The 141093-nt window shown below is 36.1% G+C and overlaps 15 protein-coding genes and 1 pseudogene across 24 annotated transcripts; 3 read left to right on the top strand and 13 right to left on the bottom strand.

The window, feature by feature from the left end:
• Positions 1–6966: 6966 nt before the first annotated feature.
• Positions 6967–9708, bottom strand: LOC113750546 (alpha carbonic anhydrase 7-like). Its single transcript, XM_027294508.1, has 7 exons — positions 9605–9708; positions 9269–9486; positions 8717–8823; positions 8498–8600; positions 7705–7872; positions 7530–7583; positions 6967–7356 (listed from the first exon to the last, which is right to left on the bottom strand). Exons 1-7 carry the CDS (start codon positions 9690–9692, stop codon positions 7267–7269), a joined length of 828 nt encoding a protein of 275 aa, XP_027150309.1. The 5' UTR covers positions 9693–9708; the 3' UTR covers positions 6967–7266.
• A 7658-nt stretch (positions 9709–17366) lies between these two features.
• On the bottom strand, positions 17367–23636 carry LOC113764124 (BEL1-like homeodomain protein 1). 5 transcript variants are annotated; one of them, XM_027308226.1, is made up of 5 exons: positions 23457–23636; positions 20655–22592; positions 19081–19487; positions 18937–18997; positions 17367–18164 (listed from the first exon to the last, which is right to left on the bottom strand). In XM_027308226.1, the coding sequence occupies exons 2-5, from the start codon at positions 22248–22250 to the stop codon at positions 17658–17660; spliced, it is 2571 nt and encodes an 856-aa protein (XP_027164027.1). In that variant the 5' UTR covers positions 22251–22592; positions 23457–23636; the 3' UTR covers positions 17367–17657. The 5 variants fall into 5 exon arrangements, with proteins under 5 accessions (XP_027164027.1, XP_027164110.1, XP_027164102.1 ...); XM_027308309.1 differs by having other exon boundaries at positions 20655–22475; XM_027308301.1 differs by having other exon boundaries at positions 20655–22411.
• A 15087-nt stretch (positions 23637–38723) lies between these two features.
• LOC113750632 (kiwellin-like) lies at positions 38724–39436 on the bottom strand. The gene has a single exon (XM_027294591.1). The coding sequence runs from the start codon at positions 39369–39371 to the stop codon at positions 38724–38726; it is 648 nt and encodes a 215-aa protein (XP_027150392.1). The 5' UTR covers positions 39372–39436.
• A 3662-nt stretch (positions 39437–43098) lies between these two features.
• Positions 43099–43977, bottom strand: LOC113750935 (annotated as a pseudogene).
• Positions 43978–49278: 5301 nt separating this feature from the next.
• Positions 49279–50254, bottom strand: LOC113778660 (kiwellin-like). Its single transcript, XM_027324137.1, has one exon. The coding sequence runs from the start codon at positions 50177–50179 to the stop codon at positions 49532–49534; it is 648 nt and encodes a 215-aa protein (XP_027179938.1). The 5' UTR covers positions 50180–50254; the 3' UTR covers positions 49279–49531.
• A 5839-nt stretch (positions 50255–56093) lies between these two features.
• On the bottom strand, positions 56094–57893 carry LOC113781501 (lysM domain receptor-like kinase 3). The gene has a single exon (XM_027327452.1). It carries the CDS (start codon positions 57672–57674, stop codon positions 56310–56312), a length of 1365 nt encoding a protein of 454 aa, XP_027183253.1. The 5' UTR covers positions 57675–57893; the 3' UTR covers positions 56094–56309.
• A 5326-nt stretch (positions 57894–63219) lies between these two features.
• On the bottom strand, positions 63220–64250 carry LOC113773226 (receptor-like protein 36). The gene is made up of 2 exons (XM_027317830.1): positions 64195–64250; positions 63220–64132 (listed from the first exon to the last, which is right to left on the bottom strand). The coding sequence occupies exons 1-2, from the start codon at positions 64248–64250 to the stop codon at positions 63220–63222; spliced, it is 969 nt and encodes a 322-aa protein (XP_027173631.1).
• Positions 64251–67908: 3658 nt separating this feature from the next.
• LOC113776088 (receptor-like protein 9DC3) lies at positions 67909–69872 on the bottom strand. The gene has a single exon (XM_027321167.1). The coding sequence runs from the start codon at positions 69442–69444 to the stop codon at positions 68092–68094; it is 1353 nt and encodes a 450-aa protein (XP_027176968.1). The 5' UTR covers positions 69445–69872; the 3' UTR covers positions 67909–68091.
• Positions 69873–75575: 5703 nt separating this feature from the next.
• On the bottom strand, positions 75576–77563 carry LOC113778392 (receptor-like protein 33). Its single transcript, XM_027323795.1, has one exon. The coding sequence runs from the start codon at positions 77168–77170 to the stop codon at positions 75830–75832; it is 1341 nt and encodes a 446-aa protein (XP_027179596.1). The 5' UTR covers positions 77171–77563; the 3' UTR covers positions 75576–75829.
• Positions 77564–78034: 471 nt separating this feature from the next.
• Positions 78035–83095, bottom strand: LOC113783289. 2 transcript variants are annotated; one of them, XM_027329384.1, is made up of 10 exons: positions 83023–83095; positions 82791–82859; positions 82180–82305; positions 81162–81626; positions 80146–80576; positions 79534–79633; positions 79360–79425; positions 79185–79274; positions 78938–79066; positions 78035–78643 (listed from the first exon to the last, which is right to left on the bottom strand). In XM_027329384.1, the coding sequence occupies exons 1-10, from the start codon at positions 83062–83064 to the stop codon at positions 78335–78337; spliced, it is 1827 nt and encodes a 608-aa protein (XP_027185185.1). In that variant the 5' UTR covers positions 83065–83095; the 3' UTR covers positions 78035–78334. The 2 variants fall into 2 exon arrangements, with proteins under 2 accessions (XP_027185185.1, XP_027185193.1); XM_027329392.1 differs by having other exon boundaries at positions 82809–82859.
• Positions 83096–87545: 4450 nt separating this feature from the next.
• Positions 87546–99487, bottom strand: LOC113773218 (ABC transporter G family member 28-like). Its single transcript, XM_027317820.1, has 14 exons — positions 99246–99487; positions 98023–98099; positions 97109–97402; positions 95711–95774; positions 95472–95618; positions 95261–95295; positions 94502–94575; positions 92921–93789; positions 91923–92219; positions 91143–91625; positions 90630–90778; positions 90025–90314; positions 89770–89900; positions 87546–88928 (listed from the first exon to the last, which is right to left on the bottom strand). The coding sequence occupies exons 1-14, from the start codon at positions 99485–99487 to the stop codon at positions 88772–88774; spliced, it is 3309 nt and encodes a 1102-aa protein (XP_027173621.1). The 3' UTR covers positions 87546–88771.
• Positions 99488–105387: 5900 nt separating this feature from the next.
• LOC113771813 (OTU domain-containing protein DDB_G0284757-like) lies at positions 105388–111139 on the top strand. 3 transcript variants are annotated; one of them, XM_027316518.1, is made up of 13 exons: positions 105388–105963; positions 106942–106999; positions 107336–107426; positions 107520–107686; positions 107923–107996; positions 108316–108370; positions 108970–109044; positions 109155–109228; positions 109313–109361; positions 109772–109856; positions 110315–110371; positions 110652–110746; positions 110847–111139. In XM_027316518.1, exons 2-12 carry the CDS (start codon positions 106973–106975, stop codon positions 110735–110737), a joined length of 840 nt encoding a protein of 279 aa, XP_027172319.1. In that variant the 5' UTR covers positions 105388–105963; positions 106942–106972; the 3' UTR covers positions 110738–110746; positions 110847–111139. The 3 variants fall into 3 exon arrangements, with proteins under 3 accessions (XP_027172319.1, XP_027172197.1, XP_027172258.1); XM_027316396.1 differs by having other exon boundaries at positions 106942–107426; XM_027316457.1 differs by lacking the exons at positions 109155–109228; positions 109313–109361 and having other exon boundaries at positions 106942–107426.
• A 1354-nt stretch (positions 111140–112493) lies between these two features.
• On the top strand, positions 112494–115032 carry LOC113777966 (L10-interacting MYB domain-containing protein-like). Its single transcript, XM_027323203.1, has 3 exons — positions 112494–112585; positions 113917–114257; positions 114344–115032. The coding sequence occupies exons 2-3, from the start codon at positions 113919–113921 to the stop codon at positions 114929–114931; spliced, it is 927 nt and encodes a 308-aa protein (XP_027179004.1). The 5' UTR covers positions 112494–112585; positions 113917–113918; the 3' UTR covers positions 114932–115032.
• A 3234-nt stretch (positions 115033–118266) lies between these two features.
• Positions 118267–122757, bottom strand: LOC113778043 (phosphatidylinositol N-acetylglucosaminyltransferase subunit A). Of its 3 annotated transcripts, none has more exons than XM_027323332.1 (9): positions 122570–122757; positions 122167–122306; positions 121047–121619; positions 120257–120411; positions 119703–119793; positions 119481–119597; positions 119027–119130; positions 118621–118711; positions 118267–118526 (listed from the first exon to the last, which is right to left on the bottom strand). In XM_027323332.1, exons 2-9 carry the CDS (start codon positions 122284–122286, stop codon positions 118413–118415), a joined length of 1365 nt encoding a protein of 454 aa, XP_027179133.1. In that variant the 5' UTR covers positions 122287–122306; positions 122570–122757; the 3' UTR covers positions 118267–118412. The 3 variants fall into 3 exon arrangements, with proteins under 3 accessions (XP_027179133.1, XP_027179211.1, XP_027179292.1); XM_027323410.1 differs by having other exon boundaries at positions 122589–122757; XM_027323491.1 differs by lacking the exon at positions 122167–122306.
• A 1153-nt stretch (positions 122758–123910) lies between these two features.
• Positions 123911–128450, top strand: LOC113763617 (ruBisCO large subunit-binding protein subunit alpha). Its single transcript, XM_027307491.1, has 8 exons — positions 123911–124146; positions 124252–124438; positions 125293–125414; positions 125564–125771; positions 125879–126024; positions 126156–126462; positions 126744–127195; positions 127821–128450. Exons 1-8 carry the CDS (start codon positions 124090–124092, stop codon positions 128109–128111), a joined length of 1770 nt encoding a protein of 589 aa, XP_027163292.1. The 5' UTR covers positions 123911–124089; the 3' UTR covers positions 128112–128450.
• On the bottom strand, positions 128156–129418 carry LOC113763626 ((R)-specific enoyl-CoA hydratase). The gene is made up of 3 exons (XM_027307502.1): positions 129039–129418; positions 128842–128957; positions 128156–128743 (listed from the first exon to the last, which is right to left on the bottom strand). Exons 1-3 carry the CDS (start codon positions 129327–129329, stop codon positions 128632–128634), a joined length of 519 nt encoding a protein of 172 aa, XP_027163303.1. The 5' UTR covers positions 129330–129418; the 3' UTR covers positions 128156–128631.
• Between the last annotated feature and the right edge of the window lie 11675 nt (positions 129419–141093).

Genomic DNA, 141093 nt, shown 5'->3' with positions numbered 1-141093 from the left:
ACTGTAGAAGTTGTAGAAAAATTTTTGTGAGATGAAAAATTTTTTTTTCTTTTCCTTTTCTTTCTTTCTTTTTCTTTTTTCTTTTTTCTTTTTTTTCTTTCTTTCTTTTTTCTTTTCCTTTCTCCCTTCCCACTTCTTCTCCCTTCCCCTTCCCCCTCCCTTGTTCCCTCTTCGAAAACTGCTAATGAAGCAGCAACATCAACAACTTTTTTCTTTTCTTTTTTTTTTGCTTTTTTTCTCTCCTCTCTCCCGCACCCTTCCCCTTCCTTTTCCCTTCCCGCACCTTTCCCTCTCCCGACTCCTCCCCCACCACCTCTTCTCTCCGCATCTCCCTATCTCTCTCTGCGCAGATGGACAGCACAGAGAAATTTTTTTTTTTTGCAATTTTCCTTCTCCCTCCTCTCCTCCCCTTCCCCCGCCACTCTCACCCTCCCCCGGTGCAGCGCGAAGCCAACTGAAGGAAGGCGGCAGCCTGAACCGTTTTCCCGCACTAGTACTACCCAGTCTGGCATTTGAGTTTCTATTTGGGAGCAGAAAAAGGCGCCAGGAAAGATATCTTTCTTGTTAGATCAGTAAAAGACGTTAATGCTAAAACTATTCCCCATCTTGCAAAGGGAAATCTTACTCTTGGATTGTCATTTCTTTGATTTCCTGGATGGAGGTTTTTATTGTGCAACGATCTGTAACAAGGAGGATGGAGGGGAGAAGAGGTGAATAGGGAGAAAGGAAAAAACGAAGACGCAGGAGGAGGTGCTCGGCCGGAACGGCGACGAGGTTGGGGTGGGGGAGGAAGAAGAAGAAAAAGGGAAGGGAATTTTTTTTTTGTGTTTTGGGTATTTTGAATTGTGTAGGTAAAAAACTTTGTGAAGGTTTTTGGGGTTCCTGTAGCAAAAGTTGTTAAAAAACTAGTATTATACAAACTTGGTAAAAAATCAAGGTTCCAAACAGGCCCTTTGTTTAAGATGCTTAAATATATACTACTATTTCTTTCTTACAAAAAAGTGTTTAAGTTTCTCACAAGTTATTGTAATAAATTAAAAGTACTTATTTAGTAAAATTAATTTTAGACATGCATATACACAATAATAACAACTTACTCATAACATGCTCTGATTTGTGGAATCTTGAAAGTGTCGATTAAGGAAGTGTGGTATGTATGGTCCAATATTTGATTGGTTCTTATTTAAATGCTATAGCTTTTGCGGCCTATATTACTTTCTTGGTTTATCTAAAAGTAGCCCTATTCTAGTCTCTGCAGCAATTACACACTTTCGTTTATTTTGTAGTATTGTGGTGATTTAAAGGGTTCAATGATTAAATCTGCTAATTACTTAGCAAGGAAAATCAAGAAGCAGATAAAAGGTGAGGAAGAAGCATCTTCGCGAGTTAAAGACAAGAATCTCTGGAAATTAAATGTTTCTCCAAAGATCAAAATTTTTGTGTGGAGGACAGTGACAGGTGTTGAGTTTGTGCAATAATAATAATGTTAATCCTATTTGTCAACAAAAGCATTTCCGAGTCAATTCTAGTACTGGAGTAGGGACTCTAAATGTGCAATGGGTTACTAAATTCACCCTTAGGGGTGGCAATCGGGTCGAATTCGGGTTGGCGCGTCGGGTTGAGACTCATGTATAAAAGAAAATATGCTGACTCGAGCCTGACCCGTCAACCCAAAACGGGTCAGGATACCTGACACAAACCCGAAAATTTCGGATTGACGGGTCGATTTGAAATGATTCGAAACTTAATTTTAATTTATTAATTTACCACTATAATTTCTAATAAAATCAATTTCTCACAAAACTAATTACATAATCAAGTAATAAAAATTTAAATAAATAATCCCAAACCAAATCTAAAATAAATTAAACACCGTAAAAGTGTTTTATCCCAAATCAAATATAAATTAAATTAAATCAATATAAAAGTAAAATATAATATAATATATTATTTGTCCAAATATAATAATTTCAACTTCACACAAGTTAAATAAATTCATTTAGAATTAAGTAATGAATGCCTTTGAAAAAAAGTAATAACTTAGTTTAGTTAGATCAAATAATTTTTATATTTATTAAATTATTTTTAATTCATAAACGGGTCATATCGGGTCACCCACGGGTTGACCCGAAATCGACATGTTTATTTTCGGGTTCATCGGGTTCGACCCAATTGTGACCGAACCACTGAAACCTTAATCCAAACCCATTAATTTCGTATTAGCTTCGCGTCGTGTTTTCAAATCGTGTCGAAAATTGCCAACCCTATTCACCCTGACTCCAAAGAATTTGCTAGATTCGATATACCAAAATTTATTCACGAAAACTTGTTAATTTGTATATAGGACAAATAGGGTCCTATCCTCAGGGACTGAGGAAAATTTGTTCCTTTTCAAGTCAAGGATAAACGGGGGTTTTGAGAATTAAAAACTAATGAATTATTAACTAAACTAATCGACTACGAAAAAATAATTAAGAGAGAGAGATAATGAGAAAAACTCTAATCAAGGATACACTTCAGAAATGGTTCATGCAACTGATCATTGTTGCAATTATAATTCCAACATTTATTAATAAGTAGGTTTTTAACTGCCGATACGATCTGACAGTCTGTCTGTCCTTATTGTTTCGATAGTCAAGGTACGACCATTGACTATTTTCCTAATTTAGGAATAATCCTACGTACGATCATAGGATTTTATTCTCTAATTGCATTAAAAACTAGAAAAACCCTACTCTAATCAATAAGCACGCTACGAGAGTTTCTTTGAAATAGATTGTACGTTTCTCTAATACAAATCCAATTACATCAGTTGCTATCGGGATTGGAATAGTCAAACAATTACGGATTCAACTACTCTAATTAGCAAATAAATTACGTGAATAATTAAATATTACGCACTTATTCAATCACACACAATAATCATAGCAACGCAAAATAGAAAACATACAAATATCAATGATTGAATGAAGCAATTAAAATAATTTAGATCTTATAGTTATCGTTGAACCAAATCTTCAGTTGTCCCTTGACTAGAAATATGAAATTAGTTCTCCATTAACGGAGAACAAGTCATGTAAAAATCTGTTCGAAACTTTCCCATTGTCTTCCTCTCCATCGGTCCAGAAAAATAAGAATTACTATGCTTTGTTCCTAAGCAAGAGCTATATCCGAATTCTTTCTGCCGAATTGCTTAATTGATTGGTTTCCTAATACCAATCAAATTCCTAAAGAGTTTCCTATTACAATTCAATTTCCTAAAAGCTCTCCCAATTGCTCGAGATTGACGTAGAATGCAAAGAAATAGGAAACTTCAGCAGCTGTCAAGTTTTGAAATTTGACTTGGATTGGGAAACTGTCCAATATCAATCCCGACTTTTCGATTTTGAATCCCGAACGTAGGTTTGCCCACATGCAAATCATCAAAAAAATCTTCATTTAACCACTTTTCGCTCCAACACCCTATAATTGATATGAAACACCAAATATAAGTAAAATCTATCAATTAATACAATATTTGACTAAAATCAAGAAAAAAATAATAATAATTTAAGCAACAAATTATGACTTATCAGACAGAATCTTCAAGCGAGGCTTGGAAAGATGATAACAGTCTGTAAATGTTGTGGTTGTGCAGTGAAATCCGAACAACACATGTTCCTTGAATGTGAATTTGCCCAAGTGTGGAAGGGGCTGGAACCTCAGATGGCTTCAAACATTTCATCCATGTCCATGAAATCATCTGGGGCAAATCGATGTGGGAATGGCTGAAAGGATATCCCCTAGAGCCATCAACCTTGAACAGGTCGAATGTTTAGCTTTCCTCAAATTTCTGCTATTTTCAAGAGATTTTGGTATTTCCCATTTTGTGAGAATCCGAAAATTTTCTGAATTTTTAGGTCTTATTTTATTTCTTTGCACCCGTTTTCTATATTTTTGTTATTATGTTAACTTTAGCGATATTATTATAAGGAAATATAGTTTTTAAATTATTTTTCTAGTATAAGTTAGTTCATGAGATATTAGAAGTGTATATTGGACGTGGGACCAACTAATGGCGTTAAGTGCGCTAAATTCGACCAATTAGGTTACATTTTGTATACCGGGATTAATTTATTAGGTGTTAAGAGATAATTAGAGATTACTTAGATGGTTTAATTTTGGAGAGACAAAAGGATAAGTTTGAACCATTAAGAGTGTCATGTGTCGCGACCCGATTTGACGGTTGACTTGCCTAACTTTCTTACCTTTACTAAAAGAATAATTTTGACCCAAATCATCTTCATTTCCTATCCTTCTTGGCCGAACCTCACCTTGAGAGAAAAGAAAAGAAAGTTTCAACTATATCTTCCATTTCTTGCACAAATTTTGAAATCCAACCGATTAAACCTTGAATTAGTCCACTAAAGTGACTTGCTAAGGGAGTTTCAAGGTCTTGGTGGAGTTGTTTTGGAAAGAAAAATCCTAAGTTATCATCTTTCTTGAGGTGTCAAAGTACTTTGCTTACAAACTTCCTCTTTATTTCAATTAATTGATAAGTAGTGGCTTATAGTTGTTATAGATGCTACTTTGTGGAAGATTTCATGGATTAAAGTGGAATTAACTAAATTTCTGATTTTTTGAAAATTTTTCTATTTTCATATGATGATTATGATTGGCCTTGGATTGATGACTCTAAATTGTGTTAAATGGATCCCTTGTACGTTAATTGCGGTTATTTGCGAAAAATTTCAGCTTTAGGGTTCCAATTTGTCCTGTTCTGACCGGCTTTATTAGTGCATGTTAGAGGCCGAATCAGGCTTAGGTTAAAACATGAAAGTTGTAACAAATGATGTTAACTAACTGCCTGCAAAATTTCAGCTCAATTGGAGCACTGTAGCATGTGAAATGATAGAAATACCCTTGACTGTCCATGAACCCTGTTTCGCGAACAGATTTCTATTTTCGTGGCGTTTTCCATTTTTGACCATGAAAATGCATGATTTGGCTTTGGAGGTCTTCATAAGAAATTTAGATTTATGTTTTGGTTTCGAAATGCCATAAGATTCATTTCAATCCGATAAGTGTAGTTTCAGTTGTGCTTATTGTGCCGAAAGGTGTATTCTATAGTCGATAATGTGTATGTGGTTGATTTGAGATGAATTGATGTTGCTTGCAGGATGGAAAAGTAAGGAAATGTAGGGGACATGCTGTCCAAATTTTAGGAATGTTGGACTCCTTCGAGTTTGGTTTGATTTGGGATATATATAAGACAGACTTTTGGGGTTGTTTGAGCCCTAGGGTTTCATATTACCTTTTTGTTCTCGAAATCATGTTTTGCACACTTGCATGAGTAATTAGTTGGCGAGATTTACGACTTGTAGTTGAGTCTCATTTGTGCATTCTATTTATTGGAATTGTGGCTATGGGAACCATAATTATTTACCTTGGCTATTTTAGGGTTTCTTGGTGATTAGAGCCATACCTTGGTTGAAACTCTACTTTAACTGGTGAGTGTACCACTCCCCTGAATTGTTGTTTAATTGGTTCATCTATACTTAAAATGTGTGACATCAATAACTATGAACTCTGTTATTCTGAATGAGACGAGAGTGTACTTTATCACACTCGTTCTCTTGCCTGTACTGAATGAACTGGAATCTATTACTTGTACTTGTTATGAACTTGAACTTGTTACTTGCGCTTGTTATGAGATCGTTTGGAAGTGTGTCCAACGATCTTCCTATTAACTTGAACTCAATCTCATGGGGAGTTAATTAAGTCGAGCCAGCAAGAGTTTGGTCGAGGTAATTGACAATCCATGGATGCCTGTTCCTGGAAAATCTTTGGGTATTGAGACTCTTGATTCCGGTATACTCGAGTATTATCATTACTGTTCCTGTACGGCGTTCGAGCCCGGTAAGGGGTATGTTTGGTGAACGAAATTTTGGCGTAAGAGGGGTTTACGGACATTAGTGTGTTATTAAACGTTGACGGAGAGTCAACGAGACTGGATCAAGTATTGCAACGGAGATTTGGCTCCTGAGGGCCACCTGTATCCTTTAAATTGTGGTGTTCGTTCATTTTTCTTACTTGATATGTATATGTGCCCTAAAAGTGTTTTATCATGATTTCTACTGTTATACTTTTGGTACCTCATTGAACTTCTAACTCACCCCGTTCCGCTATCCTTATTTTCCTTACAGGGAACCACCTTTTGGAACTGTGATTTTGAAGCATGAGTTGAGCTAGTTTAGATATTTTGTATAGCTCCTCAATGGTTGAAAACCCTAATTGTACTTGGATTCAAATGTTCCCTTTTGATTTGTAAAAATACGAATGTGGTTTATAAAAGTGTGTACTCGTGTTCATGTGTTATCTTTGGTTTGTATATGTCCATTTCAAGGATTATATGAAGTTACTTATATTCGATTGGGTCCCGGTCGGATTGTGACGTGGCAGGCACTATTCACTTTCCGTTTCGATTTTTATTTTTCTGTTTCGTGATTTTTGTTTTGTTTAAGCGCGCTACTGTATTCCGGCACGTTTTGAGTTGTGTATAACCGTATTAGTAGTCCTGGCGAGAGTTGAGCAGGCTGTCCGCCGAACCCTTTGGTTCGCCTTAAAGTGAGGTGGAGCCGTTACCCATTTCATTCTGGAAGATGATGCCTTAAATGTTGTGCAGAAAATCAACAACAAGAATATGCGAAGCTGTTTTGAATATGTTAACGAGTTTCCCATGTTGGAAGAAATTGCAATGTTCCTGCTCATATCATGTCAAGGTTGTCTTCATCCCCAGGGAAATCTTGTATATATGCTGTTGAAGCTTATTTAAAGGAATGATGGTAATTTCTTTTTCAAAAAAAAAAAGATCCATTACAGCCAATACAGAGTTCATATGTAGCGTTGGGTAATTTACCTCACAAGTAAATCTAGCTGATACTAATTTCCACAGACACAAATCATTTGGTAAGAATGTGAACAAAGTAGCCATAATAATGTCACTTCATTTGACTCTCAAACTCTACTATATCTCCATACACTTGTAAAGCTTTATACTATATGGTTTCTTTCTTGAAAAAAAAAATTATAAATACTAGTAATAAGTATATCTTTTATGAACTTGTATTCTAACTGATAAACTAGCTCAACTTTAATGTCAAGATTTACGTAGGTAGGTAATGAGCATTTCCATGCCCATATTCACATTACACGCATAAGCACATCCAAAGAGGATAAAAGAAAGGATTAATGCACTATAATTCATCCGTTAATTTGTCTCAGATTTCAATCTTCTTCTTCCTTAGCATGCGGCCTGTACATTCTGATCGGGCGATTATGTAATGGTTGGAGTGGTCTTGCATTGGCTTCCGACTCCTGCCAAAAAAAAAAAGGGATTGCTACATGTTAGGACAGTGCGTAAACCTCATAATCATTTGACTGTGCTTCTAATTATGCAGGATTTGACATAAATAGTCGAATTAATGGTCAAATTAAACTAGATTTTTTTTTTTTTTGTGATTGAAGTAGAGTTTTATTTGGCAACTCACATCGTGTACTGCTTCTCGAATCATTTTCACTTGATCTCTAGTAACAGTTCTAACCTGAGGAATTTTGATGCAGTTAGACATCAGAATTCAGATGGGTATATGTATATATATATATATTTATTTATTTATTTATAGAAAATCTGAAGAATTTCCAATTAGAATTAGTTCGACTAACCTTCTTAACAATTGTCCAGACGACATTTTGAGTGCAAGGAGGAGTCGTTAGCGAGCCAATGTACCTATAATACTTCCTGCTTCCTAACTTTATCTGCTTTGGATCAATAACACCCACAACTTTCTCCAAATCTCTTGTATCAGCTAGAGCCTTTAATTTATTCTCCATCTAGGGTTACACATATCCAACATTAACCAAAAAAAAAAAACCAAAGAAAATAGTGCCATAAAAACAAAAATAAAGGGTGTTAATTTTATGAAGTAAATTATCTTGAAGTCTTTAATTTCCTCTAGGATAAAAAAGAAAAAGAGTAAAAAACAAAAAAAACCCATGTGGTAAATCTAATATACAGAAAAGTCCCCCGTGATTTCAAAATATAGAACACGACACCCCGTACTTTGAACTAAATTGTAAAGGTGACAAAATCCATTAAACGTAACGGAAATGGACGAAATGACCAAAATGCCCTGATATAATTAAGCAAAAGACAGCTAAAAAAAAATCATTTGTTTTATTCTCTAGATAGAGAGAATTGAGGGTTAAGGAGTAGAACATGTATATTTATTAAAAATTAAGTATAAATTTTTTTTTTAGGTTCCAATAAGTCATTTCCGTTAAGTTTAACGGATTCCGTCACATTTACAATTTAACTCAAAGTACGGGGTGTCGTGTTGTATATTTTGAAATCACGGCGAACTTTTTTGTGTATTAGATTTACCACAAAGGACTTTTTGTATTTTACCCAAAGAAAAATAAAGACATAGTATCTTGAGAAGGGGGAGCTAATATATACCATAGATAAAAAGGAATCGGATCGTCCGATCTCATATATGATTCCAATTACAGCGATCTTTCCATTGAGGGCTTCATGAACCAAATGCGCCTCTAGATCGTACCTGTGGTTGACTTTAAATTATTCAATGCTCTTGATTAATTACATGTAATCCTACAGTCTAAACAGCTAAGCTAGCAACATTTTGTTAAAAGGAAATAATTAAGCTAATTAAAGTACCTTTTGCCATTAATAGAATGTTCACTAGGTGAGTGCCAGTGACACTGTCTGAGATGATATAAGGTCCCGTTTATATGAATATGCCCAGCATCATCAACCCATCTCAACTGCACATTTACAAAGCAAAACCATCAACCAAAGGAACAAGAAAGTTGTTACCTCACTATGTCAGGGAGGTCCACGTACCTTGATATTTCTCAGTTATTCTTGGTACCCAAACCCTGTTTGAAAGGTGAGTTTTTTGAGAGTTTGTCTAAAACTTTACTGTAATTTACTGTAGAAGTTTTTAAAAAAAATTTTTAAATGTGTAGATTTTTGAATATTTTGAAGTGTATAGTTTAAAAATTTTGAAAAAATTTTTGAGATTACTGTAGCTAAAATTTTTAAAAAACTTGTAGCAGACAAACTTGGCAAAAAACTTGGATTCCAAACAATTTTCAAGGAAATTTAATTGAATGAATGATTGGGCATAAGTTCATAACTGTGCAAAAATAACGAAGACCCGATTTGTTTGAAGTCATATGTAGGATTTCGATGGTAAGAGAGAGTCACCATCATATCGTGGCCTCTATTCACGAGAGTGGCATTAGAAGGTTTGTAAGCCCTATGAAGTCTTCCCAAGCTTGACACAACTTGAACTCTTGCATCCAGCAGATCAATCGGAGACTGCATGCTACCATGGTTACACATGCTCCACTCTGGCCGAATCTCCCCCCAGTGAGCTGGTCCCCTGTGGCTTCTTTCATCGTAACTAAATTCCTTTTCATCCTCTGCAACCAGCATGAATGAAAAATTATTTGTTCCATACTCAATACTATAATACTGATCTCTTTGGTTTAAGGGAAAAAAACTGGAAACTTTTTATCTGGTATAAGTTCGAAAACTTACCTACTTCTTCAGCTCGTGCCAGATTACATGCAAAGGTCGTAAAAACGAAGAAGCAGCAAAACAAGGCTTTTCTTGTAAGATACTCCATACTAATTTGCCCGGTATGATTTTGGACATGAAGTTGTCGTAGAAGGACTTGATAATTAGGTGCTGATTATATAGCAGCTACATGAAATGTGAACCTGACATGTACTATTTTGAATTTTATTTGACCCAGGTGGGTATCCGAGGAAACTTCGTTTGAGACTTTGAGGTAGCAGGTGGGTGTGAATTGGCAATTTTCTAGTGAACAGAATTAAGAAAGATAGCTAATTGGCTTTTTCTTGTTGTATTTAGATACTACTATATAAGTAGAATCCAGAAGAAAAGAGTTTAACCTCTCTAAATTCCTTTTTCCTGGTTTCTTTCGTGGAACAGTACGTAGAAGTGGAGACTGAAGACACAATTAGATCAACGCCCGAGGCGACGAATTTTCTAGTTGACGTTTCCAAAAGAAAAGGCTTCATCATAACGTGTCAAACTTCGCCTATATGGTTAATTTGGAACATCTTCTGAGTCTTTAGATGACAAGTAGCTGGTTTATTCAATGTTGCCGGTAAGCTACTCAGCAGCATAGCTTACATTCTTTGATTTGGATGTACAAACGTTAAGTTCAAATGTGTGCAGCCAAACTACAAAATGAAAGGGATACAAGGGAAAAGTAAATTAAGGACAAAATAGCTAGTCTTCCCTCACTCTTCAAATGGAACTAGAAGGCTTTGCTTTAACTCCATTTCTGTATGAAGCCTATTTTCCCTCTTTCGGCGTTTATTAATTTATTGGACTTTCCCTTTACAAATTCAGGGTCCAAAGGGGCTTATGTACTCTTCAGAAACAAGGATAAGCACGTATATAGACTAATCAGCATTGGCATTTCATTTTCTTCATGTTTTTTTTTATAAAAAAATTGCAAGGATACTAAGTGCGATATTGTGTCATATATATGTCACAAACAGACATATAGCTTTGTGGTGAGGTGAGCCTGAGCTCAGGGAACTATATATTGCCCTATAGCAAGTAGCCAGGTTGCACGTAAGAGGAAATACAAGTTTTTTCCTCTGGTTTTTGTTACTCTGCGATGTGTCTCTCTCCTACAAATTGAATATTTCTCAGGAAAGGAATGAAAAATTGTATGGTACACGTTCCTTAATTTTATTTTATTTTTTTGGTAATTAAAGATGCATTGAGAAGAAATAGGTCTACATGGTCATGAACAAAGTAATTAGCTTAATATATAGTCATCCGAGTGACCTTAAATCATCCAAAGGTAGGGGAAGTACAAAATCTGGATAACTATCAAAAACTGGATGTAATCATTACTGCCTTCTTCCCCTTTTAGCTAGCATGCCTGCACACCTGTTCGCTTCATGAAAATTATAATACTTAGTGGAATGTAGTCGACAGCTCCTTGCATTTAGATAAGGTGGGGAAAAGCTCATGAGAATTTGGAGGAGTTTTGCTCGAGAAATGAAACCAGAAGTTTTAAGGGTCCAGTTCCACTTCAAGTGAGGAGATGTTGAGTTCTTTTGCCGGCTGTAAACCATCTCTGAGTGCCCAAAGATGTAAAGCTGGTACATGTTCTTTAATACTGTTCCAAAGATGGAAAGGTGGAGCCAATAGTTGTTGTGGACCTATAGGTGTTGCGGACCTTGTGGTGTTGCGGACCTATAGGTGTTCCCTTGGTCCAGAATGAGAAATTACTAATTAGTGCATCCATTCAAACTTCAACATGGTCAGAACTTCTTCTTTACAGTTCAAACCTACAAATCATGGGGAATTCCTCTTAAGCCCAGCTACCTGCTCACTAATTAATTGGAATCATTTCCTTTTGTACTGCAACTGTAGTATACTGACTTCTGAGTGCTCTCTACGCATCTGCATGCTGCCAATGCCTATTTCTTACTGTCATTATTGATACATTTATTTTTTTTTTTAACAAAGAATATTTAGTGTGCAAAATTCCACTCACCCATTCAAAGCATTTTTCGATTTTTTTTTTTAATTCAAGCATCTTCCCATTTATATTCCCCGATCAAATATTTTGTTCATGTTAATTATCCTACTATCTTATCTTGATTTCTAGTGGCAATACATTGAGGACCCATGTGGGTGCACATCATTGATAGAATTCTTGAAACAAACGAAAGGGAAGCCATGTGTTAGATGGCTCAACGGGCCAGCTTCTGCCTTTTGGGGCTTTAGCTTCTGCCTTTTGGGGCTTTATGTTTCACTATCTATTGCTAAATTTTCAACCTAAACTTTACAACATGTCATAAACGAAGAATTCACATTAATTAGTAACCCAACATTGTAAGTATCCTACCCCGGTTGTTCCCTTGCCTGTTATGCTTCACAAATGAGGTACTCGAAGAATATGAACCGAATGACTAATATGAATAACAAATAAAAGTCAAGCTTAGAGAATGAGACTGTCCATGCAACTGATGCAATACATTATAACACATGTGAAAAATGAAATTTGGTATTCCGAGTTTGAACTATTGATCTATACCATAACATCAGATCAGCACTATACAATTATCACTGATCCACGCTAGTATGGACAACCGAGAAAGCTAGTTCCCTCAAAAACTAAGTGGAAAAGAATTAGAAAGCAAGAAGGATTGCAGCCCTTGTTTCTTCTCACGACAAATTCTTGAAATTTCCAGAATCTAGGAGTTGTGGCAAGTTTTCACAGCATTGGAATAAATAATTGTTTGGAAACTGATTTGATTTTCTCTGATTTGAAGGGTGTCCAAAAAGTCAAAACCATTCAAGGAGGCATTATGAGAATCACCGTGACTTGTGTTCTTGGAGCACATTAGATTAGAAAATTATTTTAGCAGATATGCTATCTGACTATTTATTTGATCAGCTGTTACCTATACGGTTCTACATCTAAAACAATGATTAAGAAGGGCTTGCAAGGCCATTGGAAGGCTGACAGGTTTCACAGTAAAAAAAATCTCAGAAATTTTTTTTTTCTTGAAGAAAAATGAGAATGAGAATGAAGTAGTGTAAGAAAAAGGAAAAGAATGAATACGTGGAGTCAGATATCACGAGGCACCTCTCAAATATCTTAAGAACCGCGATTTGTAAACTTAATCTTGCAACTTCATTTTGACATGAAAGGTAACACGAAGAAAAACCTCATTTTCTTCACCTGATGCAATCGCGAGTGGCCTAGTTGTTAACCAAAAGATAAATGAAAGAGCAACATTGTCAAATGCAATCATGGAGTCGAACAGAATTAACGAGCGACCCAAATTAAGAACCCCAAATCTCCTAAATGAAGTTTTACCTCTTGCCTCTAACCATGCCTCGACATGAAAAGACAACTGAACAGGCACTCCACTCTACGTAGTGTTCATCATCAACCACTTTTAAGGTGGATTTTACTATTATTGTTCATGTCTGGACAAAATATTTCCTCAACTTGATCATTTTAATCTTTCAATATTCCTTTTATTGGTGTAATATGGCAAGTCCACTTATTCCTGCCTCATTTGGTGGGGACTCCATCGCGCAATATTTATCCAAATTGTAACTATATAAGCCCTAATCCGCCTCTTTGCTCCTTGTACAAACAACAAAGGCCTCACATCATACTTGGATTCTCGTTACTTCATCCTTGAAGAGTTGAAGTTGTGTAAGTGCATTTTTCAACCTTTTTCTATATGTAGTTGTTCATATGTATGATCAGTTAAGCTCTAATCTATAGCCTATCCTCCTAGCATTGGCATGTACATATGCATGCGTCATGAATGGTTTGATTTTTTTGTTTATTATCTTCATTTCACGGCATCAGTATTGACAGCAGCTTTACAGGGTTGAAGATCTGAAGAATGAAGCACCTGCTAGTAGTTTTCCTACTTGTAATGATCAGTTCTCATGTGGCTACAAGCAGAAAAGTCATGCCGGCCGAGATGCAAGAGCAAGAGAAGAGATTTCTGGTCGCAAATGATGAGGGTAAAATCGATGATAACTCCGGATCAAGCGTGGATAATCACCATCACTTACCAAGGCAGGACTTCAACGATCACAGCGGAGGTGGCTCCATGGGAGGTGATGACTCGGACGCCCGCAAGAACTAAGAATAATTAGCTACGTAAGTACTTGGGAAGTTTAGTAATGAAGATTATATATAGTTATTTCCTATTTCGAGTTAAAACTAAAATCAGTGAGGGTGGAGTTTTCCCATCAGTACGTTTGTACAATAGGGTTATCTGTTTGTCAATAATCGATTATGAAGAATAATCCTCATGTATCCTAGTATATGAAATGGCTGTGGCTATGGCGCATGCATGCATGGTAAATAAAGAAAATAAAATCTTTGATTTCCTTTTAGTCCAAACTTGAGGAAAAGAAAAGGCAAAACATAATGAAGAGAATTTCGCGTGGTAATTTTTGTCTGAAGATTTGTTTGGATTGTTTCATATTTCCCCAATTTTTTTTGCTTACATCATCTTTACAATTTCCAATACACCTTTTTATCTTCCCAATATCTTTTTATCTCACATACATCACATCACAAAAAGTGTTACAGTAAAAATATCCCAAATAATCCCAAATAACTTACAATCCAAACAGATATGTTTTCATTATTAGTTGAGGAGAATAATCTGAGTTGGATTTGTAACGGACAATTGGTGAATTATATTCATTCGGAGTAAAAAAAACAATATACAAATAGATTTGGAATTGTGCGACAAAATTACAACTACAAATAGAATAGATGTATTAATGGGTGCCCATTAAAAAGACCCTAATAATAATAATAGTACAGTAGACTATATTTATAGGTTACACTACAAATAGACAACGAATCTAAACACTATTGAGTAAATTTTACGAACTAGATTAGTGCTAGTACATAGAATTTATCTTGACATAAAAATATAACGCTGTAACGCAATTGCAGCAAGCATGAAGAACAATCCCACAATCAATTCTATGGCAACATTTGAGTTGAATATTGAAGAACCAAATCAGAAAAGTGAAGCCTCTTTGCACATTTCCAGGCAACGTTTAGTTCGTTAATGACACAGTTTAATTTCGACGGGCTCATTTCCTTGTTGGTGGAGTTTCAACGTTCTTAAGATCCCATGGATTCTTCCTCTCAAGGTTTTGACAAGAAAAACCCAAGTTGGTTTCTGGACTTGTTTCTGGTTTCCAGCCCAAAGCGGTCCTTCAGACGCACGAATGTGCAGTAGTGGTGGACCTCAGACGGCTTAAAAAACATATCGCAATTGAACCATAGAGATCCCGGGGTTTGCTTGAGGATGCATGAATAGTTCTATGACTATTAGGCCTAGGCCCGATAATGGATCACAATGGGCCACAAAACACCGAGTGTTTGGTGTCTGGTAGGTCAATGACCTACTAAACCTTTTTCAGGATATAGACAGGGCAGTTTTAAAACAAATTTCCTTTCATTTTGTCTTTTATTTTATGGATAAACTACCTTTTATCCTCCAATGAATTGGTACTTTACCACATAACCGTCTTGTTCTTTAAAAACTCTGTATTTGATAAAACTGAAATCTAAAAATTGAATTTGAAATTTGAATCTATTAAATTACTAAATTGTTAAATATTAATTGGATAAAAAACAAAAAAATCCCTTGTGATAGAGCTAATATACAGAAAAGTCCTCTATGATTTCAAAACGTATAAAACTACCCCTCGTGCTTTGAACTAAATTGTAAAAATGATGAATTCATTAAAATTAATGGAATTAACTTATTATAATCTAAAAACAAATTTTTTATACCTAATTTTTAACAAATATACACGTTCTACCCCTTATCTCCCAATTCTCTCTCTCTAAAGAATGAAACAAATGATTTTGTTGAACTATCTTTTGTTTAGTTGCATCAAGGCATTTTTGTCATTTCATCTGTCCCCATTAATTTTAAAGAATTCCGTCACCTTTACAATTTAGTTCAAAACATGGGATGTCGTGTTGTACGTTTTAAAATCAGGGGAGCTTTTTTGTATATTAGGTTTATCACAGGGGATTTTTTGTTTTTTACCCATACTAATTTGATACATTTGAATAATATTACATTAAGTGATAAGTAATAAGTGAAAACTGTCACTATCACAATCCGGATCCAGGGGCTAGCCCAAACAATTTTTGGACCAAAATTCACTTGCCCAAAATGATTAACCCAAAATTATAATGTAATCCAAACACCCAAGTTCTTAAACCATTCTTTGCCTCTTCATTCCACTGATGTGGGATACTCTATTATCCCCACCTTTAGAACTTTGCGTTCTCGCAAAATTCATCAGAATTCAAACTGTCCACTTGATTATGATCTGATTCTAGATTCGTAAGGCCTTTAGAAGTGACCCCCGCATGACATGGCACTTAGCTCCTTACACTCCTTTTGCACAGTCAAAACCATAACCCGCTGGCCCAAACTCACCCCCATACAGAGACAACACGATATTCGTTCTGATATCAACTATCACAATCCGAGACCAAGGGCAAACCCAATCAATTTTTGGACCGAAATCCACAGACCCAAAATGGTTAATCCAAAATTACTATGTATCCTAAGCACCCATGTCCTTAAATCATTCTTTTCCTCTTTATTCCACCGATTTAGGATACTACAATCACATTAAGTGATAAGTAATAAGTGAATAAATTATCACTTATTTATTGGTGCGAGTTTTATTTAGAAAATTTAGCATTACTTAATTAATTCAGATGTTCTATTTTTTTTTATCAAACCCATTAAGTTTAAATATTGAATCAGCTTATCAAACAAAGCCTTATACGTAACCCTTCATGATTTGGATAAAGTGTTATTGTTAATTTTTTTTGATAAAATTAACAGTCAAAATTTAAAAAATTTAAAATCAAACTAATAAATTGATAAATTTACCCTTTCACTGCTTTTTTTTCTTTTTTTCTTCTTCCTTTTCTTTCTCTTGTTTTTCTTTGTGAAGGGTAGAGATGATTTTACAAATAGTACTTTGGCCCACTAAAGTTTTCTCCAAATGCAAAAAAGAAGAAAAGAAAAAAAAATAGATAAATAAGAAATAAAAAATACATTAAAAATTTGCAGCCATTAAAGATTCCTATTTCTTATTTATCTATTTTTTTTAATTCTCTTTATTCTTTTTTGTATTTGGGAAAAAATAGTGAAGAGTGAATTTAATAATTTATTATTTTAATTTTAATTTTTTAATATTGACCATTAGTATTAATGAAAAAACTAATAGCAACACTTTAATTCAAATCATGAGAGAGTTATGTATAAATTTTTAAACTATAAAAAAAATTATATAGTAAAATATAAAATCACAAGAATAGAAAGTAATTTATTTGTTTATTTTGATTTTTCCGAGTGTGGTGCGGGAATAGAAGAATTTTAATTACGACTACAAAATGGTTTGGACATCTGTTCTTTTTGTTGACGAGAAACAGAAGTTTGCAGTTGCAACCCCTGTTCTAAATGCATAAAACTCATCGTTTGATTTTCTTTTTTTTTTTTTCCTTCTTTAAATGCTAGAGACCACCCACGCAGGAAAAAAGGGTATTTTCATGAACATCCGAAGGATTCAATCCACGCATTTAAATTTTGCAGGTTAAAAGATAAAAGCTGCAAAACTTGAGAATGCTGATAAATTCCTCAAAAAGAAAATGCCACATATTAAGAAAGCAATAGGGGCTACAGCCTACAGGAACCCAGCAATACTACAAAGTTGTGTTTTGGACTTCATTAATTACTTTTGATCAATTATGGAAATGATATATTTCCCACATCCAAGCAACATTAGCATATAAGTACATTCTCAGTCGAGATTGATTTTCAATTGGTTGATAATCGATTTTCATCTGGGACAGTCTACTTGAAGCATACTTCCAATAAAAAAAGAAAAAAGGAAATAATCTACTTGATAAATGCCTTGTGCAGCACCATAGTAAATAATGGTACTTCACCTTGTGCTACTATTTTGCATCTAAATCCCTGAAGACAGCCATAACAAGCAAAAATCAACCCACAAAATCATAAATTATCTGATCTCCAAAATGTCGCCTTAGCTGATTTTCATGTTGCTGCTGCAATGGATGCTGTGGTTGCACACCATCTGCATTTTGCCTGAGACCTAATGTCAGGGACACTGCTCCAAGCCCTCCAATCTCAATTCCGCTTTGCTGGTATGGCACGAAGCCCACCAATGAACCATCCATGCTTCCAGGAACATGACATTCAACTCGACTCCGCTTCTGATTCCATGTATCATCATTCATTCTAGATCCCATATATACCGACGATCCAACATCCGAACACTCCACCTGCTTTTCAGATGATCTACTAGCGTTGAGCCTATTCAGAGGCTGACTATCATTTGATCGGCTAACAATTTCAGTCATAGCCTTTCCATCAGTTTTTCCCACACTGGCACCTGTTTCTGCAATCCCTTTAGTTTCCAACATGTGTATCTCTTCAACCATGGGTTTCCACACTCGAACACGAGCATTGATAAACCAATTTGAAACCTGAAATGCAAATCCAAGCTAAACATTAGCCAAAAGGAGTTAAAAGAAAGTGAGCCTGGTCTACAAGTTAGATGATTGCAACTTTTCTTTCCACTGCAAAATGCCATCTGATACAAGCCCCCATCACTTCCTTTGGTACCCAATAATTTAGGGGGCTAAGGATGTTCCTCACAGGAAAATGACGGTGCTAGGGTCAAGTCTTAATCTCAGATCCTACATATGAACTTCTTATGAAATACCTCAAACTTCACAAAATAGATCAAGCCAGAATTAGAATTAAATCTGGCAGTAGAAAATTTAGTTCTCAAAGGGAAAAGCAAGGACATGGTTACTGTATGAGTAAACTCTATCTACCACAAACAGATGATAGGATTGCTTTTTCTACAATCCAAAGATACTCATCCAAATGCCATATACTGAACCGAAATAACGCGCTAAAGTAGCATGTAAGCTGAGAAATTGGAAGGAAAACCATTCTAAAGCGGTATATCTTTTAGTTATGCTGCATTTTTCTCTTTTCTTTTCCATTATCGTTTAGCCCATCCTTATTATTGCAGCATCTTTGCTCTCCAGATCATATTGCAAATTGGACATCTGTTTAGCTAGGGTTAGATGAAGCTGATATAACATTATGTCTCCACTCATTGGTTAGGAGAAATAAAGGTAACAACTTGACGGCACAACACCAAAGTAAAACAGGAAGAACTGCGAGAGGGATCACCTACCCTCTCTTCTTGCTCTAACATGTAAATGTATCAAGAGCTTACTATACCTGATTTCGACTTAATCCAGTTTGAGTGGCTAACATATGCTTGTCTGCATCAGTGGGATACCTAAAATAACAGATGAGATTCATTTTCAGTTAGATTGAGAGTCAATGAATGGTTCTTCCAAGTCCAAAAAATTGTGGACTTACGGGTGAAGGAAGTGATCAAAAAGCCAAGCTCTAAGAATAGCTACAGCACGTTCTGGCAGTCCCCTTTGGGGCCTCCAAACATGCTGTTGGGGTTCAAAGAAACCCACATTTCCTCCAACAACTTTCTGCTTCTGGAAGGTCTGATCCATCAATTTCATCCTTGATGTACAGATGTCACCTTTACTACTGCTCGTGCCCGTTGTAGGGGATGCCAAGTCTTCTCCAAGAGCTTTCCTTACATTTTTTAGCTGGTCAGAGATTGCATTTCTGATGCACCGAAAATGCCTAGCAACAGTCTTCAAGGCCTGAGAAATAAAAGGGGTGGCTGCAGTAAGACCTGACACAGACTCAAAGGATGAAACAACCATTTGCATCTGCTGATGATAGTGCTTGTATCTTCGGCATACCTTTCAAAAACAAGGCAGATGTAGATGTCAAAAGCTGAATTCTAGCATGAATATATTGCAGCTACAGCACAGCAGAAATATGTAACAGCAATTAACGATGTAGAAGTCACAGCAGATCATGACTTTTGTTAAGTCATGATATTGAGATATTCTACTGATGGCTAAGAAGCATAGAGGAATTTAAAAAAACATGCATGATGAATCAATCTAGCGTGCAGCCATGCATAAATATAGGCTCTAAACATTGGCAAATATCTATGCATACATGGTAGCTCTAGATGTTAGCACGCTGTTTCTTTTAATTATGTTAGATGTATTGCAGGCTAACAGACTTACTGTGTTTCCCGGGGCCCATTTGCCAATGAAGATAATAAAATTGGGAAAGAGAATAGTCCACAAGAAAATCAAGGATGAAAAAAAATACAATAAATGGGTAAGAATAATAGAAAGAAAGATCTTGATTATACACTAGTACTATTATGGAAGAAATTTTAATTGAATCTTACATCAATAGACATTCCAAAAAGAAGTTCACATTTGTACTGGTTTTTGAGAATTAACAACATTATGATATTACTCCATATCTCAGTACTGTACAGCTAAAACAATATTTTACTTAGTTGAATCTAAAATTGTAGACTGCAATGTCCTTGAAATACTACTATTACCATAGGCAAAATGTCAAATTGTTAATATCGAGGGTACACAAATTAATGCAAACTTTAATCACAAATACATTTTCAGTAATCTCAGACCACCAATCCAAAAATATCATCCAGTACAGCTTGCATATAGCACCAAGAGACTTCCTTACAATAATTGCTTAGCCCCTAAGTTTAGTAGCTAGGAGGCTATTTCTAGATAAGTACCAAAAACGTCCTCATTGCCACTAAAGAACAAAAGTCATGTAGGCTTGTGATTTTGATGTGGGGGATAGGAGAAAAACGGAAAGTTTCTGGCTAATAGAGAACTTTTGATCCCACTAAAACAACAAATACTCACCCTAGTTTTGTAGGAATTTTAGTGAGCTCTCTTTTCTTGTCAATGCATGAATATGTGTTTTTTGCTTGACGTCGAGTTCCAGAATTATCATATTCAAATACCAAACTATATAACCAGTAAAGCATATTAAGAATCCAGATAATGACAGGAAAGAAGGTTACAAACCTCCTCCAGCATGTACAACAGCTTTGCCTTCTTTTGGAGATAGTCTGGCCGATAAGATTCAGTTGGGCTGCTTAAACCTCCATGATCCTGTGTCTTTTCATTGGAACTGTAGAATGTAGATGATGAGCCACCAGAATCCCCAGCCAAAGCTCCAATAATGGATTCATTAGCATTGACAGCATCATCACAGGCCCTAATCTCAGCTGAAATCCTTTCCAGTGGCTCTGGCATTTTGGTGCATTTTGGACCGAAAACATTACAGAAGTCATCCAATAGCTGTTGGGCTGGCTTTAGAAACTTTGAACTTTTCAGTATGGTTGCATAGCCAGTAAATGGACCAAGTGGACCTGCAGCCCGATGAGCAAAAGTTGGATTTCCCACCATATCATGTTGAGCACTTTCCAAGACTTTACCATGATATGATGGTTTTGAATCAAAACACTGATAGTCAGACTTCAAGGCCTTTATCTCTTGAATATTGCTAAAACAACCAGCTCCTGAATGCAAATCTTCAGACATAATCCTCTCCCCAGTCTGACATGCATATGATTTGGACAACGGAACCGACGAAAGTGATAGAGACAAGGCCTGAGTATTAGGACTATCATTTGCAATTGATCTATGGTCTCTCTCTGCAGCATTCTTAGTACTTGCACAGTATTCTAATTCACCATTCCATCGACGGCATTCACCAGAACCATGCTTAAGGCCTAAAGGGTTTGAATGATCAGCATAGGCTGGAAGGAGCACAAGCTCGTTTCCACCATTAGGCCATGAAACATGAGCAATTTCCTTACTGTGTTGTTGAGCAATAGCTGCCACTCCTAGCTCCTGTGTCATAATAGTGGCAGAGGAAACTTCTTGAAAAGTATTAGCAGTATGGTAAACTGAAGGCGAGTTGAAATGCACATGATCAACATGATTTTTGGGGCTGTTACGGCTAGAAATTTCACCAGGTGGACTAGTCAAAGATGAGCGGACCTCATGATGATTGCCATAGGAAGAACTAGGCTTATTGAAGTATATTGTGGAAGTAGAAGGATTATTGTTATTAGCCTTCAAAGAACCAGACAAGCCTCCTCCGACAAAAATTGGGTTGTGATTGCTATCAATGCCTCCAGCGGATCCACTTGTATAATTAGTAATCCAGTCGCAGCTCTCTTGTGAACCAATGCTTTTCCAAGTGCTACAATTTTGTGGGTCACCACTAACTTTAGCTGAAGAATTGACATTTGATGGGAGAGTATTGGACAGATTGGTAGATGGATCTTCTACATCACCGGCTATCCGCTTCGATTCTTGATGCAACATTGTAACATCCTTGTTACTGTGAGCTAACAAAGCTTGCGAATTTGTGGAAAAATCAAGCATTTCAGATGAAAATACTAGCGGTTCATACGATAAATTTCCATACCTAATACTTCTAAGCTGAATGAGATCCGGGTTTAGACCCTCATGGGTAGAAAATGGAACCAACTGATTTGCATAGACTTCCACATTTTGGTTACACGGATTAGGATGGTGTTGAACCCTCAACTTATCACGACGGCTTTGCTGTGCTACATGCAGTTCAGGCCTAAAGTTGCCTGTCTCCATAACCTTTCCCAAAAAATCCCACTTCTCCAATGCCACACACTCATCTCATTGTTATCGTAAATGAAGGCCTAAAATGAGTTCTTCGTACCTTCAGCAAGAAAATGGTCCAAGGAGATCCAAAGAAACTGCTGCATGCGATCCAAATCCGATGGAAATATCATCTAGTGTACAAGAACGAACAAGAATGCATAGCTGGTAAGGGACAAATACAGCACAGGAATTCCACTGAAGAGAAAGAGAGAGAGAGAGAAGTCACGTAGACTTGCAGCAGGTTTAGGCAATAAATGAAGTGAATTGATGAAGACCATGTGGAGGATTGTAGCTGTTAGGAAATGGAGTATCCTGGAGTACCAATATCATCAGACGACCAGAAACAAAAAGCAAACAGAAGCCAACGAAGAAGAAAATTTTGGACCTTGAGAGTTGAGTAATAGTACTGATGATACTAAAGGAGAAAGGTGCAGAAAAGAACTCTGAAATTTAAACAACTGGTTTGCCATTTTGAAACCTTTTTTTATTTGAAGCTGTTGTCAAAGACCTAGCCTTCTGGGCCAAGCAACACTATTTTACATGGCTCATTCTTCAAAGTTTTCTATATATACACAGTAACTAAATGCATTCACTGTGCTGCAGTTCCACCTTGTCAAGAAATACTTGCTTCTACCACCAAAACTTTCACCAGAAAACTAAACAAAAGCTTCAGAAAATAGTAAACTCAACACGTTAACCTACTAGAATATGGGCGTTTGGGTAAAACCAAGTCAGGCAACGTGGAAATCAAGCAAATAGTGTGGACATTCAACGTTTTTCATCAACAGATTAAATTTTTAAAAAAAAAAAGCGGCTTCTGTGGGAATTTATTCAATCTTCGGATCATAAAAATCCTTTAAATTTTGATATTACACGAATGGATCTAAGCCGGGAAGCTGGGGTTCTAACACGCGAAGCTACCACGGAAGGGATGGTTTAAACACTTACCTGAGCTAGAAAAAGACATTATTCACTTTGAATGAAGTGAAAATGCATAAATTCAAGAATCGAGAAGCTTGAGTTGAACTTTCAGGGGCAGAAAAAAAGAACAACAAAGAAAAGAAACACTACATCACACAGGGACTTTAAATAGAGTGTCAAAGATAAGAAGATTTAAGTAAAACAAATTTTCACCGGAAAAAGTTATTAATTTAACTAGCTGAGCTAGTTCATTACCTCAAAGAAAGAAGATACAATGAAAGTTGGACTTGGAACCAGATCTTGATATCGAGAAGAACCCTTCTGAACTATGGACAGTATAACTATTCCGGCGAGATTCCGATGGATTTTCAGGCGAGAATCTAGAGAAGGAGTGGCGTAGGGGCGGTTTGGGGAGGCAAGAGCGAAGGTAGCTGGAGCAGCTGTGCAGCAGTAGTAGCAACTACTACTAGCAAGTAGTAGTAGTAGTAGTAGTAGTAGTCGTAGCAGTAGGAGGACAATGATTGCCAAGGTGATAATTGCCGTGTTAACAACAAAGACTTTTTGGGCTTTTCACATAGGAGGGATTTAACGTCGTTAGATTTGACGGCGAATAATTTGTTTTTTAATATAGTGAGAGAGATTGAAATGAAATTCCAATTTGTGGGTTCAAAAGTTTCTTGTCTTGGAAATTCTTGCTTGCACGAGTAGCTGTAGTCAAGAACTAATTCTCGATGCAAATTGTTGTACTATAGCATTAGCAGCAAATTGGCCAGGGCTTTTTTTTCATCTTTCCTTTTTAGGGAGGTAGAAGTACTACTGTAAATGCTATTGTTCGGTTTACATATTATTGTCACTAAAGATATTTTAGTAAAGATAATTGATATTCGTACGTTTTATTTAGCATCTGATACTCTAATTCATTCATTAAAAATATAACTCTCAACGAATATTAGAGACTAATTGAGTAGTAGTGCAAATATCACTTTCCTTAAAAAATTATGGCGTTAACATTTTTTCAATATAATTATATTTAAGATAATAAAAAAAAAGAGAGTTTGTTTGGATTGCAACTTTGGAAAAAAAAAATTTAAAAATTATTCATTTAGCACATTCTCAACTAACTTATTTCTAAATAATTTTTATTTTACATAACTTATATCTCAAAAACTATTATGCAATTATTTTTGTTCCTAAATATACTCTCAAAAGCTTTTAAAAAATTCGCTCAAAGCGGAATAGAATTAATTCCTCAACGTAATTGGGAAGCTTTTCAAAAACCTCCTTTTTCGTTGTTTCTGCAAAACATCAATCCAATTCTTTTCTGAAGAACATTTGAAGCTTTCTTCATTCCACTATTTCATTAGCATCAGCTAAACATATATAGATAGTAAGCCAAACACGGAGTGCTAATTACTATAAATTAGAATCTCATGATTTATATATAGACACTTCCATGATAGATCACTAGCATGGAAAAAGTTGTACCTCTCCTATCGAAACCTCTCCATCGAAAGGCCAAAGAACAAGATATTTATGGTTGGTGGATACGGCCTTAATCACTGATTTTAGCTAAGAAAGTACACTTTAAAGTCTAAAGCTCGGGGGATTTTTCACCCTGCTATATTAATGGAAGTACTCATATCGTCAGTTAAGTGTCTGCTACAATTAATCCTATTACTAGACACTACTGGTAGGTAGCACGTCATTAGAGGTACAGCTTTGGTTCCTTTGGTTTATGTCTAATTTGGGGATTACATTATAAGAAACTTCTCTAATTGGTCCTCAGTTATGGTGCAAAAGCTGTACCCTTATCTTTGCGTTAAAATTCTGATCATCATGCGTACGTAAAGTTTGGGAAAGAAAATTTGGAGAGAATAGGCCAAGGGAATAGATGCAATTATATATAGTTGTCTTCCTTTTTGGAACTGTTCGCGAATTATATAATTGCCTGAAGAAATAGAGAAATCAGATTCTTGATTGGAGCACCATGCATTTCTGTTCAATCAGATTCTCGGGTGTGTAACTTAGCAATGTGGATTTGATTAATCTTCCCTTTTTATTCTTGATGATTACTTTATTAGGAGGAAAGTTTTTAGATGTAGCATGTCACATCATTTATAAGAACTTTGGTTTAAAAGAAAAGTTTTGTTTTTCCAATAAATACTTGTTAAAATGTTTAAATCACGCCTAACGACGTTTCGTATAAATGTATAAATTAATAATTATTTTCTTGTATTCATAAGCTTTCCTTATTTAACTTTATATTTTAAAAATATTCGAATTATATTTTAACGAGTGCTTGGTAAACTACTCTTATTAGACGGGTCATCATGACCCTGAAAGCAAATTAGGAGATGATTAAAAATTTTAAAGGTATAAACTTTTCCTTTCATTGCTTAAATTCGTGCTTCGACCCAGACCGATCATGTTTGCTTTGCCACATTTTCTGGTTGAAATGTTCCACTTTTTGGGTTTGACCCATGTTGTTTATATGCTTTAAAGTTTAAACAGTTGTTTTGGCATCCAATTCTCCTTAAAGCAGGCTTTATACCACCCAGTAAATGCTAGGCATCTCTTCGAATTGATGGACTGTTAAGTAGTGCTCGTGCCGGTTTTTGGTTGAGAATTTTTCTGGTGGATGTACTCGACATTTTTTTCCCTCTTTTCTTTTTTGAGAGAAAACTCCAACCATATAAGTTCATCTAACCATATCTAAATTCCCAATCCCAAATTCCTTTTTTTTTTTAAAGAGAAACCTAATTAATTTTTACCTAATACATATTTGACACGTCTTGTGGGATTGAGGGCATAAGTTATATGATTGTTGGCCAATCTAAAGCAGCCTGTCTGCATTCATGAACAATTGTCGTATACCATCTGGATTTATGAGCACCTATAGTAATTTGGCACATAAGAGATAAACCTTTGATGTGCACATGCTGCATTTTTCACCGTGGATTGCAATCAAAACCCTCTCCCCCTTCCTCCCAACAAACAAAAAAAAAACTTTCTCACCCATTGCCACACCCAGCCGACCCTCAACTGCTAGGTATAGAATTCAAATTATGAATAAAAAATAATTTTAAAATTTTTTTCTTGACCATTGAGTCTACTCAATGATTGGATTGCAATAAAGCTTAATACATCTCCAACATCAATTAATCCCTACAGTAATTAGTCATGTTTCAACTTACTATTTGCCGATGTTGATATATTTATACTATTATAAAATATTTTGGCTCGATCAAATATCTTAAAGAAATAGGAGAAGAATGAGAGCGAAAGGAGAAAAAGGGAATTTGAAAATATGACCCCTAATTATTAGGATTTGAATTTTAGTTACTAGACCTCATTCCAAAGCTACTATAAATAACTCTTTTTATATCTTATTTTTTATAAGAGAAAATTCTTATATACACTAACAGTGTGTACACTGTCACAGTTTGATGCATAACACATGAGAAAAATTTGAAATTTAAATTTAAATTCAAACGAGTTATCATGCATCCAATGGTGATGGTGTATACACTGTCAGTGTATAAAATATTAATTCTTTTTACAATGGTCGTTTACAAATACTGGATTTAGGCTTTTTGTTCAAAGTTATTTTTTGTCTTCCACTTAGTTATACCTTCTTTTAAAACATTTTAATAAATTATTTTTGAAGAACAACTTGCAGGATGCTTTTGGTTCAAATGCATTTGCATGGAACATTAATTTCAAAAAAATTACAGTAATAGTGAATGTAATATTTGTGAGATAAAAAATTGCCAAAAAATAAAAAAAAAAGTTGCAGCTAAATTTTTTGTTAAATAATAATGACTGTGTTTGGATATGTGATTATTTGGATTTTTTTTTTGCATGAATCACAAATATATTTTCAAAATATTTTTTATTTTATATATGTCATATTACAAAAAATACTAATACAATAATTATTCTATTTTTTGTCAAGTAGTCTCTTATCCAAACCAATATGACAAACTTGCTTTTAGTTTTTTTCTTGTATAAAATTTAATAGACGTATCTTTTCCAAGAGAATGAGTCGCAATAGACACATTTGAACTATTTGAGTAATATGCCACAACCACCGTATGAACGCGTTTCAATAGTAATATACCACAACCACTACTTTGGTAGGGCATTATCTGCAAATAAATAAATAAATAGTTCCCTCATAAGTAAAATTTTTCAATTTTTTTTAATTATCTATTTATTTTACACATATCAAATTATAAAAGTGTTACATTTGTATTACTTAAAAATTTTTTCCAATAATTTCCCATCAAAATACAATAATACTACTCAGTGTGTTTGTATAGCCAATTACTTGGGAATTTTTATAATTGTATCCATAAACTCGTTTTCTAATTTTTTTTTTGTTTTTCCAACTAACTTTTCGAATCACATATATCCCATCAAGACAAGTAGTACAATTAATTTGTTTGAATTGTAATTTATTTGCTAATTTTTAGTTAATTGCATCGTTAATATATTTTTTAATCACTTATTTATTTCATATATATTACATCAAAAAAGCACTACAATATTTTTTTTAAAAAATATTTCAAATAATCTACTATTCAAACTCATTCAGTAGAGTGTTATTTTTAAAAGATTCAAATAAGTTTAATTTCAAACAAATGTACTACTTCATGGTATTTAGGGGTGCATGGTAGTATTTGCCTTTTTCAGCATTATTGGATAAGCAACAAGAGAGAGGAAAAATAGGGATATAGTAGTCCAAAAGATTGGAGCCCACGCAAACATGCATTTGATCCTACAATTAATCAGATAATCTCCTGACACCTAAAGTACTGAATCTAAATTAGAAACGTACTTTAAAACAACTGCTATAGTACTAAATGGTGACACCAAATACGTAATAAGAATAAAAAAAAACAAGAAGATAAAGAAAAAGCTAAGACCTAAGAGTGTGGGACAAGACAGCCGAGATAGGCTACTGATAATTGCGTCACCTGAAGCTTATAGGCCTTGGGGAGTGCACCCAGGGGGTTCGTTCCTTCGTTCGTTTGGTTCGGGACCTGAGCCCCCCCCCCCCCACACCTTGCATGAAGACCATCGCTCTTCTGTAGATAATAATGGATATGATGAGTCCAGTTAGCGTGTGACTGTGTGTAGTGTGGGGGAGTGACGCTGTGAAAGAAAGATAGATCTTTTGCTTGGGGGGACAGTGGATATGTTACCGATTACCGATAAAAAGCCGGTCACTTCAACTGTACGGAAAAGCCTGGAAGAAGTTCTTCTCCAAAAACTCACAATGCTCAGAGTTACAAGTTACGATAACTACAAGTGCAAGTAGCAGTAAATGATGTCCCAGATTTAACTATGTTACTGTATTATGGTACTAAAGCAGGACCCCTTCCATCTTTTAACCTTGTCCGTTGGATCGACTGAAAAAGCTGGTCAAGTGGAATATCCAACGGTCAGGGACTCTCTCAGGTAATGAACGCTTATTCCATCTGATGATATTCATGTGTTTATTCCCACAGAGCGACGCCAGAAAGGATTGACAACCGTCAGATCTCGATCGAAGGGCTTGCATTGATAATGCTGCTTACTGCTAACTGTCCAATCAAAGTTAGAGCTGGCTTTTTTTTTAATATATATATACGTCTTCTTTGGTTTTTTTTCTTTTTTTTTTTTGGGGAAATTTTGGTTACTGTATATTTTGAGGGGAGCATGTGGTCCGTCCTGCATATAAGCATGACATCAAAGATCAGTTGACACCCAAAGTAGTTCCATCATTGCAGAGCTAAGAACATGAAACCCTTTCCCCCGCTCTTACGTGTTTAAAGTATACTTTGTGTTTCTTTTAGTTTTTCTTTTTGGTTTTATTCTTTATTTCGAGAATAATTAGGTAATAGTTCTGTATCTGCATACTTTTTTTAAAAAAAAGGTAACAAAAATATGATTAAGTTTTTGTTATATTTTTAAACTTGACTATGCTCAATAAAGTACGTATAGGCGTATCAGAGCTCATTTGGATCGTTATTTTTTAAAATTTAATTAAAAAATACTGTAGTGATTTGATATATTTAAAATTGAAAAATGATTAAAAGATATATTCACAAAAATGTAAAAAAATTTGTGAAAAAAATTATAATTCAAATAAGACCTAATATTATTACCATTTATGCATAACTACTAAATCTTTTTTTTTTTGGGGTCAAGACGACCAGCCAACGAAATTATAACATTTATCTGACAGTGAAGAAGTAAGAATAAAGGAAATATACTAAACAACTGAAATTTTGACATTCAAGATATTTTTGTGATAATTGACGAGAAGGATATGTGAACAAAACCCATAGTTTTTTTTTTTGTTGGTGTAATAAATGTGCATTGCATGCGCACATTAAAAGATCAAAGTTGGATTTGAGGTCCCAAAGCATTTATTCGGATGTCTGTTTTGTGGCCCTTGAATATCCACCAAATGCCTTCAGAAGAAAATAAAAAGGAATATCTACCCAATAATGCCAAATACAAAGTACAAACAAAGACATTGAGTCCCATGCTAGAATAGTTTTCCTTCTAATTACGTATTTTCAATCCTAGTTATGTTGATCTTGGGCCAATCGACTCAGCTAGGCAATGCAAAAACAAATATTAGTTCTTCTGTCTTGGTGTTTTTAATTAGGGGTGTGCATCGAATTCGAAATCGGTAATTCGGAAGTTTGAATTCGGAATTTTTTGAAATTTTGGTATCTGATAATTCGACCGAATTCGATTTCGAATTTACCAATTTCGAATTCGAATTCGTACCGAATTCAATTCGGAATTCGGTAAATTCCGATTTCACCGAATTCATGAATATAAAAATTATTAGTATTATAAAAATGTTATATTATATATTATATATATATATATATTTGAAATCGAAATAGGAATTCCGATTTCCGATTTGAAAAATCGCGTTACCGAATTCGACCAATTCGAAATCGAAATTCCGATTTTCATTCCGAATTACCGAATTCGAAATTTCGAATTCAATTCAAATTCGGTCGGTAAATCGGAATTTTTCGATTTTGCACACCCCTATTTTTAATTACTATCATAATATAGTGTTTGGTTAGGTACGTATTATTTGAAATATTTATAACATTTTTTGTAATGTGATGCATGTGAAATAAAATCTTGATTAAAAATGCAAAACTGTGGGTTAAAAAATATATGGTTATAATACAAGCGAAATATTTGTTCCAACTATTATTATTTCACAAAATTGCTATCCAAATACTATGATCACATGTATTCTGGTAACCTACAAGAATAAGAGGAAAGAACAACTGACATAGGTGCTAATACTTGCTAGTTAGTAATATGTAGAAATTTTCTAAGTGCTTTTAAATCAGAACCATGTTAATGCCAAACTATTTTGATTAGGCTAGACTGAAATATTAGACACAAATTGGCTTCGGGAACCCAATTTATAATGAATTTCATGTTTACCAAACTATACTCGTGCTTCTTACACCACTAGAATACGTTTTCCGGACATGTTTGAACTGCTATTGTATAAGAAAAAAATTTTATTTTTCTGTGGTTATATTTTTTAATTATATTTTTATTTAATATATATAAATCGTTACATTATATTTTTTATAATTTTTTTTTTTAAAAAAAGAAGATAGCAATTCAAACGAATTGTCACTTCACCAATGTAATCAGCAACTTTATATTAAAATTTCTATTAATGAAAACTTCAACTGTTTCACGTACGGGTGTTAGTAATCAATCCCAGAGATCTGCGTCCATTATGTACAATAATTTTGTCCAATAAATGTCATGTCTGGTCATTTAAACAACTTTCTCTTCTGGTCACAAATTTTGACATGTGAAACATTTTTTGGGGCTATTGGAACAGGCATCTTCCAAGACTTCCATAAATCTACATTAGTTGTTGATACTAAAAAATGAAAACACACATGTAACTTCAAAAGGAATTGAGATTTTGCTGTGTCCAGTTCCGTTCAGTAGTTTTGTACTATATTTTACGTTTTAAGCATGATTTTTTACGCTCTAGATATATGTAAAATATCTTATTTTTTGTACATTAATTAATATATTAATATACCATATAATGTGACAAATACAACAACTACAGATAACTAGAAAAAACCACAACCCACCATCTGTTGGTAATAGAATATTCAAACTACTACTAAAATAATAAAAGAATAGCACTAGCAATATTTAGCTGTTGGACACTCGAACTAATAATCAATAAAGAGAAAAAAAAAAAAGTTAAAAACAGATGAAAACTTGTTTTGGTTGTTTAGCAGTCACGAGTCATTTGATCGGATATGCAGCGGGGCCAGTCCTCAAGACATGATTGCTTCATCGGACCCTCTTCCTTTTACCTGCGACTTGCCTGCAACCTCACAAGCCTTCTTTCCATTTATGGCGTCCATACTCCATACTTCTACTTCAGCAGGTGACCTTAAAGAAGGACATGGAAGTGAAAGACGTGGGAATAAGCTTCAATTTGCCCTCACCACATTTGCTGATGTATCTGATTCCCCAGTCAAATCTGGTGATCTTTCTGTCCAATAAACTTAAATCAATGGTGTGGTGTTCAAAAGCTCAATTGAAAGAACTTGACAACCCTAGCCTGTACTCCCTTGTCTGGCCATTACATCAGATAGCAGGCGATCATGGACGTAAAACTCAGGTTGGAATGGGAAATATTTTGGTGCAGACAAGATGAACTTTACAAACTACTATAAACTCAATCAGAATTGTGATTTTTTTTTTTTTGTTCTCAAGCTGATAGGAAACGAAACATAATCTAAATGGAACCACAAAATAAAAGCAGAAATATGATCATTCTTCTGAATTTTCTTTATGGGCTGGACAAAAAATTTAAATGTATTTTCTCTGTTTTATATTTAAGGAGAAGGGTTTATATTCATGTGCATATCTACGGCATTGATTAAAGTGTTACAGTTTCATACAAGTTATTATGAGTCTTTTCTGTAGATGGAGCAGAATTTACGACATTATAATACATAAAAGTCATGTGACATTTTGTGTTATGATACCAAATGGTCTACGAGTTCACTGAAGCCTTGAAGGTTTCTGCAGTTATATTTTCAATGTATCATATGAAAAACCAAAATGGCTACTTAAACATCGCACTTATGCTAGTACTTTCTTTTTGAAGAAGAAAATTGAAAAGGGAAGAAAAGGATGTATTCGTACCTCAAAAAAAAAAAAGAAAAAAAAGACCAGTAATGCAGCTCTGAAAAAAAAAATTAGTATTGCTTCCCCGGAACAGATAAAATTCAGACTGCCTGGCTTTTGATACCTCCACTATGTTGCCCTCTTTCTATCCGAAGAAATTTTTTTTTAAAAAAATGTTGCCCTTTAGTGACTGGCTCTGGCTGTTGGATGAGTTCGTCACAGACTCTCATTCATTATTACATCTAGCTAGGAAGAAATCAAGAAATTAGTAGAACAGCAAAAGGAACAATGGCTGCCCCCTGAGTCCAAGATGACGATTGCCCTAGTTAATGACATCATCCCTTTCTTGTCAAAACAGAAACCCTACATGGTGCCCTAACCTCCCAACAATTACTACTTTACATATTTTGCTTTTTAAATATTGCAGCCTCATTTATGGAGCGTCCATCTTTAATCACTTCCAGTTTAGCACTAAAGTTATACCTTAATAACTAAGCTGCCACAGGTGCTATCTGCTTTGTACTTGGCAAAAAGCAAAATCCATTTCCTGATGATAGTCTATGACAGCAATGCTGAATGGTTTTTACTTAGTCATCAAAGGACGATATGTTTAATATAAAGCCGTTCAACTAATTTTGTGTGTAAATCTCACTGTTTGAAAATTGTTTATTCAAATTATATGTTGATATTCATAATTTGTGGGTTAATTTGTAATAGTAAATTACTTGCAGTGAGCCTACCATTGTCAGTTAGTTAGGATGGCATTAAAAAAGAAGAAGAAGAAAACGCAACATGTTCAATTGCTGTTTGGTTCCAGCAAGAGGGTATACATCATATAAAAAAAATGTTATTGTATTTTTTAAAAACTTTTTCCAAATAATCTATTATCTAAACATACTCAATATTATTTAAATATTTGTTTCAAATAATTTCCTATATCATTGTTATTTAAATAATTCTTTCAAATAATCCTCTATCAACAACTCGTTTGAATTGCTATTTTAAAGATTTTTTTTGTAAGAAATTATACTGTAACGGTTTAACTTTTGTGAGGTAAAAAAATAATTAAAAAAATATATTTACAGAAAATATAAAAAAATTTCTACGAAGAACCGTAATCGGAACAACTATTTGCTTTTGAATTTGATAGTTGGATGATACCACAAAATTTTGATTCCATACGGAGAGTGAAATTCCAGATGAGGATAGTGGGCAAGTTCAATGAAGTACAAGTGCTATGTGCGAAAATTCACAGCTATATAAAACGTTTGGTGGTTTCACAGTCACATTGACCATTCATAGGATCAATTATTCCAAAGGCTCTAATCAAAGTAGGGCCCTTTTATTGAAGAATATCTACTTCCATGTGCTGCCATGGACATCCACACAAAATTCAGATGGTCACAGCTACAGTAAAAATCACATCAACCAAATCCATCTTGAATCTTTTGTCACAGTGAATTTGCTTACATTGAAACTTGCCCACGTTTGAGTCATGTTTGGCTCTAAAGGAGTTTGAGATTACTATAGGCAGGCATGCCATTCGTTCATCTGATGGTTCGTGTTTCCGCTTTAATATTTTTCTGTACTATTTTATGGCAATCAAGAAGGGATAGAGTAGCCCCACGTGAATGGGCTGGTGGTTGGCGCCTCTTCCTCGGGACCGTTAGGTCCTGGGGTCGAACCTCCGCAGCAACATCAGTTCGCCGTGCATTTAACGTGCTAGGTCTGGTTGGGGCACTGGGCCGGGCCGGAGTGGGAATTAGTCGGGCCGCCTTTACGGACTTGACCCGGACACCCCACTCCTTCGACAAAAACAAAGAAAAAAAAGAAAAAAAAAAGGGATAGAGTAAACTAGTGGAGCCATGCCAAACAGGTAAAATGGGGCCGAGATATTTCCTATTGGCCATGGAAAAAGCAGTATGTTGAATTATTATTGTCCAGTTGGAGCTTTTGTCAAATTTGGAAGTCGATTCATGAAACAAGAAAGAAAAAGGGTGTAGTTGTTTTTGAGGAAATTCAACAATGTGGAGAATGATTATTTAGACATATTACTAAGTAGTGAGAAATTTCTTTTGAGTACTTACAAGTTTAAGATGGAGATTACCCATTCCAAAGTTGGCATATTACTAATCCACGCAGGCTTAATGTGGTATTTAGATGTTACTTACCAATTAATATTCATTAGAATTGGAATACAAATTTAACTTGTTCATATTGCAATTTTTTTTTTTTTTACATTTTTTTGTAAAAAAATACTGTAACAATATGATGTATGTTAGGTTAAAATATGGTAGAGAAATATATCAAGCAAATATTCCAAAAACTTTTCCATAAAAATTGACAATCCAAATGGGCAACTGCAAATTCTTGTTTTGGTGATATGGACGTATTCGTGATGACAAAGAGCAAATTGATTACTACTATATTATAATGGGCAAAATATATGTGCTTTTAAACTTTTCTTCTACAAGACTCGAATACTTCTTTTTTTTTTGTGGTTTGGCATTTTTTGCATTTGAAATTATCACAAATGTTATAAAGGCAATCGGTGCACTTTGGAATATTTGATAAAAATACATTTTATAAGCCTTTCATCTCTCTTTTAGATCCCCAAAAGTGATTCAACCAAATTACTGGACTCATTAATTCAAGTTTAACCGGTCAGACCGGTTGGTCAAAAAATATGCGGTTTGAGTCAAATCTTCAAAACATGCGAAAAAAGAAGTGTAACTTGCAATTACTTTTACCGCCATTTTTGCTCGGTTTTCACCAGTTATTAACCGACTCGGTTTTCCTATTCATGATGGGTTGTGGTACTTTAGCCCGTTACAATAATCCGATGTATTGTTTCGTTTGCCGGAAGCATACGCTGTTTTTTCTTTCTTTTTTAATCTGTTGATGTTGATTGAGGCGCACAAAAAAATTTATCATACTAATATATATATTGATAAATGTGAATTTGACCCCAAAAAAAGATTGAAAAACATGAATGAAATTTCTCATAAACATGTTTATTTTTTGCAAGGAGCTTGTTCATCTCCTTGCAGCCATAACACACATGATTATTGATGACTTGATGTCTCGGCAAGTTATAATAACTACAAAATTTTAGCTATATACCTCTTCATTTAGTTGCTTATTTACTTTTAACTAATAATGAAAAACCCAAAGGACGTTTGGAGGATATATATGCTGATTTTGTTTTATAACTGGATAATAGTGTGTGTTTGGATTACTTAATTATCCCAAATAATATTTCGCTTGCATCATAAACACATTTTTCAATCCACTTTTTTATATTCCTAACTATTTTTTATCTCACATACATCACACAATAAAAAATGCTACAGTAATTATTTCAAATAATACTCTGTTCAAACAAGTATATTTTAACATAAGAACATATGTTATGTTAAACTTTGTGTGTAAGATGGCGGAGGAAATGTGAACCATCCAAATGAAATGAAACCAGAGCTAGTGAATTAAATTGCGAAATGTTCTTTGTTCAATTTAATATTTGTACACCACTGTACCAATAGTAATAGCAATTTAAATGAACCATTCTCATAATAGCAATGATATGGTTCCACTGCCGAGTCCAAAAACAAAAATTTTTCGTGCTCTTATTCCGTTTTTTTTTTTTTTTTGTGTGTCTCTAAAAGCCAATGAGACTGCAAAATTCCGCATTCTATGCTATTTGTTTGTTAAAGTTGGAATAGGATGTAACTTCGATTTTACTCTGTCTGGAATTGATATCTAATCATTTTCCTCTTTAAAGTTTTTGAAAATTTTAGAAAAAAAAGGAAAGAGTTGCTAGTATGCAATTTTTGAACCATTGAAATTTTGATCCAATGATTAGGAAAGAATAATGCTTCTTTTCAAAAAATGTAACAGTACACTTGTCTGATCCGAAGGTTCATGCCAACTCTATAAAATTCCAGTTGAGCTCCCCGCACCTGTAATATAGGCGTAGGTTGGACTCTGCCCTCCTCTCATAGCATCGGAGATAGTGAGGGTAAAGAAATTAACCATGGCTCTTGAGTCGGTTCATGAGACAGAGAGAGAGTGAAGAAATCAAAGGAAGGTGAAATTGCGTCTTTCCAACGCCAGTTCGTACAATATGACTGGCCCACTTATCAGGCCTACTGGATGAATTATTTTTGGGCTAGTTTAGTCCACCCAATGTGAAGCCCAGTTAGTAAGGGGAGGACTTGTATCAATAAAGAAATGCAATTTTTTTTTTTTGGGTACCAAAAGAAAAAAAGGAAAAAAAAAAAATCTTAGATTCTGGTCTTATTGGTGATTGGAATTTTTAAGTCAAGTTTTGCTGATAGAAATATTGTACAAAGCAAACGACCTCTTGGGTCTCTTTCTTTTCTTTGTAATCAAACCAAAAAACAAATAAATTAAAGCGTGACACTAGAGATCTTCCATGATTTGTTTTCCATTTCGTTTATGATCTCCTGTCTCTCTTTTTGTTGAAGGATTCCATTTCCTATGATGTGGTGAAGAATGATCATTAGTAATCATGTCCCCATCATAATTCCCTTGTGGAAAATAGGCCAGCTTCTTCCCATATGATTTCTTGAGCAGGGAAAATGCAGACTAGTTGCAAATCACTTATGATTACTCGACAAATCCCATACATTTTCTGTTGTTTACCCGAAAAAGAGGCAAAAGAAAAAAAAAAAGAAGAAAAGTCTACACAATCCTCTCATTTTTTTTTTTGATTGTTGGCTGCTTAGTTGACTGCGCTACTAAGTACTGTTGTACTCGTGAATCTGTGGGAGTCCTCTCTCCATGGGCAAATTTTACGTACAACAAAGGTATACTCCACTAGTTATTGTTGCTTCAATCCGTCCACGAAAGTTCAGATATAAGTAGATACGCACGTACATGATATCGCATATTTATATAGATTTGCTGCTTCTGCAGTACTAATTTAGGTGCTTTTCATACAGTTCATACTTCATATCTTACTTTTCATGACTATGTAAAGGTAGAAAACTTTTATTTATTTATTTATTTATTTTTTGTGCGTAGGAGTAAAAAACTCGTACTTGCATGCGAAACACTTGTAGCAGGACTTGTGTATCCAATAATATAATATATTGGCTAACTGGACAAATCCATTTATAGAGATGGCTTTCTCTAGTTTTTCTTGACCTAATTGGACCGTTGCTAGTATATGTCAGAGTAGTTGTAATGTAGATATTGTCTGTTGATAAAAAAAAAATATATATATATATATAAGAAAGATAAAAAAAAAAAAAAAATCCAACTTGGCCTGCATTTTCCATTACAACTAGGTACACCATGCAGAAGACTGCCAAGTGGATGATGGACATGGCCCTTCATGTATCGATGGTAAAATTTAATGAAAGGACGGTTTTGTCAAAATTTGGCATGTGATTGTTGCTGGAATAGTTTGTTTGGTTTGGGTTTTGCTTTTACATCTCTTGAAGCAAATTCGTGTTGCAAAATTTTAAGGGCTAGCTAGCTTTAATGGCCTTGCGGTCTTCCTTTATTTTTTCAATGTTCATATTTGATTGCCCTTCTTTTCTGCACCTGAGTCCTACGAAAATTATCCGTGGAGTTTCATGGCAGGAAGATGTACTTGCAAAAGCTTTTTTTTTGAAACTTGAACAATATCATGTGATATATCCTGATTCTTTGCGAAGAATTGAAGAAATTTATTTTTACATTCAACTTATCTAGAATTAGTAGGAAATCCATTGTGATAAAGGACTTACACAGTGTGACGAGGAGGAGAAAAGAGAAAAAGGCAAAAAGACGACTGATGAGACGGAGGAAAGAGGAGGGGGAGAAAGGAAATGCTAACTAAAGGATGGATAAAAGGATTAAAAGTGGGGCTACTTATAAATTAGCAATGTTAAAGGAGACTTTTTCTTGTATTACGAAAACTCGTTATAATAAATTAGCAATGTAAGACTAAGTTTGTAGATGACAGAGTCAATGATATTGGCACACGATTCTATTGCAAAATTAAAAGCACCCAACAAAAACAAAAAAAAAAAACAAAAAAGAAAAACTGCACATTCTTGTCAAAGACCATCCAAGACATCATTTGCCAGCATGCCACTTATCACATAACTGACACCTTATTATTATTATTTTTTTTGAAAGGACAAAATTGACACTTTAGAAAACAAAACCAAGAACAGACTCTTTTTTATGTTTTTGGGCCCCGCCGGAACAGACTTGGGAAGCTCTTATTCTAGAAGCCAACTTATTATTGATGGAATTGTTGTGCATATATCGATCTCAATGTCATCACATCATATTAATTAATCATGCCATAGACCAAGTAACTGGTACTCTTCCATCATCCTCGTTAAGCCCTAGTGCTCTCCAGACAGCACTGGATCCATCAACGATGTTGTTATCGCAAGGTGGCTGGCCAGCGTGCTCCTTATCACAGCCATTTCTGGAGTCGCATTCATCCACAACCTTTGCAGTCACGCTTCTCCCATTGCTGGCTCTGATTCTTATCATTTTCCCACACCTCGACCCTCCTGCATACCAACCAGTGGAAAGTGCAACAACCCTTTCACTATTTTGGTGAAATTGGCCGTCACATTCTGATTCAGCCCCGCCTTCTCCGCCTTCTTCAAAATTATTTAGCGTAAGAATTGCTGCTGTGGAGCTAGTAACCGGGGGAGAGCATGTATAGGTGGGTTTAGTCACTCCTTTACACGTCATAGAGCCAGTTGGACGGCAGTTGCCCGAAGGGGATGGCCCGGAAGGCGAGCTTCCGCTGCACATGTGGGTCCCAACGTCAGGATCGTCGTTACATTTTCCTCCAATGCAAATTAACTGGCCGTCGCAATCATTTAAGGTTTGGCATGGACCATTGCATGAGGAGATGGCTGATCCTGGGGAAGAAAAAGATAAGATGTTGAGCGAAATCAAGAAGGAAAGTATGGCAAATTTTGCCATGGTTACTGGAATGAAGGATGGGTAGGGGATAATGTAGCTATTAAGCTAGGACGAGCTAAAAGAGATTGAAATGTTGGTGGGGTGGCATTGGAATGAGAGGTTTTGGCGTATATTTGTAGTGTGGATTTGTTATGGTCGCCTTGAGAAGGATGAACGGCTGCTGAGTTTATCTTTGTGCTGGCTGCTGCTTTTGTTGACCGATTAAATGATAGGGAGAAACACTTCGGGAGGGTTCATAAAAGTGTCTAACATGTAAATTAAAAATTCAATTCTAATCCACAATCTTAAGTTATTAGATCTCATATCCTTACTTACATATTAATCGCTTTTTCTCTATCTTCCGAATTAATGCGAAACATAATCATTTATTCATGAATCTAACACTAAACAGTGAGCATGGGGAGAGTCGTGTTTCCGCGGCTAATTCACGAATTCTTGACACTGTGTAATGTCAACTATGAAAAAAGCCCTATCTACAACTTGTAGAGCTTCTCATATGTCCAAAAGACACGTGGATACAATTAGACGTGCAAATTATTTGAATCAAACTCAAATAATGTATTATTTAAATTTGACTTGAGCTAAAATATTTTATCTTGAATTCAAGCTGAAACTCAATTTAATTTTAGTTTACTTTAACTTGAGATTGAACCTGATTGAATCTAACTAAATCGAACTCATCAAATTTAAGTGATATAAATTAACATGTTTTAGAATTTTAAATAACGAATACAATACTCAAGTTCGTAAATAACTCGATTGAATTCAGCTTCTTTGCATCACTAGTCATGAATGCACATGATAAGTACAATAGTCGATGAGAGACCATAGCTAATAATGCAGCCAAAAAAAAAAAAAAACTCATCTTAGTTTTTCAGCATACCATATGATCTAAAACTAGGGCTATAGATAATAGACCGGGTTTACCTCCGAGTATTTGCCCTTCAACTGAGCTACTGATATGTTACACCAATTAAAAGACCCAAATTTTGGCTTTCTAGTTAAAGTCAAGGGGCCCTTCGGTCAACTTATGCTTGTGGTTCATTGGATAGAATGCCCGCAGCTTTTGCTTGAGTTTTCTTTCGTGGAAGACCAGCTCACACAAATAGATGGTGGTCAGGTTGGATTTTGCAACCAATCAAGGTTAATGCCAGACTTTAAAGGAAATGTATAGGTTCAGAAGATCACACCCTTTGTCTTTGGAATGTGTCAAGTCCTTGTGAGAGATTGAGACTTGAGAGTTGACTGCCTAGTTAACTCACGAATGCGAGGGCTGTAGCTTATTATTGATGACACCAGATGTGGACAATGCCAGGCCTAATGCATGCACAGGGTCAATAATGCTAGGAATTTGGTAGTATGGTTTTATCTCCTGTATATGGATGTGATGCACTATCGATATCTAAAGTTAGTGAATTACGATATATAACAACATGACTAAACTTTTACACATTATGCCAGATGAAAATTTGGCCTTTTTTTGTTGTTTTTGAAGTTTATGAAGTTATAGTTTGAATTTTTTGGGTGACTTTCTTTTTAGATCCTTGGATGGGCTCATCGGACAGAGACTGAAGAATGAAAAGGAAGGTGGATTTGCCTCTCTCCAACGCCAGTTCGTACAATATGGCCGGCGCACTTATCAGGCCTACTAAATGCAAATTTTTAAGCTAGTTTTGTGTACCCAAGGTGAAGCCCAGTTAGTAAAAGGAAGACTTGTATCAATAAAGAAATGCATTTCTTTGTACCCCCAAAACAAAAAAAAAAAAGAAAAAAAAAATCTTAGCTTCTGGTCTTATTAGTGATTGGAATTTTTAAGCCAAGCTTTGCTAATAGAAATATTGTACAAAGCAAATGATATTGCATGGTTGTTGTATATTCAAGTACTCAATTGTGGGATGTGGATGTCAGCTCATCTATTTTGTCAAGGCATGATTTGTTGTCCCGTTGATCTGCTAAATGATTTTCCCCATGGTCAGTTGTTTTGTGTTATTTGTCAAGTCATATATTTCGCCTTTGATCATGTACTTGATCAACATTCCATGTGCAGCAAAACAATCAACCAACAGCCCCCCCCCCCCCCCCCCCAAAAAAAAAAAAAGGAAAAGAAAAGAAGAGGAAGCATTCGAAACCAATTCATATTTATGCACCAGGGACCTTCATTTCTAGTAATTTATAGAGGTGGGTTTCTCTTCTCTCCCTCTAATCTTTCTTGGCCCAGTTGAATCGTTGCTAGTATAGATTAAAATAGCTGTTATGTAGATATTGACTGTTGACAAAAAATAAAGTATAAAAAATAAAAAAATTAGCACGAAATTGTTGCTAGAATAGACATGTTTTTGGAATAACAGTTTTGAAGTGTAGATGGTTGCTTGTTTGGGTATTGCTTTTGCATCTCGTGAAGAAATTATTGATGCGACATTTTAAGGGCTAGCAAGCTTTAATGCCTTGCGGTCTTTCTTTTTTCTTTTTTTTTTTTTCACAATGTTTTTGCTCTCTCTCTCTCTCACATATGTTTTTTGATTGCCTTTCTTACCTCCACCTGAGTCCTGCGAATATCTTCCAAATCATCCGTGAAGTTTCATGGCAGGAAGATGCACTTGCAAAAGTCTATTTGAAACTTAAGCAATATCATGTTATGTATCCTGATTCCTTGTGAAAAATTGAAGAATTTTATTTTTACGTTCAACTTATCTAGAATTAGTGGGGAATCCATTGTGATAAAAGACCTGCACACGGTGAAGAGGAGAAGCAGGGCAAAGGGAACAAGGTAAAGACAACCGAAGCCGAGGAAAAAGGAAGCGAATAGGTGGAGAAAGGAAATACTGAAAGATGCTACCATAAAAAAAAGGGCAAATTACACTTTATCCCCTTCTTGTATAGCTAATTTTCAGATAACCTCCTATAATTTTAAAAACTATATATAACCCCCTCATTATTTGGATTAAAGTGTCAAAGTAATGGAAATGATCATCTGTAACAAAACCTATAAAAATATCAAAATTATTCTTATTTAAAAACTAAAATCGTTGAAATGACCAAAATATATAAATATAATATGCATAAAACTCTAACCCCGTATGATTTTATATTTTATCATATAAACCCCTTATGGTGAAGTAGTTTACTAGATAACCCCTTTATGATTTTCAATATATATACATAATCCCCCTGTGATTAATAAATAATTTTCAATTTTATATAGAAGTATTTTTAACATTTTAATTGATTTCGTTGTGGATTGCAAATTTTGTCATTTTGACATTTTAATTCAAATCATGGGGGGTTATGTATAGCGTTTGAAACCATATGGGGGTTGGGGGTTATGTAAGAAAATACTAAACCACAACGGGTTAAAGTGTAATTTACCTAAAAAAGGGTTAAAACTGGGGTTACATACAAATTAGCAACGTTTATAGAGCCTTTTGTGATATTACAAAAACTTGTCACAATAGGTGATGTAAGTTTGTAGATCACAATGTCTGTGATTTAGATATGACTATTGTAAAGCTAATCGCACCAAAGAAATTTTTTTTTAAGAGAGAGAGAGAGAGAGAAAGAAACTGCACATTTCAAAATGTTATTGAAAGAAAATTTTATTGGGATTTCTTTGTTTTAAACATCAAACACCATTAACCATTTGAGTTCGCGAGAACGAGAAGTAAGAAATTCAAAAAGAACCCGTGAAAAGCACTTTGGAAACCATATCCAATCTTATTCATGTGACGAATTCTGGGTTGGTCAACCATTGAAGACCATCCAAGACATCATTTTCCATAATGCCACTTTTCAGTAAATTGACACTTTAGAAAACAAAACCAAATTACACTGCAAGAACAGACGTTTATTTTTTTGGGGCCTCCAAGAAGAGACTTAGGAAGCTCTTATTCTAGAATCCAACTTATTACTGATGGAATTGTTGTGCATATATCGATCTCAATGTCATCATATTAATTAATCATGCCATAGACCAAGTAACTGGTACTCTTCCATCATCCTCATTAAGCCCTAATGCTCTCCAGACAGCACTGGATCCATCAACGATGTTGTTATCGCAAGGTGGCTGGCCAGCGTGCTCCTTAATTATCACAGCCATTTCTGGAGTCGCATTCATCCACAACCTTTGCAGTTACGGTTCTCCCATTGCTGGCTCTGATTCTTGTCATTTCCCACACCTCGACCCTCCTGCATACCAACCAGTGGAAAGTGCAACAACCCTTTCACTATTTTGGTGAAATTGGCCGTCACATTCTGATTCAGCCCCGCCTTCTCCACCTTCTTCAAAATTATTTAGGGTACGAATGGCCGCTGTGGAGCTAGTAACCGGGGGAGAGCATGTATAGGTGGGTTTAGTCACTCCTTTACACGTCATAGAGCCAGTTGGACGGCAGTAGCCCGAAGGGGATGGCCCGGAAGGCGAGCTTCCGCTGCACATGTGGGTTCCAACGTCAGGATCGTCGTTACATTTTCCTCCAATGCAAATTAACTGGCCGTCGCAATCATTCAAGGTTTTGCATGGACCATTGCATGAGGAGATGGCTGATCCTGGGGAAGAAAAAGATAAGATGTTGAGCGAAATCAAGAAGGAAAGTATGACAAATTTTGCCATGGTTACTGAAGTGAAGGATGGGTAGGGGACAATGTAGATTCTCCTTAAGCTAGGACGAGCTAAAAGAGATTATAATGTTGGTGGGGTGGCGTTGGAATGAGAGGTTTTGGCGTATATTTATAGTGTGGATTCGTTATGGTCGCCATGAGAAGAATGAACGGCTGCTGAGTTTATCTTTGGCGCTGGGCTGCTGGCTGCTGCTTTTGTTGACCGACTAAACAGTGAGCATAGGGAGTGTCGTGTTTCCGCGGCTAATTCACGAATCCTTACACCGTGTAATGTCATCGTGACTATAAAGCCCTATCTACAACTTGTAGAGCTTCTGATATGTCCAAAAGACACGTGGATATAGTTTGAATCGAACTCAAATAGTGTATAATTTAAATTTGATTTGAGTTAGAATATTGGATCTTGAATTCAAAGTGAAACTCAATTTAATTTTAGTTTACTTTAACTTGAGTTTGAACTTGATTGAATTTAAGCTAAATCTAACTCATTAAATTTAAATAACAAATACAATATTCAAGTTCGTAAACAACTCGATTGAATTCGGCTTCGTCACATCACTAGTCATGAATGCACGTAAGTACAAGAGTTGACGAGACACCATAGCCTCCAGTATACCATATGATCTAAAACTAGGGCTATAGATGATAGTCCGGGTTTACCTCCAAGTATTTAGGCTTTCTAGATGAAGTCAGCCTCCCTTCGGTCAACTTATGCTTGTGAATTGTGATTCATTGGACGGAATGCCTATGCCTGCACCTTTTCTAGAGTTCTCTTCCGTGGAAGACTAGCCTAAACAAATAGATGGTGGTCAGGTGGGATTTGCAACCAATCAAGGTTAATGCCAGGCTTTAAGGAAATGTGTAGGTTCAGAAGATCGCACCCCGTGTATTTGCAATGTGTAAGTTCTTGTGAGAGGTTGAGACTTGAGAGTCGGCTGCCTAGTTAACTCACGAATGTGAGGGGTGTAGCTTATTATTCATGACACCAGATGTGGACAAGGCCAGGCCTAATGCATGCACAGGGAAAAAGGCATCAATATTGATAGGAATTTGGTATGGTTTTATCTCCTGTATATTGATGTGATGCACTATCGATCTAAGGTTACTGAATTACGATTAGTATTTCCAATATATAAACATAACAACATGACTAAATTTTTACACATTATGACAAATGAAATTTTGATTATTTTGAAGTATGAATTTTTGGGTGACTTTCATTATAGATCCTTGGATGGGTTCATCAAACAGAGAGTAAAGAATGAAAAGGAAGGTCTATTTGCCTTATTTCAACTAGGGCTGCAAACAAATCGGCTCGCGAGCGATTCGAGTCCGAATTTGGTTAACAATAAACTCGAGTTGAGATCGAGCTGACCAAGTCAAACTTGAATTCAAAAATATTAAACTCATTAGCTTGCGAGCCGGTTCGAACTCGATTATAAATATGTATATATATATAAATTTTTTATTTTAATAGTAAAATTATATATATATCCTTAATATTTTATTATTTGTTAAGAAAAATTATTATTTTATTATTTTTTAAAAATAAAATAATTATATTTTTTATTTTTTTAAGCTCGAGCTCGAGATTCGAGTTTCGTAAAATTATGTTAAAACTTGACTCGATTAGATTTAAATTCAACTCCGCTCGCTTGTTTCCACTCCTAATTCCAACGCTAGTTCGTACAATATGACAGGCCCATTTATTAGGCCTACTAAATGAAAATTTTTGGGCTAGCATAGTCCACCCAAGGTGAAACCCAGTTAGAAAGCGAAGGACTGGTATGCATGTGTGTGTGGATATGCGTGTAAATAAGAGGATTTGAATTCAGAATTTTTTACTTACAGTCCCTCTCCTAAATCACCCAATCCATCCTTTCTCTCTAAAGAATTGGCATTAATAAAGAAACGCATTTTTTTACCAAAAAAAAGGAAAAAAATCTTAGATTCTGGTCCTATTAATGATTGGAATTTTTAAGACAAGCTTTGCTAATAGAAATAATGTACAAAGCAAATGATATTTGGATGGCTGGAATCTCTGGTCTTAACAGTAATAAAACGACCTCCTAGGTCGCTTTCTATTCTTTGTAATCAAACCAAAAAACAAATAAATTGAAGCGTAAAACTTGGGTTGTTCCATGATTTGTTTTCCATCTCATTTACCTTCTCTCTTTCTTTTTGTTGAAGGCATAGCTAAAAAAGCCAACCTGAACCTCAACTTAGAGATGTGACCGGTTCAATGAGTCTCTGGTTCAATTGAAGATTGGCCAGATCACCTATTAGTTATATTATATAATACAATAATATATTTTAAATTACAATAATAATATAATTTTTAAGTTAACAGTTCAATTGACGATTCAATCGACAATTTTTTCTGCTTTGAACAGTTGAATCGTTGAGTTGTTGACTAGTTAACAAGTTAATTACTTGTTTGGTCTAACTTAAAAACCAGCTAGGCTAGGTGGCTAATTCATGGGTTTGAATGATTGAACCGACGGGTCGGACCGAGTTTTATAACCACAGTTGGAAGATCCCATTTCGTATGTCTAGATGTGGTGATGAATGGTAAATAGTAATCATGTTCCTGGCATAATTCCCTGGTGGAAAATAGGCCAGCTTCTTACCATATGATTTCTTGAACAGTGAAGACGTAGTCTAGCTGCAAATCATTTATGAATACTTGACAAATCCGGTACATTTTCTGTTGTTTACCCGAAAAAGGGGCAAAAGAAAAAAATGAAAAGTCTGCACAGTCCTCTTTTTCCATGTTGGCTGCTTAGTTGACTATGCTACTGCTATAGTACTCGTGACTTTGTGGGAGTCCTCTCTTCAATCCGTCTACGAAAGTTCAGTTATCAGTATTAAGTTGATATATACGTACATGATATCGCATATTTATATAGATTAGCTGCTTTTGCAGTTCAAATTTATTTACTCTACATGCAGTTCATACTTCATATTCCCAATCTAATCAATGTCTAAATATTTAGTTACTTTTCATTACTAAGTGGGAGTCCGAAACTTTTTTTTTCTTGGGCGTAGGAGTACAAAACTTAGCATGTATGCCTAAAGTTGATAACGATATCCTCATGCAGAACACTTGGAGGTGGATTTTTCTGCTCTCCCTCCAATCTTTTTTGGCCCAGTTAAACAGTTACTAGTATAGATTAAAATAGTTGTAGGGTAGATATGTTATGTTGACAAAACATAAAATATTAAAAAAAAAAAAAAAAAAAGACCAACTTGGCCTGCCTTTTCCGTTACAACTAGCTGAAGACCACCTAGTGAATGATGGACATGGCCCTTCATGTATTGATGATAAAATTTAATGAAAGAACGGCTTAGTCAAAATTGGCAATATTAAAGAAGCCTTTTATAGTGTTGCGTAAACTTGTTATAATAGGTGATGTAAGTTTGTAGATCATTGTGTTGTAATTTGGGTATGACTCTAATTTGAAGAATTCAATCTTTTTTTTTTTTTTGATAGAGACTTCTTAATTAAAAATTTAATTAAGAATCAGAAATAAGAAATATAAGTAAAAAAGAATTATCCACAACTTGTGATTCGTTCTATAATTCGAATTTATGCCACCAAAGAAAATTCCATTCTTATTTCCTATGATTCCGATAAACTACCTACTCATTTATGACAAATAACAAATAATTGTTGAACTTAGTGCTCTGTTTCATTTTGATTCAAAGGAACAAAAGCATAGAAGTGAAATAACTCACTAGTAAGAATGCTTTTTAAAAGATTACGTAGTACGATTATGTCAAATAAACCCTTCTGGAATAAATATTTAGCGGCTTGTGAACTTTCAAGAGGTACTATTGTATTCAATGTTAGTTCAATTACTTTTTTACCTGCAAATGCAATATAGGCATTGGGTTCGGTAATAATGATATTACCCAATATACCAAAACTGGCTGTTACTCCGCTAGTAGCAATAATGTATCACCCAACATACCAAAACTAGCTGTTACTCCGCCAGTAGTAGCAGGAGATGTAAGGATTGATACATAAAATAACTTTTTATTTAATTGATAATCATTTAACCATTTGGACTAGACTAATTGGTTCAATCGATTGAATCGAGAACCGGATAGTAGTCTGGTCCAACTTTACCTAAAATCAGCTTAGTAAAAGATTGGTCAAAGCCGATAAAAAATCAAATTTGACCGAAAACCGGAGACGCAATATGAACCGGATTTTCCATTTTTCCCAATTTTATGCTGACCTTTTTTTATTATCAAAATTTCCCCAATCCTCTTCAGAATCTAACCTAATTTCATCTTGTTATTTAATTTTATCTATTAAATAAATAGTACTAGTAACAAATCTAAACTCAAGAAAGGCCAAAGAAAAAAAAAAGAGCGACAAAAGATGGAGAATCAAAAAAGAGAGAGACAGAAAGAGAGAAAGATTTCAAAGGAATAAAAAAAGAAAGGAAGAACAAATGAATAGAGTAAGAAAACTATTTTGTTGCTTATTAGAAGAATAGAGGATAAAAATGTAGAAAATTGACGAAATGAAAAAAGAGGAGAAAGACCAGCGAAGTAGAGAAGATGGCTGAAGACATTGATGGCTACGAGAATGAAACATGACTGGGAATGTGGGTTAAGATGAGGAAATAAAAGACATAATTTTACATTCAAGTCCAAACTTTTCTAGTATTTTATATTGACCCTTGAATGTTTTAAACATCCACAAGTGCTCTCATGAACTCTTTATCATTTCAATATGCAACCTTAATTGTCATATTCTTCAAATATGTCTTGAAAATTTAGTTTTAGAATAACCAACTTCTGTTGGAAATTTTAACAATATCTAATTGATGTTAATTTAAGTGGGTTTTGAATTTTATGATGGATTTAAAAAAAAAAGACAAAAGGAATATTCTTGTGAATTGTTTGGTGAATTAGATATGGATTTGACTCTCTGTTAATGAATTGTAAATGAGTACTTCGTTATAATTTAAGAATTTGATTTGTAGAAAAAAAAAATGAATGGGGCGCACACACACATATATGTGACGTATTAATGAACTCATCTGATTTGATCCAATCAAATCCATTGATTCCTGACCTTGAATTTGACCGAGTCGATACTTGGTCCGGTCTAAAAATATATTGCAACATTAATCGCATCCAAGAAATACAAAAAAGAAAAACTGCACATTTTAAAAAAAAACCATGTTATTGACAATTCTTTTTTACATATCAAACACCAATAAACCAGTTGTGTTCGCGAAAAAGGAGAAAGGAAGAAATTCAATTTAACGAAGAGAGAACCCAAGTGAAAGCACTTGGAAACCATATCTAATCTTAAGAAATTCATCAAGACGAATTCTGGGTTGATCAACCATTGAAGGCCATCCAAGACATCATTTTCCATGATGCCACTTATCAGTAAATTGACACATTAGAAATCAAAACCAAATTACACTTCAATACCAGACTTAGGAAACTCTTATTCTAGAAGCCAACTTATTACTGACGGAATTGTTGTGCGTATATCGATCTCAATGTCACCATTTTCATCATGCCATAGACCAAGTAACTGGTACTCTTCCATCATCCTCGTTAAGCCCTAAAGCTTCCCACACAGCACTGGATCCATCAACAATGTTGTTATCGCAAGGTGGCTGGAAAGCGTGCTCCTTATCACAGCCATTTCTAGAGTCGCATTCATCCACAACCTTTGCAGTCACGCTTCTCCCGTTGCTGGCTGTGATTCTTATCATTTTCCCACACCTCGACCCTCCTGCATACCAACCAGTGGAAAGTGCAACAATCCTTTCACTATTTTTGTGATATTGGCCGTCACATTCTGATTCAGCCCCGCCGTCTCCACCTACGTCAAAATCATTTAGCGTAAGAATTGCCGCCGTGGAGCTAGTAACCGGCGGAGAGCATGTATAAGTGGGTTTAGTCTCTCCTGAACATGTCATGGAGCCAGTTGGGCTACAATTGCCCTGAGGGGATGGCCCGGAAGGCGAGCTTCCGCCGCATATGTGGGTTCCAAGGTCAGGATCGTCGTTACATTTTCCTCCAATGCAAATTAACTGGCCGTCGCAATCATTTAAGGTTTGGCATGGACCATTGCATGAGGAGATGGCTAATCCTGGGGAAGGAAAAGATAAGATATTGAGTGAAATCAAGAAGGAAAGTATGACAAATTTTGCCATGGTTACTGGAAGGAAGGGATGGATAGGGGCTAATGTAGATACTATTAAGCTAGGATGAGGTAAAAAGAGAGTGAAGTGTTGGAAGGGTGGCATTGGGATGAGAGGTTTTGGCGTGTATTTATAGTGTGGATAACATACTAACATAGACGGAACCAGAAAAATTAGTTAGAGAAAGCGAGCTTTAACATATTTAAAATTGTACATACATCATATAGTATTATTTTCAAAATTTTTCAAGGCCAAAAATTTGAATTTACAAAAAAATTATTTAAAAAATCTTAAAATTTTAAGGAAGAAAAATCTAATTTTTAAGACTTTAGGGCGGCCCGCATGGTATGGAATGGATTTGTTATGGTTGTCATGAGAATGAGAAGAATGAGCCACTGCTGACATTATTATCTTTGATGCTGGCTGCTGCCTTTTGTTGACTGACTATATAAAGTGTACAGTCAACTATGAAAAAATTCCCACTTCACACTGTAGAGCTTCTGATACGTCTAAAAGTACATGGCCATGGTTAGACGTGAAAATGACTCAAGTGGACCTTGAATGAACGGTGTATTATTTAAATTCAAACTCGAGTTCGAGCTCAATTTAATTTAATTTATTTTGGATTGAATTTGAACTCGATTGAATCTAAACTAAATCAAGCTCATTAAATTTAAGTGATATAAATTAGCATGTCGTAGAATTTTAAACAACGGATACAATACACAAGTTTTGTAAATAACTCGATTGAATTCGGCTTCTTCACATCGCCAGTCATTGATAAATATAAGAGTTGACGAGAGGCCATAGATAATGACGCAGCAAAGAGTGTGAAAATGGAAAAAAGAAGTCATCGCAGTTTTTCAGTACAGATTATAGACCGGGTTGACCACCAAGTATTTGCCGTTCAACTAAGGTTACTGATACTGATATTTGCCGGGCTGGGGCGCCTGGCCGGGCCGCAGGGGATTAGTCGGGTCCCGTAAGAATTGACCCGGACACTCCTGTGTAGACAAAAAAAAAAAAAAAAACTAAGGTTACTGATATGTTACGCCAATTAAATTTTAGGCTTTCTACATAAAGTCAGTGGCCCTTGGGTAAATTTATATGCCTATGCCTCCAGCTTTTGGTAGAGTTTTCTTCCGTGGAAGACCAGTTAAAACAAATGTAGATGGTGGTCAGGTTGAAATTTGCAACCAATCAAGAATATATAGGTTCAGAAGATAACACCCTTTGTATTTGCAATGTGTTCAATTCTTATGAGAGATTGAGACTTCAGATAGGTGTAGCTTATTAGTGACACCAGACTTGGAGAAGGCCAGGCCTAATGCAGGCACAGGGAAAAGGGCATCAATAATAATAAGAATTTGGTTAGTGAATTTACGATTAGTAATTCCGATATAACAACCTGACTAAATTTTCACACTTTATGACGCATGATTAGTAAGTATATAACAACATACCAACATCAATCACTTTCGGATAGCAGTTGCGGGTTTCCTTGTCAACAAAAACATACCAACATTGATGCTGGAAATTCACTAAACAACTCTTCTGCCCACAATTTTGCATTTGATTAACTCGAGAGATGCTACGAATTTTCTTTAGTGGAAAACTTAGCTGGTATTTGATGGAATTTGGGTGGAAGTCAAGGGACCAACTTCATATAGAAACTGCTAAATTATTACGTTACAAAATCCAGAAATTTTGAGATTGTATTAGTTCACTTCAGACCCGTTTAGCAGTTCCCTACCCTAAAGAATCTACGAATTTCTTAGAGAATTTTTTTTTAAAATTTTTTTAGTAAAGGTGGGATAGGATTTAAGAAGTAAGGGGGAGACAAAGGAATTAGAATCCAGAATCTTTATGTTATGGGGCCTCAACCTTTAATTAATTTTTTAGAGATGGAGCCAATCAAACAAAAAAATAATGAGCAAAGTAGTTTTACTTATATGTGTTAACAATTGAAAAATAACCACCCAAAAAAAAAAAGTTCCATAGACACGCATATGCTGACCAACTCCTCTCTTCTTAACTTATTTTCTTGTGTCTTTTGGGGTGAAAAATTAATTATTTACCTGCATGCTACCTCATATCCGAATTTGGTTGGTTGAAAATGAATATTTTAGCCGCAAATACCAGAAAAGGCCAAAAGGAAAATGGAACCCCAGCTTACCACCTTACTCGAACGTTAGTCCAATGTGGCTTTGATCACCAATGAATGGATGACAGTTTTGAGGCCCATTTCAGAGTGGGAGGCATTTAAGAATTCTTTTTAAGCTCGAAATTTTTTGCCATCATGATTCAGACCAGCATAAAAAAGAGCCTTTTGGTCTTTGTTCTGTCTTTTTGGGCAGTCCAATTGTAACCAATCTTTACTAGTTTTCGATTCATGTCTTTAGTCCGATCTTTCAAGCTCACGATCAGATCTTCTGAGAAGAATTTGGTTTCTGGACAGCCAATTGCAAATTTGTAATCCATGTTTTATTCCTCATTGTAAGTAGACCAATTACTTTATACGTATTTCAACTTTGTCAAAAATAAACTATATTGACCTTTCCTTTTGACCCTTTTACCTTCATGTTTCTTATTCCAATCTTTTAAGTTAATTTCAATACTTACACAAAATTTTATTTAAATTACGATCACTTCCGCTGAGAAATAAAAAGCAATAGGTTTTGCTGCTATATTCAAGCTTTTAAAGAAGTAGAAGATTTGGTGTTACAACTGGATTACGGTCTAGTAGTATGAAGCTTGGAAGTCTGCCGTAGTGTTTTAAATTTTTGTAACAGTAATCGTAGGTACAACAATGGATCCGTATGGATGAGCTATTTTTAGAAGTATTTTAAAAAAAATTTATTGTAATGATGCACATGAAAAACTTTTATTGTAAATGGTTAGGTATTTTTGAAGGGTATTTTTAAGGTGCTTTGAGGATGTATTTTGGAGTATTTTTAAAATTTAAAATTTTTTGAAATATTTTTTGAAAATTAAAAATAACACCACATACCACCGCCACCAACCCTTTCTTCCTCCTTTCTTGCCATTCTTCCTCTTTCCTCTTCCTCCCTCTTTCTCTCGTTCCCTCCTTCCTCCTCCCCTCTCCACTTTCCTTTTCCCCCCACTGAAACTTCCCCCTTTTCCCCTTTTCAATTATGACCAAAGCTCCTTCGGTCACGACTGAGATCTCAGTCATAATCGGGAAGGGGAAAGGAGGGGGAGGAAGGTTCTAGTGGGGGGAAAGGAAAGATAGAGAGGAGAGAAGAGGAAGAAAGAAAAGAAAAAGGGAAAGAGATGAAAAAAAAAGAAGGGAGAGAGTGGCATCAGTGATGGATGGTGATCATAGGTGGCAGTGGTGCGTGATAGTGGGTGGAAAAAAGAGTATAAATTTTTATTTATTTTTTAGGTATATTTGAAATGGGATAATTTTAGAAACCTCCCTTGAGATTTTTTCTAATCATACCTTGCAACCCTAAAGTTTCTGAAATCACACTTAACACCCTTGACAACTTTTGTAACATATTAGCCCCTTTAGGTAAAAATAGTATTAAAAAGTGTATTTAGGAGAGAGACTATAATATTCTTCCACGTTTGCCCTTTTGCAAGTTGATTTTTGAAAACTCGAAGATGAAATTAAAAACAAGTTGATTATTTTTCTACCCTTTTCATATTTCTTGTGCAAGAAAAGGCAAGAACAAAGAAAAACCCTTTATGTTCGATTATGTAAAAATAAAGTAACAAAATGCCATAAAATTTGGACACATTTTGGGTGTTTTTTTTTTTTTTTGCATATGCAACCGAAGATAGGTTTTGAGATACTTAAACAATCTAAACATAAAAAATTTAACTTTTTTTAACTATGATTTTATCGTGTTATCTAGTTTAATCAATAAGAGGTGAGGAAAAATAGATTAAAATCATTCATTTGTTGAAGAAAAATGCTGCAATACAGTTGAAATCATGAAAAAATGCATATTAAATATATCTATAATGGCGTTCAATTATCAAAAACAAAATTTTTGAAAAACTGGTTAACAAACAGTATTAAAAAAATTTATTTCCTTTCTATCCAAAACTTTGGCACAGATCTTATAACGGTCATACGAATCAACAAAAAATATACAATTCAACAGTTATTGTACTTACACTCTCTTAATTACTATGTAAGTATTGCAGTCCTATTTGTTTTTATTTTCATCTTCTAAAATTCAAAAATCAACTTACAAAAGGGCAAAATTGGAAGAATACTATTGTCCCTCTACTAAATATATTTTTAGTATTATTTTTACATAAAAGGGCTGACATGTTACAAAGGTTGTCATTGTAAGGGTGTTAAGTGTAATTTTAGAAACTTGAGGGGTGTTAGGTGTGATTAGAAAAAACCTCAAGGGAGGTATTTGAAATGAAGTGTGATTAGAAAAAACCTCAAGGGAGGTATTTGAAATGATCTCATTTCAAATTGTGTATATTTTTTGCATTGTTACTATAGATTTCACAAACAAAAAACAGTTTTTGAAAAAAAAAAAAGAAGAAGATACATCCAAATAGAGCCTATATTTTTCGAACAAACTAAGTAAAACTTTTGAAAAAATCAGTGAAGGGGGATTTTATCTGGGATACCCGAAAAAAAAATAATGAAAAACATGCCATTTCCTTTAAAAAAGACAGAGGATAGGTTCTTAAATATGCATAAAATTTGTTTAAAGTGGTAAAACGTGCGCCATACTTCATCACCACCATTGTTATATTTTTGGTAAATCCTTTTCGTGGTGTGGCCACGGCAGCCATCTGTTTTCCATGGTGCGTCACCCTGTGGGTGTGACTTTCAACTACTCTCTCTTAAGCCCAACCATATGGTTGATTTAAGAAGCAAATTTTTCATATTCCATTTAACAGACGAGGGATGAGATTTAAAAAAAAAAAAGGAGCTCTAAATTCTAGAGTTTTAATTTTAATCACTAAATTAAAGCCTTCTCCGTAGCTGATCCAAGGATTACGAATTTTTCAATACAAAAAAAAAAAAAAAAGTCCAAACATCACTCTCCACTAATAAATAGTTAAGGCATAATATTCAGCAAAATGGAAAAGAAAACTTCAAGACATTTTTGACAACCAGCAAACCGGCAGGTCTTTGACCAATAATCTCCTCTCATCCGTGCGCTGAGCTTGGCATTCTCAACCGTTGACATAGAAACTGCACAGCTCCCTCTTGGGTAATGCGGCCGTTCGGTTTGACTTGACTGAGAGGAGGCATGACCAACACTAATTTGTTTTTTTAATGTGTGCATTTCTCTGCGACCATTTTCGTTAGTCAAATACTATAAGGATCCTTAAACCCCCAGCTGTAACCTAATTTTCTGACCTTATCCTAACTTTTGAGTTTGAACTTTGGAGTTTGGTCTAAGTATTTATGAGACTCCAAAAAGGATGGAGTTTTCAAGCCATCAACCCAACCCAACTCGTTCTTTTGCGGCTGTCCATGACACGAACTGTCGTCTTGTTAAATCTAAAAATCGATATAGTTTCTAGCAAAAGCATACACAATCTATACAAATGTTGGGGAGAAAAAAATGTTGAATTAATCACATGTCAAAGATGTCCAAATTTTTTAAGTTCATCCTCTGAACCGTTTGATGTCCAAATTATTATCTTTACCAATTCAACTGTGCTAACAAATAGGAGTACAAAAATGCTTCTCATTTGTTTTTATCAGCGATTGCATACGTAAAGCTAATTTTTTTTTTATTTAATCTTAGTAGTCACAGAAATTATGAATTCGTTTGGATGGTTATATTTTAAAATTTTTATGAAAAAATATACTGTAACAATTTGTTGTATGTAAAACAAAAATATGATTAGAAAATATATTCACAAAAAAGGTGAAACTTTTTCTTCAGAAAATTACAACATAAACAAGGCAAATTTTGCATGGAGTTGTCACTTAGTCAATCAATTACATAGCCATATATGAATTGGCTAACTCTCATTAATCAGCGTTTACAAATGTAACAATAATGATATTTACCTCTTCACCAAAAGTAGTAGCAGAAGCATTAGGGAAAAAGAATTTCTAAACCCATATCCAAAAAAAAAGGCGAAAAAAGAAAAAGAAAATAAAAAAGCTAATTACCAAATGAATCAATCACCGAGGTGCTAATGACACCGAGAAATCAGTCGGAAGTCTAACCCGGTCCGACCACATTTTCGAGTCCAAATAAAGCTTGGATATTTTTCCCGCGACCCGTCGCATATCGGGTCTCTTATTCGGATCCACATGTGCGCATTCCAACACCAGACGGATTAACTTCTCCGCCACCTCCACCGGGAACGAATCCTTCAACCGCTTATCCACCCACCGTCTCAGCCTTCCCTCCACCGTTTCATTACCCTCTCCGCCAGTTTCCACCGCCTCCGTCGCTGAATCGATAATTGAAATCTTCCTATAATCCCCACTCGCTTTATCATATTTATACTTCAGCGGCTCCTCCCCGGACAAAAGCTCCAGAATCACCACTCCAAAAGCGTACACGTCAGACTTCTGCGTCGCCAAGCCGGTGGACTTAAACTCCGGCGACATGTATCCTCTCACTCCTTCAAATTGCCTACCCCTACTCCCCGACCTCCGCAGCTCCGGCAACTCCTCTTCCGTTATCTCACCTCTTTCATATCTCTCCGTCTCGGAGCATAGCTCGGCGGCTCCGAAATGGCAAATTCGGGCATTCAAGGAAGGCTCAGTGATAATAATTCCGCTGCTCTTCACGTACTTGTGGACCAAACTTATGCTGAATCCGGCTGCGGTGTGGATATAATTCAAGCCGTTAGCTAAATCCGTGGCGATTTGCATTCGCGACATCCAGGTGGAAAGAACGGTGAAATCAGGGTTTCTAGGATTTCGGAGACAAGTAGAAAGATTCGAGCCGCTGATAAATTCATAAACTAAGTAAATGTGATCGTTTGAAATGGAAGCTCCGAGGAGCTTGATTAAGCATTTATGATGGCTTTTACAAATTACCGATAATTTGGATCTCAGCTCAGATTCGTGGATTGTCTGATGGATTTTCCGTTGAAAAATAATGACGTCTTTTCCGTTGAGCTCGCAGCGCCAGGACTGGGAGGAGGAGGAGGAAGTGGAGTAGCGTTTGGCGAGAAAATTGTTGGTGGCGGAACGGATTTCGGAGAAATCATAAATATGGGCGTGTTCCGGGAGGGAGAGATGGAGGCTGGAGAGGGATGTACGGCTTGAAGCGGAGGTTGTGCCAACCGACGAATTTATTCGAAAATCAGAACCGGAGCCGGTGGCCGGGGCAGAACCTGAATGAAAGGTGCCGCTGGTGGAGGGACTGGAGGAAGGAAGTTTAGCGAATGGAGAATTTGGGGAGGGGCGGCGGGGGGATTGTGTTGCTTGAGGGGAGGTTCTGGGTTTGGTCCTGACCGGACGTGGCGTGGGTTGGGGTGGCGTTGTTGGGATGGGTTCGGAGGCATCGGTTGCCATTTTGGATCTACACATGCGACGATGACGAGGAAAGAAGGTGGTTTTATTTCCTTTATTTTCTAAGCTTTTAAGCTGGGAATGGGAATGGGGTGGAATTTGGGATTGTTTAGAAAAAAGAAGAAGAAAGCTGAATTGGAAAAGGAGGGATTCGAGTCATTTGATGGAGGCATAGACTTTCGGCGTGAGGCTTTTTTGAGGTTGGGGTTTAAAGCTTTAAAGGGTAGAGAAAAAGTATTTACGCTGTAATTAAAATGTTTTAAGTCAAATGATGATTTTGATTATTGAAAATGGAAAAGGTGGTTTGGTTTGGTTTGGTCTGCCATACTTTGATGAGGTTGGAGAAGTGCAAAAGCGTCGGGGCAGACTTTCCTTTACAGGTCTCCAACTCGATTGCCTCGAAGAAACAACCTCACGGGCCGACTTAGTTTGGATAAAATGATTTGGAGAGACAGTTACGTAGATTGGTTCGCTTTGGTAAGAACCAAACAATATAACAATACCTTTTACAAACAAGAGGATAGCAGTGTATTTGAATCTCATTATCTATGTAAAGGTGGTCGAATATTGGCCGTAGGTGACTTGTAAGCGATTTAGAATATATTTGAATTGTTATTTTTTAAAATTTTTATAAAAAAAAATATTGTAATAATTTGATATATATAAAATAAAAATATGATTTAAAAATATGTTCAAAAAAATAAAAAATAAATTTTAGAAAATAACAGCATTCCAAACAAGGCCACAGTTTTTCTAATGTCAAGTTTACACATATATAACCACTGAATGGATATTTAATACTCTTTTTTTTTTTTTAGTTTCGTCTTGTTTGGAAAGTTATTTTTTTTAATTTTTTTTTCATCTTTTATGAAAATATTTTTTAATCAATTTTTTATTTTATATATATCGAATTATTACTGTACATTATCTATAAAAGTTTTAAAAAATAGCAATAATGTAAATGAACCTAAATATATTTCCTCTTCTTTCATATTCTCCTTTAAGCTTTCTCCTCCAAACTCCAAAACTCCGCCTAACAATAAAGAAGGATGGATGGAGGTGGGAATGCTGTGGACGCAGTAGAAGCACCGGTGGCTGTCACTTGTCAGGTTGGGCGTTGGAAGAAAATCATTACTATTATGACGGCTGGAAAGTGAGGTACAGTAAAAAGAAGAAGAAACAGAGAAATACAAAGTATATGGACATTTGATGAAGACGGGAGTGAAGAAGAAATAATTTGCTAATTAACCATCTAAGATTGGTGACCGACCCAGATGTTCTGGACCTTGTAAACTTTCGTAAATGGATTTGGATGTATCCTTTTGTTGGATTTTCTCTCCTGCTTCCCCTCTCTCTCTCCTTTGTTTTTGGTAGCAAGCTTTTCTCCTATGCAGTATGACTCTTGAGTTTTGTCTACTTGCCTTTGGACCGCAGCCCTTCTATTATTTGTTAATTTGACGGCTTCTGGCCCTGTTCTTTGCAGTTGCAGGTTCATCTGCATCATTTCTTGAACTTTTCTCTGGTCTTCTTCAAATGAAAATTCCATGCGTGTGAAGGAGCTCCTCTCCCTGTCTTCCAAACTCAGTAAGTACCAAACTCAGTAGACTTTTTTAATGGTAAAAAAAACTAAAATCTATAATCACATGAAGACTAGTTTTTTAGTTTTTGTTGATTCTGATGATCAGTTTCTATAACAACTTTTGGAAACTAATCTCTTGTCGGTCATATGAATCGTGTGGTAGGCTATAAACTAATCTTAATATGCGTCTAATCAGATATAGTGTCTAATTTTTATCCCAACTAGAATTCAAAAGATGACAATTTCAGCCGGCCTGTCCTTTCGAATTGTTTTTTTTGGTTGGAATCCAATTAAAGAACAATTATTTGGTATGCTCCAAAATTTTTTTTTTTTAAAGCGTTCGTAGCAGGACAGGAACTGCATGAGGTAGTCCTGGGATGGCGGTCTGCGGGGGTACCTGCATTAAGAATATTCACAATCAATACACCATTAGGATATTATTAAGACTTATAAAAAAAGTAGACTTTAAGCAACAGCCATCATATCCATAATCTACTTTACCGTCGTTTGCTTCAAACTACTAATATAATTATAGGTGACAAATATTCTTTACGGTAAAAAAATCCCAGCGACCATTAAACTATTGTTTGGGTTGATTTTTGATCATCAAATAATTTTTCATCATAAATTGACTACTAAACTAATTAATCAGCATAATCGTCGAATCTTAATCTACAAAATAATCAAAACGTCCAGGGCTATTTTTATCCACCACTAACTTGACCATATTCCCTTGCTCCATTAAGTTCTAGCCAAAAAGCTCATTTTAGTTTTCTTGATGGCAACAGCTATACCCTTCCTCTTTCTAGATAAACGGCATTAAATGTATGTATTTTCACAACTCCAAAATTCATCCAATATAATTAACATTTAGTAGTGGACAAAAATACCCTTATGCATTCTAATTATGTTGTAGATTAAGAGCCAAAATCCATGAAATGGCCACGGGTGTGCTGATTAGTTAGTTTAATGATAAATTTGTGACGAACAATTGTTTGATGGTCAAAAATTAATTTGAGTAATAGTTTAATGGTCACTGAGATTTTTGTCCTAAAAATAATAATGTCATTAAGCAGTACCATCATGTTCATAACATACTTTAGTGTCGTTTGCTTCAAAATAATATAGGTGACAAATATAGTATTCTTTAATATTATTATTATTTAAAAATTGTAGGTAACTATTGAACGCCGCCATTATCCTGACATTATCTGCTCCGCCATACCATTACTTGTTTATTGGTAGATAAAAACTACGCATCTTCAACAAGTCAATTCAAAGATCGGATCATTGCCTTCGGTTTGCAAATTAGTATTAGTATGAGAAAGAAACAGTCTAACTTGACCGGTTTACACCCTGCGAAAATGTATTCAAGCTATATGCAGTTCAACAATTGAAAGTTGCGTATTCAAAAAATTTTCTGCATTTCAACCATTGTTATGTCATCTGCAATTCGCCATGTATCTATTATGGACAGCAGAAATTTCGAAACGAAATTGTAAGTTTGTTTGGATAGCCTATTATTTAGAAAAGGAAAAAACAAACGTCATATTATAAATACATTTGTCAATGGCTTTTTTTTTTTTCTTAAGAAAATTACATGAAGATCTCTGATACATTGCATTAATTACCAAAAGTGTTATCATCCTATTTTATAAAATTTTTTCAAACTATCTTACACACTCAGTTTTATTCGCTCGTTTTACACACTCAGTGGTGATGAACTGGAGGGTGGACATATTTAGATTATTTGCTGGCATCCAGATCATGTTCACGTCATACTGAGTAAATTCTGAGATTTTGTAGGCTACACCTAGTAATTTTTTAGAAATATAATATCATTATTATTATTCAACCAATCTACAATTGTTTTGCATCACCAGCCAAATACCATCCCCAAGACAAAAGATAATAAACTGACTAGAAAAATTCGCTGCCTATATGTCATCTTTGTATCTAGATACATGCAAAATACTAGTTTGGATTCACTAGTTTTTCAAACATCTGTGTTTGGATGATCCATTAGTTTCTCAAAAACTAAAAATTTTTCAAATACTATAAACATTTTTAAAAAGTACTTTAAAAGTTACTCTAAAAAGTAGTCTAATTTTTTTTTAATATTCAAAAAATATCCCAAAAAATATTTTAAAATTCTACTACTCTTAAATATTCCAAAATATTTTCTAAAAATATCCTTAAATATACTTTAAAAACTCTGCTACAGTAAAATTTTTAAAAAACACCACAAAAAACAGCTAGTCCTACTGACTTGTCTTGTCTAAATCAGAATCCTCGTGGCAGGTAATATTACAAGTTAGGTTTCTTTTGACATCAATTTTATCACTATTTTAAGATAGGGGTTTTAGGTCAAATAATCGTGTTGGCATGATTTAGTTTATTGCTTCTTGATCAGAAGCAAGATACGCGGTATAAGATTGCAGTGACAATTGCAGGAAGAGTGCACCTGACACTAAAGCCAAAAGTCAAAGACACGTTCCGAGTTCAAAACGGATCATAAACCATTCAATTTTCAGCAAAGGGAAAATCTAGTACTCCTCAATCGGCCAAAATATAAAGTGCACCAAAAATTTGGGCATTTAGTTTACATTATTCTTCCGAAGGAAGCCCGTCCACAGGATTACTGTAGTAAATTGGGATTAAAGTTAATGAATGAGGCTTAGATTTAGTTAATGAATGAGGCTTAAATTTAGTGTTCAAGGTTGAGAAAATGTAAAAGACCTAATTTCAACTCTCACTATATGTGAGTTGTCTAGTATAACTAATATTGTTGCGTTTTAAGTTGTTTATAATTTTGTTATTAGTTATTTATACTGATTCAAATATTGTACGTTAGTTCATAGTTGTAATGTTACTATAAAAGATGGAAGTTTTAAGGCACAGAAATGAACATTTTTACTACCAAGTCTGCCAATGATTTGGGAAATTCATCCTTTGATTGACAAAATTTGTACATACGCATAAAGAGTTTCATTACCTTGAAAATCTTTCGAGTTGGTTACTGTAATTCTTTTTTAGTGGTAATATGATCCGTGGGAAGAAATAATGATCCATTGTAGACCGACAAATTAAGTACAAATTTCACATGGTGAATATAGGTTGAAGGAGAAAAGAAACAAAATTTCTTATCTGGAAGGAAAAGACTTGCCTCTCAATCAAAGCCAAGCACGTCCATTTGCATTTACCAGACAGCCAGTGGTACACTATAGGGTTGGCAGGTGCGACCTTATGTTAGAATTATTTTGTTCAATGGATTCTTGGAAATGTCAAAATATAGAAAGTTCTATACTCATCCTCGAGGATAGGAGCTCAAGATGTCTGAGCTGTGGGATGATGTTTCTCCTGTCCAGAATCATGATCACCAACTTCACCATAAAATCAGATGATTGCAACTTCAAACCCGAAACAGTTGAATCTGCTGGCGTTCAATCATGTTTTCCTAGTTTATGGCTACAAATCCAGTGAGTGTTATGCGTTCCCAGATTGGCATAGATTGCCAAATGCCAATGCAATCTTTTACTCAGTCTAAGACCATCTTTCAATCTTTCCCCGACTTCTTGACCATTTATGCGTCGCTTTAGCAACTGATGGTAGGAACCATCTTGGCTTTCTAGTAAATAACAGGCCTCCAATGCATAGCCCAGCAACCATGCCAACGCAATATCCACTGACTACTGATTCCCAAGGAAACAAGCCCAGAATGCCAAAATAATTGATTTGCGATGTTTCCGCCTTGGCAGGTGATTGTGCGGCCTCAACTTCTCCACAATCTTTCAATGGAAATCCACATAATGCTAAGTTCCCTTTGTATGAATCACTGGAGAATGTGCCGAATTGCTTACCTTGAGGAATGCGTCCGAGAAGATGATTTTGGGAGAGGTTGAAGAATGCAAGAAAGTTAAGCTGCCATGGAATTTCCCCTTGCAGTTGGTTCCAAGAAAGGTCCAGTGATTCAGTGCAGTCAACTCATCTAGTGTTTGCAGGAATGGAACCCTGCAACCCGTTGTGGGAAAAGTTGAGTAACCTGACTGATATGAGATTTCCTATGGACTTGGGAATCTCACTTGAAAACTTGTTCGAAGATAAATCAACCGCAGTGAAAAGCTTGAGGACTCTGACAAACTCAGTTTCCTTGCCCTTCATCACCAAAGTCACAGAATCTACGTAGTAAAATCGATTTCCTATGTATTCAAGTTCTTTTCTGCTATCAAGGCTGGTCATGGCTCTAAAGTTCTTCGGAAGGTCTGCCGGTAGGATGCCAGTGAACTCATTGTGAGATATGTCGAAGATTCGCAGCTTGGGAAATGGGAGTTTAGTCTTAGAAGTGGCTATAGGACCTTGAAATCTGTTGGATTTCAATATCAAAACATGTAGCTCTGGAAGAGTTTCAAGCCACACAGGGGATGCATCGCAAATCTTGTTATTGCCAACATCAAGAACTTGCAAGTTTTTGCAATTGATCAAAGATCGTGGCAGTGGCCCTTCCAATTGATTTCCGTTCAGGTTAAGAATCCTCAACTGATTATCATGTTTGAATGTTGTTGGAATCATCCCGCGGAAGCTAATCTTTTGCAGGTCCAACACCTTGAGTCGATTGCTAAAACTTCCCAAGCATTGAGGAATGGTACCATTCAATTTGTTTTCAGCCAACAGAAGATACTTCAGGTTTTCGGAATCGCAGATGGAAGGAGGCAATGGTCCTTCAAGCATGTTATGCCTAAGATCAAGAAAAGTCAGACTCTTCCAAGAGAGACTGACTGGAAATTCCAGAGCAAGTAAAGCGGTAGGCAGAGCCACAAGAGCCACTCCGTTGTGTCTTGGATGATTTTGATTTGCTATTTCTGCATTTACTGCTGCTACAATGATTATGCAGTAGTGCCTGGTTCCAACGAAAGGATGAACCAAATGAATCAAACATCAAATTAACGTTCGCATGCTTGCCCATCAGATGAAAGAGCAAGACAAGCGATGCATAAAGAATTCCAAAGCGTTTCCATTTACAAATGCTTCTAAGGGAAGGGACAAAAAAATGCAACAAGATTGAAGTATATTCTGCAAGTTAGGGTGTGTAGGTGACAATAATTAACGAGAAAGATGTTACCAGAAAGTACAAAATCAGACGTGGAAAGCATGTTCATGTGAACTATACTGAAACCCATGCAAATTATCCACCCAGAATGGGGCCTAGTGCTATTAGTTAGTCAAATTTGGTCTTAAACTAAGCTACATTTTAAAGATACCTTGATTCCTCACTTACCCCAATCAATACAGATCTTCGTTATTTATCATACAGACTTCTACAAGCGTTCAAATTATTTATTCCCCACAGGGTAGTGAACTTTGATCCACGGCCTCTTTAAGATTTTACTAATTCCTAATTGCCCATGCAAACAGTGACTAGCTTTAGTAATGGCCATAGTCTCTTGATTGTACATGTTTTTTAATTGCAATTGAACAAGGACATAATGCAGAATTCTTCTGTGAACTCCTACTCACTTTTCTTCTCAAAACCATCAATTTGCAGAGGAGTTTCCTCCCCAGTGCGTTGAATTAAAACAGGCAAAAGAACCAGGATTTATTATTTATTCCTTGGTTTGATGTTATTTCGTCGACCAAGCAGCCATAAAGCGTTGAAGAGCAGCCAAGTTGTCTGAGCTTGCATGTCAATCTGCAAGGCTGCCTGAGCACTGTACCTCTGCAGCACCACATTGAGGTCACCGTATACCTCCTGTAAATAAATCTTTCCTTTCCCTTTTGCAGTAAATTTCTCTGATTCTCTTCCTCACTCGTGCGAGCATAAACCTTTTGGTTTGGTTGGCTCGTTTTCCTTCAAATTCTGCATATATATGGCGACTTCTTTAAATCTTTTTGTGCTATTTATCTACTTCTCTGCATTAGTCTACGTTCTTTCTGCTCTGGGCACTGATGGGACAGTCCTATTATCCCTCTCAAAACGTTGGACCGTTATTCCTCCTCCTATAAAATCTAGTTGGAATGCATCGGATCCCAATCCGTGCTCATGGATCGGCATTAAATGTGGTAACAATAGTCGCCATGCGGTCTCTCTGAATCTTTCCAGCTCTGGAATTTCAGGTCAGTTAGGACCCAACATTTGTTCACTGAGGCACTTAGAAGTAATTGATATCTCCTTGAACAGCTTTTTCCGCACAATCCCTTCAGAACTTGGCAACTCTAGGCTTCTGGAATTCTCGGACCTGTCCTTGAACAGCTTCACCGGAATCATACCATTCAGTCTCGGAAACTTGAAGACTTTACAATTCTTAAACTTGTATGGCAACTTTCTAAATGGTTAAATTCCAGAATCCCTTTGTTCCCTTCTATCTATAGGATCCATTTACTTGAACAACAATAAGCTTAGTGGCACCATATCTTCAAATGTGCAAAACATGAGCAAGATTGTCAATTTCTAGTTACACGGGAGCGAATTATCCGGGACCATTCCATCTTCCATAGGAAACTGTAGTACCTTGCAAGAAATTTACTTGAGCGACAACCATCTAGTTGGAACTTTGCCAGAAAGCCTGAACAATCTTGCGCACCTTACATACTTAGACGTCAGTAACAACTAACAACACTTTAGTAGGCAAAATTCTTTTGGGTTCCGGAAACTGCAAAGAAATGAACTCGTTGGTTTTGTCTGACAACAGATTTAGCGCAAGTATTCCACCAGGTTTGGGAAATTGCAGTAGCCTAACAGAACTTGCTGCTGTCAACTCTGGCTTAACTGGACCTGTTCCTTCTTCTTTGGTCAGCTAACCAAGTTGATAAATCTTTTTCTGGCTGAGAATTCCTTATCTGGGGAAATTCCACCTGAATTGGGAAATTGCAAGCTTTTGGAAATGCTGCATCTACAGGACGACAGATTGAAGGGTGAGATTCCACGAGAGCTAGGGATGCTTAGTGAGTTGTAATCCCTTGATCTTAGTGCGAACCTGTTGTCTGGTGAGATTCCAAGTGAGCTGGGAATGCTTGATAAATTGCAGAGACTTTCTCTGTCCTTCAACTTCTTGTCTGGTCAAATTCCTAATGGTATTCAGGAGATTGAACAACTCCAAAAAAAAAAAAAAAAAATGCATAGAGGGAGCTGCTCTGGGAGATTGCTTAGCATGAATTCTTGAGGAGTAATATCCTTGCTTGCAAGAACGTATGTAGGATTTGATTATTCTTCCTAATGTTATATTTTTTTTTTTAATTTCTGGGTATCTCCCGGTATTATTGTCGTCTGTTTTATGTTAGATAAAGATGTAAATTCATTATGGTACTTTCTTTTTTCTTTTGGTTGCAGAGTAAAACTGAAACTTTAGGGCCTCAACAATTTCTATACTAAACAGTTGGGGTCATATACACATCACTTGACTAAATAATTTACACACAAATAGGAATTTACATTTCGAGAACTATATAAAATTAACCAGTGTCAACTGCAAGTCCATATTCAAATAATAAATATTTTGACCTCCAACCATTTTCAATAGGCCATTTATCAAGCATTGAGGCCTTTATCCACAACTTTATGGTGATATGTTCGATTTCATTTGCATGGGATGGCATCTATATAAAAAATACTACAATTTTAGGCAAATTGCTGCAATACAAAGAAATAGATATATCAACCATTAGAGTTGGTGCAGTGGTTAGAAAAGGACTCTTAGAACCTTCCTCACTTTTAACTGCAAAAAATTTACTCAACGGCTTTCATGTTTAACTACAACAATTCACACAGCCAGATGCCTTATAGTTATAACTCCCCAAAAGAGAAAAAAAGAAAAAAAGAAAAAAGAGGTCGTTATATGCAAGGCAATCTTTCATCGGAACAGGAGTATTTCTGCGTTGTCTCGTGTCAATTAATTTCTTGTTGGACTAAGGCAGCGGTGTCCAAATTTGACCGCTTTTAACGCTTGCAATTGCAGATAGAACAAGGCATTTGATGGTCCCTCTATGGTCGAGAGAAACATTTCCAAGAAAAATTGAGAGGGCTTTAAATCTGTTGGTTCCTATTCAAAGTCAGTTTCACAGCTAGTGGAACGCCCAAATCATTTTGGAGCCTTAAAAGTCTTGTGGGTCTTAAAAATGTATGTTTCTTTCTCTCTTCCAAGCTTTGAATGTGCGTTTCACATGGCCCTAAAGAGAAGATTGTGTTGTGCCCCATCGATCAGTAAAGTGGTATATATTTCCAACTCGAAGTCAAGATCATGACTTTTGTAAACGTTTTAATGTGGTAAAAGCAACCACGTTTTGCAGAGGGCTTTGAAAAAGATGCTGTTAGCCTCTGGGTTCGAGTTTTTGCATGTTAAAAATACAAGAAGTTTACTCAAACATAATTACTGCTACCCCTCCCACCTTTTGTCCAAAGAAAGAGGATGGTCTTTAGCTTGATTACAAGTCTTGTTTTAGTTTGTTAAAGAATACGGTAGAATTTTTTTAATTTGTGTTTATAAATGAGGTAAGTGATATGATGTATAATAATGTACATGATATGTATACATATATAAATTTAAAGTAGTTTCTAAGATTAAAAAAATAAAAAATTAAATTTTAAAAAAACGTATTTGCAATGAAAGCAACGAGATTTTTCAAAATCATAACATATCCAATTACACTCAGTCGTCCATCATCATTAGATGAATCTTAGACTAAATGAAAAAGAAGGCGACAATTAACTCATTTATTTCAACGACAGCCAGAAATCACAAGTAAAATAATCCGATGAAGAAACTAAAGTACAGTTCTTAAAGCACAATATTGCAAGTATAAACATGCATATGAACGATCAAACTAATACAATATAACGTTGAGCTAATTAATCAATTTTTTACGCTATCGGAGGGCTTCTTTTCTTGGTCTTTTCGACCGTTTACTCGTATCTTGAGCCATAGGAACGTACAGATCTCTTCTTGGCCTTTTCAATCGTTTGCATGCATCTTCAACCATAGCAACGAACAATCTTGGGGTTCGAGTAGAGAACATTAGGAATCCAACGGCCGCTCCAAGGATCATTCCAAAACAATATCCCAAGAGCACTGGTTTCCACGTAAATCCACTCGTAAGATCTAACAAATCTGTGGGATGAGATACCCGCATTGGAGATGACTGGGGTCCCTTATCTTCTCCACAATCGTTAAGTGGGAAACCACATAATCCGGGGTTCCCAGTATATGAGGAATTAGGAAAGGTATAAAACTGCCCACCTTGAGGAATTAGTCCCTCGAGATGATTCTTGGAAACGTTCAAGTCTGAAAGAAAGTTCAGCTTTTTTAGTTCTGGGGGGATCCTTCCCTCCAGTTGGTTAAAAGAAAGGTCTAACGATTCAAGTGCAGACACGTCCCCCAATGAGGTTGGAATCAAACCATTGAAGTTGTTGTGGGAAAAGTTGAGTAACCTGAGAGAATCGAGACCTCCAATGGACTTTGGAATGTTTCCTTCGAATTGGTTTCTAGACAAATCAATGGTTGTGAAAACTGTGAGGATCCGCTTTACTTCGTATTCTAGCCCTTTCATGATTACAGTCACGGAATCTAAATAGTATGTACCGTCTCCCATGTATTGACGTTGTGTCGTTTCGCTGTCATTCTTCTTCATAGCCTGAAAATTTTCAAGCATCTTGGCCGGTACATAGCCGGTGAACTGATTGTAAGATATGTCCAAGATCTTGAGCTTCTGGAATGATGATTTATTCGATGAATTTCCAATTGGACCTTGCAATCTATTCGATTTCAAAATCAGAACACGTAGCTCTGGAAGAGTTCCGAGCCAGTCAGGGAATGGACCAGTTATATGGTTATGTCCAACGTCGAGAACTTCCAAGCTCTTGCAGTTGATCAAAGATCGTGGCAGGGGCCCTTCTAGTTGATTGCCGTTGAGACCAAGATTCCTGAGCTGATTGCCCTCTGGAAACGTTGTTGGAATCATCCCATGAAAGCCGTTTCTCCGCAAGTCCAACACCGTGAGCTGTGTGCTGATGTTCCCGAAACAGTGAGGTATTGTTCCGGTCAGTTTGTTGTCAGACAGGAGAAGATATTGCAGCTTTTCTAACTTGCAGAGAGAAGCAGGTAATGGTCCCTCCAGTAAGTTGGAACCCAGATCAAGAAATGTTAGACTCTTCCAAGAATAACTGAATGGGCACTGCAAGAACAGGCAAATGAGTAGGCAGAGGCATAAGCTTCGATCCATCTTTTTTTTTCTTTTGGTTGATTATAATGAGCTAATTGGTGCTGAGAAATGCACTGCCCTCTGCCAATTACCACTCCTATTTGGTTTCTGGCATCACCATTTGCTCTGATGACTAGAAATAAAAGATAGAAGGGGGCAGCAAAAAGGAGTACCAATCAAGGTGAAACAACAACAGCAGTTTCACAGAGTCATTAACAACCGAGTGACTGACTTGAGTCAATTTCCACACAAACACGCCTAACTCGAGGATTGGTTCGTGGAAAAGTCTATGCTTCCACTCAAGGAATCAAGGTCACACTGAGATGAGATTGAAGGTAACTAGGCTAGTCGGTACTCCATTGGCTCTAATCAAACCGTTGGATTGAAAGGCTTTTTTTTCACATGTTCATTTATCCAATTTAATTGATAGTGACTACGGCTGAGGCACCAGAAATTAGAAGTGGTGGATTCAAATTCCCCTCTCCTCTTCCCCACTTCTTAAATAGGTAGTCGAAATGCTATATATATATGTATATGTAAGTATGTAAGTATGTATGTATATCTTCCCCTTTAAAGATTTGGACTCTCCATTTGTTTATCCACTTATCTAAACTAGTTAGATATGTGTAGTGAAGTGGATTTATCTATCTTTTGCAACTATGGTCCTAATGGTTTGATGGAAGCCAAATGAGTACATTTACTGAGACTTTTGTGGACTGAATAAAAACCATTCATTTACAATCCAAATCCCAAATCCTCCACGTGGAAAGACTCAAATTCAATTTTCGAGTCTACAATTGATGGTTGGACTGTGTTACCAGTTACGCAGAAGCTATGCGTAAACTATAAACGCGCTTCTAAGTGTACAGCTGTCACTTGTCAGGGTCTATTGACAATGAAGATTTTTTTCCCCTTCTCTTTTCTGGAGGACCAAGTAGGAAGCTTGAAACTAGAAATGAATACGCAAGAATTAATTGGTGGGAGAAATAAAAGCATAGGATCTTGACCACTGACAATAGTGAATTCTCCACAAATGCTTCTTAAAACCATTTCCGGGAAGAAAAAAAAAACCCCTTTTGACAAGAGCAATTCTTCTTCTATAGCATTTTGAAAAAGACCAAAAGAATAACTAGTTTCTATTTACATATCGAAAAAACTTTCCACCACATAATTACACAATAGAGCTGCAAAATGGCCCTAAAATTATATTGCCAAGAGATACTGGAATTCGAAATCATATGGTATAGTATCTATAATAGTGGAGGCCGTTCCCACAGGAGTACCCCCAAAGGAATCAACCATGAAATTTCAGAGCGACCCAGATATAGGCAATTGGTGGCAAACCCACTCAATCAATGACTCCACATCTTGGGCAAAATCATGCATGTGACGAAGCAGATGCTTTGGGATCGCAATTCTTTTTACAATTATTAAAGCTTGAAGAAACTCTAACTTAGACTTTTCTAACTCAGCCATCACCCCCTCACTGTATATGTCTTTACCTGTGAAAGAAAAGATAATGCAACTAACTACTAGCCATTGGGTTTTTCAAAATATGTTAGCCTTCACTGTGCAATTTTTTTGTTAGTTCTTTAGATGTTTCTTCAGATCTATTGTATCAATTAATGACTGATATAATTTCTGTTGTTAGTACGAACTTAATGGAGTCCGTAGCTTGCAGTTGCAGCTATAGAACAAGGCACTTGATGGTCCCTCAAGCAAGGAACACCTATGGTCAAGAGTAACTTTTTCAAGAAAAATTGAGAGGCCATCGACAGATTGAGGGAAATTAAACCAAACTATTTTAGTATTTAGTTTCCTAATTCTTAAATCTATAGAACTTCCATATTAATTTAGAAATTCTTAAATCTATTCCAAATAAGTTTCAGTTTATAATTGTGTTTATTTAGGAAATTTAGCAATCTATAAATACTATTCTGTTTGGATTATAAATTATTTGAGATATTTTTACTGTAGCACTTTTTGTGATGTGATGTATGTGAGATAAAAAGGTAATTGGGAAGGTAAAAAGGTGTATTGAAAATTGTAATGATGATGTAAGCAAATATATTTGACTAAATAAATTGCTGTCCAAACAATCCAACTGAGTGTTTTATTGTTTCCTTGAAGAAAGAGTTGAGAAAGTATGGTTTTGAAGAGTTAACTTGAATCGAGTTTTGAGAGTGGGTTTGAGAGAAAATCTCATAGTTGAGATTTATAAGTTGTCTTGAGTGAAAAGTTAGACTTGATATTTGGTATTGTTGGGTTTTGAATTAGAAAATTATTGAGTATTTGTTTACCTCCTTTTTTCACATATTTCCATATGTGTTAAGATTGCTTTTCATTGTGTGTGTACTTTTTTTGTACCAATAAGTGGTATCAAAATTCTAAACTTTGATTTTGGGGCTTGAGGCTTGTTTGTGAAGTTGAAATTTGGATCCATATTATTTACCACATTGTGACGTTTTTATCTTTGATGGTAAAAATGATTTTGATATTTGGAGTATAATGATAAAGACTTTTTTTTCAATCTATTGGAGTTTGGAATATTGTCCAAAAAGGGTTTGCGAAACCTATAGCAAACTCGGAATTATCAAGCGATGTAGTTAAAGAGTTATAGAAAAATAAATAGTTATATTGTAAGACATTCTACTATCTCAGCACTTCATACATGCAAAGACGATAAAGAAGGCTTGAAAATTTCTGATAAAGTCTTATTGTAGTCATGGTGGAGAAGAAATTTGTGACGAGAAAGAAGAAATAGAATTTTTTGATGAGATAAAGAAAAAAAGAAATTGTAAAATTATGAGTGCACATGAATATGAAAAATTTGTAATTTAAAAAGAAATTGCGCAAGTGGTTGAGAAAGAAAGCGAAATTATGTAACTGAAGATCGTAACGATGCAGGAATTTTTTATTTTATTGAGGTTGATGAATTTTTTGAAAAAAAGAATCAAGTGATAGAGTTGATTGAAATCAATTGTGGAGTTGACAAATTAATTGAAAATTGTGGTACTGCTAAAGTTGATCCAATTATTAGTATGAAAAAATTAAAGAAAAACATGGTGATGTTGAAAATATGGGTAGTGGGAATTATGATTTTCTGGTATTCAGAGCTTTTCTTAGAGACATAAATAAATAAAATTATGGAGTATGCGAAGAAGAATTGGTAAATATGTTTGACTTTTTTGACAAAAGTGATTAAGCCAAGAAATTGTTCGAGAATTATACATTTCGTCCATTGCCATGTGTGACGATAAAATTAAAAATAATCATAAATTGGGGTTGAATGTTGTGTTTACTACGATTGAATTTTTCATGGAGATTAAAACTCGAGATGGCATTGAAGCTGATTACAATGGCAAGTAGGGGTGGCAATTTCCGACACGACTTGAAAACACGACGCGAAGCTAACACGAAATTAATGGGTTTGGGTTGAGATTTCGTGGGTTTGGGTCAGAATCGGGTCGAATCCGATGGACCCAAAAAGAAAATGGGTCGAATTCGGGTCAACCCATGGGTGACCTGATATGACCCGATAACCCGTTTACAAATTAAAAATAATTTAATAAATATAAAATTATTTTATCTAACTAAACTAAGTTATTCTTTTTTTCCAAAGGCATTAATCACTTAATCTTAAATGAATTTATTTAACTTGTGTGAAGTTGAAATTATTATATTTGGACAAATAATGTATTATATTATTTTTTACTTTTATACTGTTTTAATTTATTTTATATTTGGTTTGGGATAAAACACTTTTACGGTGTTTTAATTTATTTTAGATTTGGTTTGGGATTATTTATTTAAATTTTATTACTTGATTATGTAGTTAGTCTTGTACGAAATTGGTTTTATTAGAAACTACAGTGATAAATTAATAAATTAAAATTAAGTTTCGGGTCATTTCGGGTCGACCCGCCAACCCGAAATTTTCGGGTTCGGGTCAGGTATCCTGACCCGTTTCAGGCTGGCGGGTCAGGTTCAGGTCAGCGGATTTTCTGTTATACCTGGGTCTCAACTTGATCCGTCAACCCGAAACGGATCCGATTGCCACCCCTAAGGCGAGTTTGGTTTACAGTAAGCAATGAAGGAAATTAAAGCAAATTATTTTAGTATTTAGTTTCCTAATTCTTCTAGTTTCTTGTTTTGGTGGCATATTTGTTTAGTTCCCATATTAGTTTAAGAAATCTTAAATCTATTCCAAATAAGTTTTAGTTTATAATTGTGTTTGTTTCGAAAGTTTAGCAATCTATAAATACAACTAGTGTTTTATTGTTTTCTTGAAGAAAGAGTTAAGAAGTTATAGGTTTGAAGAGTTGATGAGTTGAGTCAGTCTTGAAAGTGGATTTGAGAGAAAATCTCATAGTCAAAATTTATGATTTGTCGTAAATGAAAGATTACGACTTGATATTTGTTACAATTGGATTTTAGGTTAGTAAATTATTGAGTATTTATTTGTGTATTTATTCTCTTTCTCTTCCCACATATTTTCATATATGTTAAAGATTGCTTTCATTGTGCGTGTAATTTTTTTTTTTTTTTTTTTTTTTTGCGCCAACACAGATCGAGCAGGTTTTTGACTGCATAAACGAAAATGCTGAAAGAAGAATGAGACGGATCTCATAATTATTGGAGTCAATTATGAAATTGAAACCCTCATCCAGAAAAGAAAAGGAGAGAAAGAGTTAGAAAAGAGGAAATGAAGGGTAAGAATTTAACAAAAAGTGCTGTAGCTTTAAATCTGTTGGTAGCACATACAGCCAGATCGTATTTAAAGTCTGATTCATTCCTAGCGGTACGTCAATTAAATCATTTTCTAACCTAAAACTTCTTGTGGGTCTTAAAATTCGTGTTTCTTCCTGTCTTCCAAGCTTTGAATGTGAGTTTACATGACCCTAAAGAAAAGATTTTACCCCATCAGTGAAGCATATATCTCCAACTTGAAATCGAAACAATAATAATGACTTCCGGAAACATTTCAACGTGGTCAAAAGCAACCACGCAGCCCAGCACAGGACTTTGAAAAGGGTGCTGCTAGCCTCCGGCCGGGTTCGAGTTTTCTGTATGCTAAACCTGTGGTGGTGAAAAACGGGAAAGCAGCTGTCATTGAACAATTCAAGAAGTTTAATCCTTAGGAATAAAACAAATCAGCCAAGACCATTCATGAACGTGTCAAGCTCGCAAAGCACTTTGAATAAGCATTCATCTGAAAGAAGAACATAGATTTGGTTTGTTAAACAAAAAGTTGACTTGGGTCAACTCCTGCCCATAGGCATGAGTGCATGAAAATGCGAGAGAACATATTCCATTAGGCCCTCCCACCTTTTTGTCCAAAGAAAGAGGATACTCTTTAGCTTAACCACAAGACGCAGTTTCAGGGTCTGTTCGGCACTCATGTTTTAGAGATGTTTTAAAAAGGCAAAATTTTGATAAAACACCATTTATAGTAACACTTTAAAATATTTATGAGTTTTTTTAAAAATAATTAAAAGAATTAAATTAGGTATGGGTGACGAATGTGGATAGCAATGGAGGAAGGGCTGGAGGAGGAAGGGCTGGAGGAGGAAGGGCTGATCCGTTTGAATTAAATGTTTTTGGGGGTATTTTTAAAATATTTTACTGTAATAATGTAACTGAAATTTTTTTTTAATGTAGATAAGGTTGTTTTTGGTGTTTTTGAGGTTTTCTTTATATATATATATATATATATATTTGATGTTTTTGAGGTTGCTTTTTGTTTGTGTATTACTGTAATATTGTATATGAAAATTTTATTTTTTAATCAATCCAAACGGAGGTGTTTTGGATATATTTACAATAAAGTTTTAGATAAATACCTTAGAAACTTAACATTGAAATAGAAAGTTTGTTAATAAGCACGGTAGAATTTTTCTGTTTTGTTATATACTTTTATACGTGGTGTGATTATGTAAAATGAAAACCACCTCCTATTGCGGAAGGAAAGAGAATACTCTATAACTTGATTACAAGTCTTGTTTTAGTTAATTAAAGATCACAATAGAATTTTTTTTATATATGTGAAATAAAAAGATAGTTAAAATATTTCTATAAGTGTACACGATATGTGAAATAAAAAAGTAGTTAAAATTATTCAAAAGACAAAAAAAATAAAATTAAAACACATCTTTCTAATGAAAGCAACGAGATTTTTCAAAATCATAACATATCCAATTACACTCAGTCGTCCGTCATCATTAAATGAATCTTAGACTAAACGAAAAAGAAGGCAACAATTAACTCCTTTGAAATCATTAGAGAGCAACGAAGAATACTCCGATGAAGAAACTAAAGTACAGTTCTTAAAGCACAATATTGCAAGTAAACATACATATGAACGATCAAACTAATACAGTACCATTCAGCTAGTCGATCCATTTTTTCACGTCATCTGAGGTCTTTTCGATCGTTTACTCAAACCTTGAGCCAAAGGGACGTACAGAACTCTTCTTGGCCTTTTCGATCGTTTGCATACATCTTCAACCATAGCAACGAACAATCTTGGGGTTCGAGTAGAGAACATTAGGAATCCAATGGCCACTCCAAGGATCATTCCAAAACAATATCCTAAGACCACTGATTTCCATGTAAATCCACTCGTAAGATCTAACAAATCTCCGTGATGAGATACCCGCCAGGGAGATGGTTGCGGTCCATCAACTTCTCCACAATCTTTAAGCGGAAAATCACACAATCCGGGGTTCCCAGTAAATGAAGAATTAGGAAAGGTATTGAAGTGCCCACCTGAAGGAATTGGTCCCACCAGATGATTCTCGGAAAGGTTCAAGGCTTCAAGAAAATGCAGATTGCAAAGCTCAGGGGGAATCCTTCCCACGAGTTGGTTATAAGAAAGGTCTAGTGATTCAAGTTCAGACAAGTCCCCCAGTGTTTGTGGAATCAAACCATTGAAGTTATTGTGGGACAAGTTGAATACCACGAGAGAATTGAGATCCCCAATGGATTTCGGAATGTTTCCTTCGAATTGGTTTCCAGACAAATCGATGGTTGTGAAAACGGTGAGGACCCGCTTAATTTCGTACTCTAGCCCTTTCATGATTACCGTCACTGAATCTAGATAGTATGAGCCATCTCCCATGTATTGATTTTGTGTTTCACTATCATTCCTCTTCATAGCAGGAAAGTTTTCGATCATTTCTTTCGGTAGGTATCCAGTGAACTGATTATAAGATAAGTCCAAGATCCTGAGCTTCTGGAATGATGATTTATTAGATGAAGCTCCAATTGGACCGTGAAATTTGTTCGATTTCAATATCAGAACACGTAGCTCTGGGAGAGTTTCGAGCCAGTCAGGGAATCTACCGGTTATGCTGTTTTCTCCAACGTCGAGAACTTCCAAGCTCTTGCAGTTGATCAAAGATCGTGGTAGGGGCCCTTCTAGTTTATTGCCGTAGAGACCAAGATTCCTGAGCTGATTGCGCTCTGGAAACGTTGTTGGAATCATCCCATGAAAGCCGTTTCTCCGCAAGTCCAACACCGTGAGCTGTCGGCTGATGTTCCCGAAACAGTGAGGTATTGTTCCGGTCAGTTTGTTGTGAGACAGGAGAAGATATTGCAGCTTTTCTAACTTGCAGAGAGAAGCAGGTAATGGTCCCTCCAGTAAGTTGGAACCAAGATCAAGAAATGTCAGACTCTTCCAAGAATAACTGAATGGGCACTGCAAGAACAGGCAAATCAGTAGGCAGAGGCATAAGCTTCGATCCATCTTTTTTTTCTTTTGGTTGATTATAATGAGCTAATTGTTGCTGAGAAATGCACTGCCCTCTGCTAATTACTACTCTTATTTGGTTTCTGGCATCACCATTTGCTCTGATGACCAGAAATAAAAGATAGAAAGGGGACAGCAAAAAGGAGTACCAATCAATGTGAATCAACAACAGCAGTTTCACAAAGTCATTAACAACCGAGTGACTGACTTGAGTCAATTTCCACACAAACACGCCTAACTTCAGGATTGGTTCGTGGAAAAGTCTTTGCTTCCACCCAAGGAGTCAAGGTCATATTGAGATGAGATTGAAGGTAACTAGGCCAATTGGTATTCCATTAACATTAATCAAACCGTTGGATTGAATGGCTATTTTTTCACATGTTCATTTACCCAATTTAACTGATAGTGGCTCCAAAAATTAGAAGTTGTAGTTTCGAATTCCCCTTCTCTCTTCTCTCATCTTAAATGGGTAGTTAAGATATTTTCTTTTTTGTTGGACTCTCAAACTTTCTTCTTTCTTTCTTCCTCTTTTAGGATTTGGACTCTCCATTTGTTTATCCACTCATCCAAACTAGTTAGCTATGTAAGTGAAGTGGATTTATACATCTTTTGCAACTATGGTCCTAATGGTTTGATGGAAGCCAAATGAGTACATTAACTGCAACTTTTGTGGACTGAATAAAAACATTTATTTACAATCCTAATCCCAAATCCTCCGTGTGGAAAGTCTAAAATTCGATTTCCAAGTCTACAATTGAGGGTCACTTGCGTTGGGCTGAAGCCATATGTAAACTATAAACGACCTTCTAAGTATATTGTTGTCAGAGTCATAAAATAAATAAAATGATAAAGCTGAGAATGCTTCCATTGATAATTTCTTGTCTGAAGGAGCAAGTAGGAAGCTTGAAATTTGAAATAAGAAATTAAAACGCAAGAATTAATGGGTAGGAGAACTAAAGCATAGGATCTTGACCACTGATAATAGTTAATTCTCCACAAATTCTTCTTATAACCCTTTCCCCCCGTTTGAGTTTTGACAGGAGCAATGCTTCTTCTGTAGCATTTTAATAAAGACCAAACGAATGACTAGTAACCATTTACATCTCCCAAGAAACTTTCCACCAGGTAATTACACAATAGCGCTGCAAGATGGCCCTAAATTCATATTGCCAAGAGATACTGGAATTCGAAATCATATGGTATCTTATCTATAATAGTGGAGGCCTTTCCCACAGGAATACCCCTAAAGCAATCGACCATGGATTTTCTGAGCGAACCAGATGTAGGCAACTGGTGGCAAACCCACTCAATCAATGACTCCACGTCCTGGGCAAAATCATGCATGTGACGAAGCAGATGCTCTGGAATCGCAATTCTTTTGGTGCCCGTTACAATTATTGAAGCTTGAAGATACTCTAGCTTAGACTTCTCTAACTCAGCCATCACCCCTTCAGCTGTATATATCTTTACCTGTGATGGAAAATATAATGCAACTAACTATCAGCCTTTTGGTTGGTTTTTCAAAATATGTTAGCCTTCACTGTGTAATATTTTTATTAACTCTCCAAATGTTTCTTCAGATCTCTATTGTATCAATGAATTACTGATGTAATTTCTATCGTTTGTGCAGATTTGATAACATTATGATGATCTATCAAAACAATGTGTACACCTTTAAAAAAGATTGAAATTGTCCAAGATAATCGAGTCCGTAATTTAATAGGAATTCTGGTGATAAATGTTTCGTACTAATTGATTACTTACAGCAGGAGAAGAACGTGTTCCACAGCACAAAGCAAAGGTGACATTTGGATCAGCCGGCTCGAGCCCGTAACGTTCTCGAACTTTAGATTCTAAATTGGTATTATCTTTTTTATCAGCCTGTCCTAGGACCTGAGAAATCCGGTATAGTATCGGGTATCAATTATTCTATCCTTGTTTTTCTTTTTTGAAAAAAAAACCCAAGAAAAGGATGATTATTTGTAAAAAAAAAAAAAAGTAATATTTTTACCTCTTTTATAAGTGATGATTCTGGTTTTCTTAGAATAGATTGTTCAATTGTTCGAGCAGTTACCGTAGTACCTCCAATGCTCAATTTGGCCTGAAACAAACGAAATCGTATGATTGGAGGGGCTAGAATTTCATTACGCCATAACTCAATGACGAATATAACTATGACACATTACCTTGTTCAGCAGCGATAACAGTTTTTCAGGGCTAGAATTAGAGGGGACTCCGTATTGAAGAAATGCCTGGAATCACAGTTGAATATTGCACTAGCTTATGAGTTAGCGGCGAAAAGATAACGATGCTTAGCGAATAAAAAGAACATAAAGAAAAAGCCCAGTTCACAACTTTACATGCATGATGGAGGCATTGTACATGTTGATCCAGAAAGCCAGTTTCTGCTGGTAGTTCATATGTTTCAAGTCCACCTTTTGCAGATTGTTCATTAGCAACCTGCAGGAAGTCGAAAAAGGATACTCACTTGGAAAATGGAAATCAATAACGATTACATATATTAAGGAGCCATTGCTTGGAACTCATATTGTAGTAAGCAAAGAAGATATGAATGTAGCATTTGTCTGCTATACACCATTCATACTTGTACACTGATCAATTGCTTCTACTATTGTTTAGATGTAATTCATTTGTATCTGTTCCACCATCAAAAAAGGGGTTTTTTTTAATGGGCATACGTTAATGCACATAAATTGAATCCAACTAACTTACCGTTTATATATACATACTAGCAATTATTATTCTCGCTGATATGTATACACTTTTCTTAATTAATTTTATCTTTTCAAAATTTAGTACCTAAATTACATCTTAACAGGTGTCCATTAGACAAACCTATCAAAACAAAATTGAAAAATTGAATTTGGAAAGAGTTTACTTTCTAGGATTCAAATCAGGCTGTAAAGGAATAGTAGAGTAAGATTCAATATCTGCATTCTTAGAGAACTTACTTTAACTTCTGAAACAAAGCAATGGAGCTTGAATTGGAGATGCATTTGGGATCGACGGAGTTTGCTGTGAACCTGACCAAATTCTTGTACGGTCCAACGTCCCTAGTAATGGACTCTTCCAAGTCAAAGATTCCATAGGGATCTTGCTGTCTTGAATCCTTCTGCAGCAGAAGGCTGGCCTTAGAATTTAAGCTGGGCTCAGCTCTGAAGCTTAAAGAAAAGTTTGTGGAGCGTGAAATTGGGCCTGATTTCTCTAACTCCATTGTTCTTGATGTCCGGAGCAGTCTGACAAATATGAAATGCAGGCATTTCACGATGTTCTCGGATAATTTGTTGGGTGCCCACTTGTTGATGCTCTCCTCTTCTGCGTCTTGCGGAGCAGATGGTATTTTGGATGGAGGATCCGAGGAGGTTTCCAAACGTCGATCCCTCTGAAACATGAGTTGTTTACAACATCAACTACAAATAGGCTGCAAAATAATAAGAGCCAAATATGCAAAATTCAATTCTTGAACTTCTAATGTTCTCTATTTTGCCTCAATTGATTACTGGAGGTTAATTTATTTTCCAACAAAATTACGAGTAATCAAATTTGTTTAAAAAAGAAAAATTTAAGGGAGTCAAGCTTCACCTCCAGCTTAGACTTAGAGTAATGCAATCTTTCAGGTTTTCTAGGAGGAATATTCCAATTCCCAACACCCACAAGAGAATTCCAATTCCCAACACCCACAAGAGAATTTTTAAACACTCTATCCCTTGGCCAATTGGGCTAAGCTACTTGAATTTAAAAAAGAGTTCTTGGTAATGTGACAAGTAGTGTATATGATAAATCTACTTTGACTTCCTGATTGAGAAAAAGATTACACCTTCGACATTGATTTGGCACAGATAAGTGTTAATGTAGTCTTTAAGATAAACATTATTTTTGTTACTCTCTAATGATCCAAGGTGGAATTCCACTAATCTAGTGAAGTTGATTAGTGTACAAGAAAGCCACAAACTTTGGTGAACGTTACCCTGGGGGTCGGTTGTCTTGGCTCGCGCATAGGCGATGCGGGAATCAGCATCCCACTCTTTTTACCACCCTTGTTCCGATGTGCATCAGATTGCTCTCGATATTGATTTTCCTTTTGATCAGAAAGGATTCTTGAATTCAGTGCTTTGTCACTAATGCTGAAGTCATTGAGATTGTAATCACCTTTTATGGCCTTGCTAATGAAATGTAATGCCTTGGTTTCGAACGACACCTTCTCCTTCAACAACTCTTTGTTGCCCTCTTCTGGATGAGAAGGAAGAGATGGGAAGTGATCAAGATCAGGATTCATGTTCTGGGATGGAGGAGGTTGTCTCAGCTGCTTGGATTTTGATTCTGCTGTAGCTTCCTTCTCGAGCTTCACCTCAGCTTGGAGCTGGCTGATTTGGCTTTCTAAACGAGTTATCTCGTTTTCAACCATTGCCAACTCTGCTAGCAGCTCCTTCATCTGCGCAATTGATGAGTGTAATTAAAGTTGAATCCGTCCATTAATTACCACAGCAGTTAACAAATAGAAAGCACATCAAATTAATCAAGTTCCAAAATCCCATCTGGGATCTATATATATATATATCAAACTAAGAAGAAGAAAAAATTGATTTTCGGTCCAAACTCTGAACTCAACTCTGATTTGTTATTAATGTAGTGGATATAAATCAGGAAAATTAAGAACAACTGCTCTGAATAATTCTGCTCTTTCCAATTGACTTCTACATAGACTCGACCATGTTATCAGGAACTTTTATCTTGGAAAGTGGAACGTCTATTACCATTCATCAAATTCAAATGAAAATCAACTCTGAAACTTATAGTAATTTGTTTCACCTACATAACTGTTCGTTGTGATTTGCTTCGGTGACAAGCATATATATATATATATATATATATATATATATATAATAGCATCAGAATAGGAACATCGATCTTACATATGGATTTGGTTTCTATGAGATCACCTACGCACCTAACACTAGTACGTGACATTGCACCATCTTACTCACCTTAGGAGGAAGAAAGTTTGGGATACCAAGACTACTACTTGACGTACCATCCTGTCGATGTTGCACTCGTCCCAGAAATTCATGCACCTTCTCTTCATGATCCAGCATTTTCCGGAGCACATCAACCTTATACAACATTGCTTCAGTTAATTTCCAAAATTAGCAGTTCAGTTTGCATAAACATCAACCCCCCCAAAAAAAAAAAAAAAAAAAGTATTAAAGCCAACAGGAAAATTTGCAAGAATATCTAACTTGAATGTGTAATAATTAATTTCTTTTAGACGAAGAATGACTTTTTCAATACGAACACTATAAGCTTTCCAAGTTCAAGAATTATGTGAACTGACGAAGAGTTACCCCAAAAAAAAAAAAAACCAAATATTGGATGAAACAAGAAATATTTTGAGGAGGAAAGAATACTATTAATTAGGCCAAAAAATGTGGATATGTGAATCATAAATGACCAGGCTACAGAGTGATGGGCACCATTTTGAAAGAAGATGTAGGCCAGAGAAAGAAGCCATCACCTAGTATTGTACTAGAATCGTGTCGGAGTCGAAGCAACCATGCATGCGAATGGCACAACTCAGAAGACAAAAGAGAAAACGTACTTGGAATCGCACCCATACCTCTCTTTCAAGCTCCTCTTTCTTTAGCTGTCCGCTATGTTTCTTCTTTCTCTGAAACGGAAACAAAATTTCAAAGAAAAAAAAATCTAATTAGCAATTGTACATACAAAAAGAAATGGAATTACTATATTGTAGAGTACTAACTATCATCAACCATGAATAAAATCATCTTCAAGAATTTGAACAAGATGATTATTAATATAGCCTTACAAACCTGAGTTGGTAAATGAAGCTGTATGTCGGCCTCGGTTGCCATGAATGCTAATGCTGAATTGCAACGGTACTTCTTCAACTCGCAGAAAGACCCGGAGAAAATGCTAAAACGAGGCCATAGAATCTTCAATGATCAAATTCTTGGTATTCCAACAAGAAGGATGGTCTCTAGGAGCCTTAGCCTTGAGCTTAAAGCAAGTTTTGCAAGTAGTTGGTAAGAATGTTGCGGTTGAGGATTGACTTGAATATGGGATTAAGGGAAGAGAATGATCAGAAGATGGGAGGGAGCTTTCAGAAGCAGTTGCTGTTGTTTGATTGACTAACCGTCTGGATTTGTGGGAAGGTCATTTTGTTGAGGCCTGAGGGAGAGTGGCGACGTGGGGGTGCGGTGGGCCGTGGGCGTTTACCTTTAGGCCGTTTGGGTTTGGCGTAGCTTGCACTTGCAGTATATTAGGAGTAGGGTGTTAGAAAAAAGACATTGGTAGGGTGCTTTAGTAGTTACATGGAAGAAGTATTTCTTGTTTAAGACAACATAATTTCTTGGACAACAAAGCTGAATATGATGATCCATGATTGATGATTGATCAATGCATTCTTGGGTGAAGTAAAGCAGAGGAACACATATACTACATGTAAACTGAGTCCTCAATTAACTTTGATTCCAACTGCCCTTTCCAGCCAAAAAAAAAACACACACACACACACGCACAAATAAATTTTGACTTTAATTGTAGTTCGCTCTCTTGTTATTCAGTAAAGTGCTTCATTTTCTAGGGGTAGAATTGGATTGGATAGTAAAGTAAAAAGGGTTGTATATGAAATGTCTTGATTTCAAAACCTTTCATTTATCCAAAAAATAAAAATAAAAAAGTTCCTCATTTTCATTTTTTAAAAACAATTAATTTACCACCTACAATGACTACACTTGACTTCAAACTATATCGACAAAATTTATAGAAAATTAAATAGGTGGATCTTTTATCATATAGCATAAAAGAAAGGGGGAAAAGGGGGAAAAAAAAAGGACTAGAGATTATACGCTTCAACATGTACAAAAAAAAAAAGGGAAAGGTGAAACCAAGACCTTGGAAGATTTCTTTTGAGTTTTTGAAACAATTATGGTGGAGGATTTGGTGGGAAATTTGTAACCTTCCCTTTCCTGGCTAGCAGAACATGATACATTAAACCCCATAAACACTTGAACTCAAAAAAGAAAACTCAAACTCCTCAAATCTCATCAGGGAAGGTAGACAAGTTCTGTGGTATATTCCATCCAAACTGGACTAGTTGTTGACATCTGGGCAACTCTACATCCAGCCTCCTCCTCAGTCCTCCTTCACCTCCACGCAAGTTTACTCCAGAACAGGACTCCTCGCCCACTACTCCTAAAGAAAAAATCATAGAAATTTCACAGTAAGTGAGAGTCCACTTGGCACAATTTCTATTAAGTTTGTTGCCGTGCACTAATTTATTTTTTTATTTCCACAGGGTCGCACTCTGTAGCTTCTGTCCTTGCCAGATTTCATGGATACATATATAGGCAAGATAATCAAGGTATGAGCCCAGGCATACTCTCAAGACTGCTTATGCTTTTGTATTGCTTCAAAGTGCTTGCAGAATCAGTAGCATGACTGCACAATAACCAAGTTCTCTTATTTCTTGTGGTTAACTATATGTCATTTTAGTTGAGCGTACCTGATCTTTATGGCTGATTGCATAATCTCTTCCTCAAGCCTGCGTGCTTTCTTCCATTCGAGCAAAGCATAATTGCAGCTTGTCCAAGTCTCACCGAGCAGATTGTATATTTGCTGAAATAATTGTGGCTGAAGTATTTTCTTTCTCCTACTTTGATGTACTTGTTAACATGTTTTTAATATGTTATATAATTCAGCTGAAGGAAAAGATTGCATCTGCAACTTCAGCCAGTAAATTTGTTATCGGTAAAGGGGTGCGCAAACAAATCGCTGTGAGTATTCCTCTTAGGAGACTTCTCCTCTCCTACTGTAGTTCCTTAAATGCTTAGTACTCATAAGTTGCTTTGTTGTAGAGTAGCAAGCTAAAGCAAGTGAGAGAGAGAATGACGAAGGTGCGAGATCTTTTCCGGGATACAGAGACAACAGAGTTGTGAAAGTAACAATACCCACTGTGAGTTCAAAAACTTCTGCATTTTACATTGTGAATTTTAGTAGCAAAAGTAAGTCATCAATCTTACTTGTAGGGGAGAAAATTGTTCCAATGTCAAGAGTCGCTTCATCTTGTTTAGTTCAATGAATGGAGAACTTTGATGAAGACTCTTTTAAGTAAAAGCAGTCTTTTAGTCATTACAGCTGCATTTGTTGATCTTTTCATTTGCAGAAAATAGTAATCATAGAAATGTCATTGAATCTTATTTACTTTGGTAGAAATTGTCTTGGGTGGACCAGTAAGTAATTTAGTAATTTGTAGAATATTCTTATTTTTTTAAAATGTAACTCTTAATGGTATTTTTCTCTGATTTCCTTAACAAGGCAATGGCAGTTAGCGAGTCTTCGAGGTTGTGTGCATCCTTAAAGAAGGAAAAAGTTCCAGTACGAAGGCTTATTGTAAATCAAGTGTTACCTCCATCACTGTCAGACTGCAAGTTCTGTGCAATGAAAAGGAAGGTAATATGTGAATCTTTATCATCTTGCAACATCCAAAATGGAGTATCATCATTCATCTTGCACTATTAAATTACTGTCTTTTTTAGTCACATGAGCCTTAACATAGTAGATTTGATTGATGTTAAGTTTAATAGGATCAGCGATTCTAAATTGCAAGATGATTTAGAATCGCAAACCTGATTACTCTTAAGGGCCTTGCTCAACTTCCATAGAGATCAAAGTAGAAATCATGACAAGTCTGGGCATGTAGTATGCAAATGCACATTAGGGTGTGGATATGCTTCGTCTTAAAAGCGTAATCCAATTGCATTTTTCAGATTATGCATCTTGATTATCTTCCAGAATTTCTAAAATGATACTGCTTTTGAAAATTTCTTTGTTCAAGTGTTCCATTTAAACTTGAGGTGCCAGAAAATTTGGGAAGGCTCTAGCATGGCAATGGATTTATTGTGTGCTTTTCAATGTATAGTCCCAGTAAAACCTTGTATGACCTCACTTTTTGGTTCATACTGTTACAGTTCACTTGGATTTCAAGACTGGACAAGTTTTTTTATTTTCCCCAGGAAATCTGTGTAATGTTGGATTTATGCTATCAATGATTTGTCTTTTTGGTTCTTTTATTGGTTTGGGCATAGGCAGACCTATTCATTGTGAAAGGAGGGCAAACAAAGTAAAAGACTTGACAGATAGGTTGGGTTCTCTTTTGGGCTTTTGGTGACTAGAAAGTTAGATCCTACAAGAGGCAGCAACTGGTGTACCATATACCACAGTTGCTCGGCTGGTTGCATCGAACTTTACATGCAAAGCTATGAAATTTTAAAGAGTTCAAGCATTAACCAAGTCCATGCCAAACGTTGATGTCTTATATGTCAAGTATATCAACACATGCACAAAATGAATACCTCTGCAGAGAAAGAATCCTCTGGGTTCTCTCTTTTGTTTTCTTTAGCTTCTTATTTCATGTCCTATTGATACTTTCCAGGACCAGATGCATGCCTTTGATATGATTCATAAAGACCAGGAATTATCGAGTTTGAAAATGGTTGAAGCGCCTGTGTTCCAGCACTCAAGTTTATGGGGAATGTCATTTGGCGTTAAAGCTTCACTTTTGACTGTTCCGAACAAGATAGGTAACTATTTTGCTCAGACACACGTTTGCTCTTATCATGCAAAGATGCTCATTAATTCAAGTATTGGAAAAAGATAGTTGTGTGATAAATGGTTCTCATTCATCTGAAATAGAGAATGAAAAACTGAAGAGAATTTGGACTATTAAACTCCTGCAAAAAGATTTAAGTAGAAGTTTTATGGTAAAAAGCTTTCCTTGTCAAACAAAAGCAGTTAGAACATACCAAAAAAGGGGATATGGCAATAGTGTACTTTTCTTCTAGACTCTAATGTCTCACAGTGCCGTAGTTGTATAAATCTGTTTTCTATGGCTTTTGAAACACAGATTGCTGCCAAAAGAAAAAAGATATGTATCTCTGGAGTGAATCTTCATGCAAAATGGGCAACTTACTAAGTTTTTTCATGTTATGTTTCATCACTACTATTCTGTACGAGACATTAAATTGATGTGTTGTCATTGAGATGCAACTAAAATTATTTCGTACGAAACTTTTTATTGCTTCTATGTGACTGAATTTCTTTAGTTCCTGTTAAACTATCTCTTGTGAGTCAAGTATTACTGCATTAGGAGCTCTTTCAAAGTACGTTGAAGTTCCTTGTCACTAGACATTTCCCTTTCCTTGAGGTTAGTTGCCTTACAACGGGAACAATGAGCAATAATGGAGTTTTTCTGAACCCATTTGTCCAACTTGAAGGACAGTTAAATTTTTCTGTGTCTTTTGGAGGCTAATGCACTCTAATGGCTTCAATTTGAAGTAAGTATGGTGGAACGTTTTTTGCATTTGGTGAAGTTAAAGACTAACATTTCGCTGTAACACTCTTTTGTAGGAAATGAAAGATACCAGATTTCTGTAAGACCATTATTGACTACTCCTATTATCAACAGCTCAGTAAAACAGGGTAATGAAGATGGAGGAAACTATTCATTTGTTGCTGGTAGTAGTTGCTTAACTGCTGTAGAGTTTGGTAAACACGGTTTTTTGGATCACAATATTTGTATGCTTTTAACCAGCACTCTTTCCTCAATTGCATCAGTTGTCGGGAAATCTCCCTGGACAGAATGCATGAATTGAAATGGAGTTCAAATAGTAGAAGGATTTGAGTCTAGATGCAGAGGCAAACAACACTGCAGTGTCGCCTGAGCTTATGTAACACACCTAAGAAGGGATGGAATGTATTGACTGGAAAAGTGCTTGGGGTTTGAGAAAATGTTACTGGATAGTGAACAGCTATAACGTTTCAAACCAACAGGAAGGAGGAAAAACAGGTAACAGAAAATGAACAGCGCATGGGAATGGCAAATCTTAATTGAAATATTCCCTGCCACTCTCATTTCTAAACTTAATACAACATGGAAGATCTTAATTATCCTCATGTTCAGAAACAACTCTCTTCTTACATCTGTCTGTAATTTCCCTATAAACAAGCCTCATGCCATTTACCCCAATAAAGGAAAGCTACAAGGATACATATGTACATTTATCATGTCAAGCAGCAAGATCATGGTGCTAAGCTATGTGTTGGTACATTGTTCTCCCTGTATTTGCAGCCCATTGTAATACTCTTACCGCCTTTTTAAACAGTAGTAGAGAGGTTTGACAAAATATATTTCCACACACTGCATATTATCAGGGCTCAAATATAACATGCAAGAATTACACCGTTCCTTTCTTGAACTTGCATTAGCATTCCAACCCAGACTCGACTTTTGCAGTGAATAAGCAAACCATTTGGTTTTACCGCTTCATTACATTTGCTGGACAGGTTCATGCAAGCACAGTTATAGATAGGAGAACGGACCATGCAAGCATAGTTATAGATAGGAGAACGGAGAAGGTCGCATGCTTGATTCTTTTCCATGACTTTTGAAGATTCTAGAGGACCTGCAACGCCTTGTGCCATTTTTCCAGAACGTGAAATGAATGAAGTCATTGCAGGTCTTTCACGAACATAGCACGGGAAGGGCATCTCTAGATTGATTTATTTTTTCTGGAAGGTGACTAAACAGAAGAATGCTAAACCACGACTGAGTATACCAGTGACCACCAGGTATGCTAAACAGGGATACCAGTCTCCAAGATGATACCCTCTCTGTTGTAACGCACCACATCTCGTAATCAGCCACACTCCTGAGTACCTGACAATCAAAGAAATAAGATTAGATAAATGAGCAGAGTATTCAGCCAGTAGGTTAGACATTGATCAACTATCTCAACATTTTGTTGAGGTATATTCACTATAAGGTGCGAAGGATAACTTTTTAACTGTCTTTTGTTTTCCTCATTAGTTATCTACTGCATGCATGCTAGTAACCAGGACTGATTTGACACATACGAGTTAATAATTTGTACTGTCTTCTGAAATCCCCTGCAGAGTTCCATCTTTCTTGGCTAGCAATTGCAACAGCATTCACGTGGAAAGAAGCATAGTAAGGTGAAGTAGCCTTGCGAGTTAATTGTTAGTATTTTCAGTCCCTTTCTTTACAACCACGCAGGCATGCCATATTAACATGCATACAATGGCCCTAGGTAATGTCCATTCTAAGTTTGTCCTCTTTGATCAGGCCTGATGATCTTTTACAAGACCAATGTGTCATAATACTTTGACAGGATTAGAAATTTGTACAGCTACTGAATGCTAATTGAAATTCAAATCCTGTAAGATTCCAATTTCCACAGCAGCATGAGAAACAGCATGTACCATGTCTAATCAAGAAAGTAAACAAGAGGGACTGTGCAGAACTCCATCTGTCGTCACGACATTTTGGGATGTTCTTGGCATTATTTTTCGTGAAAATTGATGAATGGAACTAAATTTCTACTAACAAGAATTGAATTCAAACAATAGTCCACTAAGTCAATGATGTCGGTCTCTACGGGGCAACATAGGCTGATTAATTGTTTGGCGATTTGTGACATGTGAGAAAACTAAATAGAGACTGTAATGTGAATTGCAAAGACATGACATTTGGATCAAACCTTTTTGCATTTGCTATGAGAAATGCTTCCAAAGCCCATTTTGTGTAGCAGAAGTTCCCTAGTTTATTAAAAAATGGGTCACCCTCCTGGTTTGCAATCAGAGATAGGACAACCGGAAGCAGCACTGACCACTGCAGGGAGCAGAACTAATTTATGAGCCATGCAAATGGTATATAAATATACTAGTACTATATATATATATATATATATATATATATATATATATATCATGCAGTAGGAACGTCAAATGCATACCAATTGGGCAGGACCAGGTTCAAAGTAGATGGCAAGTGTATAAGCTATACCAGTAACACAGTACACCAGACACACCAACACAACATAATTGTCCATAATGCTTGATCTTGGATTGTTGAAGAAATAAAACATTGACATATAAACTGCTGGCTTTACAATTGTGTTAAAATGGTCAACCGTGTCCTTGGCAAGAAAGTAAGCCAAGCTGCTCATGCCAGAAGCACTCTCCCTCCAGTAATGCAACTTATCCAGAGAAAATGATCTCAAAGCTGTAATCTTGCTGAGTAGAGCTGAGAGCAAGGAATAAAAACTTGGTAAATGAGAAAGAATGAACAATATCATCAGAAGAGAATTTACAAAATAATAAGTTTTGAAGAATATCTAATAGCATCGGGCATACGCTTGCAACACATCTCTTGTGTGTCTGCAAACTTTCACGAAATGACAAAGATCTTTAACATGCAGTGCGATATAGTAGTATCATAGATGCTAGCAACATCATGAGATATTAGAATTGATTCTGTGGCACGCATGATTTTTTGAAAGAGTTGAAATGGATGAGACATATCAAAAAGTGATCAATAAGGTAGGATAATTAAACTTACAAACTGCAATGACAGTGTAGAGATATCCCATGGCCCCAAAGGTAGCATCACTCACTTTAGCCAGTGTCCCTAGGCATATTCCAGCGAGCAGTAGAATCAGAAAATCTAACACTTGTGTCCTGGCTTCTCGTAGTCGCTGTTTACCAAGTCTGAGCAAAATTGAAATAGTACGTGTAAGCAGATGCTAAGCTAATGGGAGTGAAGATCATTCACCTTTAATCACTATAAGCTACCAAAACGTAGAATTTGAACCAAACATCCTACAGCTTCTGAGATTATCATGAATGCCTACGCATTCTTCCTTCCCTCTCACCCATCAAATGTCATCCAAATGAATATTTTCTAAAAATGAAATGTCTAAAGAAGCGCTCTGGTTCTTGCCATATTACCACCCTAAAGAAGTTAATTCATGTACAAAACAAATATGGTTGGCTCTGAACTCAGAATTGATACATGCATAAAAGAACAGAAATATCTAGGCTGCGTGATACCAAATCAGTAATTGACTGATACCTTCCTAGGAAATATTTGTACTGCGTAAATACGCCTGGGGTTCTTCGGTCAGATAAGTCCTTCGACTTCAAGAAATTATGTTGTAAGTGGTCCTTCTTCAGCTCAACATTGAATTTGACGTCTTCCCACAGGTCTCCAGCGAAAGACTGTCCATCAGCCCCAGCCGCTGCAGGATTCCCGCCATGTGCTGAATCTCCAGTTGCCGCCATTCCAGCAGAATCCAGCATTTCTGGTGGTACTGGATAGCCATTATGAAGCATCCATCTCAGGGGAAGATCTTTGACGTTAACTCCAGAGCTTGCACTCGGTTTTACAATTCCCTCCAAAATATCAATGTAGTAGTCTGGAGGATTAACACGCTCAGGGACTTGGATCCCAATTCCGGAGAAGTACTCTTCAACTTTCTTCACTGATCCATGGTATACAATTAGACCACCCTTAGCTAGAAGTATCAAATCATCAAACATCCTGAACAAGGTGTAGCTGAACCAGGAAAGTAACAGAAACTTAGATGAGAAGGCTACCAATTAACCATTACATCTTTGAAATTTATTTATGCCTTTTGGAATTAACAAAGAATAAAAACTATATGGCAGTTCATACAGCATAGTTCATCAAAACTAACAGGATAAGAATCAGGAATCATCAAAAATTGAGAAAGAAATATCTAAAATTAAAACGTGCAAGCCTCCTCAAGAATAAGACTCCAAGTCAAAACTAAGAGGAAGACAAATTTTTAACTTCCACAATAATTAGTGAATTATCTGCTATAAAGATTACCTTGGTTGGTGTACCACCATACATATGTTTACGCCTTCAAGAGCTTCGCGACGGAGTGCTCTAAGCAGTAATTGAGAAGAAGAACTATCCAAGCCGGATGTGGGTTCATCTAAGATCAGTAAAGAAGGCTCCATAACCATTTCTAACCCGACATTAACTCGCTTCCTCTGTCCCCCAGAAATTCCTCGCTTTTCCACTGTTCCTACTAAAGAGTCCCTAACCAGCTGCAATCCTAGGGACTCGATGACTCTTTCAACTACTAACACCTTCTCTGGTTTTGGAAGATCAGCCGGTAATCTACAAACAAGAACTCAAGAAAAGAGCACAAAATCAGAATGCAAGCTCGCCGGATAAGTAAAGTTATGAGATTGAATAAGAGAGAATGATATTATTAAATGCCATATGAAGTTAAGGCAAAATTTATATTAACAATTCTCTTTATATTGGTTTTCTTCCTTGCTTATTCCATGGCCGACATGTTGAACTAGGCACCGACCAAGGGGTTATAGCTATTAATCCATGCTCACAAGACTCCTAACTTCATCAAATGCATCAAAATTCACATAGGGAGGAATGATTTCATGAATTGGAAATTCATCCAAACCTCATCATGCATAGAGCAAAAGGAGGCTGTAATGTAAAATGATGTCAAAAAAAAAATGATAACAAGCCTAGCTTTGAATTTCCTGGATATATAGATGAATATGCTAATTCTTGAAGTTTACAAATCCCACTATTCACAAGAATGTATATAGTTTTAACTACAGATTAACTTATAGGGAAGATAATCTGAGAAGCTTATAGGAAAATATTCAATGGAGGCAGAATATTTAAAGATATGCTTAAAATGACAATATGGGGACAAGAATAAAAACCTTCATACCAATTGGAATTAGTTAGATAACTTAAATTCTCAAGAAATTGGAGTACAGAAGCACCAGTTACCAATAAATCCTAAAAGATGAGTTGAACTGCCATGTAGACTAGTGGTGGCATACCTGCACCTAGCACTAAACCAGAGATTCTCCTCCACCGTCAAGTTTCCATGAACTATATCATCTTGAGGCACATATCCAATAATTCTCTTGTATGAATGCATCGATTCAACCTTACCATTTATGAGAATCAACCCACTCTTGGTGCAACCGGTAGCTTTTCCTGTCAATGCAGAAAGAAATGTTGTTTTACCAGCCCCAGATGGACCCATGACTGCCGAGACATGGCCTGGCACTAGCTTCCCCGTAACACACCTCAAGAGATGCTTCTTTTTTCCTTTCAACGTAAGAGTCAAATCTTTAAAAGCCACTTCAATAGGAAGTCTTGTGGTTATTTCGATATCAGAAGCCATGGAGATTACTCCAGAAAATGTCAAATTTTTGTTCTGCTCCTGTTGAGCTTTCTCTTTCTCAATTTGACCATATGCGTACTTGAAAATTTGACTCCGAGTTTGCAACTGCTTAGCCCTTTGCTTTTTAATGTTCTTGTCTCCAATCTCAACATTGAAGCCATCATGACTATCAGGATTCTCTTCAAGCTCTTGCATCATTTTCGTGAGGTTTCCTCCTCCTTTTTTCTTGCCTTTCGGTTCAGAAGCTTCTGCAGGCATTGGTGGCAAGCCGGCACCTTTCCTTGGTGGTTCTTGCCGAGCAGATTTCTTCCGAGAAAAGGTTCGAGATAACTGTTCTCCCAGTCCAGTTGCATGCTTTCGAGCAACATCCTTTGCTGACTTCCACCTTTCACGTGCCTGTGCAGTTTCCCTTGCACTTCTTGCGGCAGCTTCCCTTGATTTAGCTTGTCTTTTTTCTCTTGTACTCAGTACTTGATCAGAACAGTTGTAAATAATGATAAGTACAAGCATGATGCCTCCCTACAAAGGAATGACAAGAGCAAATTAAAAAGCATTCGACCATGCACAATTTGGATGCAATACATACGCATCAGGAAAATGTGCAGCATTTCTAATACCGACTCTTCTTTTTCTTTTTTTTTGTCGACTTAGTTGTATGTAAACGGTTACTACAAAAGACTGCGGCCCATTTTGCACAGAAAAGAAAGCTCACAGTTCCCAAAGGTAAGACCGGAAGTCCTATGCCTTTTAATCCAAAAAGGAAAGAAGAAAGAAGTACAATGAAGCCAGTTCAACTTTGCCTACTCCTATTGATACCTCCATGTGATGCTGATCCCAACTTTATATTCCCCTCAGGGCTTAAGGATTTTATAGAATCTTCTTAGTTGCAGGTAGCTGGTATTGACAAGAAGATAAAAGATGGTTCAAACCTGCTTCATAAGTTCCTACCACTTCAGCTGCAAGAAAAGGCTGTGAACACAAATTCACATCTTTTGTACAAAAGATGTTAAAGACAAATTCACATTTTTAGAAGAAATTCACAAGATCTCTGCTTGTGTTGAATACAAATTCACTTTGTGCTTGCAATAATATATGATCATTAAACGTTTTTCCTTACATCTACCTAAATAAATACAGGAGAAAAGAGTGAAACATCTAGCAAATGAGAAATTATATGTGGAAATAGAATATTGGAATGAAACAAGCTGCTTTCGCATGATTGTGAACTTACAAAGAACAGGATACCATATGCTGTGATATTCTGCTTTTCCGTTTTTGGATCACAAGTTGCCAACGCATAGCATTCTACAAGATCATCCACAAAATACAACATTATTTTAGAACGAGCCATTAAGAAGGAAAAGATAGGCAACTGTAAAATAGGTTCTCTGCAAGAATGCTTAACTAGAAAAGGAACTGCTAGCATGCCTTTAAGACATCTCTGCAAAACTTGCAGAATACAGAAGATAAATGAACATGGCTCCTCACAGTACCTCATTCACAGTTATCAAAAACATTACGTAACGTCTTGATCAGACATATCTGTTGTGATTAGAAAACCTTCATGTGATTTGATAATACAAAAATCTAGCAACATTTTGGGGTCTCATTTTTCATTGTACTACACTAAGTCCCTTGTCAAGCATCTGACACTCAGATGTCAGGCAAAATCTGTACCCATGCATACTAAAGACAAAGGTGAAGTTTATAATCATATTTGCACAACGAAGGACATTCATATCTTCTGAGACTCGTATCACCAGGAATATGCCCTTCTTTTTGTCCTCTTCTTTTGTTCTTCTTCACATGGTCATCTGTTAACGACGCTCACATGCAAACAACTAACCAAAAACTAGTTGCAGAGGCCATATTACCAGCATTACATTAGAAATTGAGCATGAATATACAAAATTCATGGCTTCTTGTAATACATAGAAAACAGATATCCATGTATCTGAATGGTGTAAACAAACAACAAAACACGACTTACTTGATGGTTTTGTAGAGCCTGCCCTGCAGTAATACCTGAACAATGACAAAGCAACAGCCACAAGCAAATAAACTACAGGATATGCAACATATTACAAGACTTGCAACATAAATGAAGCAAAGAGATGCCAAGAGCCTTTTCTTAAGAACACAAACATTGGAAATAAAGCCACTAGAAAAAATTGCTACGAGTGTTGGGATGTAAGTAATACCCACGGCTGCATGGAATCTTTTCAGTAGTACTTGGACAGTAAAATCCAGCTGAACAGAATAGTTCAGTTGCACTCATGAAATCAGCCCAGACATCAGCTCCGCCACAAGTGTGGTTGGACCCTCCAGTAGGCAATTGATACCGGTACCTGCATCAGTTTTTATAGACTATGGACATCACTTGGAGCAAACGCAAGATAACCTGATTGAGGAAATGGTTTAGGAGAAGACTTTAACTTACGGATCACAGTAACCTGTAGTTTTATTGAGTGTTGCAAGAGGGCAATAAGCACCCAATGGGCAGGCTTCAGAAATGAGATTTTGAAAAAGGTTAGAAATCGTCCTCCACCGGCAATATATCAAAAGAACAAAATCAGGGAAAAAACAAAAAAGAAAAGGGAGGGAGGGGGAGAGAGAGAGAGTTTAGAAGAAAGCAGCATGGAATTTCAAATGCAAGATATAGCAAATGAAAGTAGCTAATTTTTTGTTCACTGACATGTTGAACTTGTTGATATTTTCCTGATATAACAAAGTTGTTAAAAGCAGCTATGGCTCTTTTTCCAGCCTTCATGCGATATAATTTTATCATTACACGTAACACATGACATAGATGGAGCGTCCAAGAAAATCTTAGCAAGCTCTTCCACTTGTTAATCTCGCATGCTGAAACCATACAAACCGTCTCCAACTATGTGCGTTGCTTAAGTAAACTGCCTTCAATTTGAAACCAAAACAAAAGCTACTCCAGCTTCAACTAGGAGTAAAATCTTGTCCCCAAAGACGTTAGTCAAAATGGCTGCTGACCAAGATGTTCCTCAAGAGCAGAATGAACAACTTACAGTTTGATAAGATATTTCTTGGCACGTAGGCATGAAATTAATGGACGTTCATGAATGTAAGGTACAACCTTTTGAGAGAAACAGCAACACAAAAGTACATAAAAGGAAACAAACAACCAGGCTAAGTGCTACATATGTTCCTGGATTAGAGCACAATAAGTATTGACATGTTGAGTTCACTTCCATAAGCATTGTAAACAAGTTGAGTGTTTGACATTATTCTACAAATAATGGCGTTGTATTTGTATCACATCCATTACGTGGAAAACAACGTCAAACACTTGGATTGTTTACCTTTTGCTTTTATTCCTTAGTTTTGGTTTGATAAAATTATAATAGTGAGACTTATCAACCTAACAATAATCCTTCAGAGCTTAAGAAGTCAAATCAAATTGGTCAGAGAAACAGAGAATGAGTAAGGCATCCATGAATTGTTCATCCTGATTCAGTTTTCTTAATGCATTGATACATAATTACGACAGTGTGAATTATTTCGCCAACTCATAGTCAATTGCTCATTCAGCATTCTGAAAAATTAAGTTCAGATGCAAAGGAAAGGTAATCTTTCGTTTAGACCTTTTTTACTTAAAGAAACTTCTTAGTGCTTTAGTTTTGAAACTGAAATCAAACTTCAAGATGGTTTAAGAAAAGCACCGAAGAAAAATGTAAAAATGATTAAAAATAAGATCAAGAGAAACTCTAATAGAATGGCATTCAGATGAGTGATAGATTTCAAAAGGATGCCTGAAAAGTAAGAAAGATTAAAGAGGAAAAGTTTTAGATAACTTTCAAATACTTACGTATCATGCAGGTAAGACCATGAGGACAGAAGAAGCCTTCACAACACGGTTTACAATCACTAAGTCTAGTTGGAATATCCTTTGAATTTTTGAGGTCAACCTTCTTGTCTTTTTCAATACTACAAGCCCATCCAGGTTCACAACCAGAAATCCAAGAAGTTAAGTTGCAGTTCTTGTTAGGTTTTAAGAAGTTTGATGTAGTTGGTACTCCTCCAGTTTCCTTTGCTTGATCAATTAGACTACTGGAGTAAAACTTTACTTCTGCTGCAGTGCACAAGCGCCGTGCAGCATCCCCTACAAATCCACAGCAGAACAAAAAGGAATGTCAAAATGACAAAGGAAGACTGAAATGGAAAGGATTGAAAACTCCAAGAACAAGCATGAGCTCAGAGATGGTATTAAAACCTGGTGCTGCATTATGCAGCATAGGTTCTCCATCAAATGAAAGAAAGCTTCTTGACTGCCAAATTAGTAATGTGACAACATATATTTGTATCAATTCTTCAATGGGGTAATTTAATCAGGAGAGTTATATTTCTTTTCCTATCAAAATAGATTCTGGACATCACAAGCAAACCAACTTTGAGAACTTTAAAAGAACTAGGACCAGTAGAGGTCACCAATTTGTCCAATGAAAACTCAACAGTGAAGCTTAATCAGGTATTATGATCATATAAATGCACAATTTAAGTGTTTTCTGGTCTCCAGCCAAAGGGTTCCTTTTCCTTCCTATCAGCCTGTAGAACTTTAGGAGCCTAGGTAATCCATTTACTAGGTGCTCTCAAAGAAGTCTAAGGATGACAAATGGGAATTGCATTCTGATCACCTAGAGAAAATAATAAGCAAAAATGAATGAAGTTGATTTAAAATTTTCACAAATATGACTGCTAGCTAATTCTGAATTCAGTCAATACCTCCCGACGATCTAATGCATTCAGCTAAGAACTTTGACTTTTTTGAGAAATTAAATGCGGCATTCCATTCAGCATCCCTAACACAATCAAAAGGCATCAAGTTCAGTATCAACGAGAAGTAGAACCTGTAGAAATGCATAGTAAACCTTCCATATAGATCAAATAGAATATACCATTGTAACACATAATCTATGGAAGGAAAAATAAAGAGTAGCTAAGGAGAGGATCCCATGAGCAAATGGATCTCTCGGTTTTACCGTTCCATCTGTTTGATTTTGTCTCACATGGCAGAAATGTTTATCAGTCAGATGACTTTTCTACACCATCATGTGTATTTCTCCAGAAGTGACATGCATATGTGAGAAATTGTTAATATAGGACTCTATACGGTGGAGGAAACAGGAAGGATATTGAGCTAAAGAGAGCAAGGATATGAAAAGAGAGAAATTATAGATTAACAAGAGCCAAGGAAATAATGCAAACCAAAATCCCATTAATCAACTAGAAACTACAAGAAGAATAAAAGATTAACGGAATCTCAAGCAAATATCCCTTAGATCTTACATTAAATGCCAACTGTATTAAAAGGAAATATTCTACTTTTTTAGACTAGTTGGGCCGAATCGTAGTTTTAGTTACTGCTGGCTAAAATTAGCGTCCATCTTCCCTTACATAAAAAGTGCAAGTAGATAATACAAATTTTCTTCTGTTTGCTTTATACACCACCCAAGCTGACTTAGTACCCCTATTCTAACATATTTAAAATATGTACTATGTTTATCTCTCTTATTACACATCCTAGGCAAAGCAAGGCATTCTTGAAAAGATCAAATTATACAATAGCTAGTTAATAGCCTTTTACAAAAATAACTAACTTTTGAGTATACTTGCTTACACTACTACTTGTTCTACCATTTTATTGCATTCATTAGATGTTTATGCAGTGAAACAACTGTTCATTACGTTAATGGGACATAGATCACGTAACCATTTCAGAACTACAGTTTACATCAAGCAACATTCACCCTTTTTTGGATACCTATCAGCTTTATCGTTCAATGCAGATGACCGTAAAACATAATTCACCAATTGCAAACATTTACAGTCCACCAGCTGACCAACAAGAAAAACATATGCATGTAGTATAAGAGAAAGAACCATAAGAAATGTGTGCATCCATATTTCTCTATATATCTGAGGAAAAATACCCAAGATGGACTTACACATTGTCAATGCAAAATCCCATTTCTTTCGTGATATCACCCTTGAATGAGTCAGTGAAATTGCTGAAACGGGCAGAGATTGCATCTGTTAAGAGATCCATACTAGCATCACTACTGCTGTCATTCGCCGCATAGGTGAAGACGACATTATTTGTTAAAGTGATCACCCCTGCAAAGAATGTCAATGCCATGCGAAAATTGAGCCCATTGTTGTTGCTTCCAGCAATCATTTTCTTCACCATTCAAGAACAGATTAAATGTACCACATAGAAAAGGAAAAAAGTTCAAAAAAGAAAAGAAAAGAACTTCTGTTGTGTAAATTTGAGGGATTTTCTTGATCTGGGATGAGGTGGAACAGGGATGAAAGGTATCGAATGATGGGAGGATTGAGAATTGGGCTGGGGAGGGAGAAGAGTTGTGGTGAGGAAGAAATGGCGGGGAGGTGAAGTAGGAGGAAAAAGCTCTTCTGCTGCTATGTCCAATGGTCCCTTCTTTCTTCATGACTCGTCATATGGGACTTCGACCGTTGGATTTATTTCGAAAATTTTGCGCCATCAGAGAGAGAGCAAAGTAGCACGTATCTTTGCTAAGCACAAAGATGAGAGAGAAAACGCTGCTTACTTACTGGAAAGAGGTCGTTAGACCTTCTCCCGACTTTCTTGAGGACCATGACCATGCTGTCTCTCCATTTTGCAACTATACAGTTAAGTTTTTTTTTTCTTTTTTCTTTTTTGGTAATATAAATGTTGGGTCGTTTTGGAGTGTCTTGAAAATCGAATCGGATTGGTCGGTTCGACCAATTGAACCGTAAATCGGTCATGCCTTCGATCCACTTCAATAAATAATTTAAAAAATCAATTGAATCGGTCAAATTTGATCAAAAGCCATTTGAACCAATAAAAATCGGTAAAAATTGGGAGGTTCGACCTATTTTTATTAAGTTTTTATTTTATTTAAAACTTTTAATACTAAAATAAATAAAAAATTATTAAATCTTTGAATTAGTCGAGCTGATCGAACCGTGAATCAGAAGGTTTTTTCAATTCATTCTTTGATCCGAGTTTAAAAACATATTGCTGCTTTCGATTCCACTCACCATCTCAGGGTTCAATTACATCTGAACAACAAGTTATAGTGAAATTACTGACACATTATTTATCAAACAGTTCTCACATTGACCTAAACAATGCCAAGGATCAGAGTAAATCTTGGAGACTACAAGTCTTATCTTATGTGCCACTGCTACATGACACCATCCTCAAAATTCCACTTAAGACCCCTTCTGTCAAAATTGTGAAACTGTAAATAAGTGAAAGCCAAAGAGATCGAACACCATATTCTCGAATGCCTACTTAATCCAGGCCACCAATACACAAAAATTTGACTTAGTTTAGGCCATAAAACCACTAATCTCAAGTGTGCTAGTATTTTTTAGCGAAACCCCATCGGTCAATTTCGCTGTAGGTTAATGCTGAGCTTCAATAATGGACTCAAATGAATTGGAAATAGGTGGTTGTGGACCCTTGATTATCTGATTATCATCATCAGGACCCGATCGATTGGAAGATAAGCATCAAGTCATCTCGAAATGAACTGTCAATTTGTCCTAGAATGTCAAAGTCTTGGGGAAATTTTTCCAATTGATTGGTTTTATTGTGCCATTAAAGTCCTAAACTTTCCCCTATTTCCACTTTTTTTTTTTTATCAATTATTCAAGCTAGGCTGGTGATGGTGATGCAGTTAGAGCAACTATTTTCCTGCCAAAGCAATTTTAAGTTTTATTCTAAATGATCATTCACTTTTTCTTTTTTCTTTTTTTGGGTTTAATGTCCCAAATCCCAATCCCTACTTTTACAGTTTTATTCCTCTTTCTACGTTGTTTTCTTCCGGTTTCTTTCTTCCTGTTCTTCTTCAGCCTTCCATTTCTCTCTCATGGGGTCTCTCTATGATGACTCCATCGACCAAGAATCCAAAATTCATCTCCACAGTCAATAATTCATTGATTTTCAGAAAATCAGAAGGGAAGGAAAGCAGGAAGAAATTAATCATGTCTATTTGTCTGTACGATAAATCATTTGTAGCCACAATAACAATGCCGTTGCCTGGAAGATCTTTATGGGTTTTCCTTCCCTAGTGGCAAGGCAATCCGGGGGGATCAACAATTGCAACGGAAATCAGCTAGATTGTTTGAGAAATAACAAGAACTTGAAATCTTGCAATTCTTTTCAAGAAGAGGCGGCCCCATTTTCGAACTTCGATACTTTTTTTCTTATTTGTAATCAGACAATTGCAACCTTACCATTGTCTTGTGTTTGTGCATCAAAAATTTTGCAAAATATAGAGTACTACTATAAGTTTTTGCAGAGTGGCACAAAAGTTGAGGATTCTTTGGAATCAATCAAGTGTTAGATTTTGAAAATATGTGTTTTGCGTGAAGGGAAAAACTTTCAATCATCCAAATCCTAGATTTTGAAATTTGTAAAATTGCTTTGGCAGGAAAATAGTTGCTCTAACATCATCGCAAGCCTTCAAATTACATAGCGAAAATGACAAAAAAACTCTCTCTTATGGTAACTTTCCATTTCAAATTTTTACTAACAACATAAATTAAATTTACATTAGTGCTATAAATTCTTAAAAGTTTTGCACCTATACACTAAAAAAAAAAAATTAAGAAAGTGGAAGAGTTTATAATGTTTCCTCATGGGATTGTTTCCTATGTTTTGTTTTTTTTTTTGTCATCTGCAACGATAACTATCTAATCCACTTATATTCCTACTTTACGGAGAAAATATTTATATGAAAATTGAGAAGTGAATCACCGTATTAAATAAGTGCACTACTGCATTCTCTGAATTTTTTAAGAACAAAAAATAGTTTGCTTTGGTTTTTTGTGAGCCGATCAGGGATTTTCCTGGCCAGTGGACACATAATTGGACAAGTATTGGCGTGAAATGTTATACAATCATTTCATTTTTTGATAAAAGTGGTAAAACACTACTTATGCATAGTTAAGTAAAATCATTAGGCGTGGTTTGCCATTTGTCACGTCTACAGTCTACATGGGCCTCCACTGTCACCCTCAAGTATATGTAACCCCTCTACATCCTCCATTGGGCCAATGTTGCAGGCTGGTCCACTAGTCAAACTGCATTGGTCTAGCAACGATTATTTTACCAGATCCCTTTTTTTTTTTTTAAGCATTATTTTACCAGTTCCTAACCTCGTACTAGAAAATTATATTGAAGGAATTCACACATTCATGATTTCGAGCAGCTAATGTTGAATGATCTTGAACAAATCATACAACATGGGTAAAATATTAATTGTTGTTTGTTTAACCCTTTGACTAATTGGTAGTACTAATTGCTTGACAAGGTAATAGTACTTGGAATTGTTAATGGGTTGGATCGGTTCGATGCTGATCGGTTCGATTCAAACAAAAAAAAAATGCCACGCCTTGTGCATAGTTATTAAATCCGGATCAACCCGACAATTGAACTGGTCAAATTTGTGGACTCATAATGGAACAGAACCGATTTAGCAATTGAATTGGAGTTACAGATGATTCGTTTTAAACCATTTGACCCAAACGGTCAACTGGTGAGCCGATAAATCCGGTGATTTTTTATGAACTTGGTGGGTTTTGGAATTTTTTTCTAAAATTACTTTTTTACCCAATTTTTTAATTTGACTAGCCACACTAACATGGGCATTGTCGTCTTTTTGACAATTAGATGAGAAAATTGAAAAGAAATTTGGGAATTAAGGTTTCTTTCTTTATTTGACACTTGGATTTATCATTTATATTTATGTATAATATCAATATGAATTTATGAACTAAGGAACACGTATGGGTATAACTTGTGTGTGTATGAACTATGAAATATGAATAAGTTATGACTTGTTAACATTTTAAGAATTTTTGTACTTATATTATAATTTATATATTTATTTAATTATATTATATATTTTTATTATATAGTATGACCCAACGGTTCAATCAGTGACACATCGGTTGAACCACTAACTCGTCAACTCTATCCTCCTACTAGGTTAATGCCCCGAGTTGGTTTTAATAAGGGAAAATAGTTCAAAACGTCTCTTACATTTTATAAAATGACTTTTTCGTCCCTCATTTTCAAAAATGTAATTTTACGTCCCTTACAAATTCACATTAGTCAAATTTGATCCCTATGTAAGTTTCCAACTAATTTTTAGCCGGAATATATCACGTGCTTTGCATGTGATTATTTTTTAGGGGTAAAATTGTCAAATCAAAATTTACATAATCCATCTGTAGTCCCTTAAATTTCACAAAATGAATTGTTTTGTCTCTCATATTTCACAAAATAAAATTTTTCATCCCTCACAATTCACAAAATGAATTTTTTCATCTCTCATTGACTATATATACGAATAGTTTTTTTAAAAATTCATGTATATATCTACTTAATTTCACCAGAATAGTACGAATAATATGTAATATATCTCTATTTGATTTCACATAAACAAACTAATTGTAGTTGTACATATGCTAATCAATAGATATATACATGGGTTTAAATCTAATAATTTTGTTTTAAACCCATATATATTTATATTTGATTTCACCATGTAAATTTATTCAATATTTGTAACCTTTTCTATTTTGGTAATAATTTATTTATTAAGTTGTGTAATAAGACCATCTAATTAATCAGTGTTAATTCGAATTCTATAGTTATGCTAACAAATTGCAATTTAAATATGAAATTTTTACTTGCTACTTTTAAGACCAACACTTGAATTTCTTACCTTATGATTATCTTAAAATTTGAAAGTGTTAATCACTTACTTCATTTTGTCATACTTTTCCTTTGTTTATTTTCTATCCAAATTTAATTCGATATAAATGTTTGATAATGTTTAGAATTAAATATCTTCTTTGTTTTGAATTTTTGAGTAAAAGGAATGAACATGAGTAAAAAAACTAACAATTTTTTTTAAACCTCTGTATATATCTATTTTAATTTCACTTGAATAATACGTTCAGGTGAAATCAAATAGAAATATATTACATGATATTCATATTGTTCAGGTGAAATCAAATAGATATACATTAGTTTTAAAAAAAAGTTATTCGTACACATGATCAATGAGGGACGAAAAAATTTATTTTGTAAAATATGAGAGATGAAAAAAATTTATTTTGTGAAATGTGAGGAACGAAACAATTCATTTTGTGAAATGTGAGGGATAAAAAAATTCATTTTATAATTTGTAAGGGACTATGGATCGGGTAATGTAAACTTTGATTTTGATAACTTTGCCCTTAAAAAATGATTACAAGTAAGACACGTGGTGGATTCCGACAAAAAATTAATCAGAAATCTAGATAGGGACCAAATCTAACCAATATGAATTTGTAAGGGACGTAAAAGTACACTTTTAAAAGTGAGGAACGCAAAAAATTATTTTGCAAAATGTGATGGGCGTTTTGAATGATTTTTTTTTTTAATAACTATCGACTTGTGTATAATTAGATTTGATAGAGTTTGAGCATAAATTCAAGATTCGATTTAAGCGTGAGTTAGGTCTGAATTTCATTAAACTCAACAACACACACACTATGAAAGTCTATGAAAGTGTGTCACTAACAACACACACACACACACACCAACGTGTATAATTGAGTAGTTTCATATAATATAATTCATACTATTCATAATTTATATATAGTTGTAAGCTTAAAAATAATATCGTCTATATAATACATAATAATATAGTTGCTGTGTGAGTTTGGATCGAGCTCGAAATAAGTTCAAAATCTTAACACCTTTGTGAACCAATTATGAGTCTTATAAATATTAGTTCGAAATCAAAACTTCGAAGGTCCTAAGTTTTTTTTTTTTTGGCTACTTTGTGTGAGCCAAGCTTGGACAACCCACCCTTGTAACACTAAAAGTTAAAGCAGGAAATGGAGAGATTAGAATATTAGCACTAGTATGAAAGTAAGTAAAAGAGAAAAAGAAAAAAGCAGTAATAAAAGTTTAGAAAGGGAATTGCACAGCTGCAAAAGCCAGCGGTAGTAGAACTCGTATAGTATATGGAGTGGTATAGCATAGTATAGGCAGTAGCCCGGCCACGAAGAAACGGCCATATCCTGACTGTCCGTCAAAAATAACGTCCGGGAAACCGGTGAAGTGGTGTAGTCAGGAGGGAGCAGAGGTGGGTGTTGAGCTGGGTTCAGAGACTGAAACAGAGGGGCAAGTGGAAATCAGAGTTTGATTCCATTTCCAGTGTCCATATCGATGGATCCTCGTTTCCTTTATTTTCTCTCACATTGATGATTACTCCTGTTTGGTTATTGTCCTTTTCTCCTTCCTCTTCTGTTCACTTCTCTTGTCTTGTGTACTCTTCTTATCTGCCTTCTTTTCCCTGTTCCTGTCTACAATCTACACTAGTACCCTGTACCACTCCCCCTCGTGACGTCCGTCCATTAACAACATTCCCGTTATCAATCCCACTCCCATTAACTCCATTCCCATTCCATACATTACCAACAACAAATGGACTAAATCCCTCTCTCTTTCTTCTCTCTTTCTCCTCTTCGGAAAACAAACGCAAACACTTGCCTTTCATTGACTTCCGTGGCGTCTCGTAGCCGTTTCACACACAATACACGCTTAAGAAAACACAGTCGGACTCAGCCTACTCAGACTTGTTCATAAATCAGGTGATGTCTTGTGAGAATAAAGTAAAGATCATGTATCCATTGCTTTTGGTGTTTGGATTTCTTGCTCTTGCCTGTTCTGTCGTAGTAGAAATAGAATCAAGCACGTGTGATTGTGCATTATGATAATCTGATGATGGGTTTTAAATCAACAATCAACTCAGACCCCTTCTGTTTAGATTAAATCTTGGGAGTTGATCTCAACTTGGACTTTTTTAGATGATCTTGTTCTTCTTAGTTCATAAAGTTACACTAAGTTGCGAGAAAAGATATAGATGGGGATCAAGGGGTTTTGATTTCATTGATCAAGCTAAAGAATTCTACCTCAAACCATGTATGTTACCCCCTCAGGCACACGGCGGTATGTGAAACGAATCACACTTGGAAAAGTGTGGAGATCTAAGCTAGACTAGCAGTAGGAGGTGTAGGGGAAAAACTGATTTGCGTCGTGCAAGAAAGAGGGGATATTGGTCGCCTTGTCAGTTTGGATATCCTAAATCTGCTCTGCAGCAGCAGCCAGCAGGAGAAATAGGGAATGTTGGGGTTTGCGGCTTCCCTGTTAATGCACTGGCATTGCCCAAATGTGAATGCGTATTGTATGCCAAAACACCAGTCATTGTAGTGTATAATGCCCAGCAAACATTTGTCGTGACTGGAGTTTGGTCCAAGCAGGGCCCAAAAGATGTTTTCTTTTTCGCTTACAATCATCCCCTACAAAGTTTCCTTCTTTCTCATTAGTGATTAGACCCCATCCATGTCTCGCAACAAAAAATTACTTTTTCTTACCGTACACTAACTGCTTTAATTATTCACTTTGATCTGATTGTTTTCGTCTTCAATTCTACATTTGCCTAACCTCTAGTGCTCGTAGTGTTCTATCAAATTTATCCATTTGCGGGTCTTGCGTTACTTGCAATTAGAAATTGCGTAACTAAGGAAGTCATTCCATTTTCTGACGGTAATCTCATTTATTTGTTGCAGTGCATGCAGAAGCAAATTTGCTCTGTGTTTGATGTGGCTTTCTTTTTTGGTGAAGGAGGTAAATTTGATTCTTTTCTTGAAGCAGAGGAGGTTTGTCAACTTTTAACTGGCCAGTAACTAGTTGGTAACTAAGGAGCAGACTCTCGTTTTTATAAAGAATTAGACTACTTTCAAAATGCTTTCGTATGAGCAAGATCCTGATGTTGTTCGGTGGGGTCTTCAGCTATTTGATGGTGATCCATACTCTAACTGTGGCTATTGTAGCACTATCCCTCAAAATAACACAGGATGCTATGAAAATCACTATGGTTCAGTATTTAGTAACGTAGAGGAAAATGAGCTGGCTGCAAACTCACTTGAACAACAATTTTCTTATTTTACACTTACCGACCAGCCACAAGATTTCCTCCAAGGAGTGGAAAATGCACAGACATCTTGTTATCAACAACAGTGGTTCAATCAGTCTATGGAAAACTACCCATTCGGTAATGGAATTCACCAAGAATCAGTTATAGCTTTGATCACTTCATCTTCCTGCTGTATGTTATTCTGATCAATTCTTGCATTACTTTTGTTAGATGAGAATGGTAATGAAGAGGAAACAGACTTGGTAACTTCCAGTGCATATCCTACTCCTGGAGGAGAGTCATATTCTGGTGAATGGTCATACTCAACGGAACTCATGGATGAGAATGCTCTGGATGGTGAATTAGGCAGACGGTTGAACCAAATGGTTCCAATTCCTGTAAGTGTAGCATCTGAATGGATATTCTCCTTATTACTAAAAACCTAGTAGAGTATACTTTGTCATTCATGCAACTGGAAATGCGTTTTGAAACTGTTCCTCACTTTTAGCAATCACATATTCTTTTTTAACTGATGTGCTTCCTAATTTTTCAATGTGGAACCAAGTTACAAGTAGCTGCACCTTTAATGTGGAGTTCTAAATGTCTATTTTATCAAGGTCCTGATTTTGTGCAGCACATCCCTAGAATTAATGGAGATATACCATCTCTCGACGAAGCAACTTTAGATCATCAAAGGCTTCTGGAAAGGTATTTGTTTTTACTTTTGGGATACAGCCAAATAAAACAGGCATATGTTCAAAGATAGAGAACCAGTTTTATATATTAATATTAGCAATATTCAAGAAACCTGTCTCCTGGTCTCAATACTTGGCAGAACCTCTTGGGTTAACTGATACTACTGAACTCTTTCTGGGGAACGGTGATATACTTCAAGCAATGACCTCCAGTGAGGATATGTGTTTTAGTGCCTATTATGTTTTACAAAGACCACATAGACTAATTTTTAGCTTTTGAGTACACATCAATTCATGTATTATTATTGAACTTGGTAAGTTTTACTTATAAGATTGCAGGTTTACCAGCTGGTAGAGTGTAAAATTCAAGGTGATGGTAATTGCCAGGTTAGTTCTCTTACTTCTTTGAAGCCTAGCAAAGGAATTTCATTTGGTACTGTGCATATAAGCAAATGAAACTGCAGAAAATAAACAACTATTTTGTGAAAGATAATAACCTTTAAAAGGAAAATAGTTGAAGAATTTCTCTTTTCACGGATCCAATTTGTCACTGGTGAAGAGTCTTTGATGAAATTGACTATAAACAAAAGTCCAAGATGAAATCTCAAAAAGCTCCAAATTAAGCTTCATTGTAATATTCTGATTAGACATAACATTGACAAAAGCCAGTCATCAAATGTTGCTAAACACCTCGTACGAGGCCCTGTAACTAGATTAGCTGCAGTTGTCAACTGCCTGCTTGTTCGTTCTGATACCTTCCGACTATCTTCTGGTATTTATAGCTTATGTTGAATTAGAAAAGTTTTTTCTGGGAACATTTTTTTGCACAGTTGATCTTTATCTCAAAACTCTTTGAAAGATACCATTCTTTTATTTATTGAAAGCTTTTTTGTTCACTTTTCTCTGTACTCTACTGAGTACATTATAAACTGCCTTACAATGACTTATAGACAGCTGATGGTTATCATTCTTTTTCCTTTTGCAAGTTTCGAGCTCTATCAGATCAATTTTACCGAACTCCTGAGCATCATGAGTTTGTGAGACAAGAAGTTGTGGACCAGGTTAGTGTACTGTTTACATAGTTCTTGAGGTCATCATATCACCTTGAAATTATGAATTTGTTCTTTTCTGATTGATTACGTATTCTTCGAAAATTACATTGAATAACCAGCTGAAGTCATGCCCAGAGACTTATGAAGGATATGTTCCTATGGCTTACGATGATTATTTGGAGAAGATGTCCAAGTACTCTTCTGACCTTGCATGTTAAATAATCTACTGCTGGATAGAATGTGACCAATCTTGTCTAACACTGGATATCTATATTAGGAATGGCGAGTGGGGTGATCATGTGACTTTACAAGCTGCTGCAGATTCAGTAATTCTTGCTTGATTTTCTGCCCCACAGACAACAGCAAAATACCTCATTGAAACTTTATAGAAATTATTTGTTGAAAGTTTGTTTTCTTTTCTCCAATCATATGTTGAAATGTTGGTGTTTGCTGTGTCCAGTTACTATGTCAACTTCAACAGCATTTAGAAACTCTTTCTAGTAAATGTTTTTTTGTCTTCGAAATTTTGCTTTGAGGATGCATTTTCAGGAGTTCTGTAGGGTTATGTTGCCATGCATGATGTACTTCTTCATGTATAAGATGTCTGACAACCTGGATTCTGTCCGTTTGCTAAAGGCCTTGCATACCCAATTAACAACTGATCTTAATGTTGCTAAGTGTAATCACTTAGACCAAACACTTATGCGTTCTGATACGCGTTAATGATTTGCTGCAGTATGGTGTAAAAATATTTGTCATAACTTCGTTCAAGGACACCTGTTACATTGAGATACTACCCAGCATTCAAAAATCTGAACGAGGTATAGTACATGTTTCACTGAAGTCTTTATCTAGACTTATAAGCTGGGTGGTTAATTAATCGTTACTCTGTTTAAGCAGCTATCCATGTATATGTTATTGCCTTAGTTAGGCAACAGATGTCCGCTAGCTTTTTCCTGTGCGCAGCTTAGTTCTAAAACTTACTAAATTACCTCAATAGATGAAATGAGTTGTAAGCAAATGTTTCCTTTTAGTCTATTAATGAAGCAACATACTATTGATTGTAAAAATATGCCCTTACTTTGTAATTATTTGGACATGATACTGTAACTTCACCTTGTTTTTGGGATCCTTGATCTCATCTCTGAGCTTTAAGAGCATTTTTGTCTTTCAGTTATTGCACCATTGAGAAAAGTTGTTTTCATACACAATTCACTTGTCTTGGATATTTTGCTGGAAACTTCAGAGTCTGGACTTATACATGGTGCTCTACTTGCAGTTATATTCTTGAGCTTCTGGGCTGAGGTTCACTACAACTCGATATACCCTGAAGGAGGTACATCCTAGTTTTCTAGGTCAAAATTTCTCACCTCATATGATAGGGGTTATAAAGAATCCTCAACTGAATCACTTTTAGTAATCGAATCCTGTCAATGCTTTGGCATGGGCATATACTTCCCAGGAGTGAACAGAAGCAGAAAGATGCATCTTGCTCAAACTTATAAAAGCTTCTTTTCTAGGCACAAAAACTAGAAATAGACAAGTGCAAGGATTAGATGGATTCCACACTGACCTTAACTTTTCTTGTTCTTTCGGTTGTCATTTTTGTACTTCAGATTTAACCACATTTGGGACTAAGAGAAAGAAGAGGCGATCATTTCCTCGCCAGGAGCATTTCGAAACACCAGATGATTGCAGTTGAGAAAATATGGTAATAGAACTACTTGAAGCTATAGATTTCTAAATCCATTTTGCAGTTGAGGAATAATGTAAAAGGTTGATGCTTTTCCCTTCTTCCTTGTTCCCCTCAGATTCGAAATATAGCAGCTGTCTTGCACCTGCAAAACCTGCCGTGCTGCCATGCCGAACTCTTTATCATTGTCAATTCATGCCAGACAAAGCAAGCATGATATCAATTGTATTGATTCATAAATGTAAAGATTTCTGTTCTTTGCAACACTGGTGCGCCAATAATGTTTCCCATGTGAACAGGCACGTCTTCTTGATAATTGGCAGAATGTTGTCTTCATCTAATCTCAATTTTGTTAATATGGATAGAATCCTGTATTCCTGTTCTTCATACTGGATGCTTTGTTGCGCAATATTTTCAGGTTCGGTTTAACAACAATATTTCAGGGCTTCTAGTTTAGACTTCAGATGCCTTGTTCTTTTCTTTCAAATTGCGTAAGCACTAAAAATTACAGGTAACTAATATGGTCAGACAGGTCAATCCTCGTCCTGACCTTTGCAATCTTGGGCTTTGTTTGGGAATTATATACTAGCTTACAAGCTTGGGTATAAAGTGTGAACGACTATTGGCCAAGTACAATAAGCACACAGGAAAACAAAAACAATTTCGAGTTTGTCCTAATTTTTCTTGATTTCCCATCCATGGATAACAGATTTTATAAAATTGATTTGTTATTTGTTTCAAAAAATTACAACAGAAGCAGAATTTTCTGTGTGAAAACATATGATTCCTGCATAAATTGAGTTTAGCTTAAAAAAAGGGTTTTAAAATTAGAAGTGTTTAAATGAAAGTTAAAACAATGTGCCATCACAAGTGAAAAAAGAAAAAACACTTGTCTCCAAAATCCAGCTCATTTGATAAAGATATTAATTAGGTAATCGTGAAGTCCCTAATTACTTACTTATGATAAAGATATTAATTAGGTAATCGTGAAGTCCCTAATTACTTACTTATGATAAAGATATTAATTAATTAGATAATTAAGAAGGCTCTTCTTCAAAACTACAACAGAAGCAGAATTTTTGTGTGAAAACTGAAGCATAAATTTTCTCTTAATAAAAAAATTCTTTAAATGGACCAATGTGCCATCACAAGTGAAAAAAGAAAAAACACTTGTCTCCAAAATCCAGCTCCGTGAAGGATAAAGATATTAATTAGGTAATCGTGAAGTCCCTAATTACTTACTTATGATAAAGATATTAATTAATTAGATAATTAAGAAGGCTCTAATTATTTGAGATTATAGCCTCGACGACTTAGAATAGTGGGTGATTATAAGGTCTCGAAATAGATAAAATTTCTCTTTAATTAGATGACTATGAGATCTTAATTTGACTTTCAAGCCAAGTTTGAAGCCATCTCATCCCTCTATCAAAGGCTTAAATTCTCCAAAGTAGAGAGAAGGGGGGGGGGGGGGGGGGGAAGAAATGGGTACTTTTATCTTAATTTTTCTTGTTTTGGTAAGTCTCCTTTTTATTTGCCAAAAAAACTCCTTTTTATTTTTTCTCACAAGTCACAACACTACTTTTTTTTTCTTGTTTTGTTAAAACTCCTTCTTATTTGACCCCAAAAAAAAAAAACTCCTTATTTTTCTCATAAATCACAACTTAGAAAACATTGGAGAAGAAAAAATTAATACTCCACTAAAACACACACAGAGGAGTTGCTAGTTAAAAACTTAAAATAGAAACATTAAACATGGAAAAGCAAAACAACGTAAAAACGCACAACCTGGGACTCAATCAAACGCTCGGTTCTGTTTCTCTTCTCCACTAGGGTTTTCACTCGTCGTCTGCTAAGGTCAGCCTTCTCTCTGTGTATCTCCATCAATTTTGTACTATATTTAAGTAAAAAATTCTCGTTTTTGTTAGGTGAAGAATAATACATTTTCAATGAATGCGCCTGATTAAACCATCTGGACCCCTAAATTGTGGATCATGTTGTTTCACTTGATAAATCCTTTTAATGCATCAATCACACATCAATTTTGCTTGTTCTTTAACTATATTCAGAAAATCTCATCTGGGAGTGTGTATGAAGGAAAGTAAGTTGGAAAATAGGATGAGAACATTAGGTACTAGAAGAATGGTTAGAGGGAAATTAAATCTGACTTTTGTTATTAAGAAATTAGAAGGATTATTGCTCACATCTAACATTATTTTGCGCAAGAATTATAGGTCAAACTTTAACGATTGCTTTGTTTGGGAACGAAAAACGTTAGCTTCTACTTGAATTGCTGCACTAAAAGATGGTGGAAATTACATGAGCCTAGTCCGATGTCTTTTTCACAATTTTGGTACTTCTCCATGCTGGGCATTTTGCTGAAAATTTCTTGTATACAAATTCCTCCCCCGGGTCCCCTGTTTTTTCCCATTTCTGCAAAAATACTTGTTAGAAAAAGATTCACTTTTTTCTTCTTCTCTTTGTTTCCTTTCCTGTAAAAAGTCCCAAACGGAGCGAAGTTTGATTTTTTTTTAGTGTTTTTTCTTTGCTTCCAATTTTTTCAACTCTCGCAGCTACTTTAAAGGCCAGAGAATTGCATGTTTCATTACCATCCTGAGAACTGTGGCCAAATTATAAATTGTGTGAAAGGCTAAATTAGGAACGAAGATTTTAAACAATATATGTAATGCCAGTTTTTATATGTCATGATGATGAAGTATCGTTTTATGTTCCTGCAATCAGTAAAATCATAAAGCAGTTATTGGTTTTTGTGAAGAGGTTGGGTGATTGGAGCGGAGAAGAAGCTATTACCTCCTGTGTGTAACCTCTTCACAGAATGCTGCAACCTAACTAACTCTCATTGATGTCACCTATCTTTTTTTTTCCCTTATATATATATATGTGCGCGCGCCCGCGTAAACAGTGGATCAATTAACAATGCTCACATGTTCATTGCTGTGGCAATTAACAGGTTGCTTCAATTTTGAAGTGTTGCATTGATGTTAATCCATGTTACTCTTTAGTTTATATTTCTCATAGGCAAATCTGGTGGTTTGTTGAGAAGTAAATGTTTCCCCCTTGCTAGATATATGTGTGTTAAGAACTTGTGACTTTGAATGAAATGTCTCCTTGTTTGAGTTGAAGCAATGGGCGTACTGTTTAGACAAGATTTTTGTTCTTTTCCTTAGAAATGGCTATCACAGTGGACCAAGGTGAAGAACTTGAGTCTGGACCAGCTGATTGGACAGATTCAGAAGAGACAATTTTAATTCACTTAATGCTGAAAGAGATACAGAAAGGAAATAAACCTTTCACTACTTTTACAAAGACAGGCTGGAATAATATTGAAGCTGGGTTTAAAGAGAAGACTGGCAAGAGATACAGCCATCCACAGTTTAGAAATAAGTTCAATCAGATGAGGATACGCTATTTTGATTTCTGTATGCTGTCAAAAGAACCTGGTTTCACTTTGGACCCTGTGCTGGGTAAGCTAGATGCAACTGATGATGTCTGGAAATCAGCCATCAAGGTTAGTGCTGATATGGATGTACAAAGCATGACTATTTTCTTTTGAAATTTCTGAATATATGACATGTTGAACTGCTTTCGTTTTAGGCAAACAAGAAGACAAAGAGATTCAGGAGAAGAGGGTGCCCTCTGTACAATGAGTTGGGGGTTATTTATGGTGAACCAGTGGGAAAGTCCACAAATGTTTCTCAGGTAGCTCAATGCTCACTGGATACGGATGTTAAGTGTTTAGAAGATCAATCAACTAATGCTAGTCCATCGGAATCAGTTCGTGGAAGTAGTGACAACGAAGATTATCCTTCAAGAAGTGTCAGGCAACGTTGTCAAAAGTTGCCCTCCTTGAGGAATGAAGTACAAGAGGTGAAGGATTTGAGGCCGATTGTTGATGGCGGAGCTTTAGAGTCCACTCAAATTATAGTTCCTAGCAGTACAGCCAATAAGAAACATACTGACGTTGCCTACCTGCAGACACCCGCCACAAACCATGTCGGAACACTTCAATCTAGCAGCCCCTTTTCAATCACGAATTGTGTGAAGTGCCTGGAGTCCATCCAAGGGATTGATGCTACCACTTACCTGAAGGCAATCAAAATGTTCAAAGATGTTGATTGGAGGGAGATGTTCATGGCTATGTCAGGCGAAAGAAGACTCGATTGGTTGGCAAGCTTGGATTGAACTTGGTAGCAGTTGAATTTGTGTAGTTATCTAGTTACTGTACTTATGTGATCGCACTAAATCTGGACTAATGGGTGCGGTGCGGTGCGGTGCGGTGTTTACCTTTGTGCATAATGTTAGATATTACCATAAAAAGATTTGATGCATAAGCTCTCAATGTGTAGTTGGTTTTTTCCGAGTTCAAAGCAAGAGCACCAAGCTATTCAGTACTTTATCAAAGCTCAGAACTCGAATTTTATTTGTCAACTAATCAAACCAATCCCTGACAAAAGATAATAATATGTTTAACAATGAGTATATTTAGTTAGTAGTTTCATAAATAAAATTAACGGACTATGAGAAGATGCATTAATATAATAATGAATTTTGAAGAGGAATGACCGAGCATCCGCAATTATCTAGTCATTAATTATCTTGATCTGTTGTACTTGAAGCCAATTTGTGGCTGTTTTGATACAAGGCTACATAAAATTTGCCTTCCTAGGGGGAAGGTGCCTGAGCTGTTTTTGGTTTTTATCAAACTATCTCGCTCATTCCAATCATTTGGTTCGGTAATTTTGATAATAGATTTTTCTCTAAGATCTTCATGCTTCATAGAGTTAGACATTAATGTAAAGGAATAATTTCAGAAACCTCCCTTAAAATTTCTAACAATTACACAAACCTCCCTTAAAGTTAAGATTTTGATAACAAAAAGTAGTCCAATTAGAAAAAGCTAAATATAATTAGAGAGTTGTCGACAAGAGATTCGAGGGCTCCTACTTTCCGCTGCCTACATTGGGTTTGTTTGGATTGTGAATTATTAGAGATATTTTTACTGTAGCACCTTTTTGTGATGTGATGTATGTGAGATAAAAAGGTAATTGGGAAGATAAAAAGGTGTATTGAAAATTGTAACGATGATGTAAACAAATATATTTTGTAAATAAACCGCAATCCAAACAAACCCATTGAGAGTTTTCGATGCTAAAATTAATTCGTGGATAACAAAAGCTAAATATAAGAGAAAAATGAGTAGTAAGAGGCAAGAAATACCTAATTCAGAATTGCTAATTTGCCATCAAATCACGCTTCTAATAAGAGCAACTCCAAAGTCCTACCATTAATAGCAAAAGGGATAGCACATAACGCTGTGGTCCCCAGGAGTGAGTATCTAGTTTTGTACTTACGTCACGGGCGCCCCATTAGTCAAAGTCCGGTCAACACAAGGGAAGGGCGTCAGCGTCAGTCTAAATAAAAATCCAAAAAATTTCCAACAAAACAAACGAACCTACCGCTCCATAATTTTTTTTAGGGATTGAAAACATCGTTCACTTCGCCTCCTCTTTTCGCTGCTTGCATCAATAGCGATGTAAACGACATCGTGTCAAACAGTCCCTCTCCCTCCGCCGGAAATATCTCATAGGGTTCCTGCTTCGGGAATTGAGACCAGGCAGTGGTCGGAGAACTATTAGAGGCAACGACGGTGGAGGAGGTTTCCGAGGCGGACGGAAGGTGAACATTTCGAAGCAGCCACTCCACCGTCTGGCCGTTTGTGCGGTGGCCGAGCTCGCGAGTGAGCTGGAAGATACGGGCGGCGCAGAGAGCTGGCAGCCGCACACGGTGGCCACCTCTGGTGGCTTTCAGCTTGTTTTTACTACGGCCGTCGCCTTTTCCATGCTCGTTGTTGCTGTTAGTTCTTCTTCTCCTGTTCTGCTCGGAGGAACGGAATGGTGAGCTGGAAGCGAGTTGAATCGAGTGAGTTTTGGTGAGTTGGCCCTCCTGAGTTGAAAATGAGGGTGGGGTTGAAACACCACCATTGTTGGAAATGGTTGTGAAGTAGTACTTAGTCGCCGTCGCCGTCATTGGAGCAGGAGGAGTGGTAGTAAAAGGTGGGGCCATAGTCGCTGGTAAGGCTCCGGAGAAGACAGAGTTTGTTTTAACTTTGAACTGGGGAGGGTTTTGATTTCTAGGGATTTTTGGAGACGCGGGACAGGCCTCATTTTTATGGGTAGATAATTTGTAGGTAAAGAGTTGTAATTTTTTATTAACGACAAGAAAGCTACTTAACGAGAGTTAATATTTGATTACTGACATTAAAGCTAATTGACAAGCATTTTAAAAGCATTAATTTTATATACATTGACCGTTTACGTGGGACAAGTACCTGACGAATGAGCATCGGCAATGTAAATCATAATTATGCTTCACTATTCCACTATTTATTTATCTACTAACACAGCAAATACATAGATGTACGAATTTAAGCGAAAAAAAATAACAACTACACCCGACTATTTTTGGAATTTGTAGATCAAAGAGCTGTTCATGTTTTACACTTTTTTTTTTTTTTTAAATCCTCAGAGCGAGTTTATTTTACACTCGTAGATTTTGTTGAGTGATTGTGTTAGCGTACATATTATAGAAGATGATTATGATCGATGACTGCAAAGACTTGTGTCACCTAATTAAGTGTAGGGTATTTGGGTAAGAGAATTAAGAGTCAAAACCGCTAGATCAAGTACTTGGAAAACATTCAATAGCTACAATTTCAAAATGAACCAACTTCATTGACCCAAAAGAAACATGGCCAGGTTGTATGGGTAGCTTTCTTGGCCTTTGAAGCCAACCATAGGAGAATGTCAACAATCATCTCGAAGTTTCACTGCACTCAGGCTCAACAGGTTTGGAAGTTAGCTCCTGTGCAATGGGATGGAATCCAGAATCTAACAGGATGCTTCAAACAATGGTGGGCAACATTAGTGCAAGCCAAGTCTAGGAGAGAAGGAAAGCAGCACATAGCTCTGACGGCAAACATTCTCTGGCAACTATGGAAAGACAGGAATGTGCTGGAATTCGAAGGAAAGGAAAAAGGAGTAAGAGTTGTACATAAGGCTAATTCAGAGTGGCTGGAGTTTGAAGAGGCTAGCATTGGAAAGGAAGACAGAAGCACACCAGAAACAGAGGCAGCTAATTTAAGTTTGGAGGAGGAAGAGGTGGAGGATAATGGAATAACAGAAGTCCAGGTTGTGACAAAAAAGGTAGGGGAGGGTCACAAGCTAGGAATAGGAATTGTGGCTAAGCAGGAAGGTGGAAGAAGAATAGCGGAGTGGGCGCTAGTAGATAGGAGCTCAGCAGTGACTATCCAAGATGAAGCCATAGGAGTAAGATTGGCTCTAATAAAAGCAAGTCAGCTGAGATGGCCAAGGATCAAAGTTATCACTGCCAACAAAAGGCTCGCTGCCTTTCTAAAATATGGGACTGGAGATCATCCAAATATGGTCACGCTGGTGGAAGATATTCTAGCATTAGCTTAAGCTGTTTCAAGTGTGCTCCTTTGTTGTAAGGGATACTAGTAATATGAATCTATGTAATCAGATTAGTCTTTATGCTCTAAGCATATGTATGGATGAGGAGAGAACCTTAGTTCCTCCTTAAGTGTCATGGTACACTTGGTATAGTTAGTTGAGCCGTTGCTCAAATATTGTAAAGTCTCAAATTTCTATGAAATATCATCTATCGTTCCGGAAAAAAAAAAAAAGGAATCCCGTGACATTTCTTCATGAAGGAAACTTGTAAGGGTTGCATCTGCCACCACCTCAATGTCTCTGTCAGGCTTATGAAACATTTAAAAAAAAAAATCATAACCCTACGAGCAAAAGAACAAGATATAATGATTGTAAAAACTAATAATAAATTAGAAAATACACCTGCCATAGCTGCAAGAATTGCCACAATATGCAATCGATGAGCATAACCAGACAAAAAAGCTTGCCTGCCCAAGCACCACAAGTAAGGTACCTGGAATATTATGAGCTGTTAAGGAAACGTGTAATCATCCTCTACTGGATTGAGCCAATTACTGTCAGTTGTGGTTTCTTGACAAAAAATGATAAACTTTGTGAAAATTAACCCACTGCAGGAACAAGTCCCTAGAAAGTTTCGTTAACTTGAGCAACTAGGGAAAAACAAAGATTTTCCATTTAACACAAAAGCAGTGCTATGAAATTTGATCTAGTTATCAATCATAACAACTTTGCTTGCAAAACAGTATGTGCACATTTATTGGAACATATCAATAATACTTGGGACATATGAATTGCAGCAATGGCATACCGGGACAGTCGTTCTAACAGAGGTTGACTGGAGCATCTTAAAGCACGGTCATATACAGTCTCAGTCCTTCTGGCAACATCATGCCAGCTGTACAGTTTCTTCATCTGCCACAAAATTAATCCAAGACAATACATTTGATAGGTATATATAAAATCTGGGGATATAAATTTCATCTCCCTAGCACAGTGCATTGTATAAGCATTGACAAGATAGGATTACATTTCAGTGTTTTGTGGAAGGACTGAACAAGACCGAAGATAAAATCAACTAACCAAATCTAATTGAAAACGTAGTTTTTTGTTCCTTTACAAATTTGTTAACTCTATTCCACTTTGCAGTTTGTGCAATACCACTACGAGTTTGGGAATTGAGATTGGGCCAATATATCATTACGTAAGCTCAGCGGAAATAAATTTCAACTTAAAAAAGAGGCCAACAGTTTATGCTCACTCACACGCAAATGCATAGTTTCTGGATCAATCTGGGGAAGTATATTTATAGCCTTTGTGATTGCTTGAACCATATCACTAGGATCTGGCTCCGCAAGAACAATCATATCATCTGGAAGAACCTGATAACACACGAAGGATAAAAAATCAGCACATCCTATCGTGTAAGCTTTTATTCCCTTCCTGAAATAAACTAGCCAAGAAAATTAAAAATGTAGTGGACATGCCTCTGGGACACCTCCAACACACGTACTGACAGTCAATAATCCACAACTAGCAGCTTCCAATATGGCTATACAAAAAGCTTCAGTCAAAGAACTGCCAAGGTAATTGCCAGAATCAGGTCTTTGAAGAATTAGTAAAATCTGTCACACAGATGCATAAATGAGCGCACGAGAGAGAGAGAGAGAGATGATTTATTTAGTTAACTGGGTCCAACTCTAATAATGCTAATTATATCGTAGACCGGGGAAATTGTGATTTTTAAGGAAGTACAGAACCACATTTTCGTCAGCAAACAATCCCTTGATGACTAAATTCTGAAAATATCAACTTCTAAAGGTTTTCAAATATCTTCTTTTCCAAGAAAAAAAAAAGATCAGTATTAAATCTTCCGCAATTCAATATTTCATTTATGCCCATAATCCCAGAAAAGAGAATCTTAACTGAACTATTAATTTCTCATTTCTTTCCCTGAAAGAAAGTCTCAAATGAGTGAAAGTTTAGCAGAAAATGAAAAGGTGCTACATTAAATATCCTTTCAACCACATAAGGATTATACCTATTTAAGAATATATGCCCAGTTATCAAAACTGATCGCACATTAGCATGGGGAACAGCACCCAACATATCTACTCGATCTTGAAGGGAGTGTTTTTCCCTCATTTCTTCAAGCCGCACCCTTTTAGGACCATCTCCTCCAATGACAAAGCGAACCTGCAAGCATTGAGAAACAATGCTTGAGTCAACTAGAGAGTTGGTAGATGTGGACATTTATATAAAATTGGAATGCATTGACAAAAAAATCACTAGTTTCCACTTCAAGGACAGTAAATTTGAGAAGTAAAAAAAATTTGGCACCAGTCTTAATATATGTCAGATATCAGAAGGACCCACCTCATATATTTTCACCTACTTGCAATATTCTTCTCATTGTATAACACTTATTAACTACCAAAGGAGAGTCAATTTCATCACCAAGTGTATGCAATATGAATATCTAGAGCCAATAAAGATATCATAGCTGATCACACTACAGTAAGGTACAGAATTAAGGGGGAAATAATTACCAGATAATCCTACAGCATCTCTGATATAGATTTTTAATGTCATTATTAGAGCAAAGCTTTCTTCTACCACACACACACACTTAGCAGGGATCATGACGCAAATAGTAGGGGAGTTTTCTGGCTGCAGGAATATTACTTATTTGAGCTTGTCCATTGGGCATGCTATAACACCAGACTTGAAGAGAGAGGTGACGATGCTGAAGTTGGAAGAAATAAACCATACAAAAGGGATTTATATGCCTCACAAAATAAATTTGGGAGGTTATACAATTACATGCTTACATTGGGATGCAATCGGCATACTTCAGGAATTACTTCAACAAGCAGATCTGCTCCCTTGCGGTAAACCAACCTACTTATCACAACGATAACAATTTCATTGTTGCTGAGTCGCTCTGGAGCAGGCTTGAACATAGCTGTGTCCACAGCATTTGGAATTACATAAACTTTTTCAGGTGGCAGCCCAGATCTTAAAACTGTGTTTTCCTTACTTGTATGAGATACACAAATAGCTTGGGTCACATCTGCCAGTGTAAATTGCAGTACCTTGTTCATATGAACGCTGCCCACATCAGCAAAACCATAAAGAGAATGATCAGTAAACACAACTTTGTATCCCATTGTCCTTGCGTGCATCAAAGCTTCATGGCATAGAGTTGAGAAGGCTTGATGTCCATGGACCACTGATATCTTTTCTCGAATTAAAATTGTCCTTATTATTGGAAGAGTCCCATAAAAGGTTGGGAGTGTGTTTTGCATGAGAAATGGTTTCCATGGCACATAATAAACTTTTAGGCCACCTGTCATATATCTCACTCCACTACGATTGTTATAAGCATGAGTCATGACAACCACCTGCATTCATTGTTTAGAAATGATAAGTTAACTGCTTTATCCAATTAAACTCATAAATGAGACTTTTAGATTATCCTTTTGTTTAGATTAATAAAATACCAAGAACTCAAATTGAAGAAGAAAACATGAAAAACATATAAATTAAGTCCTAACAGGAAGACAGGGTGAAAGACAAAGTGAAAGAAGAAGACGGACACATTTGAAGAAGTACTAAAGCCCAGAAGGGAAAAAAAATAATCCAATAACCAGATTAAAGTCTAATTGACGAAAAGGATGGTGGATATTTCACCTAGATCTCTGCATGGATGTTAATTTTACAACAACAATCAGGAACAGACTACTTAAAGTTCTTTGTGGAACCCTTTTTTGTTTCTAATCTCAATATCTTCCTGCGAGAAACCAGATTCTAATTTTTAGCAAAACCTCTACTTTTGTTTTACTCATAACAGCATCAATTTTCAGGTTGTTTATCTTGAAAAGGCTGCACGTACTGCATGGTACACCAGTAAAAAATTAACCATCCCCAGAAACTTCAAGCTAAACTTACCTTATGGCCGAGCTCAATCAGGCATTGTGATAAATAGTATATGTGATTCTCCACACCGCCAAAGTTGGGAAAGAAAAAATCAGAAACCATCAAGATTCTATGCTTTCCCTTTTCACTCATAATGTCTGGTATCTTCAAACCTATTAATGGTTTTTTGTTAAAAAAAGGTAATTTTCCAAAAAAAGAAAGAAAGAAAGAAAGAAAGGTTCCCTTATCAGTATATCAACAGAAATCAATACATGGGCCAATATTCCAGGTGGGTATGGAAGAGAAATACGCAAGCAATTCGATTCAGTTCCAGATAGCTACTAAAGCATGAGCCTTGCGGCATTTTATCAGATACCTGGTGGGCCTTTTATATTTCATTAGCATTTACAAAAGACAAACTTAATGTAAAGATTACCTATTTAAAAACGACCAACCGAAGAAGCAGGAGGCAATCTTAGGTTCATGCAGAAAAACTCCATTTGCACGGAGCCATGATAGTACAATTTCGTTGCAGAAGACGATCCAGACGGTAGAGGTTGGGTACAACTTCGGATCTGCAGTGATGAACCGGTTCTCAACTGGCCAAATTACCGATTTGGTCACTACTCTTTTGTTGGTATTTGGGACATAGCCATATTGGTCCAATAAGTAAACCGGGCTTTTTTTTCGTTCTGTGCTGGTTTAATGATTTTTCTTAATGGTTTTCCTTTTTACTAGAGGTTGGGGTCCTTGGGGACAACTTCGGATCTGCAGTGATGAACCGGTTCTCAACTGGCCAAATTACCGATTTGGTCACTACTCTTTTGTTGGCATTTGGGACATAGCCATATTGGTCCAATAAGTAAACCGGGCTTTTTTTTTTTGGATCTGTGCTGGTTTAATGATTTTTCATAATGGTTTTCCTTTTTACTTCTCTTGATTAGTATTGATGGATTTTTTTTTCCCGAAAATGAGGAAACTCTTTTGAAAATGAAATGATTTATGAAGAAAAAAGCCATTATGATTACAAACATTCATGTAAATAAACAAAACATGAAATTTTGAATGTTTTTTATATTTTGGACAATGTTTCAAGTACGTATGATAGCATATCACTATAAAAAATTTCTTATAATTAATGAATAAAATATTATACAAAGAAAACTTTGAAAGAAAAAGATTACCCTATTTCAGGGACAGGACAATGTATAACATTTACACAGTTGCTAACTCATACCGATCATCTATCAATAGTATTTTAACTTATATTGTCGTATTAGCTAACTTACAATATTTAAGAAATTGGACCTGACGCACAAGCCAACGAGTTAACTTATAATAATTCTTATCGATCATTTACTAATAGTGTATTACTTTTAAGTAGTGCGATGATTTGAATGCAAGTGCATTCTATATAAAAAGCAAAATTTTTTTCAATTTTCATGTGTAGACTAAAGTAGTACTACAAGTTTTTATATTTAGAACAAGTTTCATATCTTGTTTAGTTTGTTCTAAAAACGATAGTATATGCCTTTTTTGCAAATATCTCGAGAAAAGAGTAATCAAATGCAGGAAAGTATGGAACTATAGGAGTACATTTTTGCTCATATATGTGATGACTATTTGAACCGGTAGTGAAGGCCGGCTCGCCCATGGGACTCTGTGGCAACGAATAGTATAGTTATTATCTCAAGCCTTGAACGGTTGAGAGTCGCACCCAGAAAAAGACACCCGGCTTTTTCCTTCACAACAGTCTCTAAACGGTTCTCGAGCTAAAAGAATCTTCTGGAAACTCCTCACTCTCTCTATAACCCCCTAATAAGCCCTAGTAGAAATCGTCACCAAACGAATCCCACTTTTGCTCGTTTTACATTCCCTCGCCCCTTATCCGTTCACAAACACCCAAGAGAACCCACCCTAGCGATTCATCAAGAGCTTACCCAAAATCTTGGTGAAATGGCATCAACCAATGCTGTTTGCACTGCCTCAATCCTGTCCACTCCCTCAAAACAGGTAAGCATTTTTTTGGTGATTTTCTTGACTTGGGTTTTATTGTTTGCTTTTGGTTTTATTAGGAGTTTTACTGATTCATGTTTTTGGGTCTTGCTTTTCTGGCAGGGAGGTTTGAGGGGAACGAGGATGAACCAATTGCAGGGGCAGAAGGTTAACTACAAGCCCACAAAAAGCAGGCTTGTAGTCAGGGCTGCAGCTAAAGAAATTGCCTTTGACCAGAATTCCAGGATTGCCCTTCAAGCTGGAATTGATAAGCTTGCTGATGCTGTTGGTCTTACTCTTGGTCCCAGGGGTAATTTCTTCTTCGACGACAAATTTTCTGTTTCAAGCTCTGATAATGATTGAAGTGCTGTTACTTATTTAGCTTCACCTGTGCATTTCTTTTTGAACTGTTTTGCGGGCTTATGATATTTAGAAAGTGTCTGTCTTGAATCCCACTTGACTTAATTGCAAAGCAAGGATAGTCTCGGTTTTTGTCATTCCTCCTGTGCTACTGCAATTTGTTAACTGAATGAATGCGTAAAAACCTTCTGGGGCGATTTCGTCTTAGGCATCCTGGAGTGTATTGCTTTAGGATGTGCACCTATAAGCTGTGAAAAGCATTGTTCTTTATGGTCGGTTAAGTATTTCTATATGGCGAGCTTTCTGAGCATAAAGAAGGAACGACCACCACCTAGACAAATGTTGGACTTAATTTTCTTTGACAGCATGGAAATAGGATTTTCAGCAACTGGCATCATGTTTACTTCAATCTTGTCATGGTTGAATTTATTTATTTTTATTGATGATTTTTGTTAAGAAGCCAAAACTTGTACCTTATTACAATTAGGATGCTGAGCAATTGAACCATCCTGCACTCCTGTAGCATCGGCTGAGTTGGAGGGTGATTTTACCATAATCTGTTTTAATTGGTGGTACATGGTTTGGGGTAAAAATCTAGAACTTGGGAACTTAAGGAACTCTTACCTTCTCTTGTGTGGTTGGCTGTTGTTCCATATGAATGCATGAAAATGCTAAAAGTCTATAGCTGTAAATTTTCGTGTTCTGCTTAGACTTCCTGCTATTTTAATTGGCGATTGATGTCACTACATGATGAGTTTATGTCTTCAAAAAGATGAATAGGTTTTGTGGTTTGTTGTCCCACAGGAAGGAATGTGGTATTGGATGAATTTGGAGCTCCCAAGGTGGTTAATGATGGTGTGACTATTGCTCGAGCTATTGAGTTGCCTAATGCCATGGAAAATGCTGGTGCTCAATTGATTAGGGAGGTAGGATCATAGTTTTCTCAGCTGCTATTTCGTTGATGTAGTTTGACGTACTTTCCAGATTTTGGTGCTTTATCGGATAATTTACAACTATAATTGTCTTCCCTGTTAATTGCTAGTAAGTTTTTGACATGTTGAACTACATACTAAAGGTTGCAAGCAAGACGAATGATTCTGCTGGTGATGGAACAACTACTGCATCAGTTCTCGCTCGTGAAATTATTAAGCTTGGTTTGCTGAGTGTTACTTCTGGTGCCAATCCAGTTTCTGTGAAGAAAGGCATTGATAAAACTGTACAAGGTTTGATTGATGAGCTAGAGAAAAAGGCCAGGCCAGTTAAAGGTCGTGAAGATATCAAAGGTATATTTTTTGGCTCTTATTATGTGGATCCAAATGTATTGTCCATTTAGTTCCTAGTTTGATGTCACCAGAGATTCGTATTGATGTATTTCTTCCTCTATATGCAGCCATTGCTACTATCTCTGCTGGAAATGATGAAACTATTGGAATCATGGTTGCTGATGCAATTGACAAGGTTGGACCTGATGGTGTCTTGTCCATTGAGTCATCCTCTTCCTTTGAGACAACAGTCGATGTGGAGGAAGGAATGGAGGTCTGTTCGAGCTGCTTCCCCATGCCTTTCCCAAGTCTTGATATGAAAATCTTTTTCTCCTGCTTTGCGTTTTGTTTACTTGATAATTGTGATTTAAATATGACTTGGTCATTATTCTTTTTGACATGCAGATTGATAGGGGATACATCTCTCCACAATTTGTTACCAATCCTGAGAAACTAATTGTTGAGTTTGAGAATGCACGGGTATTGGTCACAGATCAGAAGATCTCTGCTATTAAGGACATAATTCCATTGTTGGAGAAAACAACGCAGATAAGGGCACCTCTACTCATTATTGCTGAAGATGTCACTGGAGAGGCTTTGGCCACTCTAGTTGTTAACAAGCTTCGAGGTATCCTGAATGTTGCTGCTATCAAAGCTCCTGGGTTTGGTGAAAGAAGAAAAGCCCTTCTTCAAGACATCGCTATTGTAACTGGTATGTCAATATTATCATTTTATGCATGCTAGAAAATGAAAGATGTTATTCAGCATCTTTTGTCTTTTTGGGAATCTGGGGGAGTCATACGGGAAGGGAGAGTGTTGCTTGTTTGGCACTTAAAGAGGGGGAAACAATCTTGACCACTTTTTTAATTTCCTTCTTTAGTTGGGCAGGGAGGGGGGGATGGTTGTGGTTGTCATGCATCTTGGGGTAAGAATGCAAAAAGCAGTCAGTTGAGAATGTTATCTGCTAATTTTCTTGTTTACTTTCTAATGCAGGAGCTCAGTTCCTAGCTCAAGACTTGGGACTGCTTATTGAGAATGCTACAGTTGAACAATTGGGTACTGCGAGAAAGGTGACGGTCACTAAGGAGTCAACAATCATCATTGCTGATGCTGCATCAAAGGATGAGATACAGGCTAGAATTGCACAGATAAAAAGGGAGTTGGCTGAGACTGATTCAATATACGATTCTGAGAAACTTGCTGAGAGGATTGCTAAATTGTCTGGTGGTGTTGCAGTTATTAAGGTTGGTGCTGCGACAGAGACTGAGCTTGAAGACCGCAAACTCCGAATTGAAGATGCCAAGAATGCTACATTTGCTGCTATTGAGGAAGGTATTGTTCCTGGTGGAGGGGCTGCCTTAGTTCATTTGTCAACTTCCGTTCCTGCAATTAAGGACAAACTTGAAGATGCTGATGAGCGGCTAGGGGCTGATATCGTGCAAAAGGTAAGGAATGCACCTTAGCTCTTTAAGTACCCTAAAAAATTTTGTTTCTGTCATTTTGAGTGAACTTGGTTGATTTTCTTTACTGATTCACATGCACTAATTATTTTCCAGTAGGCTTGGTAGTAGAGTTGATTTACTCCAAGACAGTTAGACCGACAAGCTTAACTTGGCAAAGCTAGCTCCTCAAGTCATTCATAGAAATGAGTCTTTACTAGTTATCTTTATAGATTGAATTGAAGAGCTCAGTGGGGCAAATTGCTAGGTGGAAGGAATTAGGAAAGGATTCTAGGTGACATCCTTCTTGGTAATTATTGAGATGGAGTGATTCAAAGTTGAAAGAAGACCTCATATTTCAAGAAATTGAATAGGAAAGTATCAAAAATTTTTAAATCTCAGAGGTAGTAATTTCTTCCCCTAATTTCTTGAAAGATGTAACTGGTGTGTTGCTGCTTGTTGGCTGTGGTTTGCAAATATTAACATTTTATCAGTTAAACGTTTTGCTTTTCTCTTTAAATGGGAGTAATGTTGATGTTCGCAAATTTTGTTGCTGTTGCATAGTTGTTGTGAAATGCCTGCCTCCAGTAACGCCTAACTGTGAACCTTTCTTTTAAATCTCTTGATGTAGGCACTAGTGGCACCTACATCTTTGATAGCTACAAATGCTGGAATTGAAGGAGAGGTGGTTGTTGAGAAGGTGAAGTCTTGTGACTGGGAACTCGGCTATAATGCGATGACGGACAAGTATGAGAATCTAGTAGATGCTGGTATAATTGACCCTGCTAAGGTGACAAGATGTGCATTGCAGAATGCAGCTTCAGTTGCAGGAATGGTTCTTACTACACAGGCCATCGTTGTGGAAAAGGCCAAACCCAAGGCCCCTGTAGCTGCTCCCCGAGAAGGAGAACTTGCAATTTAATCAGTGTTATATAGCTTCTTCAGGAATTTTGGGCAGTGAGTGTGTTTTGAGAAGTCCTACAAGGGAGGAACTAGGTAGAAGAACATGATTTGTTGGACCATGTCAGCTGGCCCTGGAAACGGTCCTCTCATTATTTTGTCATTTGTGTGGGTTAGGCTAAATTGCGAATGGAGGAAAGAGTTACAATGATTGGTGAAAAGGGGTGTTGTTGCTGATGCCTTAAATTTTACCCTTTAGTGGTAGCAATTCTAGTTTATCGGAATTTATCTTGTATAACTGCGAGTGTGCAAGACATCGAAAAACTCAAATAAGCAAAATTGATTAACATTTTTGCGAGCATGAGCTGAACTTCTGTGCATCATTCCTTAGCTGGAAAAGAATTGGAAAGCGCTCGTTGGAGTGTTTAACATCAGAAGATTACAGAAGGGGGAATTCAATTCACCAAATAACAATTTGAAAATAAGAATGTCGAAGTTAAACTTGCCGTTGAAGCCTTCTTCCAGGGATGTGGAAGAATGGTTCATGCTCTTGTCCGTGAATTCTCCCAAGCCGGAGCAGGTAAGATTGCCGTGGCCTCGCCATCGATAACCAGAGTATTATCGTCTTTGAAACATTTCGTCAAAAACTTTGCCCTGGATTTATGTATGTATGCATGTGAAAGAAACAGTAATGAGCCCACGAGGCTTATAGGATTTTCCTAACAAATCATGGGTTAAGTCATGAAACTTACATGTATTTGTTTTTCAGCTTCCTGATACTTGTTGCCTCCACTTCACCGGTGATCTCCTCCCCAATATAAACAGGCAATTTAAACTGCAAGGTTTGTGATACGTATACCGCCCCTGGCTTCAAGAAACGATCAGTTAAAAAGGAAAATAAAAAAGTTTACAAAATTTGGGCTGAGAAATTGCGAAAAAGAGAACTGACAAAATGAAATGCAATGATCCTAGGGAATAATGAAGCCACGAGCATTCCTGGGACTAATATGTCAGCGAAACCGGCAATTCTGGCACATTCAGGTTCGAAATGTAAAGGGTTCCCGTCCAAGCTTAGCTTGGAGTAGTCCACAACATCCGAGTCTGAAAATGTTCTGGCTAGCTTCAGAACCTGTCCGGTTTTCAGCACATTCGGTGCAGATGAAGAGTGCAAGAAAGCAGAGAAGTGGCCGGAGCTAGAAGCTAGATGCTTCATCTTGAGCATTGTTCTGAAGCAATTCATCAAACACGTAGAATGCGATCGATGCTGGTTACAATAAATCAATGAGAGGGGAGAAGGAAAACGTTTCAAAGAGTTAGTTATTCTTGGGCTATCGGTTCTTGGTTGTTAGTAGCATGGTTTTTTTGCAAAGTGAGGCAATGTTTGCCCATTATCTTTGTGATCCAAATTGATAGCATTGGGTCTGGGCTGGATGATGATTTTGGGTCAAGCCTGAATAACAAACCCACATTGTCCAACAAACTGATGAATCCTGCAACAGCTGAAAACAAAAACCTGTACTGTCAAGATCTTTTTTTTTTTTTTGATAATGAAAACTGAGCTTCATTAAAGTAAATCTGCTTTTGCAGCGTACATAATCTCCTTTGGGAAGTTTACAAACCAGACGTGGCTTCCCTCAATTGACAGAGACAAATGAGACAATAAATGAGCAGGAACATTGTTCTTCCTTCTTACATGTGAAACCCGTCTGTAGGAACATTGTACTGTCAAGATCTTTGAAGCTCGGTTAACTGAAAAAATAAAATAATGCGTTGATTCATAAAGTGAAAGAGTGACAAATGAAGGTCCCCATTTTGGCCTGGCTGGTGACTTTAATGACCGGCAAAGATTGGTCAAGTGCAATTGCTGCACAAGAAGGGTGCTGTCCTTTTAGTCTCGTCAGCCAAAAATAGACACCGGGAAATTTGGGCCGGTCAGGTCAACCAACTAAAATGTTTAGCAGTAATGGAGCGATATTTGGATTTGCGACAATCAGCTCTTAGGTCCACTATCATTTTAAAGTGACATTTTCTTTCTTTTATTTGCCATTAAAACACGATTTGGATTATGTTTGTCAGTATTATTATTATTATTATTGCCATCTCATCTAACCGTGACAATTCTAATCCACTATTCCTGCTGAAAAGCAAGCGGTGGTCCTCTTTCATTTCTCAATGTCTCTTCAAGTATATCAAAATTGAAAAACGGCTATTTCAATAAAAAATCATTCTTTTTTTTTTGTGTGTTCCTTATTCAAGAAAGACTTCAAACCTTACAAGGAGAATGTAAGAATTCGAAAGTCGAATTTCATGGACACCTAACTAATATCTCTACCGGTTTAACCGGATCCAGGGAACATAAAGAAATATTTTTTACATTTAAAATTCATGAGCGAAATGAGTAGCATTGGTTTAAAATTGAGATGAAGCCAGCGCGATGCGCGGCTTATTCTAAACTCAAACAGCCTCAAGAGAAAAGATCAAAAAAAAAAGCAAGGAACATTACATTAGGGTAGTTCAAAGTTGGTATCTGTCTACTAAATCAACCATTGGCAGCTTAGTGATTCAACAGGTTGGTTCTTGAATCATTTAACATTAATTTACTCTTTTGATAAGAGACTCATGTATGAGTGAAAGTTAAAATTGACATGTAGCTTACACATATTGGTGTACTGAGATCAACCTGCTTCTTACTTAACTGCTGAAAAGAACCCCTTAAATTAATCTAACATGTAAAAAGTGAGAAATTAATCTGTCCATTTGACCAAGCAAGGAGCCAAAATTTGACAACACAGAAATTCAACAAAGACTACTAATCTGTTCACACCTTATGCGGAGTTGTCTTGGTGGTCCATTGCTTTGCTGGGGTGCTTTTATTTTGGGCAATGGGTATAAATGATTGATTAACAAAGAAGGTTTACCTCTTTCAAAAAGTTTTCATACGAGTCACGTCTTGAGGGAAGTTATGCTCTGATTCTCGAATATGGCCCCATTTGATTACTGCTTCAAAATCCCAACAATCTTCATTGGTTTTCCCCGTCCGGTTCTGCTTCGCTTCTTCCGCGTCAAGAGTCTTGGTGTGAAGGTAAACGAAGGAGAATTTTGTTTTATGAAATTATTACTATTGAAAATTCTCAAGTTCATGGTGCAACTTTTTTGTCTTCCGGACCAGAGCACAATCAGCTCTAGAATCTTCATTTGACGAGTTAAAATCGTTCGTACAAACGCATCGCGCTTTCTCGTCTGTTCTTTTTGGAGCACGGCATATTTAATCACTAATAAATATATTATAGCGGCCTTTTCTTTTGTATACCATTAATAGCTTCGTTTGGATTGAGAAATTTGCTAAAAATTTAAAATTCATCCAAATCGTTATGTAATTGCTTGGATTGACTGAGAAATATTTGAATTTAAAATACTCCAATTATTTAAATACAATACATTTTAAATATTAGAATAATTGGTGATTTACAAATTTAAATATCTTCTAAATAATCTAAGTAATTAGAAAATTTTGAAAGAATTTGAAATCTTTCGTCAGATCCCTCGATCCAAACGCAATATCAGATCATATAATATACTTTCAACACTCAGACCTCCACTGAACTAATTCTGAGGATCAGAATATATGGTACACCTTTAGATGACTCTTAATTTCTTTCGACTTAAATTTGAAAGTCCACGACTTTGTGCTTTTTAGCTTCAAGAAATCAAAATATTGTTCCCTACATACTTGTGCTCATTTGAAAAGTGTAATTAACAGTCACAAATTGTTCCCAGCAGACTTGTTTGATTTCACACCGCCTAGTTACGAAAACGGACTAATTATATAACTGGAAATTGGAACTAAATTCGCCTGTTAGATATATTCAAATCAAATTTAGTATATTAATTATCTTCTTCCAACATTGGTTTAAAAGTTCTGGTTTTGTAGTGCGGAAAGAATAAGTCGGATAAAGAAAACATATGGGAATCCCTGCAGTAAAGTCATTTAGGTCGTCTTTCATTCGTTAAGAAGAGAGGGAAAAAAAAAAAGCCCTGATTTCCCTAGTCTTTTCAATCGACAATATATGATGCTATCGCGCATATTTTTGTCAAACAATTTCTTTTTCAACCGCAAAACAAAATGCTGCACTTTTTTTTGAAAATGACAGTGCACGGAAGAATCAAATCTTGAATGTATAAAGCTTGAAATTTCAGCCCTTCTGCATAACATTGCAGAATCAATTCTCATTTATGGTAGTACGCACCAAAAACAGAAATTCTTGTTCTTGGACGTTCAAAGCTTTGCAGTTCTAGAAATCACTCGACAAAAAAGTTTACGTGCCTTAGTTTTTAATCGAAGAACACAAAGAACAGATCCATGTTCATTCCCGAATATGTTACTTTCAAAAATAGCAGCTAATTAAATCACTCGGGTTCATAGTGCATTCGTTATCAACATCAAGTGATACTAAGGCTTGTGAGAACAATTCTTCACTAGAGGTTCCAATTTCCCCCCTCCCACAAAATACCCTGGAAGAAAAAGACTATCATTAGTTGACATTTACAATTTCCTAAATTTTTTAGGGGTTTCACATTTAATATGAAAAAAATGAATATCATGATTTGACATGTTGCATTTAATATAGAAATTTTGTTTGTTTGTTTGTATTTTTGGGGTTAAAGCTAAGGTGTGTTTGTTGTTTAGAAAATGTAGTCATCATTTTGGGCAAGTCATAACTCAAATGGTTTCGGTAAATGTTTTACATCAAGAAAAGTTTCGCCTTATTGATGCCATTTCATTTTTTCTTTTATTGTGGGTGCTAAAAGTAGAACTCATTAAAGAAAAATTAATCTTTTACAAAACGAGGCAACAACGCGCCTCTATAGTCATTTAGCGTGTTTGGATTTATCTGATTTCAGATAAAATAATTTGCTTCACAAATTTCAACCACTTTTTAATGTTTTTAATTATTTTTTTATTTCACATACATCACATCACAAAAAAAGTGCTACAGTAATTATCTCAAATGAATCATCTAAATAAACTCGTATCCAAACAAACTCATTATCTTGCTAATGTCATTGCCTATGAAGTCTTGGTGCTTGGCTCTTACAAGGGTTAGGAAATGTCATGGAGCAAGCTAACCTACTATATTTGTACGTAAGGATTAATCTTTTTTTTTTCATACTGACAGTGTATATTTTAATTTTTATATATAAAATAAATTTTAAAATTTATACATGTGATATGCATCTATTTCTACTAGTGTATGTATTTTAGTGCATGAAAGATAAATCCTTATAATAATTAAAAAATTCAAATAAATGTGTCCTTAAATTTGATTAAATTTGAATCCTCTCTGTTTAGTCAATGGCTCGAAACTTATCTATCTATTCCTACATTTACACATTCCTATGAGTCAAACACGAGAATGAAATATGAGACATTTACAACATATTGTTACTTAATTTGAAATCAAATTTATGTAATTTCAAGTATCTTTATCAAGCCCCCACGTGAATGGGCTGGTGGTTGGCGCCTCCTCCTCGGGACCGTTAGGTCCTGGGGTCGAACCTCCGCAGCAACATCAGTTCGCCGTGCATTTAACGTGCTAGGTCTGGTTGGGGCGCTGGACCGGGCCGGAGTGGGGATTAGTCGGACCGCCTTTACGGACTTGACCCGGACACCCCACTCCGTCGACAAAAAAAAAAAAAAAAAAGTATCTTTATCAAGTTTGTTATTGAGTAGTATATGAAGCATCATTATAGAGTGGCACTTCAAGCACTCGAGTAGCTGTGTACGCACATTGAGGACAGCAAGGAACAATTTCTGTCCTTCTGGTTGAAGCTACCTCGTACGTATGAAGAAAGCAATGAAAGTTGCCTCGAAGGAAGCGGCAGAATAGATCTAAACTGGAGATCCTTGGTCCATTAGGGATGGGGACATCAGTGTAATTCCCCATCCCTAAACAATTGGTTGTAGTCGCTGATGAGGTCCATCTCTATTTGTTAGAGGAAGTATGAATGTTGATGAGTTAGGGCCCGCAGGATGCCCAGGACTAAGGTGTGGTGGTTGTTGTGAGTTGCCAAAAATTACCTTATTCTAATGCTTAACCACTGCTGTTAAAGCTGAAATTGCAGAATAGATGGAATTGGCACTGGCATGGTTAGAACTGAGCATGGTTTAGCCAAGCAGCTTGATAGTGAAATAGGGGTAATATATATACCATTAGATGTGAAGTACATTAAATTCATCAACCAATTGTTTAACCGTTGAGAAAGTTTAACAAGCACAAATCACTTTAGATTTCTATTTTAGTGAATTCAAAATTTTGCCTGTTTTTTTTCCAATAAGTAGATTGAAGAGGTGATTTCCGAATAGTTGAACTGAGTCAACCTGAAGAAGTGATTTCTAGTTGAAATACCGAGTCAAAGGAATCCACCCGTCAAATCTACAATGTACAGGGCTCTGTCCCTCGATCCTACTCTGACGATCAAGTCAGTTCGGGTATTCAACTGTAAACTCAAAGTGGTTTAAGAACCTCAAGTGTGTGTGTGTTTCTATGTATGCATACCTTACCTACGGATAAATGGGTATTTATAGTAGGCAGAACGGTGGGAAGAATGATGAGTTCCGCTTCCCATGGACCGGACACTAACAGGGATAGTGTCAAGCTTAATAGACAAAACATAGTAGTGGTCATGTCATTCTGTCACGTCATGTCATTCCATAATGCAGAAATCAGCTAAACCGAAGAGAGCCGAGATGTGGAAGTAGAATGGTGGCCGAGCCAAGGTGAAGCCACCATTGGAAGACTGACCTCGGCCATAGGTGAGGCAACAAGCCGAGATGGCATAGGCCTTGAGAAGGTTTCCTCGACCAATCACTAAATCGAGGAGAGCCGAGATGACCGCCCTTATAGACATTTGGAAATATATATATTTCTGAGCCTACACGTATCATCATATAGTATAGATGTTTTTTGTATTGAGTATCCAAACTTATATATGAACATTGTGCGGGCACTGAGGATGGCCGAGCCGGTCCTTTATTACCTAAGACGGGGGGTCGTTGCCAGTTCTGGTCACTTCAGTTAGACACTGCATACGGGTAACCGATGTGACTATCACATCCACTGGTACCTCGGATCGAGGTTACGCATGACACGACAACCGAGATCCTGTTGAAGAACCTGACACCTGTATGACGGACAAGACATCTGACGGGACCTGTCTACTGCTCCGTCTTGTCAAATTAAGGCTGGACATGCTCAATCCCTGCCAGGTCCTAGGAAATTGGAGCACACTATCCTTTTCTCCAATTTGTCCCCTATAAATATCATTTCCTCACACTCAGAAAGGGGACGGAGAATATACTGTAAGAATCTCTCTTCAAAATACCCCAATCCTAACTGATACCCGTACTGACTAGACCATCGGAGGAGAACCGGAAGATACAGCTCCGTCTCTGATAATTTTAGCAGGTGACTTTTGAGGTAGCTGCACCCCGATCAGGAGAAAACTTCAGCTGCTCGGCACAGCTCGTCAACCCAGGAATCAACTCTTCAGGCATCGATCAGCCTTTTCTGAGTTGATATAAATGTTCGGTAAGGTTGTTCTGATACCAACAAATAACGGGATCACAAAGTAGGGTTATACTCCTGGTATAACTTTGATGCTTAAGTTAGCTACTGAAATAGGACATAAGGAGTTCGACAGTGAGTAAACAATAAGTTTTAGATATATTCAGCTACCTTCAGAGAATGGAAGAGGGACTGAAGAGGTGATTTCTGGTTTAACGAGCTGTGCTGAACGGCTGGAGTACTCTCCTGCAGTGGGGCCCGGCTACGTGGAAGACACCTGCTCAAGTTATCAGAGACGCGGTTGTGTCGCTCGACTCTCCTCCGACGATCTAGTTAGTTTTGATAGGTGTCAAAGTGGAAGGAGTTAATGAAAGTGATTCTTACAGAATATTCAGTTGGCCCTTTTCGAGTGAGGGGTTCCAACATTTATATGAGACAACTTGGAGGAAAAGATAATGGGATCGAAGTTCCTAGAATCTGACAAATACTGAACGTATCAATATGATGGGACAGGTCTGTGCAGGGGACAGGTCTCATCAGATGTCCTGTCTATCTGTGAGTGTCAGGGTCTTTGACCAGATCTCGATTGTCATGTCAGATACAGTGCCACTAAGAACAGTAGATATAAGAGTCACCTCAGTCATCCGCAGGTGGAGTGTAGCCGAGGTGACCAGAACGGATAGAGATAGCCCGTGAGATGAGGGGATCATCTCGGCTCGAGCCGAGATGACCATCACTATAAACTATTTGCAGGAAAGTGGCTCGGCTTAGTTAAGCCGAGCCAGGATGACCATCCCCAGGGACATTTATAAAAGGAAAAATGGTAGTACTCATTGGTATCCAAACTCCTCGTGAGCCAATGTTTTGAAAACCGGATCGGACCGGCCAGTTCGATCGGTTGAACCGCGAACCGGCCATGGCACCGGTCCGGTTCAATGACATTGTTGACTTTGCTAGAAAACCGGTCAAAGACCGGTTGAACCGTGAAAACCGCCGGTTCAATCCGGTTTTCAGCTTTCCTTTTTTTAAAAAAAAAAAAATTTCTGTAAAATGCAACTATCAAGATTCGAACCCAAGACCTTTGTAATAAAAGACCAATGTATTAACCGTTGCACCATCACATCTTATTAGTTTTTTTTGATAACTTATTTATATAAAGCAAACACTCATATTTCTTTTTTCCATTTTTCTTACAAAATCTCATCCTCTCATGGCTCTTTCTTTTTAATTTTCAACTCTCTCTCTCTCTCTATCCTCTTTTCTTTTGTCACTCCCTTTTTAATCAAACCTCTTTATTTTTAATTTATTGATATTTTCTTCCATCTTTTAATTTTGTTTTTGTCCATTAAATTGAAAAAAGTTAAAAAAGAATTTTTTTTAACCCAAATTATTTAATGCCACAACCACTCACTTTTATCTTATTTTTTGTTTCTTATCAAATTTACATTTCTATTTTCGATTTTCTTGACTTCCTTCGAACTCCAAATTTTCTTTTTTAAATTGCAATCTCTAAATCCCAAAACGTAAATTAAAATTTAAGTTCATAATATCTAAATTCTCAGAAACATGAATTTTGTATAATTTCAAAATATTGTGATATTTTGGGGTTGGATTTAGATATAATTGAAATTGAGATGAAATTTATTTGTTTTAACTTATAATTTAAAAAATTTATTTTTAAAAATCCAAGTTATTAAAAAATAGTAAACTTTTCATCATATAAAATATTAAATTAGTCCATTACATGTCTTATTTTGTACATATATATATTTATATAAATTATTTTTAAAAAAATTCATTGAACCGAGGTTGAACCGGTCCGATCGGTTGAACGTCGACCCTTTCACTTCACCGGTTCAATTAACGGTCCGATTTTTAAAACATTGTCGTGAGCCCGACCTATCCTTGTAAGGTGGCAGATGTCTGTCAGGTTTGCCAAAAATCATATCAAATAGTTTTCTCCTATCAATCTTGTTACGTCACGGCCGAACTATCAAGAGCTAAGACTTCCCGAGCTGCAACAAAGGGAAAGAGCAACAAGAAACGATCCTCAACACCATGGAGTCGAGGAGGTTTTTCCGAGGGCCCACAAACATATTACTTAAGAATGACGCAATTGACCAAAAAAAATGCTCAAGCCTTAGAGAATTTTCATTTCTCGTAGGTTTGCTTTTGCATACTCCATCCTTGATGTGCAGGTGCTACTTATTGAGGTAGAAACAAAAGTAATGTTCGTCGCACGCAATTATTCCCCAAGCCGCGTGTGCTACGTGACTTTAATACTTTACTTGGAAAGCAGATTTCATACCATACCTTGCCTCTTTGGTTCCAAAGTTTCTTTTCTTTTCTTGTGATCATTCCCATTCCCACTATTGGCGCCGCTAGGTTACGCAAAACAATAAACAAAAGGATAGACCGAAACTCTAGTCTATCTACATTTTCTTTTTAAGTCCTTGTACTATTTGTAATTTGACCCATGGCCCAAAAGTAAAAACTAATTGTCATCAACTAGGATTAAACTTTATGACCTCAGTAATAACCATCTTTAGTTGAACTGTCGATATTGTTATCAAAATAAACTCATAAATGATAGATTGTACTCCTTCATCTGTCCGTATATATGTATTGAAGCAATCTCAACTAATATATCAAAAAATTCGTATAATAGTAATTTGATCTTTTAAGTTTTAAAAGAAGTGATTTATGCGCTACAATTTTAACGTTGTGTATATATATATTTTTTTTTTGAACGAAAAGACCAAAACACGTTAGCTGTTGTCTTTGGACTCACTATTTTTTTTTTTAATAAAAAAGTTGAGATGCTAATTTGCGAATGCTTTATCTATCTGGCGGTATCTTTTTTGGGGTTCTGGTAAAGTGCATAAATCATTTTCCATATTCAAATAGTCCAAGGCTGAAAGTATAGATAGAAACTGCCTGACGCCTGTGGAGGAAACCCCAATACTTTTCAGATGGGGAGAACAGTCGAATGAAATTATGAAATATTGAAATGACACATTCTTGAAAAGCGTGCCAGCCTGCAAAACCCCGTCCTTGGTTTACGTGGACGGACCAGTTTTAATTCCCAATCGGATTTTTACAATTGCGCGTGCAAGTTTGGAACATCTTCCCAGACATTATATCATTTTTGGAGTATCGTGTAAATACATGTGTATGTTTAGATAGAATATTATTTAAAATAATTATTATACTAATACTTTTTGTGATGTAATGCATATAAAATAAAAAAGTAAATGAAATTATAAAAAATTGGATTAAAAAATATGTTTATGATACAACTAAAATATTATTTGAGATAATTTCGCAATCCTATTTTTATGTTTAAGAAAAAAAAACACTCTTGCAGGTGTGTTTCGATACACAATAACTTTCAAATATTTTGTTTACATTATAATTGTATTTTTTAATTATTTTTAATTACTTTTTTATTTTACATACAATACATTACAAAAAATTATAATAATTATTGCACATAATATTTCAAATAATATACTAGTTGAACCATAATTATAAAACTTCGCTCGATCGATGGTCGAATCAGTCAACTTAATGGATCCGCCGTGAGACCGGACTAGATCACCAATTAGATCGTTCTAACAACAAACTCATTGATCAGTCAACGATCAACGGTTCAACCGATAAATCCAAAAAACCTATCGGTAAAATTGCCAGATGAAATAAATATTATTTTTATAATATAAAATATATTATTATATAATATAATACACCTAATATGCAATCCACGATTGAACCGTCAATCGATGAGTCGATCACCTCTCCAAGTCGAGTTTTGGGTTGGATTTAATTAATATAATTTGAACACTCTCAAGGGGTTTGGATAAAACCTTATCTTGGCACAAAGCTGTCAAAAGGTGATTACGAAACCTGTCATCCCTTCCCAAAAAAATTGCAAAACGAATTAAAACAAGGATTCGTCTTTCTAATGTCCTAAAGCACACAATAAAGAGTGGTCAAATGTTACTAGTATTTTTTTTCTCCATCCAAAAAAGGGTAAATTTCTCCCTCAAAAGTCTTTCAATTCAAAAAAGGAGTGGTAATTTTAATTCTATTTATAATGAGCTTACATTTCTTTTTTTAGTTTTCTTATCATGTGATCTTATTATACTAAATAGAAAAATTCTTAAAACAATGTAGCATTTTTCTGAGTCTTTTTTTTTTTAAATGTAAAGTACACCAATAATACATCAACAAAGCAGTTTACGACAAGTTACTGCGTGTAGAAACCGTGTTGTACTTGAATAATGCAGCCATGTTGGATAGTTTTGGACCAATATAAATTTCCAGTTCTGGCGTTGATTTCCAGTTTACTAACCAAAGAAAATAATACCCAGCATTATTCAGTATTGACTAAACAAAAAATACTAAGTACCAGTAGCAGTTCAACTCCTGATGAACATGGACTCACGTGATTCCCCATCATCTAAAACCCCTCCGGATGTGGTCCGTTTAGTTATTTTTGACCAAAATTTGTACAAGGTATCAGATTCGACGTTTAGTTCGACCCGTCATCTTGGTTCTTGCCTTTTCTTTTTTGTCACCTTAATTCTTCCAGCCTATCGCACATGTGCAAGTTTTTTCCCGTCAATACTCAACCCTGGAAACTCTTGATCTGGAATTTTTGTCCTTTGTGAAAATATATCAACAAATGAGGGAATATAAGAACGAGGTGCTGACTAGGGAATGACAATGATGGAGTTTTTGAGCATTGCTCTAAGAATTAGAAGCCGTGAATGGTCAAGAATTCTAATTCTCCTGTCTCTTCCTAGCTTTGTAAATTTCACCCCACTCCCGTTAAACATATGTTAAACAAAAAAAGTTTTGAGCATTGGATGACTGAATTACTTATGCAATAAACGAATCATTACAAACTTACGGTACTTTAAAGCCTGGTTAGCATTTAATTACCTGTCTTTGACAAGGCTATGGTTAATAAAATTAGAAGTTTCTCCTTTTATTATATCCTGTTGCTATTTTCGTCATGTTGTTATGACAAGTTTATGCCATACCTAGACAATGAATGAAACCGAAGCTTGAACCCTTTACCAAATAATAAGAAAAATATATATATAGATGGTTCTAGTTGTGTCTTTGTATCATTTGTCAGTAATGCATTCTTCTTTTTCATTCTATAAAAGGTTTTTCGAATTAAAGACGCAATAGACTTTATGGTGTGTTTGGATAGCAATTTTTTAAATTGATTACCTTTTTTCTTCATATAAATATCAAATCGTTACAGTATTTTATTTTTTACAAACAAATTTAAAAAAATACAATCTAAATAAATTGATATCAAATCGTTACAGTATTTTCGAAAACAAGAGATTTTAAGGAGCTTCTCCTGTAGATCATAGTACAATAATGATGCCATAAATGCTTTATCGCTTTTTTCGGTTCAAT

The sequence above is a fragment of the Coffea eugenioides genome, chromosome 1, assembly GCF_003713205.1.
Source record: "Coffea eugenioides isolate CCC68of chromosome 1, Ceug_1.0, whole genome shotgun sequence".
Taxonomy (NCBI): Eukaryota; Viridiplantae; Streptophyta; class Magnoliopsida; order Gentianales; family Rubiaceae; genus Coffea; species Coffea eugenioides.
The sequence above is the reverse complement of the archived record's forward strand: the minus strand, read 5'-3'. Positions and strand labels throughout refer to the sequence as shown.

Excerpts from the sequence above, each read along its gene's own strand:
- LOC113750546 (XM_027294508.1), bottom strand. The coding sequence starts at position 9,692 with ATGGAGTATCTTACAAGAAAAGCCTTGTTTTGCTGCTTCTTCGTTTTT. Across the intron at positions 7,873-8,497 it reads CCGATTCCTTTTTATCTATG|ATGGAGAATAAATTAAAGGC; the intron begins GTATATATTAGC and ends GTGTAACCCTAG. Across the intron at positions 7,357-7,529 it reads TTCGAGAAGCAGTACACGAT|GAGTCGGAAGCCAATGCAAG; the intron begins GTGAGTTGCCAA and ends TTTTTTTGGCAG.
- LOC113764124 (XM_027308226.1), bottom strand. The coding sequence starts at position 22,250 with ATGGAGACAGGCAACTTTAGGCCTGAACTGCATGTAGCACAGCAAAGC. Across the intron at positions 18,998-19,080 it reads TTTGATCACTTCCTTCACCC|GTATCCCACTGATGCAGACA; the intron begins GTAAGTCCACAA and ends CTGTTATTTTAG. Across the intron at positions 18,165-18,936 it reads CTGGATTAAGTCGAAATCAG|GTTTCAAATTGGTTTATCAA; the intron begins GTATAGTAAGCT and ends TTTGCATTTCAG.
- LOC113750632 (XM_027294591.1), bottom strand. The coding sequence starts at position 39,371 with ATGGCAAAATTTGCCATACTTTCCTTCTTGATTTCGCTCAACATCTTA.
- LOC113778660 (XM_027324137.1), bottom strand. The coding sequence starts at position 50,179 with ATGGCAAAATTTGTCATACTTTCCTTCTTGATTTCACTCAATATCTTA.
- LOC113781501 (XM_027327452.1), bottom strand. The coding sequence starts at position 57,674 with ATGTGTAGATCCAAAATGGCAACCGATGCCTCCGAACCCATCCCAACA.
- LOC113773226 (XM_027317830.1), bottom strand. The coding sequence starts at position 64,250 with ATGGAAACGCTTTGGAATTCTTTATGCATCGCTTGTCTTGCTCTTTCA. Across the intron at positions 64,133-64,194 it reads CTTGCTCTTTCATCTGATGG|GCACTACTGCATAATCATTG; the intron begins GCAAGCATGCGA and ends CGTTGGAACCAG.
- LOC113776088 (XM_027321167.1), bottom strand. The coding sequence starts at position 69,444 with ATGGATCGAAGCTTATGCCTCTGCCTACTCATTTGCCTGTTCTTGCAG.
- LOC113778392 (XM_027323795.1), bottom strand. The coding sequence starts at position 77,170 with ATGGATCGAAGCTTATGCCTCTGCCTACTGATTTGCCTGTTCTTGCAG.
- LOC113783289 (XM_027329384.1), bottom strand. The coding sequence starts at position 83,064 with ATGGCAACCGAGGCCGACATACAGCTTCATTTACCAACTCAG. Across the intron at positions 82,860-83,022 it reads AGCTTCATTTACCAACTCAG|AGAAAGAAGAAACATAGCGG; the intron begins GTTTGTAAGGCT and ends TTTCCGTTTCAG. Across the intron at positions 81,627-82,179 it reads CAAACTTTCTTCCTCCTAAG|ATGAAGGAGCTGCTAGCAGA; the intron begins GTGAGTAAGATG and ends TCAATTGCGCAG.
- LOC113773218 (XM_027317820.1), bottom strand. The coding sequence starts at position 99,487 with ATGGTGAAGAAAATGATTGCTGGAAGCAACAACAATGGGCTCAATTTT. Across the intron at positions 97,403-98,022 it reads ATGCATTAGATCGTCGGGAG|GGGATGCTGCACGGCGCTTG; the intron begins GTATTGACTGAA and ends GTGGATTTGTAG. Across the intron at positions 88,929-89,769 it reads CTCATAGCAAATGCAAAAAG|GTACTCAGGAGTGTGGCTGA; the intron begins GTTTGATCCAAA and ends TTTGATTGTCAG.
- LOC113771813 (XM_027316396.1), top strand. The coding sequence starts at position 107,117 with ATGCTTTCGTATGAGCAAGATCCTGATGTTGTTCGGTGGGGTCTTCAG. Across the intron at positions 107,427-107,519 it reads TATGGAAAACTACCCATTCG|ATGAGAATGGTAATGAAGAG; the intron begins GTAATGGAATTC and ends TACTTTTGTTAG. Across the intron at positions 109,045-109,154 it reads GACAAGAAGTTGTGGACCAG|CTGAAGTCATGCCCAGAGAC; the intron begins GTTAGTGTACTG and ends TTGAATAACCAG.
- LOC113777966 (XM_027323203.1), top strand. The coding sequence starts at position 113,919 with ATGGCTATCACAGTGGACCAAGGTGAAGAACTTGAGTCTGGACCAGCT. Across the intron at positions 114,258-114,343 it reads TCTGGAAATCAGCCATCAAG|GCAAACAAGAAGACAAAGAG; the intron begins GTTAGTGCTGAT and ends CTTTCGTTTTAG.
- LOC113778043 (XM_027323332.1), bottom strand. The coding sequence starts at position 122,286 with ATGAGTGAAAAGGGAAAGCATAGAATCTTGATGGTTTCTGATTTTTTC. Across the intron at positions 121,620-122,166 it reads TGATTGAGCTCGGCCATAAG|GTGGTTGTCATGACTCATGC; the intron begins GTAAGTTTAGCT and ends CAATGAATGCAG. Across the intron at positions 119,598-119,702 it reads GTGTTGGAGGTGTCCCAGAG|GTTCTTCCAGATGATATGAT; the intron begins GCATGTCCACTA and ends GTGTGTTATCAG.
- LOC113763617 (XM_027307491.1), top strand. The coding sequence starts at position 124,090 with ATGGCATCAACCAATGCTGTTTGCACTGCCTCAATCCTGTCCACTCCC. Across the intron at positions 126,025-126,155 it reads ATGTGGAGGAAGGAATGGAG|ATTGATAGGGGATACATCTC; the intron begins GTCTGTTCGAGC and ends TTTGACATGCAG. Across the intron at positions 126,463-126,743 it reads AGACATCGCTATTGTAACTG|GAGCTCAGTTCCTAGCTCAA; the intron begins GTATGTCAATAT and ends TTTCTAATGCAG.
- LOC113763626 (XM_027307502.1), bottom strand. The coding sequence starts at position 129,329 with ATGAATTGCTTCAGAACAATGCTCAAGATGAAGCATCTAGCTTCTAGC. Across the intron at positions 128,958-129,038 it reads GGATCATTGCATTTCATTTT|CCAGGGGCGGTATACGTATC; the intron begins GTCAGTTCTCTT and ends CGTTTCTTGAAG. Across the intron at positions 128,744-128,841 it reads AAGCTGAAAAACAAATACAT|GGCAAAGTTTTTGACGAAAT; the intron begins GTAAGTTTCATG and ends ACATAAATCCAG.